Source organism: Diuraphis noxia, unplaced genomic scaffold, assembly GCF_037042655.1.
Source record: "Diuraphis noxia isolate RWA-SAM2 unplaced genomic scaffold, SU_Dnox_SAM2 contig0005, whole genome shotgun sequence".
NCBI classification, from domain to species: Eukaryota; Metazoa; Arthropoda; class Insecta; order Hemiptera; family Aphididae; genus Diuraphis; species Diuraphis noxia.
In genome coordinates, this window is record NW_028301715.1 from 6,798,918 (window position 1) to 6,908,381 (window position 109,464).

The following is a 109,464-nucleotide window of genomic DNA, read 5'->3' on the forward strand; positions in this document are numbered from 1 at the left end:
CATTGACATTTGCAATCGTATTTTTGAGATTTTTAAGTTTCAGTAAGAATATATTTTATGTGAATCCTTTTATTAATTTTTTAATACTTGGCTATTAGAATTGAACATTTTATTAATTTTTAACTACAAAATAATTTGCAAAATTTCGGGATGAAATGCATTAAAATTTGAACTTAAAATATGTATAAAAAAATTGTGACTACCTACACATTTAGTTTCAATAATTTTTAATCGAGGTAAATAAAATCGAAAATTTCAAAATCTATGAATGACACGAAAGATTCAATTTATTTTGTTATTTCTTATAAATTAAAACATGGATATTTGATGAACATTTTAAGTTCACAGTTATTAATTTTGTAATTAAAACAAAAACAATTTTGTCGAAAATAGGGTGTCTAAATAAGTGTCAGGGACCAACTCGTTATTAAAAACTTTTGTTTTTTTTTTTCGTATAGCGCTATTGTTCGGGAGTAGGCACGAAGGCCTAGTTCGAATGCCATTTGGCAGAATTTCTAGTGGACACTTGTAGGTTTTTGCCATGCCTGGGTGGGGGGTGTTGGCCTCTCTTTCCAAACAGCGTGAACTGCCCGGAAAGCGATGCCGCAACCGAAGCCTTAATCCGCCCGATCACTGCACTTAAAAACATTTAATACATATATAATTCTTGGATTGCGATTTAAATTAACTAATATTTAAAAAATGATGAAATTAATTACTAAGTGGTGGTAAAACTTACTTTATTGACTATTCATTTAATCTTGAATTGCTTCTATTATATTGTTAATCATATTTTTATGAATTAATAGGTAATATTGATATTTTTGGTTCATTTGAATCCTAAATGCCTATATACTATATAGTATAGCTGCTGTTAGCAATTTATCATTTTTTTCATTTATCGTTGTTTTCAACTTAAATTAATGTAAAAACTATTTATTTATTTCAATTTTAATGTTACGAAGTTAAATTTAATTAGGAAATATATTATTCATAATTGGTTGTGTAGTCATATAACTTTGATTGACACATTCAATACAATACATGTACCTTTGAAAAAATACATAATTACAACTTATGGTATTACAAGAAAAACAGATTCATTTAATATTTCAGAACAATAATTTTTTTCGGAAAATTAAAAACAATAGCATGATATTATAAATTCTAAATAATATAAAATAGGATAATTAATCAACTTAGTCTACATCATAGGGAAGTTATAACACTTGCAAACAGCAAAGTTACTATTAGAGCTATATTCTTAATTTTAAACCTATTCAATAAAATAAAATATATAATACAGTTTCAAATAAAAATACAACTATTTGTAAATATATATAATATTATTATGTAAGCAATGACTAATTTTTAAATAATACGTAAGCCGATTCAAATATTGTATATTACCTATAATATATGCCTAATACGTAATATATAGGTAATACAAATATTTACGTAAAATAGTATTTGTCGCTATCGAAACGAGAGCATATAATTACAAAATATATAGTATCAACTTAAAAGCGATTTGTAAAAAACAGAGTAAAAAAGGAAAAATTATCAAGTATAGAAATATTATTAAAGTGAACAATACGTAATTACACATAATACTTTTTATACCATTATATATTTATATAATGTAAAATTTTAAAATGTGTAGGTAATAATTGTAAATAATTGTAAAAGTCCTCTTTTACGAATTCGGTCCGCAACATGCATGAATTAACTCCTATATTCGGTTAAATATTTATATTTTATGCAAATAATGTAATTTTTATTTTATATACAATTTTAATTACGCTTCGAACAATGTTTATTTTAATTCTTGTTTAAAAAAGCTGTTTTAAGACGGAAGTTTGAAGAAAAATTATTTTTTATGAACCACAATATGTTTAATACGATTTTGTTTAGAAATGCCAATCCTGGATTTCTATATTAGGTACTATTTAAAATATCAATTATTATACCCACATAAAAAATATTATAAATATCTACGTCTCATAATAATATCATATTATAATAATTATATTATACCTGTTCGTATAGTATTATTATACATGTCTATGCGGTTTATAACTCGAAGCCTTAACATAATATAATATTGTAATATTTGAGCTTCTGCGCGAGGTGTGGCGATCGCAGGGATGGGTCGGTGGGTATTCGCGAGTGATGTGTGCGATTGATGTCGGCGACAACGTGAGCACGACACCGCCGATGATGTGGGTGGACGGTCAGTGCACTCCCGGTGCGGTGTAGTTATTGGCGGCGGCGGCGGCGGTCGTATTGGTGATGGCATCGATGACCGCCACCTTCTGGAACGCGCCGAATATCTCGTAGACGCTCGCGTACGTTCCAGTGACGAATCCCAGCGCGCCCAACATCAGCGTGGCGCAGTTCATCACCATACGCCAGTTGAACAAGCCGTAACCGTTACCACCGTCGTCGGCACTGGTGACGGCCATGTGGCACAGCGGCGGGAATATCAGCGCCAGGAACGTGCTGGCCACGGCGCCCATCATCGATATGAACAAACTCAGGTGTGGTATTACATCAGCAGCGATGACTGAAACACGCAAACGTGTCATTCAAACAATATACATAGCAATGTATAGGTACCTCATACAGGCGTTCGCACGCCGCACGGGTGTTGCAGGGTATGCCATGACAACACCCGCGGGCTGCAAACACTCGCCTACCTCGAATATATATTAAAATTGGATAGAATGGTTACTAAAGTTAGATGGACTAATTAATATATTTACTTGTTTTTTTGTTGATATTTTTAGTTATTCCAGTCACTAGATGTTCTAGTGAGAGATCATTCTCAAAACTTTTGTTAGTGAATTCAAAGTTACGGAATACAATAAAACAGGATAGACTTGATTCTTTACTGTTATTATTTATAGACCAAGAACTACTGACTCAAATTGACTACAATGATGTCATCGGTGTCGGCCTGGCCAAGGCCGAACGTATCCCCGTCCGTATTTGTGTCGAGGGGCCCCGATATCACTAAATACGTAAAAATATACTACTTATCCTACACTACTTATATAAGCATTTTTTTTTTTATCATTTTATGAAATAATATTTTTGGTGGCCCTTCTGAAGAAATGCATCCGGGGTGCTTTAAGTACCAGGCCGACACTGGATGTCGTTGAAGAATTTAAAATATTAGTTCCCGGGGAAAGACGTCTAGCATTGTGATAATAGTATGTATTGACGACGTACTGTATAAAATAAATGACATTTTTGTATTAATCAAATAAATAATATGTGTTGACTTATTAAATATAATTTTCAGCAACACCTACCACTAAGTTCTGCGCACACCTATGAAGTACCTATACCTATACACGTTATTATTGCAGCGGTTCCCAAACTTTTTACCCTTTTTTGAACCAAATACAGCCACGGTGTCATCGGCGCAACTAGATATTTGAACAAGAGGGTGCTAAGCTCCAGGTTTTTTGTGAATTAATAGGTCCTAACTTTTTAAACAGTTTCTTAGGGCGCTTATTTTGACTTAAGGGGTGCTAAAGACCCAAAGCACCCCCCTACTGACTGCGTCAGCCGTCAATGCAAGGTGCCCTGCTGAATACCAAGAAATACAGGACAAAAAAATACTCATTAATGAGAAATGTTTGAGACAAAATTCTATACGTTTTAAATTATCATTTATTATGAGGTATAGACTGCCACCGCATTAAAAATTTAAAAAGTGTTCGCGGTGCTCCGTTTAGGAACCACTGCGTTGTTAGTCAGTTCGGGTCTTAGAATACGAGTGCTCCTAATAACTAATCATTAGTCGCACTGCCATAATCATCTCTACTCATTCAAAATTATATTTCTATGTATATTCAACTTCAGAATTTTTTTTTTTTTAACTTTTATTTTTTAAAACATACAATCTATAAATAAATTTTACAATAAGCATGTATGATGATTTATATAACATATTGGCATGGTTGACATGATTAAGCAATCACCCAGCGGTAACACTTACTGGCTAGAATTATAGTTATTTAAGGTCACGGTTCCAATTATGCTTTAACCTTTTTGGTGGGTTTTCGGGAATGAATTCAAAATTTAGAGCAATGATTAGAGGATTAGAGTGGTTTCTAAGACGGGCACGGAACTTTGGAATTTTAAACAAAAAATATATGCTGCCATAATCAAAAAAGTAAAACATTTTTTTCCATTTTCTCATACCACCTCATTACGCGACCGGAATAATGGAAATAAATATTTGTCATCTTACACCAACAATTTATTGTTTAAGGGTTAACGCACTTAAAATATCAAGTGATACTTTTTTTTCCTCTAAGAATGCAAGAGGTACCGCCAGCAAAAACTACAATTTATCCTACACACTTCATGTATTATCAATGTGCATAACGTATTAGTAATCCGGTATTACTGAATAATATGATCATTATTATGATTTTATAGAAAGAATTAAAATTCAATAAGTCACCATCTACACGTGCTCTGTCAAGCACTCACTTACAATCCACAAGTAGTTGCCTATGTATTAGGCAATATATTGCAATATTCGACAAGAAATAATGATGTGTTGACATAAAATCCGAATAAATTCACGACGTGATAATTGACATCATAAACGAGTTGGAGCATGCGAACTATAAACATTTTCGTTTGCAATATAACACGTAAGTTACGAATGATTTTCATTCACATTAATGGCAATGTCAAGACGTCATGAGTATCGCGGATGATTTTAAATTAATAAGAAAAACTACAAGCCTCGTTTGAAAACGTAAATAAATAATAATCATTAATATTTAGATACTAACATGTAATGAGCACCAGTATTACACGTAATCCCGTATCCCATAGTAAAGGTGATCTGAAGGGTCCGAATTTTTGTTCGACTTTTGGCCACAAGATTTCCACTGGTACATAGAACTGCAATGTGTATGTGCATATGATACCGAACATCATACTCGAAATGACAACTTTAGATAACCTATTAAATATGAAATTTAATTTTAAATACAATGTGTTGAGCTTATACCATATATATTATATAATTACAAAAATTCTTCTGGCAAGTTTAAAGTAAGGCTGCCTCGCACTGTGTCTCCAAATCTTAAATACCCCATAAAACCAGTAAGAACTATAAGATTCGTAACGATAACCATGCCCACGTTTAGTACTCCAAACGCAGAAGAAAATTGTTTTGGATTTTTCATTTCTTGTTCTAAAGGTAAGACCTGAAGTATAAACGTCAAATATAGATAAAATAATAAAAATAATACATATATTATGGTTAACTATCAGACTTTATTCGGACAAAATTTACCAAACTAATTCCTTCGAATGAAAAAATACTGGTGCCGAAATATAGAGGTATTGTTGTCCAATGAGCAACAGCGGCTCTTGATGACAATGGAGGTAAATCAATACTACAATAGTACAGAATAACAACCAGACCCACAAGCATACACATATTTGCTATTGCAGACAACCGGGCGATGAATTTTAAGCTTCTGATGAGCGATGAAATCATTACAGGCACCATCGTTATTAATATACTTACGTGCACGTCTAATTGTATGTTATACCAGCTCAACACCTAAAAACAAATTTAAAGTAACATATTAAGTAAATAACGTTTATTTTTTTATCTGCCGTCGGTGTATTAATAATTCAAACTCAAAGTGCCTTCACTATAGCGATAATAAATTAAATAAGCAATGAAAAAAAAATTGAACAATCATTGTAAATAAATACATTTTTAAAAAAGAACAAAACAAAAAAGTAAAATCGTTATTCTTTAAAATATGATTTTTTTTTTAAACTGTGTTTGTATATTTTAAATAGGTTTGGTTACAGAAAAAACTACTTATTTGCAAAATTTCATTTTTGTAAATTTACAATGATAAGCAATAAAAGTTTAACATTTTATACATTTTTAACTACAAAATAATTAATACATTTTGAATTTAATAAATGTTGTCAAATTTAGAACTTTATTTCTAACATTGTTTAACACTTTTTTTTGCTCATCTTTAACTGTAAAAGTGCCTTCACTGGAAGGTATCTTTAATCCGTCCTTCACGCCATAGTTATCTATTTCATCAATTTCACTTATTGTTCAACATTTATGTAACAGATTGTGGAAATATAAATAAAGTAATAAAAAAAAAAATTTAGAACTTTAAATGCTTACAAAAAAAAATTGTGCCTATGTAATTTTAATATTTTTCAACTAATATCCTAACAATTTATAAGGTGCCTTGTATTAATTTTTAAAGTTTTTTAACCCAATCAACAACATTTTATTTAAATTTCTAGAAAAAAATTTTGAAAATATCACATCAAAACAAGACGAAATATTTTGAAAATGTTATCAAGTATAAAAACTTATAAGACGGACATTTTGTGTAATTTTTTTAAAATTTAAATTTGAATGAATTTAACTCATCAATATTTCAAAATTACTGGTTATAAAGTATACCTATTATACAAATTAATACATTTTATATGAGATTATTCAATTTATTTTAAAATTTTAGTTTTAAATATTGTATATACCTTTAGTGTTACTTAAACAATTAAAATTAATTAATAACATTAAACAAATTATAGAAATAAATTATTTATATTTTTAAAAAACAAAATCAACTTAATACAATATAATAATTTAATCTAACCCTGGTTTGTGGATAACATAAATTCACATAAAATATGTATTTTTTTTTATAAAATTTAAATTGCAACTAATTTTCTTAAAAATATAATGATTTAGTGCCCAGTAACACAAAAAGGGTGATATACTTGTTGCAATTATTTTTAGTTTGAACTTTTTAAGGCATTTTGTACAGTTCATAGTTATAACACTTATAACTTATAAATTATAGGTAATATAAAATAATGAAGCTCACGTTTAACATACGATTATATTGTTCAATTTTGTTTTATTGTTGAAAACAAACCGTAAAAAAATGTTGATATCCAATTACTTGTTAGTTGTAAGTTATACTACAACATAAATTATCGCACATTTGCGATGTTTATTTTAATCATTTTTTTCAAGAATAAAACGATATCCTGTTGTGGGCAACGAAATCCTAAAAGATAATATACTACTAGTACTACGCTATAAATAATGTTGTATTATTTTAAATATATATATACTGTAAATATGAAATTAACTATAAAGCTGTATAGATACGAGTAGATAGAATCTCTGACCTTACACAATGTATAAAATGTATTTCCATATTATAATATAAACAAAGCTATAAAACATTATATCGTGCAGCCCGCGGTGTACGTGTTAGAACTCCTAAACCAGCAGTCCTTCTAAATTCAGCGAATACGATTTTTAACGAAAACGACAACTTTTCATTGCAAACACGCAAGCCGCCAGATCAAAGGAGCCGACATCATAATATTTAAGGAAGCCTGGATTACAGCATAATCAGGACGTGCTGAGCACCTTCAAGACACTCAGCCTCACGAACACACACACACACTATTGTGAACTATTATAATTTTTGCTCATTAATTCATAAAATAATGAACCATAATTTATTCATATTTGGGAATTGTCTAAAAACTACAAACAATCATTAAAAATCGTCGTCGTCATATTGATCGATGGAAGGCAGCATGCAATAATCTTTATATTTTAATATAAAATATAAATATTGTACAATAAAAACATATTTTAGACATAATAATTGACCTTACCTGCTGAAAGGATTTTGATACGAAAAGAATGTAAACACAACAAAATCCCAACTGCGTGATCACTATAAAACTATTCACACTATTCCTAAACAAAAAAAAAATTGATAATAATATTTTAGCAATTATTAAATGCTATTTCAATTTTATGTCGAAAGGAATTTTTTAATATGTGAACTATTGAGGTATATCAATTTTTATAATCATAATATCAAATTACAATAGTTTTTATCAATATTTTGATTTTTATATAATTTAAATTAAACTATAATTAGTGAATTAAATTAGTTAAAAATAATTGCTACTTACCGAAAAAAAACTGAGTAACTTTGAAATCTCTGAGGCCCACTTTGAAAAGATAATTCTACTGTCTCAGCAAATTGTGGATTATGTTGTAATTTAAGTTTGTGTTTAACACTTTTTGAACACTGCACCTAAGAATAAAAATATCATAATGTTTATGTAATATTTTAATATAGGTTGTCCCGTATGTTAATTTCCACTTTTTATTTTATTCATACATCTTTTCACATTTCGATTTTTTGGAATTTTAAAATATTGAATATATTAAAAGAACCTTGGTTTTATTTAAAATAATTTTTTTTTTGGGTTAATTTGATATTATCGGTTGTTTTCTAATTTAATAGGTATACATTTTGGCACAACATTTGCATCCTCAAAAACCGTTTTTTCTATGCGTGGAAAATGTTTCGTTCACATACCTATATGACTTATTAATTATTATCATCATTATTATAGGTATTAATATTAATAGGAGTGGATTTTAATAGATACTAATTACTTGTAAACTAAAAATTACAAATATTGCATTAGGAGCTTATTGTACAAAGCTAATACAATATTATATTTAAAGATAATTAAAAAAATATATTTTTCAATATTCATTGATTCTTTGAATTTTAAAAAAAGACCAGGAAGTTTTAAGATTTCTAATAAACAAGGAGTGTATTATTTTATCAAACCGATAACCCATTAACTTTGACATTACGAGTGGTATTATTTATAATAAACTGAATTCATATTAATAATTTGACACGAATTAAGTTAAAATGGAAAATTTGAAGACATTATTAATTTTATCGAATTAGATTTTAAATAATAAATTATTCTATTTATTTATATGCAATACTATTCTTATAAAATAGTTCATTACAACGATTGCTTACTAAAACGTGTTGATTGTAAACACAAATAATTCCAATGATAAATGTTAAAATTGGCGACAAAAATAATCCTCCATTTTTAAACGCGTCTCCCATAGCTAAAATTCCACATCCAACATTTCCTTTCAACATGTTTATCAGTGTGTCTAAATAACTAAAAAAAATTTCCAATTTTTTATCGAAATTATCATATGATTTCACGGAGAAACGTATTATGTATATTGCAGTTTATAAAACTTACGAAGTCGGATGAGCGGTTGGATTATAGACTATAGACAATATACTAAGTCTGTGTTCGGCATTTTGTCTTTTTATATGTTCGGATTTGCCATTTGACCGAACGTTCACGCAATCCGACATCCATTTCTCTTTGGCCATATTACTGCTCTCAATCATTAAAAGCGACGATGTCTCGTCGTTTATGGATTTAGGTGATATCGATTTTCCGGGTTTGTCGATGTTGTCACTTGCTGTTTCAGGGAGTTCAGCCTGTAAAAGTAAACGAATAAGCAGATAATTAATTTAAACTCTATACATCTGATTATTAATCCAAACTTGCACTGTATGAAATATTAAATTTTTTATCCATTTTCGCTTTTAAATAAGATTAAAATTATTGTTATAAAATTGCACTTAAGGCTTAAGAATAAACGCTTGTTTAAGAATCTTGACTACAAAATGATAATCAAATATAATTATCTCAGTTATATTATACACCGCCACCACATAATTTTCATACAATATCGTATGATATTTATGAATATTAATTGATCCAAATTAAAAATGTACTATCGAACATCGAGCAACGGTAATAATTATGTAATATAGCTATTAATCAACATCGCAATTTTACCGATGGATCGTGGATGCTCTTAATTCTTAAACATAGGTTTTATTTTTAGTGTTTAAAACTATACTATAAAAAAATCAAAAACAATAATGAGCAACAACTTTTAGGATGCATTTTAGGGGGTATAGGAGATGATTACCGATTATAGTAGACCAAGATCCAAAAAATAACGTTGGTAAATACCTATTTATGGTTGATTTTTAGTTATAAATCAAAATAATTCGTCTATGGTAAAGTATTCCAAAAATATTTACCATGGTACCTATTACAACCAATCTATACGAGAAGATACCTATGTAATATTAAATTCATGTAGTCAAATAGAAAACTTCATTCAAGTAGGTACTTGGGTGATCTAACTGGTATACCACAAAAATATCTAGTGATTTAATACACGTTTCAAATTTAACTAAATTTTATTAGGAAAAATTCAATTTTGTTCAAAGTACCTAATCGATTTTTAAATACAATATTTAGTAAAATTTCGATGCTAAAAACGTTTATCTAAAACAAGTAGTTATTTTTTACAATTCTTTAAAATATCAATATTTTTTAATTGAAAACGTAATACTATTGATTTTTTCAAAATATTATTTTCGAAAATCAGACATAAGTAAATCTTCAGTTATTTATTATTCATTTATTTTCAAAAATGTTTTCATACGTCTAAGTTTTATGATTTTACATTTTTTATTTGACGGGTCTCTCCATTAAACCTTCTATATGCAATTTATATAAAGTGTATCGATATCGATGGAAATACACACTATAATGAAACACATGCATTCTGCAGTGTGCATACAAATATGTTACTTTTGCATAATATTTTTATATAACTTAAACCAATATTGTATCTTTTAACTTCCAACCTAATACAATTTTATCTAAATTTGTATAACACTTGTTATTTATTCTTACAATGGAAATTAAGCCACTAAATCAAGTAGCTAAATACTATTGTTTAATATATAATATCTAAACTTAATATATACATCTACATAAGTGGATTACACAGATAATATAGACGAAAGTCTTATGTATATAATATATACAGTATGTACAGTGTATTGTAAAACCTACCAGTAAGTATATTAAATAATAAGTCATATTGTTTTATCTAAGTGCTAGATAATATGCAAGACGTAAACACCTATAAGTATGAATTATAAAGCCCAAAATACACTTTTATATCCGACGTACATCAATTAGAAAAAAGGTAGTTAAATAATATGTTCGTTAGAGTTAGTGTTAGTATTAGTGTCACGTTAGTGTTATATAACATTTGTGTTTCGACTTGCAATAATTATAACTTCTGACTTCTAAGACCATAATATGTATATAAGCATTCAATTCGACTAACTATATACATATTTAGAAGTTACAGTACTATTCAATTTTGTTATCAAATATTATAATTATTTATAATTAATATAAATTGGCCATTGATAATAGATAGATTTTTGTATAATATTATGTGATGAATGTCTATTATTTTAATTGCAAATTAAATATAATAAAAAATTTAAACAACATCTCGTAGTCATGATCTATTTAATACGGTTAAAAAAATTTTAATCCTTATGTAAAGAACTGAAACATTCTAAAACTTTTTAGTTTAAATATATAGGTATTCATTTAAAGTTATTTTATCTATATTGTTAAAAATGTAAATTCGTGATGGGCGTAAAATATGTTAGTTAGTAATAATTAATACCTAAATTGTATGTATGTACATGTAACGCATCTATAATGTTCATCGTTGCATTCAAATATTAAAATAAACTTCGAACGGGAAAATACTAAAATTATTTATGAACGATACATAACACTCAATATAAGCTAAAAATATTGTATTTCCTTAGTAAATGACGGTGAATATCAGTATAAACCTAATTTCATTACATTATTCAGATATTCAACAGTTTTTAATTTGTTTATAATAATACAATATTATAATTCTTTGAAACGTATAACTTTTAAACAAAATGCGTCGGAAAAATGTGAGTAAAAATACAATCATTAACCAAATTAAACTTTGATTTTTTTTAAATAATATTTTTTTAAAAATTTAAATTAAAATCCTTACTGCTTTTAGATCGGTAGAAGTCATTAATCTTAAATTTTCATTCCCGTTTATTGATGAAGTAATCTCTTCTGTGGGCAACATGATTATTTCAAGAAAACTATCCCACGGTGAAAAAAATTTTTTTAAACCTTCCTGGAAAACCAAACTTCACCGAACTACCGAATCAAATAGCGTCTAGTTATGAACTAACGTGACCCTCTATTTAGATTTAAAGCAAACAATCGACTATACAGAAATAGTAAAATTAATGTTAATGAACAATATCGTTTCTTGTATCACCTTGATAAGACCTACCTCTTTATTTTTTTGTACAATCTAATTGAAAAATCAATTATTTTTATAAGAGCTACTTGAAAATGCACAAAGTTTATAGATAACTCACAAGTTTAACAAATACCAATTTGTTTTACTAAAATTTAGCTGTATAAATTAGTGTTTTAATTATAATAAATTATATTATAAGCAGTAAAGGCTCTAAGATATTTAATATAATTTCTTGAAAAATAATTTTTTTTATTTTACTTTTAGAGATATTAGGTATAAACATAAAATAGTATTGCAGGTACGATTACAATAAATGTAATATCAATGAGTTACTTTAAAAAAAAAATCAAATTATGAGATTATAGGATTATATAGTGTCGGCCGAATGATTTTTATTGTATTAAAATCGGATTTTATTTACAAACAGTATTGTGCGATCCCCAATTATAGGCAACAGTAGTTTATTGGGATTTATTTGTTTTACTTTTTTGCTACAGTTCTATTGAAAATAGAAAAAAATACATATGTTTGTTTTGTCAATTTAAAAATGTAATAACAATTCTATCAGATACATCTGGGCAGTAAAGATAATACGTTGATCCAGTTATTTATTGTAACTTGTAGATCGTAATAGTCCAGACTCCAGAAGTCCAATATATAGTCATAGATATTACATATATTACTTAAATAACTATAGTCTATATTAAACAGTTAATATCTTGCTTTAATACTGAGTTTCAAAATTAAAAGAACAAAAATTATTATTAATTTTCTCTCATATACCAATATTTTATTTTTAATTAATTCAAAGTTAATTACATTTAATTAATGAATACTAACAGAGAAAAATGTCAGTATAAAATATTAAAAAGATCATTTATTTCCATATCAATGTTCAAAGTATTATAACTGAATACGACTATATATTTGCATAAAAACATTAGAAATACTGTAGATTTTCTAATATGCAGGATCAATTAGATATTAACTCCCACTACGACCCACGTATAATATATAAAGATATATAGAGATGAATAAAATTTGTGAAGAATCAATTATATTTTAAAAACTTGTTATTAATTTTTACTACATATTTCAGTCTTTTAGACTTGTACCGGCTGTACCCGCGAACAAATCATATTTTCGGTTTCTGTTATGAATGGAAATATTTATCGCACAAATAATCTAAATTCTAAGCTTAGATTACATCTTATCTCGAGTGAACAAAGTTCATAGTATAATTTTTTACAACTATCGATAATTACTAATTAACTCTAGTTGTATGGATATTTAATCCAGATAATTATCAAGTTTTATTGAATTGTCCGAAATGGTCAAATAAGTAATACTGTCGCATAATATTATAATAATACCATTTTTGATTCTAAGCGGAGCATTAGTAAGATGAATAAAGGTATTGGGGTTTTACAAAAGTATTAGATGGGTGCTTTTTTTCTTTGATTTTCAACATTGAGAGTAGTTTTAGATACCAAATTGGATCAATTTCTCTGAAGTGTCAAAAGTATGTAATTCGCAACACTTTTTCAAAATAAAACATTAAAGAAAACACAATGGATGTTTGTTTATCTATTTTGTTTTTTTTTGTTTTTTGTCGTAATTTCAAAATAAATAATGGTAGCTACTGGAAATGTTCATATTAATTTTCAAATAATTTGACTAGAAGATTGACAAAATCACAAATAATTTTTAAATTAATTTATGATTAAACATATAATATACCTAGGTAGGTACAGTTTTATATTTTAATATCTATATGGCTAGAAAATTTAATGCAAAATTTTTTATAAGTGTTCATTTGGAAATTACAAAAAAAAAAAATAGCATAAAGCGATATTTTATGACCGGTTAAAAATGTTAACGACATTATAGGGTATATATTTAAATGTATACCTACGTAGATACTATAACAATGTTTATTATTTTGGTACTAATCAAAAAATGTTAATCATATAAACTTGAAACATTACACTATTAGGTAGATAGGTACTTAAATTATGTTTATCTTTATACTTATACAGTTGCATTTCAAATTATTAAGACTGATTGTAAGCTATTATTATAATAATTTATATATGGTATAAATCTATATGGACATTATTGAACCTTGTGCAGTATAGATTTAAAAATGATATAAGACATATTAATTACAATTATAATATGACATATCTAATACTTAACAACCTATAAGTAATAGGTAATACAATAATTAATAGTACAATATAATATTAAGCTATGTTTTTCGAGAAAATAAGTGTTAAAAAAATGTTAAATAAATGTTTATAAATTTAAGTGTTGTTTATATCACGTGTTACTAATAGAACAATAATTTACTTTTATATAACTAAATTAAATTATAGGTAGAGTTATAACGATTTATTTCACATACCCTTCGACCATATCTTATATAAAAAAAACAAGTGTATCCGAATTGTGTGTAAGAAAATCATAATATCGTCGAATATGATCGAATTTCGTGCAATTTTTTTTTCTCGACAGAGCTAATTAGCATGAAATATGAACAACGTATTATTATTTAATGTTCAATAAAAATTATAACATTAAAAATATATTGTATAATGTAGCAAACATTTTCAAAAATACAAGTAAATATATAAATTATGGATATTATAAGTAAATTATAATAAATTTGATAAAAATTCAGTTCAATTGTCATCAAAATAACAAAATAAAATTATAATTAAATAATTGGAATAATGTGTTAAAATAAATACCATTATATTCCATAAATTAATTTCATTTTTTTTTAACCAAGAACATACATTATTCAGAGAGATTCAATAAGCATGATCATTGATTGATCACTTTTTCTTTTTCAATAATAGGTACATTTATTTAAGATTTGATTTTTGGAATTTAAACAACTTCAAATAGAAAAATGAGGATGGCCATGGTTGGTAAATAAATCTGTATAGTATATATTTATATAAAATATGTTAGCATCAAATGCTATGTAAATCATGTACCTACCTAATATGTTTGTTTTTATGTAATTAGGTTGATAATAATTATTGTAAGCAAGATTTCATACTGAAATACGTAACTTCTACTTCTCCCTACAATTGAGAAGTATCATAGCATAACAAATTTTTGATTATTGCTACTTATTACTTATTAGTATCTATTGATTTTAATTTAGATCTGGGGTCAGCATCCCGCGGTCCACGGGCCACATGTGGCCCTCATTGTATAATTACTCATTTAATGTGGCCCAAAAATAAATTAATATATATATATATATATAATAGGCATAGGTATTGTAATTAAATAAAATCTTAAATTACGAAAAGTTATAATTATTTTATTTACACTTGTATATTTTTTCGATAATTATAATACATAATATAAGTATGTATTCAAATCGTAAATATTTATTATATTCTAATAAAATGTCTAATCGATTATTAAACATATACTAAAGAACCAAAGTGTAAAATGATGTATGAATTAGGTGATACTGTCAACTTCCTAAATCCCAACAAATTATAGCTAAATCAGTTGAAATTACCATATAATAGTATTTTTTTTTTAAATAAATGAAGTAAATATTTCTGCAATACAAAAAATTAATACTATATTTATCACAATACAATTACAATGTATCAACACAATATACATTATTAATTATTATTACGGACAATACAACACCAATTAAATATCTGAACAAAATGTTTGGCAACATAATAGTATACGTTTATAGGGAACTGAAATTGAATAACAAAACATTGATGAAACCGACGATACATTACTCAAAGTTCCACGAAAAGATACACGTGTTTTTAATAACTGACACACACGAGAGAGTAACCACTGCTCTAAAAATCCAGACGATTTTATTTTTTATTATTATTGCGAAGGATAAATTTTACTTACTCAATCAAATGGGTACACATTTTTTTTTATTGGCGAATAATAGAATCAGTTAAATAATTATTATTGGCTCATCCTGTTTAATTTATTTTTTATAAGTATAATAAGTTTATCTCGACATAGTTGATTTAAAATTTAACGTTAAATTTAGTGTTTTTAATAATGCCTAATTTAAATATGTTCGATATTTTTAATTATTTAAAATCGGTATGCTTTCCTAGATAGTTATTCGTTATTACACGTCATAATTGTAAGCAACTTTACATGGAATCAAATTTGGTTTAGTGAAGTAAGTAGGTCAAGCTATCAAATTTAAAAAATAAAATATTGGGATTCGCATGCAAATCATACTTTCTTATGCGTTCGTAACCCATAAATATTAAATTGTAATAACTAATGATCTGGTGTTTTTAATACTATTGGATCATACAAGATACAACTAAAGATTTTTATCTAATGTTCACGTATTTTTTGAATTAATTACATATTAAGTAATACAAATAATATATTGCTATTAGCTTATTTTACATCTATTTATCAAAATAAATTTTAATATTTAACCATAACATAATTTTAAAAACTATTTGATTCGATCAAAAAATAATATAGGTATAATATAGTTTTTTTTTTCTTTTAACCATAATTATAATCGTTCAAAACACTTTCTTTTACTTCGAGCTATAATATTTTTTACAGTGATTGGCCATTGACAATTTAACTATAATATCTGTGTAAAAAGGGAGCCAGTCTGTGAAAAATAAAATAAGTCTACTTTGAAGTAGGTAATAAAAAATAATCAGAGCTCAAATTGTGAAGTAATAACATAGGTTTATATAATCTAGAGTCAATAAAGATAAACAAATGTTTTGGAATAATCAATTCAAAACATGATATTTATAAATCTATAACAATAAAATATAATCTCTATATGACATTGATTCCAAATACATATTATTATTTGTCATAGGTACGTCACATATTATATTATCTACTGCTATTAGTATTAACTATTAAGCAAAAAATAAATTCAGCATTTCCACAAGATTTTTGATGAAAAAACAATCAAATTTCAAAAAAATTTTAAATAATTAAAACTACTTTTTAATTTATTATCATTTATTACAAACTATAATATTATGAATATTAATTAATTTTAATTTCCGTGAATCACACACAAGCACCTATATAACTGGCACCGGGACATCAGGTCTCCTGGTAACAAAATAATATATATCTATGTTTCAATTAGTTAAACCACTGAATACTAATCTTTAATAAAAAATTGTATTTTTACATAAAAATTAGTTTGTTCTTAATTCAAAGGGAACAATACCAAGCACATAATATCGTAGAAGAAAAAGTACCTATACATATAACATTTCCATAAAACACACACACATGTACCTATACCTTTTAAATTACTCAACAATAAACATCCGCGTGGCAACCTTTATTAATTTTGAACTTTATTATATGATATAACTTTGTTTTAATTTAATAATCCATTCCATGATTCAGTGTGAAATTAGATAAACTTGATTTCTTTTATTTATTTATATTATTCGGATTGTTCAGAATATCCCATATACTATGAAACAAGGAAGGCTTATAATGCTTTTTGTTAGGTAGTGTCTGTCAACACGTATTACAGAATAAACTACTTCAATCATGGTTTATGGTAAAAAAAATTACTATAATAGATGATTTTTAAGTAGGTAGATACTTTGTGTGGAAAATCCTCTATGCTTTTTCTAACGATTGGGAAAAACAACAAAGAAATGGGAATATGGAAATGCAACACCAGTTTTTGAAAAAATTGTTAAAGGTTTTTTTTTGAAATTCAGAAAAAATAACCGTAAAGACTTGAAATGTTCACTAAATTTTTTTTAATTAAGTATTTTCTAGGTATTATAAATCGTCAAAATAGTTTGAAATGTTCAATTTATATGTTGATAAAGATTTTATTTCTCGACTCCCTAATAAAAATTTGAAAATTTAATACCAAGTTCTTCATAAATTATTTTCTCACACCAATTTAAAAAATTCAAAAATACATAATATGCATACATTATTTTTTTAAGTGTTGAGAAATTTAATTTTTTAGGTACTAGACATAAACAAAAAATACAATTTTAGTTTAAGTTTAAATTTGTAAAATATTAATCATGGCAACTGTACATTAGAAACTTAAAAATTTCCAAAATTACGTGCATTATCATTTTCTGAATGAAATGTTTAAGATTTTAGAATAATCTTAAGCTATTATTAAACCATACCACGAACATACCATTCTACGGTACGTTAGTTTTGAATTATAACTTATATTATGTTATAAATATACCTGTGGTTATGACTCATCTCCTTCGCATTTGAATCATTATAAGTATAAAAGTATAAAACTAGGTAATGAAATCATTGGAATAAAAAATTAAAACAACAGTAGACTATTTCGAGTCACTACAATATGTTTACATTAGAAGTGAGTTTCGGGCTTTTTTTAAATTAAAGTATTTACAAAAAAATAACAAATAAACGTGGAAATTATGATAAGAACGCTGTGATTTTCGACTGTGTTTATGGACAACATGTTAATTATAATCATAATATTCCTTTGATATAGGTAAGTACGATAAATATAGCAAAATGTTGTGTTAATATTATTTTTTTTAATATGTAAGATCCCTTTCATATATTATTATACTTAGCCACGGTATAAATGTGCAATATACACTTGCTAATCAAATATTTTATACTAAAACACTTTGATATAAAAATATTCTGGATACTTACCTACGCATCTAACTATTGTAAAGTTGATTTCCCGTGGTACTGTATATAATTTGAATACAATAAATAATTATCTGTAATTTGCTTCCAAATAAACTAAATATTCCTATTCCGAATTCTACATGTGTGACCTTGAAAATATTAAATAGTTTACTGTGTTATTGTGTATTATAATATAATAATAGGAAGCCGTAATAACACTAATAACTATTATCCGTTTTAAGTAAAACTTTCATAATGACAAATTAAAATTCATGATAGGTATTATATCTATACCTCCACCTACCGTTAATTTTATTTTAAAAAGATCGGTTATAATATTTTTAATTTGTTATACTTGAATAACAAATTATTCAACTTTTAACTATTTTAACTATTCTGAAAAATTGATTTATTTACAAAAATACCTAATGTTTTCATTTCAATTACAATAAAGGTAGATACATTATTTTATCTGTTACAATATTATACATTCAATAATATCAATCATTAATTTTAATCAGTAACGATTCCTAAAAAAATATCACCAAACACGTGTGCAATGTATACCTATAAAACATTAATTTATTTAGTGGTTACCTATTGATAATATTGTCAATAATCATTGTATACAAAAAAATCGTGTACACGCCAATACGTATAATATGCGTTAAAACAATACAGTTATTTTAAATAACTACTTATTGTATATTTAATGAACAATGAGTTTTGTAAAAAATGTTTTAAATAAAAATAAATAAATAATTATACTGACTTACACAAAATGTCGATTCAGTAGCTATACTGCAGTTTAACAAGGTATACTTAAACTTGGTTTACAATTTTACTGTTGCTTTTGTCACTGGTACTATAATAATTATTACTGATGTTACCATCCTTTAATTTTGTCAAGCAATATTCACATTGGAGCGTGCACACAGAATAAATATTACACTACACACAGTTATATTATAACATAGGTACACGCTGTCATGAAAAATCGGTCAGTGCGCAGTCCGACGTCCGTTCAACAATGATAACAACAATGTGGGTTTAACAATTTTTATATTTGCCTAATAACTGATATTTTATATTTATCAGTAATATTAGATGTTATCTTGACACTTGTATGTGCATTACCAACTTTTATTGCATTAAGAGTCATTCAGTCAGCCGTTCGGATTAAGGTAATCACAGGCTGTATAATATGACTAAATTAGTATAATCGTTTAAACATGTTTGTATAAACACAAATAATGATTTATTAGCTACTTATAGCTAAAACAACTAAATTCATGGGCTGTCCTAGGAGAAGTATGATGGGGTGAGGTGACTTTTCATATTATTATATGGCCTCCATTCCGGCATAACAAGTAAAACTTTATTTGAACAAATATTATGTAGATACAATAATAATCATTTTAAAATATTGTACGCAAAAACATCTCCAAAACCTTTATGGGTGATATCTTAATACAATAGTTAATAATACCTATTATATGCTATGTAGTGTAAGTGTATTGTTTCTTGTATGAAAGATATAGATAATTATATGAATTAGAAAACGAACACTATTACCAGCATTTATGCATTTTGATTATTTTTAGTACCTACTTTAGAGAATGATTTTAACTAGGTATTAAGGATATTACATTTTTAATTGATGCCTATATAAGTACTGACATTTTTTTTTGAATAGCTGCATTAATAGCCCTTACTAATGTGGAGATTTTTTTTTAATAGATAATTTTATAAATAAATATAGAAATATTTCTTAATTTTGTGTGTGTGTCTGTAAACAAGATATTAAGATTAGTTATCGGAATAATACTATAATTTTCATAATCACGATTTTTGACTATAAGCATTTTTTTTTTTTTTAACTAGAAAATTGTACAATCTGTAAAGTGATGATTACAATGAGAAAAAGTGATTTAAAAGTTTTAGAAAAATAGGTAATATAAAGCATTTAAATTTCGAATTCATGAAAATCATTTGGAAATTATTTTAAAGTTAAATATTTATTAAATGTTCAATTGTTATACCTAATAATTTAAAATTTAAAAAGAGATTTCTAAAAAAAGTAGTTGATACTATGTTTGTATGGATATTTTAAGATCAAATTTGAATGAAATTAGAAATTTAAAGGAAAAATAATGATTTCAGTTACCCCTTTTTGTTGCAATTTAAAAAAATATATCATGTAAGATGACAGACTAGCTTCGCTCAGAATCGTTTTTCGAGTGCAATGATCGTAGATCATTGAATTCAAATTTAACACATTCATAACAGTGACTGACATGACAACTAATTTACATACAACAAAACGGTATATCTCCTTGTCCGCTTTTTTTATTTTTTACTTTATATATAAAAATATTTTTATTTTATACTTCATTCTTTTAAAATCAATTTTTAAAGTGACAAAAATATAAAGCGTAAAGTTAATCAAATTTTACTTATTTATTTTTGCATCAGATTTGAAATTAAAACCACGTACTTTCTATGTAGTGTTTAATAAAACAGAGAATAAAAGCAAAACAAACATATAAATACAAAACAAAAATATTCATTTTTCCTTATGATAATAATATAATCTAGTAGCATTTATCAATTATTTTACTACATCTGAACAGTAAGATTGTTTAAACAGTATGTATTATCCGTTATCCGTCAATTGACTTACAATTTACAAATTATAAAATGCAAATAATATTAATATCAATTGTTTTTGTGTACTTACCAAGTTCGCAAAATTGCCTTTTATTTTGTATGTAAATTAGTTGTATTGATATTAAAATATGATGAAGTACTTAAATCTCGAGAGCTCGCAGTTTGGGAGGTAGGCAGGTTGTAGGTTGACACTGTTGAATTAATCACAAATGTTTCAACCGTACATGATAAAACAAATTATACGAGATGGTAACTAGTAGGACCACTAGGATGAAATGGTGGAGGCAATGTAAAGGTAACCATTATAGCTTGTAGTGTTACTTAATGTTTTTTCACTGTAGGTACCTATATATAAACTGTAAATGATTGCAATGGTATATAATAAAGCACCGTTCAATTAAAAATTTATAAATATTTATCGATAAATAAGTTGTATAAGTTCAAGGCTACTTGTATTATGAACATTTTAAGTTAACATTGCAGCGTAATTTGCAGGCTTTTAGTTGTAATCTCAAAAGCGAACTAAATGCAATTGATAGAGCAGATCATAGGAAGAACCAGGGGGTGTGCAGGGTATGCGAAGGCACCCCCTAAACGCACAGACAATTTAGTGTGGAGTTCAAACGTCGTATGATATTGTGATTTATCAATGTATATAATTATTATTGTGATGTAATATTATGGATATAATAAAATATAGAATTAATTTTTTTTTTTTTAGGAGGAGAAGGACAAAAATATTCGCACCCTCTGAACGTGAAGGCTGGCTCCGCTTATGGAGCAGATATATGTATAAGCACAACATAATATTATGGCTATATAGTTATTTTCAAGTGTCAGTTTTTAGAAAAATCAATTGTTCTATTTATATATCAATACAATTTATAATTATGCAATGAATTAAATAATATTATAATAGTACAGTGGGTATAGTGTAAAAATGCATTATAAATAGCTACAATGTTGATATTGTTTTAAGGAAAAAGAAAATGTTTTTTTCTAATCATAGTTAAACAATTTATATTTACATATTACTATAATAATAAATTATAGTTTATTAATCTACAGAGATTCTGAAACTGTAGGTCGATATTATATGTTTGATGGCTCACCAAAGTTTTGAAAATATATATTTATTTTTATAACATAAATTATCTTGTATTAGAATAATTAGATAAATATAAAATTAAATATATTTAAATATATTGTAATCGATGAGGTATATTTATAAATAAAAGTTAATAAAAGAAATATAAATACATATATATAATGTATTAATATGAATATATTATGACACAGTATTTTTCAAAATAAAGTATTTATTTGGATACTTAATATATAAATGAAGTTTAATTTCTATATATAGGCGCAAATAGCATTTTATATTTGAGGGGAGGCTGAAACACTTTTGTAGTATCATATAATAATATTGAATAAGCTTTAAAAAAAAATTACTAAATGTTTGGGAGGGCTATTAATATTTTTGGGTGGTCTAGTCCCTAAAGCCCCCGAGTTTTACACCTATGCATGTGGTTATTGAATCGTTTTATCATAATCAGCTACGATTACAATATAATTGTACCTGCAGTGAAAAATCGCAACAACGCTAACGTATTAAAAGTTATCGTATTAGTACTTAACCTATAATTTAACGACTAACGAGTATACAACTATAAACAGTCATAAAAATGTAGTAATACAATTTTCTGAAGTTAAAATAGAAAATGGACCAATAATTGTATGCCACATCGAGGGCCATAAAATCCTTAATCCAGGTATGCCTATTTTATAATTAGTTACACCATTAACGCATAGGTGAATATTGAGTTATAAATTTAGTCGGATAGCACATTATTTAAAGCAAATTTTTGTTTTTGACAAAAATAATCTATAAAATATTTTATTATTATATATTCTATATTAAACACACCGACAGGGCCATAGCTACGGGGAGGGTTTAGGGGGTTCAACCGAAAGGAGGGGGGCCTTTAACAAAGTAGAAAATGTATATTCTAGTATATTCTAAAGTTTAAAATGTTTATTTTTTAAATGATTTTTTTTTTAAACTGAATATAATATTATAGTAAATTTATAGTATAGTGTCCAAAAAGTATTGATAGCTATATAGTGCATTGTGATAATTGAAGAGTTTACATAATAAAACAAAATAGAGACAAATTAATTCCGATCATTGAATGCATTTTACTATGTGGTTACCACGAAATTCTTGAGGCAGTATGAAAGAGATATGGACCCTCCACATAGAAAATTCCTAGTTACGGCCCTACCTATGTACTGCAATAACAGTCCTTTTCTTATGAAAATATGCTCGTAGCGTGGATTAATTTTATATAATGTAGAATGTAGATAAACATAATAATACCCACTGGGGGGAGACACGATGACGAGACGATTTGAATGTAACTACTCCGGTTTGGCCATATTCCAATATAATGATCACAAATATAAATGGACGGTGCCCGTGAATTGTAAATACACTCGTTCACAGCCTATATAATTCGTCAAATTGTAATAGTTCGAGAATTTTTGAAACGATCGTAAATTCAGCTTTGTGGTGACGGTACACGTTAGGTAACCCGTTGAAATTGCGCCAGCGCTATAGAAATACCATTAGCTATGTGAATATGTCATATGCCATTTACCTATATATTCAATATTTATTTTTTACTATTTGAATCAGGATTTAAATGTTGTCGCCACGCCATTTATCGTGATTCGTGGTGACCGCCGCAAGCTTTGGTGTAGAGCAGAGGTTCCCAAACTTTTTACAGTATGACCCATTTTGGATAAAATTTTAATTTTGAGCCCACAACATAACTTATGATTGCGGTTATTTGTGGTTTCACCAATTGCTACTCGGGTACTCAAAGCCACCGCCTTATTTTATGGCAGCACCGACCCTAAATATGGTTTTGTCAGTCATATATATATATACTCAGATTACGTGTCATATGTTTGCAATAGCCGTATGGGTACTGGGTAGGTCACAGGTATCTACGCAATTATAATTTATATATTATTAAATCGGACTTGCAACGCACATCTCGTGAGACTATATATAAACGCTCTTATTAATTTTCATTGTTGATGAGTGATGACAAAACTACAATATTATAACTTTCTTACCTTCAGTATTGTAAATTGAAAGTCCACCAACCACCACTATATTGAATAATGAAATTCGAGTAGTTATTGTAAACAGTATATTTATTAATTATTATACGACCCGTAAAAAAAAATTAATACGATTTAGCGGACACGATGCTGACTCGCTGAATAAATCCAAAACGATCACCATAGGTACATTTTTTCCGTTGACAGTTTTGAAACTCTATTGAATCGCTATTTGTTTTAATTCTTTTTTCACGCCGATCATGCGCTACCGTCGGGTGTTCTTAAATTAATCCGATGGCCAATCGAACCGTCGAAATTGTCTATCAGTCGTCACACCACGACTAACCGCGTAACAAAAGCTTAATATATTATTTAGATGACGTTCATTGTCATACACTTGTGACAGCATGTGTAGGTAAGCTGTCTCCGTCTTATAAACGCATATAATACGGGAAACGCTAAGAACGATCCAATTCGAGTTTAAAGCGGATGATAAAAAGTTGTACACACAGTTTGCCAATGTTCAACAAAAAGCCGTTCAAAGATATTTTGGGGATCGGGCATAATCATGCAAGAGGCACCTTTTGCATGTATTTATGTTTTAATCTAGTTACAACAATGTGCCGAAACGCTGAAAGCTCTAATAGTCTAATGTACTGTAGTTTTTGAAGGTGACAAAGGCGGTTAATGAGTGCGTTTCAACTAATTTAGTGTAAAAATACTTACAATTTTAGATCAGAGAATTTCCAGTACCTAGGTGTACTCGGTAGACAGCAATCGACTCCGACAACCATCTTGCACGATACGCACTGTAATTAAATAATTATCATGTATCAATAAAGAATACTAATGAATATTGAATATAAAATATGGAATTTACAATATAAATTATATCCATAAAAGAAAAATTATCCACAGCATAAGTATTAGCATAACGCACTGCAAGTATTTATAATCAACGGTAATAAGTATTAGTGGCAGATTTAAGCGGGGAGTAATGCCTATATATAGCTTCCTCATCGGCCTAATAGTATAATAAATAAAAAAATACACATTTAAAATTATTGTCTATTTGTATATTTTAATTATTACTGCGAACAAATTTAAGATCTGAATTTTGGGTCAGCCCCCCCCCAAAAAAAAAAAAAAAATATAAATAAATCCTGGATCCACCACTGTAGAAACCTACCACAAATAAATAACAATAGACATTTTCACATTTAAATTATATCTTTGTAGTTCATGATGTTCAGTTCATTAAATATTATTACAGTAAGTTGTTATTTCTATCTGGTGCAGACGTGCAATCATTAATGCAGATACCTATAAAATCGTCGTAACAATAATTTAAATTTGTATTTTTCGATTAAATTGAATTGGATACACTGAGCTACTAACTCTGAACGAGCTTGATGTCAGCATAATATGTAATCGAGTTTCAATTTTTAACTCGATCTAATTGTTTTTTTTGTTTACAAGAAATAAATTATTTATTTTATCCATTTTTATGCAAAACGCCCCCACGTTGGTGGATTAGCTGTTATATATATATGTATACATAATAGTACTATTTATAATCAATGGTACTAAACTTAGATAGACATACGTAACATCCATAGATGTAAGCTGGTATTCTACCTAAAAGTCCGGTAAAAAAAGACCCTCGAAAAAAAGTCCGATGTAATAAAAGTCCGGTTAATTTATTATCGGTTTAGTTTATCGTTTGTTGGCGACTTTATTAAATTGGGTCACCTAATAGGTACTATTATCCTTCAGTAGGTATTATCCATTATAAGCGATAAGAATATATTGGAAGTAGCTTCACACACTTGGTAGGTCATAGTCATTCAACAATATGGGTGCTAAATGCTAATTAAAAAAATCAAGTTAGAGATTGGAGCCGATAGGGCAAAAATAACATTAAGCAGTAGATACAGGACAAACCATGAAAAAATCAAAAATTAATCAAAAAAACATCAGGCTTGAAACATTATGCAAACGAATTCATAACTCCGAGCTAAGTGTTGAAGAGTTTTTAACTCAAATGGGACATAATATTAGGACACGGCTAAGGTGATAGGTTAAGGATATAGATTTGTCATTCTGAACTCAAATGTAATAATTGTATTATAAATTATTGCTATTATTTTTAATAATATCAATGTTTTCTTGTACGACATGAAATTTTTATTTTGTATATATTATTTTTATTTAAAGTCACAATCAATCTGTCCAAAAAATTATAATGTCATATTTTATGCAATATTTTAATTTTTATTGTACCTACCTATCATATTGATTGTAATAATTGTATTATAAATTATTGTTATTATTTTTAATAACATTAGTGTTTTCTTGTACGACATATGTATAATAAATAAACCGGACTTTTGTTCGTAGATTCATGTAAGCTGGGAACGTCTTAAATAGTTTCAAAAAAAAAAAATGTTGACATAAATTTATGCCATAACATGGACGGCAGCCATTTTAATAATAACGACGGGAAATGACAAGTGTAATATCTACTACTACCCCGAAAGTCCGCGGAAAACCCTTCTTCAATAGATTGAATAAATAGTTCGCCGTTCGCGAGTTGTATTTGAGATTTCAGTCGAAGCAATCAAATTATGTTCTTTTTATTCGACAAATCAATATAATTTTATAATAATTACCTTATTGAAAACATTTCACGGGTCGGCAATTCCGGTCGGTTTTACAGTCATTTTTAGAGTGCTCTCAATAATATTCTACAGGACTCCCATTCGTAGGATCCATCCGTGATCGGCACAATTAAAATACAATAATAAAATATAACGAAACCGATCATCGTGAACTTAAAGGAGGCCGCGAAAAAAAATTAATCAAATTCGGATTAACTGTTGGCAACCACCGCACACTACTACCGTTGCTTTTCGTCAGTCCTCAGTTCGAGTTGGTGACTGGTGCGCGACCTGAGACAGAAATAAAATGCCTTTTCATACAATTATTTCAGACCTCGACCAGTGAAGACGGTAATATTTACCAGTTACCATCACAGATGATTACCACCCACTTGTCTATGTGGCAACGGACATGCTACAACTCCACAGTCCATTACCTAATCAGAATTCAGATTATCATATTAATATGATGTCATTGATGTGCAACTTACTGAATTAAAATATTAAATGTGAGAACCGCGAAAAAAAAACGAACTATTACCTAGGTCCAATCAATCCTTATACCTAGGTAAGTAAATAAAAATACCAACACAATAAGTAGGTATAATAATATTATTCCTGTACTCAGTAAGTTGTAAACGCTGAGCAATTTTATGATGTGCCCATGGTACGACCTCTAGATTAAATTACAGAATTCAAAATTTAAAAAAAAAAGATTTGTAAAATGTATATAGACATTACACATAGGTACAATGGTGCAAAACAAGTGCTCATAGGCCACAGTCAATAATTCAAAAGTGATGCACACTATTATAAGAGGACAGAATCGATATAATATGTAGGTACAATTAATGTTATGCCACAACAAACATGAAATTTATGTGTATCTAAGGCGATAAATTTGTTGCTTGATGCTAAAGTCTCTGGGAGAAAAAGATAAGCAAACATTTTAAGTTAAGATTACCCAATATACCATTTAATCTATTGCTTGACATTGGCCTTAGCCAATAAGTGCCTACACACAATAATAGGTGGTTTAATTAGCTGATTAACAGTAGGACCACCTAGATTAGCACAAAGTTACAGATTGTACTAATTAAAACACTGTTATTTATCATGTTATGAATAGAGTTAGTCACTAAACAGATAATGAAATAACTATTAAGTGCTTATATTATCATAAAAAAAAAAAAAAAAAAAATGTTAAATGTAGATCAATCATCAAAATATAGGAAAGTAATTTGTGTTGATTTTTTATACCTACTTTAGGTTTAGTAATAATTAGCATAATCAATCATAGGTTTTAACTATTATCATTTTTCTTTCATCAACCAAGAATTCTTAATAAAATCACAATATTACATTAAATTCAATATTTTAAACATTAGTATTTACTATTTAGTATTTATTAGTATTATAATAGTCCACAATATAGTTTATGTTTTAAGTGCCATTAAAAATTCTTATATTAACTCTAACTTATAAGTTATTAATCTAAAAAAAAAAACACATATATAAACCAGTATAACCGAGTTCTTTTCTTTTTTTAAATATATAATATGACACATAAAAATCACTTTTTACAATTTTCCATATTGTACTTATCAGGGGCGGATTGGCAAATTTTTTCGGCCCGGGAAATAAGAATCAAACCAGCCCATTCATCGAAAATGTAACTCTCCCCCCCCCCTCTCTTTCCCTAACCAAAAAAACACATGGTATTACTTAAATTTCAAAATGAATTTAGTTTCACCCTTAAATCAATAAAATATATAATACTTATATTTAAGCTACCTATACCAGTAGTGCGTTAGTCAGATAAGTTTAACCTGTTCTAACTTGATCTTAAAGTTTGATCTTACTACACTTTTAAATATTTTTTTTTGATTTATTTAAAATTACAATGTGTCAACATATTACAGGTTATTACAAGGTATTATTTTTAAATATTTATAGAAAATATCCTATTTTGTAACAATAGACTTTCAATTTAAACTTTCATTTAATGTTCTATCTTTTTATATAAATATTAAATACATTTTATTATTTTTCCAACTGTCCATAACATATTGCCTTGTCTTTACTTAATAATAACAATTGACAGTTTTCTCCACAATCATTAATTTTCATTTTTTTTATTGGATAATAATAATTACATTTTTAATACATAAATATAATATTATGAATGAAATTTTATAGTTAAGTAAATGTACCTAAGTGGCTTAATTTGATAACTGAGTTCTCTAAGAAGCAATTTACTCTTGTTTTTTAACTGTTCAATTACTTGGTCCGAATCTACATTACTCAAAATATCTTTGTTTGAAGCCATTAGCATAAAAGCTTCTAATTTATCTTCATTCATAGTATTTCTCAAGCGAGTTTTAATTACTTTTAAAATTGAAAAAGATTGTTCGCAAGCCACCTAGTTTAAAGCAAATAAAGTATAAATAAATAACATTTAAGCTAAAATAATAAAAATATTTAAGGCATTACCAGAGTTGAAGGAAGCGTGAGTAGATATTTATAAGCTAGTGTTAGTTGTTGATATGCATAAACCAAGTCTTGAAAACATAGCTAAAAACTGAGAAAACTATTCTATAAATAAGGAATTTGTTGTTTATCGTACACTCTTTCGGCCACTAATCGTACGAATGTACTAATAAAGTAATAAGTACCAAAATAAAATAATACTTTCATATTTAATTTTTCTTATTATATAAAAATATAATTTATTTTTGTAATTATATAGTAAATAAAATGGCCCTTATAAGAACCGGTCCATCGGGAAAATTCCCGATTTGCCCATCCGCCCCTGGTACTTATATCTCTTAACAAGATAACAATATTACATGAATGTAAAAATTGCGTAAATTGTTTTGAAAACCAAGTGAGGAAAAAAACTATTTTTCATCAATAATTCTAAAAATAATGCATATAATACTAAGTTTCAAAAATAAAACAAAATATTATGCAATAAGAAAAACACCAGATTAAATTTCAGTACAAAATAATATATTTTTTTAAATAGAAAAAAAGTGAGAACATTAAACACAATTCAATTTTTTAGAAGAATTTTGGTATACATTAACTATGTTAATGCTAAATTGTGTATAAAATATATAACTAATTATTTATATTGTTACAAGTACATAATATACTGATTTACTTAATGAATTATTACAATTTACTATGTTGAATTATTTACATTGGTTTGGTTAAATACTCAATAATAATGTAAATCATTATATTTTATAATTTATAAATAATAATCAATAATATAGCAATAATAAAGTTTTGTTAAATAGAACATTGAACATTTCTTAGTTTTACAATAATAATAATGAATAGATTAATAATAATCATTAAATTATTAGTATTTTATTGAAAAATATATAATAATTTAAAATAAAATACATTTAAGATTAAAAACATAATGTCATAACTATAATAAAAACAAAATATATAATAACGAATATACACGCTACTCTAAAGTATCCAATTACTTGGAATGTCAAATTTATTGAAAAAAAAAAATATATATATATATTTTAATTACTACTCTCTAAATCTAAATATATAATTATATATTTTGGTTTTTAAAGAGTAAATTAAATTAAATAATACTTGTTAATTTTTTTTTTTTTGCCAATCAAGATAAAATTTTTAATTATAAAAATATTATGGCATGTCATTCTTTGTTAGAACATACCTACATGAGGCTGATAATTAATAACTGATAGCAGATTATAATGTATAACTTAATTGTCAGTATCAAGATATTAGGCATAGGCCATTTTATTTATTAAATAATTGGGAAAAAAATTAACTGAAAAATACAATACAGTATATTAGTATAATAACATTAGGAACGTTGTTGATATCGTTGGATGGTTTGTTTTCCCCACCAAGCTTCTAGGTCAAAAGGTTTAAATCCTGAAATAAATAAAACATAAACATATACTTAGTATACAAAATATTTTAATAATTATCTTAAATTATTGTCATTAATTAATTAATATGTATTGAGCATAGTACTAATAATATAAACATTAAATTTATATTTTAACACATAAACCAAAAAATTAAATCATTACAGTTTACTACTATTAGATGTACATAAAACTAGCTCTAAAAATGTATATTATGCAATTTTCATTTTCAAAAATTAGTAATTTATGAAAATATTATTACCTATTCATATTTAATACTAAAATTGCATTTTTTAATGATTATCTCTTATATTTGAATTATTAATAAACATGTGTTGAAAGTGTGTAACTTAACTATGGTCATGTATATGAACATATGAGATAGATATTGAGAATGAATTAGAAAAATTTGATAAATAGTACCGTGTAAAAATTCATAAAATAATGCTTTAGTTTGTATTACATCAAATAAAATCAATATATTTCATAAAAATTTTATAAATTATTATCATAAGCATGCCATTAATTTGTTTAACACTTATAAGTCAGAGACATGCGGATAATAATGTCCTCTTAATAATTTCAATAGAACCATTATGAATTAATATAGAAATCAAAAAGACCTCAGTTTGTAAAAACGTAAATACAAATTCAACTATTGCAATTATTATAGATATGCACTACTTTTATTTATACTATAAGCAACAACAATAAAAAAATGCTTTTGTTATTTTAGGAATTATGCCAATTTTATTTAAGAAAGGCTGTTATAAAATTTATAAATTTAAATTTGAAAGTGTCGCTGTGCCAATACCAGAGCAGGCATTATTTCTCTGGCACATGTATGCTACTAAAAGAGGTTAACAAATTATTAAAAATTTTGCCATACCACAATTTTTATTTATCATTTGAATGATTCAAATATCTTTCCAATCTAAATTAGATGTAGGCAGTTGTTACTAAATAATAACATAAATAATAATAATAATAATAATAATAATACCTAAATAATAACATAAAACCTAACATGTATATTTCACTATTCTTATCAGTTAAATTTTTATTCATGAGCTAAAAAGTTCACTGTACTAATACACACTTACGAATATTTTACATTCCAATATTTCTTTCCTGTCTTGCATTCATACAATATAGAAAATTCAAAAAAAATCTATATAATGATATTCTCTTTATTTAATGGAAAGAATATTATACGGGGTATATAAAAATTCTGTTTTTATAGGCTACTTAAGGTGTGTCCTGTAGTAATACAAACAATTGTTTTAAAGTGATAACCCCTCATTATTACTTTGAATTATATAGTGAATATATGTATATATATTTTTAATTTATTGTTTAATATTAAGGATGGGTTTACAATAATATAAAATATATGTGATATCATATCATTTTTATTAATTAAAAATATTAATAGATTAATATAAATTACTAAAAATTGTAATTACCATACCAACTATACCAACTATACCATCTAAATCCATCACATTATAAACTTATAATACTCCTTAGAATACAAAGTTAAATAACTCGACAATTACTTGATCAAATTTTAATTTTTATACGTAAGAAAAATTATCAGCTAAATAATTTACTGTATAAAATAAGGACTGTCATTTGAAAAATAGATATTTAAATCTTCCTCAATAGTACAAAAAAATTCAAGTATTTGAAAAGGTCTAAAAATTTTCAGTTTTGAGTGCTTTTTAATTTTTAGTTTGTAGTTTTTTTCTTTTCAACACGTCATACTAAAATAGCCATTAGATACTAAAAAAAAAATTGTATATCATAATGAATTGTAATATCTTGAAATCAACTTCTTAATCAATTAACATTAGAGGTGAAATGACAAAATGTCTCATTGTAATACTGTAGTATAGTTGTGTAAGTGGAAGCCAGAAAGGTAGCCTACTTAAGTATTGGACTTACTACTAGGAGTATAAATATTATATAAAGCCTGATTGGGATTAATTAATACATAGGGTAATCAAATTTTTTAGTCACAAAAATTAAACAAATTCTACTGCCATATAACAAATATGTCAATATAAAAACTTCGATTTAATAAGTTATAAAAACAATAATTCTAAAAAATATCCATTATGTTATCAATAACTATAAACTTAATTTTATAAACAATATAAAAAAAACCAAATATAATTTAATAAAATTAAAGCATAATACCTTTTAATGTATCACTATTTCCTTCTTCATAGAACTGTATATGAAAACGACCTAAAATAATAAATTAAAATAAATGGCATATTTATTAATATAAATTGTCATTAACTAATAGTAAATAAAATAAATAAATGAAAATTTAATATAGAAGAAAATTAATATATACAGGGTGATTCTTTTATCAAACAATACTCATTATTTCAAAAACTATTGAATTTTTTCAAATTTTTTTTTTTTAAATTTTGGAACCATCTTGTTCTAGAACTATATATTTTTTAAATATTTTCACCCTTATATTTATCAGGTTAACCATTATCAACTTTTGATTTTCAAATGACAACCTATAATTAAAATTTGATAAACTAAAGAGGCTATTTTTTCAATGAATTTTCACGTTTAAAATTTCATTTTTCGTCAATTCGTTTACAAGATATAGTCTCCTAAAGTTGGGTGGTGTTTGTGTGTTATAGGTGTATGTTAGGTGGTATTTACACACAAACACCATATAAGTGTTGTTTGATAAAAGAATCACCCTGTATATATACACAGTAATCCTCTGATTATCCGAATGCCAATCATCCGGATGTCCAATTAACCAGACGAGAAAAAAAACGGCACATGCCATTATTCATACACGTGAAAATGTGTACAGAATTGCACTTTGGAAAGGTAGGTTATGGAATAAGTTACTGAAGAAAGTTGAAGATACCCAAAATGTGGAATTAAATGTTGAAATAACTGAAATACAAGAGTGTATAAGACAAGTTCACATATTTGGGGATTGTGATGAAGACAATATAAATGAGAGATTGCTTATAGATACAAATAATCCTAGAAATCAGATACTTTCAGACGATGAAATTGTTCATAACATATTTGAAGATGATACTGAAGAAGAGGAAAATGAAACTGACGATTTTATTGAAGGTGAAAATGGGAAATCTCATTCTGAAGCTTTTGATGCATTGGATTTGGTGTTTAAATGGTTTGAGAGGCAAGAAAAATCAAACACCGCTCAATTGTTGTATTTAAGAAGATTGAGAAAATGGAGGGGAATGAAAGAAATTGTTACATGATAAGCCGTAAGGGTAACCAAAAATAGATAAAATATATATCACTAATATGTAAGAAAATAAAGAGCCTTGGGGGGGGGGGTCTATCCCCCATATCCCCCCCGCGAGAACGACCATGCACCCTTGGCATTAATTAGTCCGGATAATCAGTTCTATTTTATATACAGGGTGATTTTTTTATCATGAACCACTCATTATTTCAAAAAATATCAATGTTTTTGAAAATATTTTTTTACAAAGTTTCGTGTTGTTAAAAAAACAACATTTTTATTAAAAAATTATGTTTTTAAATATTTTTTATCCTTATAATTTTTTAAGTTTTTTACTTTTTTGAATGACAACCTAGAGTTTTAATTTCATATTCCAAAGCAGAATATTTTTCTAAGTATTTTGATACGTAAAAATCGAATTTTGGACGAGTAGTTTATGAGTTATAAGTATTTAAATTTTAGATTGGCGGAGTGAAGTGGTACGGGGTTAACCCGCAAAATGTTTGTCCACTACTCCGCTTGTCTAAACTTAAAATACTTATAACTCATAAACTACTCGTCCAAAATTCAATTTTTAAAATACTTAGAAAAATATTCTGCTTTGGAATATGAAATTAAAACTCTAAGTTATCATTCAAAAAAGTAAAAAAATTAAAAAAATATAAGGATAAAAAATATTAAAGACATAATTTTTTAATAAAAACGTTGTTTTTATAACAACATGAAACTTTGTAAAAAAATATTTTCAAAACCATTGATATTTTTGAAATAATGAGTGGTTCATGATAAAAAAAATCACCCTGTATATTAAAAAAATATTTAACTCTACCTTCAACACAAGCTATGCTTACGGAAGGTAGATAATTTTTATTCAATTTTATGTATTTTATTGTTATGCAAGTATTTTGAGAAAAAAAAATATTATTATTATTAAGAGTAAACAATTACTATAATTATTTATTTATCATTTTTGAGTATAAAATAATGTATAATTATAATTTATATCAAATTATAATGTATAAAAGAATTTCCATCTATTTAATGTATAATTGTACATAATATGTATTCATGATTTCATCAAATCTTTTACCAACAGGCAACAGAACATGAGAAAATATGTGTCCTACTCCTAGCTACACAGCAGTTGCTATTGAAGGTAAATACAGATTGAGCAGAGAACTTTTTTAGTAACAGCAGTAAATTGTAATAGGTTTTAAGGTGTAACTAATCACGTAGTACATTCTTACACGGTTGCACCAGCTGATGATATGTATTATTGTTCAACCATACTATGAGTGTATAACAATTTATAAATTAGCATAACCATGATTTGGAGAAAGCATTCCTTACTGGGCACTGGGTATTGTCTTATTATCTTAGTTATACAGTAAATTATATTTTATTAATTTTAAATAAATTAGTTGTGTTTGATTTATCATAGCATAAGCCATAAATGAAAAAATAAAAAATAAACTCATTACTAAGACACAATTTACTTGTTAATACAACTACAGTACAATTATACTTATCCTTAATAGGGATAAATAATGTATTAAATAACCTTATAATTAACTAATTCTTATCATTTATAAGAATAAGGAACTTACCATTAGGTCCTTGGCATCCATTTTGATATTCTTGAAAAATAACATTCCATGCTAAAACATTAGAAATAACAAATTATAAACTATCAAATTAGTAACTCTTCCTTGGCTTATTATAATATATAGCCATACAGAATTATTTTTATTTTTTTTTTTTTTTAGTTTAGAATTAATGTTTTGTATTTTTATGTTATACAATTTACATGAAATTATTAATTATAAAATATTTAGTGATTAAAATATAATTTAAAAGCTTGTAGGATTATTCTGTTTATGCTATATAAATTAAGCGTTTTAATAGGTAATTCTTAAAAATATATTTAAATAATATCTTAATTAACAAATTTACATTAATTTAAATATTATATTAAAAATGATTAGTATAAAAGATGATTTGGTTTTATTTTATATAGTATGTTATTGTATTTATCAAATGTTGCATCTTTAAGGACAAAAAAATCATATTTTACTAATACCTACATTTTTAAAAATCTACGCAACACCAAAAATTTAACATAGATGTTCTAGTAATATACAAGGGCGGACTGGATATTTTTAGCCGGGGTGCAAAATTAATTAAGGTCCCATACATTTTTTTCAAATCTACTAAGATTTATTATGAGTGATACATACAATGTTATATTATAAATATAATAATAACAGTATTGTCAATTTCTATTATAATTTATCTTTCTATTCTACATTACAATAAAAGTTAAATTAAAAAGGGCCTGACAGTGGTAATCGTGAGCCCGGATCATAAATAAGAATGGGTGCCCGGGGTGCTACTTAGTGTATAGCACCCTAGACCAGTCCGCCCCTGGTAATATAATATTTATTTGAAAATGAATAATACGACAGAAGGAATAATAGTATAACATAGATCAACGATAAAAAATATCAATAATTGTGTTGTTTAGTTGAGTAAATAGCCAATAAGTTATTACAAGTTTAATAGTAATAGCTTAAGAGGAATGGAAGCAATGATTTTCTGCCTTTGGCTAACACGCATATTAAAAATCTGTGGAAGCTGATCTCAATATTAGACTTAACAACAAATTCAAATATGTTTTTATAATTCTTATTATTTCATTAGATCAATTGGTAAAATGGAATACAGACATTTTTAAATTCCTATGGTGCATGTCTGACGTCTGTTAGGCAAAGAAAAAAATTATCAATTCTGATTGCCTTAATATAATATTCAAGGCTAGATGAAAAAAAAAAATTTTATCATAAAGAAGTTTCAATTACTGAAAGGTTAAGTAGATATTATTTCAAACAAAATATAATACTTACAACCACCAACAAAATGAATAAGTTCATCATGTTGTGATAAATTGTTTCGATCATTTGTCGCAGGTGAATTATGTTGTGTTGATATTGGTAGGGGTTGTGCATCTCGAGTTCTCGCAGACGGTCCAGTTAAACGACGCCCCATGATAGATGTATTATTTACACTGTAATGTATTGAATTTAATCAAATAAATAATGCTGTTTTATTCAAAAATAATAATAAATTACAAGCACGTAATTTAGGGATGGTCGGTGGAAGCGATCACCCCCACCCAACACCGTATTATAGTACCTAATAATTAATAAAAAAATAAAATTCTCAGTTGATGATATAATCAAATGCTTTGCTTCTATGAAAAAAGGAATACTAATATAATATTATAATTTTTACTGTGTAATAATACATTTAATATTAACTAATATGTTATTATTTTTTATAATTCTTATTCTTAGTAAGCAAGATAAATTGTATGAAATCATTGTATTTATACCTGAAACTTGTGAGTATCACAATAATATTATATACCTATATATATAATTATATATTTTGAAACTTTGTTTAACAATAAAAATAAACCACCAACATTATAATAAATGATTATAAAGTATACAACATTGCAAATTTTTTAAGCCTACAGCATTCTGAAAAAGGTTAATCCCCCCCCCCCAAAAAAAAATAAAAATAAGCAACTATTTACGTGCCTGAGAAATTATAAAGTAAACATTGACAATCCAAGAAAAAAAAAACAAGGGATCTTAGTTGAGCTTATTTATTATGTAGTTGTCTAAGAGAAAAATGCAGTGTAACTGTAGAGAGATGATGACCCCAGTGGGTGAGGAGCAAAGGAGACAACCAAATTGAGAAAAATAATAATCATTTTTAATAAGTGTTGGACTCAAATACGTCGTAGGTTCGTAAGTACGCCACGACCAACGAGAATTATATTTACTTAATGCCACGCGTACAGTTGACGAGTCTATGGAAGCCGAGTGGATTATTCACCTAAAAACGAAATTCGTCGTTTGGAACACGATCCATTCCAAGATGTTTCGTGTCGTATGCGACCGGTTACTTTCAGTCTATATAGTCAATGCAGTTGCATCGGTATTATTTATTACACCTTAATCGTCGTTAAACGATTAAAGGTAAATACCTTTTCCGGAAAGAAAACTTACCCAGTAATCTGTGTCATTGGCTTTTGAACGGCTTTTGTAAGTCTTGTGCGGGCTATATGAGAGTATGACTTACGATGATACAACAATGATAATATTATTAAGCGATGTAGTACAAAACAATATATAATATTATTGTGAAATAAATTTAACGAAAAACAAAAGAAAAGTTTACAAAACTGCAGTTTGCGAGAAAGACGCACTACGATAATGGTTGGGCACTATCACCGAGACACCGACCAAGGAATAATAATAAATAATAATTGGGAAACAAATGAAACAATGCAACTTACGCAGTCACGCCGTAGTACACTAGACATTAATTTAGTTGTTGTAAGTGAGTTGTGTCTAGTACTCTAGTACGCTAGTGCTAGTACCACGGAATGACGGAATAGCTGATTGCTAAACGCATTGTGATTTGTGGCGACACGGACAAAGTGATAATGAATTGTTGTTAAAATAACACCACTAGACCGCGGTATATAAGAGCGTTGTGGACCGCAACCTAACCGTTTTATTTATTTTTGAGATATCATGGAACAGAAATAAAATATATTAACGAGTATTTTAATAATTTATTATTGCTCGTAACGGTCGGCGGTCGTACCCACACGACGTGTACCCACGATTTAAGAATTAAGATATATTATCTTAAATTGTGCTCGTACCATAGATATTAAAAAATATGGATAGGCCCGGCATCATGGCTAATTAATAAACAGGGCGCGTGTTCTGCTGAATATTCTAGAATCACTATCTATGGGGCGATTGTAAACTCCACCGATTTACAGGTAGTCGATTTTAGGGTTGGATTTATAGCATGTAAATTCCACCGATGTCCGATACGTATTTTTGACCTGAAAGCGCGTAAATTCCATACATCAACTTTTCATGTTTCAAATTTTTTTGCAATAGAATTAATGTCTGTAAAGCCCGAAAACTCAAAATTAACACAATTCACAGATTATATTTTAGACACCCCCATTACAGAAGAAGCAATTTCCACCAAATATTTGGGCTCAATGTAGCGCTGAATTGAATTTAACTCCAACACACAACCAAATATACATCACTTTACAAAAGCTCTATTAGATATTCAATCATTCACTTACATTAAATTAAACAGTATTAAGAGGACGTTACACCCGCGTGTGCTGTTTCCGTCTTACAAGTGCGTAACATTGCGAAAAATTGTTTCGCGCGGGAAAGAACCGAGAAAACTACAGTCACAACTAATAAACGAAATTTTCACCACATAAAAAGGAGAATTCAGTCTGTGCAATATCGTTATTATTTTTTCGATATCACTTCTTATACAAAAAAAAATTCTTATTGTTTCATTATACATTAATTTTGTGTTTTTTAATCATGAATAATTTTGTTTGTAGTTCTGATATCGAAAAAATAAAAACGTTATTGCACAGACGAAATTCTCCTTTTTATGTGGTGAAAATTTCGTTTCTTAGTTGTAACTGTAGCTTTCTCGGTTCTTTCGTATTGCGAATTTGCGTGCGTGTTTGGGTAAGGATGTTCCTTAGCCACCGCTGTGTAAAAATGGATTTGCCTAATAAATAACCCCGGAAAAAATATCCCCGGAAAAAATAACCCCGAAAAAAAAAACCCCGAAAAAATAACCACGCGAAAAAATAACCACGGAAAAAATAAACCTATAATAAAAATGATTTGTAAGTAATAAAGTATAAATTTGTAAAACAATGTCAATAATATATAAATAAAAAATTCTCATTATAAACGTGGAATACAATACAATTTGTCAATTTGTCAATTTATATAATATAATAATTTGGTTGTAAAGTATAAATTTGTAAAATAATGTCAATAATATATAAATAAAAAATTCTCATTATAAACGTGGAATACAATACAATTTGTCAATTTATATAATATAATAATTTGGTTTTAAATTACCGAATTATCACATTACATTAAATTTAAGATAAAGTTAGTACTGTTAGTAGTACCTTCCTTATCCGTTATAATATGTCACTGTACCTAGCTATTGTAGGTATATCTGATCGATATGACAGACAGACCGTGCTTTTAATCGTTTTTATCGTAGGTATACAATAATTTTTCATTAAATCCAAAATTAATATTATTTGTGGGAACATAACAATTGTACGTAGGTAATAGGTATGTTATACATTTAGATTTGAGATTAATTTGAAAACTTATATTAACTTATATTATGGGGTTATTTTTTCCGTGGTTATTTTTTCGCGTGGTTATTTTTTCGGGGGTTTTTTTTTCGGGGTCTAAATTTCCGGGGTTATTTTTTCCGTGGTTATTTTTTCGCGGTACCGTAAAAATGTATTAGCCTCTCCAAAAACAAAATCTTGGCCACGCCACTGAGCTCAATGGTAATTAGTCTAGGACTAAATAGGAATAATGCTCAAAAAATGTTATTATCAAAATTTTTTAATTTTTTTTTATGCTGGAAATTTATGTCTCGCTTTTAAAAAAATACCCTCAAATACGTACCTGATTCGCTTTCCGTGTAGCGTCCTTTCAGAGACATAATATATTATAAATATTTAATCGTGCATTCGTAGAAGGAAACTCTCTGGTAGTCTGGTTCAAAACTGTCGAACAATTTCTCATCAAAATGTCATAACAATATTATTATTTCCACCCGACTACCCGATATTGATACAATAGTTGCCTATTCTACTCCTTAAGATCAACATGAATCGTTATACTAATAAACTGTCATGTATATTATCTTATAGATCATAAAAATATTATGCAGTGTATGATCTAGGACATAACCTATCATGGACCTTTTAACTATTACAGTACAGAGGTTCTCAAAGTGTGGGGCGAACTCTTTATGAGTAGGAAGTAGGACTGAAAAAAATATTTGTGCAATTCGCATAATAATAATCACTAGGGCAGAGGACTTGTATCATGTAGCATTTGCATATTTTTTATTGGACAGTCACAAAAATAGCAGAGTGCGAAACAAATACGTTTCATGCTTCCACTAAGCTAGTTTTGAAATTTTAATGTGCATATAAATGCATATTTTAGGTTTTTTTGGTTTGTAGTAGGGCATATTTTACACTTTTATACGCTATTTTATATTTTTTGAGACATATTCTACTTGAATCGATTTTTTCCACAGTGACATTTTGATTTCAAACAATACAGTCAAAATGTTTGGATGAAAATGTATTTATTTTTAAATTTTATCGTTTAATAGGTATGGTTTTGGACTGTGCTCGGGCACACATTTTTTGTAGAAGCGATAACGATTTTAAATTTTTAACGTACAGTATACCTGCTACGACATCACCACCGTCCACCACAGATGCGTGTGTACACCATGTGGGCTTTTATTCGATTAGGATAGAAAAAAAAAAATGATAGGTTAGTGCATATTTTAATTGCATATTATGGGGTTTTATTAGTGCATAAGTGCTTGCATCTAATAGAGCTTTTTTTAGAGCTACAAGTCCTCTGCCCTAATAATCACCATTAAAGTCTTTGTTACGAGGGGGTTCACAAAACTTGGGGGGGGGGGGGCTGCTGGCCTGAAAAGTTTGAGAACCTCTGCTATACCTATAGTAAGTAGTGCGGTAGTAGTATAATTTATTTATACATATTTTTATTCGTTTAAAATTGCATTGGTTATATGTACATTTTTAAAAAACAATTAACGTGATAATATATTATTGATAACAATAATAACATTAACTATTGCATGAAACTTATTAGTAGGTAGGTACTTCGTTGATGGTCGGGTCTAAACAAAATTCTCTGAAAGTGTTTCCCATATAATTTTTTGTCAAATATTTTAACATGGTATTAATTATAATCTGTTAATAAAGACTTTTTTTTATCTTTAATACTTAAAAAAAAACTACAGATTATTCTGTATGCATTGTGCAGCAGTGCTGTTCTTGGGAATTACGTAATCATACCCGTACTGACGAAAAATAAATAAATAGGTACTCGTAAAATACCGCGAACAGCTCTAAAATGTGAAAATAAAAATTCAGGTTAATGCGGTCTCATAAAAAAAATAATAGTTTTGTATTAACTAAATAATTTAATAATAATCTCTGAAATCCCTCATAATAAAACATGTTTATAGAAAAAACTTATGATTTAACCTATTAACTATGGTAATAATATCTACAGATGTCTGTAAATTACTGTAACCCAAAAATAGTTAATATATTTTGTGCCTAAACATTATCGCGTAAACTTAAATAAAATATTAAAATACACTTTTACAAGAAGGTACTAGGTATCTTAGTATCTACGCATATTTGTTTTTGAATTACAACAAAATAAGATAATGTTTTCAGTGTTTTCACAAGAAATCGTTGCGAATGAATATCCAATGCTTTTTTTTTAATTTTATGATATAGACAGAGATTGTATTTCATGTTCCACAATTATTCGTTCCAATAAACATTTGTCCCAAAAACTTTAGTCATATAAACATGTTTATATCTTTGACTTTAATTCACATCAATTGCAATACACATTTTCAAATTAGAATAAATTCTAATAGTTCTATTTGGTTTTAGTCGTTTTATACAACTAGACCAGACTTATTGTAATGTTACCCTTCATAGCTGTACGTTCTATAAAATTGTTCACCTGAATAATAAATTGGCCTATGATCTTGCTACACAAACGACAAATCTATTTACATAACAACTCTGACAAATTATGTAGATAAAATGTAGATAAAAACAACATAATAACTACTCATTTTTATTTCTAAACAATGTGGACAAATTAAAATAGTACATCGATCCATCAATTTGAAAACAGTGTTGTTCAGTGTAGTATTTCATGAACACACGATTCAAAAATTAAAGTTATATAGAATTGAACATTCAGCTGGGTTCAAAATTTAAGATTAATCTGATTATGAATCAATACTCATCAATCAATACACTTATGACTAATGAGTAATTTGTTCTGAATTTTTATGTTTATATTTGTATTTAATTTTTTAACTGCCATAAAATTAATTTATTAGAATATTAATTTACATGTGAGATAAAATTTCATTTATAACCTAAATTAGGTATGGATCCATAATTGTGAAATTTATAAAAAGTTTACACAGGTATGTGTTAAACATTGTACCTACAATGCAGTGTAATTTCTACTTTTTAGAAATACTATAAAAAAATTTAATTTTTACTGCAGAAAAAAAAACAGTAAAAAACATCTAATTGTATAATTATTACAATTTAATGGTAAATACTAAATAGGTTCATAACTTTAGGCAAATTAGGATAGAGACTTTCAGGTGGTATTTACAAAAAATAGGAAATGATATTTTGGATAAAAAAAAAAATATTAAAACACATAATTGTACAGTTATCATATAATTGTTATACATATCTATGATAAAATACAATAAAACAAGGTTTGCTATTTGTTTTTTTATATATATATTATAATGTATGTATTTATAAGATTAATAATCAAATATCACAAAAATTCCAAATCAAACAAGACTCCATGAACATTAAACACATAAATTTGTACGTCATCCATTAGAATGAACTGCATGCCATTTAAAGAGGAGAAAACACAACTAAATAAATAAAGCTTCAATTATTAGTATATATATTTTTTTACATTTTTTTTTTTTCTTACTAGTTGGTCATGAAATCCAGTTTGAAAGAACATATTATTATTTACACCTTAACAATTACATAACCACTTTTATTCTTTTTTAAATATTCAAATTATTATAATTATCAGTATAATAATAGTTTTTACGAATTTTTAAAAAATATAAATATAAATAAGTTAAAATAGTTTTCGATTAAAACAGAAATAAATGGATCAGTCAACTGGTTTCAAACGTTAATGCGATTTGAAATTATAATTATTATAATAAATGTGTATCATCGTGTTACCGTTTGAATTCACATGTAACAATTTATTAATAATATATATAATATGATCAATAAACACTCAGTTTTTATAAGATAATTATTATTATATAATATTGTAACAAAAACAGTGGAATTAGGCACAACAGTACAGGTTGATGGAAATCTGGCAGAAGGGGAGTTAGTTATAATAACATTATGAGTAATATATACCTAACAATATGGAATACTAGGGGTTGGCTGTTAACTCTATATAATATTAAAACCTGAAGACCTACATAAATACTAAATAGGTAATGTCAATTATAATGATAATATAGTATGCTAAAACAAAAATGATATTCAATTAGAAAACAATTTTATGAAAGATACTAGGTTTATGATGTAGTATGCACCATAGGCTTAAATATTATTAATGAAGTAGTCTACCTTGGGAATTAATATTTTTGATTACCATAATATAATGATAACAAGAGTATACTTTTAAAAATATTTTATATTTATAAATAAATTGAATATATATTAGTAAATTTCACTTAAATTACAAAACAAAACATTTACAACAAATAATGGAACTAAATAATTTCAAAACAAGTCATCAAGGCAAGTAAAAGAAATACTAATTTAATACTATTGAGCTTCGATATTCAATTATTTTTGCAAATTATTCAATGACTATAAAAGAATATACATTTGATACCTAAAGAAAATAAAAATTCAACAAAACAAAAAACTATGATTTCACCGATGTAAAGTTTCTATCAATTAAAATTAAAAAAAAATATTATAAAGAAATTAAATCATATTTTTTTTTTTTATTTTATTTAAGTTTCCTTTGACTAGGAAGGAATATACATTAATACATATTTTGATATACAAATTGTGTCAGGGTACGGTCAACAAACATGAAAGCCATTAAGTTATAAATAATTTCTAATTTTCCAATCAAGCAAAACCTTCTGCCATAAATTTCAAAGTTTTTGAAGTAATATTATTTAAATTATGTGCGCTTGTATTAACATTTATTATTATTATTATTAATGGTAATGATAAAATTTCAAATGAATCATTGCAGTCATATTATGACCAATAAAAAAAAATTACCAAGGCAGTTATTTATACTTAATAAATTAAGATATCATTTTTAAAAGGTATAATACAATTATAGTAATGCAATAATTTAAACAAAATATGATATAATATAATATTATACATTTTGTATAAATTATATGTTACTAGGTATAGGTTAATTATAGGTTTGCAACAATATTCAATAATATCTTACATAATTGTTTTATTTAAGTAAATAAAAATAAGATAGTTAATGATTGGAAAATCAGTTAATAAATTAAACCATAAGCTAACTCACATTGTACAAACATGTATGTATAAATATATATTTATCAATATTAGCCTTCCATGACTAGTACTAAGGGAAATTATTTCCTAATTCCACTTAAATATTTATATATGTTAATTATTTAGCTATTTAGGTATTTAAAAAAAAAAATAACAAATATATACATAATTAATAAAAAAATATACATTTTGTCAAATGAAAAAATGTCATCCCAGTATCCTTCCAACTAATTACATATTAAAATGTTCTTGAAATGTAAAATTTTAATAATATTCAATATCGAGACATTCAAAATGAAGATTAAAAATAACACAATATAACCCAAAATAATTAAACAACTAAAAACAAAAAAGATAAAACAAACAAACAATACTTAATGGGGCTTCCATTATGAGCTCTTTTTTCTTATTTTGTTATTTTATATAATTTATTTAAGCCATATACCTACTCTATTTTAAAAACAATTAACAACAAACATAACACATATATGGCCATTACAATACACTGGCGAAATGTATCAACCACTATGTAACAATAAACAAAATAATAATAATAATAAAATAATAATAATAATAATAATAATAATAATAATGATAAAATAAAATATGTTATAAAATTGTTGGTTTTAGTTTTTTTTATCGAACAATGAAATTGAATTAGAATCTCCAGTGGCAATTAATTTAGAACATATTACATATAATGTTTAAATGTTAGCAAATTTAAATGACATACATTATGGTAACTAAAAGGCAAATTATACAACACAGGTTTTTGATTTGAAGAGATTTTCAGACCAATATATAGTTTTGAAATTAGTTGAAAACAAACTCAATGAATATCCCAAAAATATATGAAATAAATAAAGTAGGTATGGGGTTTGTTTAACATTTAACTTCAAAACAGATACTGGAGACGGAAATTTATTTGAAATTCATTAAAGATAGATGTTAGATTTAACTTTTACGTTAAATTTTTGTATAAATTGAGCAAAACCAACCAAGTAAAAATTAATATTAAGCTAATTTTGAATTATTACACATTTAAACATTAAGATACATTTTTTTGAGGCTATTTAACTCTGGATTAATTTTTAAACCTTTTGTTTTTAAGTAAGCAAAATATTGTGATAAGTTAAAATGATTTAAGTATAGTATAGAATAATAAGACAGAAAAACCCAAACAAATGACTCTCATCAAATAATTTACATTTAACTACATCATATTATATAAGTTAACTATATGCTATACATTTGAATTCAATTTATTAAATTGTATTGTTGGCCATTTGCTATCATGGCCTCAGTAAAAATTAAAAAAAAAATCTAGTCTACTAACTATAACTTAGTTTTTAATATTATTTTTTTTTCCATTTTAATTTGAAAACATTTTCAGAAGACATTTAAGCGTTATAAAATTATAAATTAAATTTTTCTTCCAAAAAAACTTGATATCTTCTTATTTATCATAAATATTGTAACATTGTTCTACTAGATTATATAACTAGACCTCTTTCATTTCTATTTCATATTTTTTTATATATCAATAAAAATAAAACTAAAAAACAAAAAGTTAAATAAGAATATAAAAAAAAAACAAAAAAATTTTTAAAAAAATTGGTCGATTAACGGATGCGGGTGACAAATGTATCGTATTGTTTCATGGGATAATTTAACACTTTTTCATCTAAAATAATTCAATCAATAAAAATTAATAAAATTTGGTATGAAATACAAATAATATTGCATACATTAAAATGTTTATAAAATTACTTGCATCGTAATGTAAAAATAAAAGACAAAACAAAACAACATTGCTTATAAATATAAATAATATAAATATACATGTTTATAAGCATTCTGTAATTTAAAGTCATCTGATCTAAACAATAAATGAAGTATATAACAACACTGTGATAAGCAAATATAAAGAAAAATCAAATCTCTTTGTAATAACATCAAGCTTTTAAATTTTGTTCAAATCCAATCAGTCAATACTCACAACATTTTCTATTATACATATAAAAAAATGTATAAGTACTTATAATAACATTTATTTAACAATGTCAAAAAATAAATATCAATGCAACTGAAAACTTGAGGTTAAGAATATTACAAGCTTACTAAAATGTAATAACATAATTGGAAATTATTGATAAATTAAGTTGAAACATAATAGTTACTTGTTAATATTCAAAGTAATTCATAATTATACTATGTCAATGCAAATTATGATTATAAATAATTCAAATTGATATTTATATATATATATATATATATATATATATATATATATATATATAAATACTTATATAAATATATGACATACAAATATAAACTAATGCTTGTTAATGTATAATTTTTATCACAGTTATGTTATTTAAATCTTTTAATATATACATAAACATAAGTATATATATAAATATAATATATCTATATAGGAGTTTAGTTTCAAAGTTGTTTTGTTTTATGCATTTTTTTCATAAAAGGAAACAATCATAAGATATTGAACTTATGTAAAAAAAAACTAACAATAAACATAATAATTTGGACAAATTGATTAGAATATAATGACAGTAGGACGGGGATATATTTATGTATCACTGTTGTTTTAAGCCTATCAATTCAGCATAAAACAATGTTACAATTTTTGTATCGATACTGTCCGGATCCTTCCACTTATCTGCCATACTTGAAGTGAATTGTTTTTATACTGAAAAATTTTTTTTTTTATTCTTTATTATTATATAAACAATCTGTACCTCATGGGTACAATAAGAGTATTAGCTGAGATAATAATATAATACATGAAAAGGCTTGATAAAAGCAGCCACCCAGTGATGACAATTAAATATTGAGATTATACATTAATTTATATAATATGTATTTGAATTTATTTATTTGTTTTTTTTTTATATATATAAAATATTAAGTTAACATATCTCTACACCAGTTGCGTTTTAAATGCCTTGGAGAATTTCCCGGAATAGTATTTGCTGATAGAGCTTTAATCAAAGGATTGGGATGAGATGCAAGCCGATTATGGAATCTTTTATACTAAGTGACTGCTTCTTCTTTTACAGATTTGATTTTCAGGTCCGCGTGAAGGGTATGATTAGAAACATAAGTGGGGGAGTTTGTTAATTTTCTTAGTGCAATATTTTGAAAAGCCTGAATACGATTTGTATTTGATTTTTTTGCATTTCCCCAGAGTTGGAGACCATAGTCTAAATGGGTTTGATGAGGGATTTATACATTAGAAGTTTTATATTAAGGTTGGTGTTTTGTTATTGACTAGTAAAGATTTAAGCATACGAAGTCAGAGGTTTAGTTGAAGTCTTTGTTGAAATTTTAACCGTGTATGCTGGGCCCATACTGAAAAATGAACCATAAATGACCTCATGATTTTAAGCTAAATTTATTTTAATAAATTTACATACTATATAAAATTGGGTGTTTCAAAAATATAAAATAAAAATGTATTTAATTGAAATTGGAATAAACATATTTACATAACAATAAATTGATTTTATTTATGAATGTTTATCCTACATAATTTTTACAAAAGATGCAAGTGCTAAGAATTTGCCAATGTTTTGGATGATTGATTTAAAAAAAGAAACCTTCAACTGATAGAACAAAAGACTTTAATGTTAAAATGATGAAAAAATAATTTTCTTTAAGCTTAATTGAGATGGTAAAAATTATTTTAATACTTACAGAACGTTATTCATAAGTTGAGTCACAACTGATACTTAGGCCTTATCTAAATTTTTACTTAGGAGACTTAGTACGATTGAACTTTGATGATCCTTTCCTGGGTATTGTTCCTCGTTCACTATTAGATGTTTTGTGTCCTTTTCCAGACCGATTTGTTAGAAGACCCTCTGAAATGAGCACAATAAAATAACAATTACCTAATAAGACACACGTTGATTAATTATTACAGGAATTATAATGATTTAAATTTAAATATTAATTACTTATTAGTTAGGTTACAACTTAACTGTCTTGAAAACAGTTTCAAAAAGACCTTAGTAAATTGATGAATTCAATATGATAGATATTAAGCATTAAAAGAATAATTAGGATTAGTATACACATGATAGATGATTATAAATATAATAAGATTATATCACATTAGATTCAAATAACTTTATTTGAATAAAAATTATATTAAAAATGAGGTAACTATACCTGCTGTAAGGTTTGATTGTTTAGATTGGGGTATCATAGTAGATATAGTTTCATCTTTTTTTTCTTCTTCTACAATAGGAGTTTGCCCAAATGTGATAATTGTGGAAATGTGGCTCTCATTCCTTTCTTTGTGATGCTGTGCTACTTGTGCATAACTTAGTTTATGACCAATATTTGGAGAACCATTCCCATTAAGAACAGGATTATTGTTAGCCATATCTGCCGAAAATGTAGCAGGTGGTTGTGGTATGACACAAGCGCACTGTGATGGCAAAGGAGCCTTATGATTTGGTACAGTTGGCTTAATATTAAGAGATGTACCATTTGCTTTAGGCGTAGTAGGTGGCATGTCAGATTTTGCTGGCATTACAGTCTTATCTGTAGGATTTATTATAGAATTCGAAGTCGTAACAATATCCTGAACCTTACAACAAAACAATATAAAATCAATAATTTTAGTATATTTTAAAAACATTAATGCAGGATATGGATTAATAAATACCTTTGAGTGCAAATTAACAGAGCTCAAAGACATATTTGATACGTCATCAACAATTGCAGTCACAGGTACAGGCCCAACAGGAGGCACTGTTTGTAAACTATTTGGTAGGCTCTCTGAATTCACAGTTAGGTCCATATCATCATCAGTCTTAGATACAGAGGGTTCAGACAGAACTGTTGAAATACTCGAAGTTGAAATTACAGTAATCCTATGAATTAAAATAAGTCAATATATAAGTTAATGTAAAACCATAGGTATATATTATAAAAAAACATAAAAATCAAAATTCCACATAACAAAAAAAAATTGATTTAATAACCTAATGTGAGATCATATATAGTTTCCCTTAAACCTTAATAATATATTTGATTATTTTTGAAAATTGTCGCGTGTTGTAAATGGAAAACTATTGATATAAATTATTAATAAAGTTACTTAACTTTAAAAGGTTTCAAATCCTTAATACAACATAAAATAACATAAATTAATATTTGAAATGGTTCAGAAACAAAATTATGTTTTATCCTCGATTAAGTTTTGTTTAAATCAACTTAAAGTTTTTAGAGCTTTTAAAACAAAATAGTTATTTATTTTGAAAAAAATATACTAAAATAAATTAATTATAATACTTTGGTAACAATCTTTATATCTCTAACAATAATTTCTAATACTTACCTAGGATCAATGTTAACACGAGGTGACAACTGGTCATGGGGCAATGAAGTTGGCGACTGGTGTGATATAGATACAACTTGAGGTGGTAACGGAGGGAACGCATCAGCAGCCAAATCAAAACTTCCAGTTGGTGGCTGAGGTATAGTACCTGTGGTTACTACTTCTGGTCCTACTTCATCATCTTTCTTCCTTCGCCTATATCTATATAAAATAAAAAAATGAAGTAACTATTTAATATCAATTGATAAATATAACTCAAAATATTAGAATTTTCTATTTTTATGAATAAAATATCAATGTTAAAAATATAAATTACCTTGGTGGCAATGATGTAGGATCTTTAGGGATGTTGATTGTACCATTAGACTGTCTATCAATTACAGCTGAATCTTGATTGTCAACATAGTTTCTGGTTGCATTGGAAATATGCAAAGATCCACTACTACTAGATGACTTAGTCAGACTTCCATTTGATGTGTAACTACCAGGACGAGATGGTAAACCACTATCCGAAGCTGAACTTCGGTAATATTCACTACCACCAACAGAATTATGACGCATTTTTCCATTGGATCGACCACTATTTGAAATATGTTTGAATTTATATAAAAACATAATAATTTTATTGTTATTGTAGTAGAATAACTATGATACTACTTACGGTGCACGCGAAACATTATATCTTGAATTTTGAGGTTTAGTAAAAGCTCCTTGGGGTGCCAAGCCATTCACAGAAAATATGCCACTAAGATCAGTTGTGTAATAGGCCCCTGTTGCAGGATGAGCCCAATGTTGAATCATATTTGTAGGATAATATGGAGACTGTTGCTGCTGCTGTAACTTATTAAAACCATAAAACATAATTATTATTCAAACTAAATAACTAATCAAAAACATCCGTTTTTCAAGAATAATAATTTGATACACTTACATATACTTGCAGATTGGCAGCAGCATAATTGACTGGAGCATATTGAGCTGGTCCTCCATTTGTATAAAACAACCTGGCAGCTTGAGGATGCTGTGGGGGTGGTGCAGGAGGTCCAGATTGTGTGACACCTGGACCTTGATCTATATATGGATTGATAGGTTGAGCTTGCATTGGCGGAGTTCTAAAACCATTTACTGTTTTGATACCTGGAATTCCAGCAACAGCACCCGGTGATATTGGTGCAGCCATGCGATTCATTGGCTTTGCTTTAATACGAGCCATTATAGGTCGACCCTAAAGTAATTAAATTTAGAAATGAATCATTTATATTCAAAAACATAATTAAATTAAATATATTGACAGTTAATATAAACATACAGTTTATAAATACAGCTTAAATCTAGTTATCAAAAATTTTTAAATAAAAATTTCTGGTAGAAGTCATCATTAAATATCAAAACTTTATAAAGAATAAAATACTAAAATCATATACTACAATTCTATCCTGACAGTTTGAAATAAAATAAAAATGAAAATAACTACAAAATAATACTTCAGTTGGTAGTGCATGTAATAAATAATCACTAAAATTCATAATGTGTGAAAAATTATCATCATAAGCAATTTTTTTTTTCATTTTCAGAATATCAAAACCATCCTCACAATTTATTAGAACATATTTAATACTTCAGTTGGTAGTGCATGTAATAAACAATCACTGAACTTCATAATGTGTGAAAAATTATCATCATAAGCATTAAATTATTGTTCTCAAATAGAATCAATCTCAAAACTATCTTAACAATTCGCACGGATACGAAAAAAAATTCACAATAATACTTCAATTGGTAGTGCATGTAATAAATAATCACTAAAATTCATAATGTGTGAACTATTATCATCATTAGCAATTTTTTTTTTCATTTTCAAAACATCAAGACCATCCTCACAATTTATTAGAACATATTTAATACTTCAGTTGGTAGTGCATGTAATAAACAATCACTGAACTTCATAATGTGTGAAAAATTATCATCATAAGCATTAAATTATTGTTCTCAAATAGAATCAATCTCAAAACTATCTTAACAATTCGCACGGATACGAAAAAAAATTCACAATAATACTTCAATTGGTAGTGCATGTAATAAATAATCACTAAAATTCATAATGTGTGAACTATTATCATCATAAGCAATTTTTTTTTTCATTTTCAAAACATCAAGACCATCCTCACAATTTATTAGAACATATTTAATACTTCAGTTGGTAGTGCATGTAATAAACAATCACTGAACTTCATAATGTGTGAAAAATTATCATCATAAGCATTAAATTATTGTTCTCAAATAGAATCAATCTCAAAACTATCTTAACAATTTGCACGGATACAAAAAAAATTCACAATAATACTTCAGTTGGTAATGCAAGTAATAAATAATCACTAAAATTCATAATGTGTGAAATATTATCATCATATGCAATTTTTTTTTTCATTTTCAGAACATCAAAACCATCCTCACAATTTATTTGAACATATTTAATACTTCAGTTGGTAGTGCATGTAATAAACAATCACTGAACTTCATAATGTGTGAAAAATTATCATCATAAGCATTAAATAATTGTTTTCAAATAGAATCAATCTCAAAACTATCTTAACAAATCGCACGGATACAAAAAAAAATTCACAATAATACTTCAGTTGGTAGTGCATGTAATAAACAATCACTGAACTTCATAATGAATGAAAAATTATCATCATAAGCATTAAATAATTGTTCTCAAATAGAATCAATCTCAAAACTATCTTAACAATTCGCACGGATAAAAAAAAAAAAATTCACAATAATACTTCAGTTGGTAGTGCATGTAATAAATAATCACTAAAATTCATAAAGTGTGAAAAATTATCATCATAAGCATTAAATAATTGTTCTCAAATAGAATCAATCTCAAAACTATCTTAACAGATCTCACGGATACAAAAAAAATTCACAATAATACTTCAGTTGGTAATGCATGTAATAAATAATCACTAAAATTCATAATGTGTGAAATATTGTCATCATAAGCAATTTTTTTTTTCATTTTCAGAGCATCAAAACCATCCTCACAATTTATTTAAACATATTTAATACTTCAGTTGGTAGTGCATGTAATAAACAATCACTGAACTTCATAATGAGTGAAAAATTATCATCATAAGCATTAAATAATTGTTCTCAAATAGAATCAATCTCAAAACTATCTTAACAATTCGCACGGATACAAAAAAAAAATTCACAATAATACTTCAGTTGGTAATGCATGTAATAAATAATCACTAAAATTCATAATGTGTGAAATATTATCATCATAAGCAATTTTTTTTTTCATTTTCAGAACATCAAAACCATCCTCACAATTTATTTGAACATATTTAATACTTCAGTTGGTAGTGCATGTAATAAACAATCACTGAACTTCATAATGTGTGAAAAATTATCATCATAAGCATTAAATAATTGTTCTCAAATAGAATCAATCTCAAAACTATCTTAACAATTCGAACGGATACAAAAAAAAATTCACAATAATACTTCAGTTGGTAGTGCATGTAATAAACAATCACTGAACTTCATAATGAATGAAAAATTATCATCATAAGCATTAAATAATTGTTCTCAAATAGAATCAATCTCAAAACTATCTTAACAATTCGCACGGATACAAAAAAAAAATTCACGATAATACTTCAGTTGGTAGTGCATGTAATAAATAATCACTAAAATTCATAAAGTGTGAAAAATTATCATCATAAGCATTAAATAATTGTTCTCAAATAGAATCAATCTCAAAACTATCTTAACAATTCGCACGGATACAAAAAAAAAATTCACAATAATACTTCAGTTGGTAATGCATGTAATAAATAATCACTAAAATTCATAATGTGTGAAATATTGTCATCATAAGCAATTTTTTTTTTCATTTTCAGAGCATCAAAACCATCCTCACAATTTATTTGAACATATTTAATACTTCAGTTGGTAGTGCATGTAATAAACAATCACTGAACTTCATAATGTGTGAAAAATTATCATCATAAGCATTAAATAATTGTTCTCAAATAGAATCAATCTCAAAACTATCTTAACAATTCGAACGGATACAAAAAAAAATTCACAATAATACTTCAGTTGGTAGTGCATGTAAGAAACAATCACTAAAATGCATAATGTGTGAAATATTATTATCATAAGCAATACATTTTTTTTCCTAACAAGATATTTTTAAAAACAAAAAATTGAAATATAACTTTAAACAAAAATGGTGATACGTGTCATGTAAGATCAGATAATTGATTAATTTATTTTTTTCTTAAGCCAATTATAATCCCTCCATTTATGTAGAGTATAAAATGAAAACGGTATGTTTTAAAAATTCTATTTAATTAGTTTTAACTTATTTACATTTGTAAGGATAATGCTTCAGTTGGTAGTGCATGTAATAAGCAATCACTTAAATTCATGTAAGTGTGATAAATCATCATCATAAGCAATAATTGAATATATATATATATTGTACACTTCTCAACATTTTGATCATTTACAAAAACGCAAATAGTAAATAATTAAATAACACGTAATAATTAATATTTTAGATGATGCGCATCTATTGAATAAAATGTAACTTTTACAGAATGTTCATTTTATGTAAAATATTAACTGGTTTAGAAAATGTATCAGAAATACAATTGTATTGATTATAATTATTACTATTTAAGTATAATGCTTCAGTTGGTAGTGCATGTAATAAACAATCACTTAAATTCATAAAATAGTGAACAATTATCATCATAAGCATCAAATTATTTTTTTGAAAAAATTCAGTCCAAATATATAATTTTTGAAAATATTTTCGATTGCAATTTTTTCTAAAATAGAATCAATATCAAAATACAAGAATTAAAAAATACAAAATTGTTTTGCTACAATAAAAATTCAAAATTTTATAATACATTTTATTCAATATAAACAACAGTAATGTATATAATCATTTATGAATATAAAAATAAATGTCATAAATTACTATCATGAGTAATCAAATTATGAATCATTTATATTGATGTTGAATGTTAAAATAGCATTGAAAACATATGAGAATATTTTTTTTGTTGGTTATAATACAATGCATACAATAATTTTCAATAATTTACATACTATAATTCATTGGTTATTTTATTATTAAATAATTCGATAAAAAATATTCTTATTAACATAATATTTTGAAAGAATCTTCAATGCATGTAATGTATTATATCAATGGCAATAGCAAATATTAACATACTAAAAATAATAAAATAATCCTTATTTTTACATATTATTATTTACGAACCTGAAATTCTTTAACCTCTTCACGAAGATACAAAAATGCTCTTTGTGCATCTTCATCATTTTCAAAAGTAATGTACCATGAATTATTATGAGCAAACTCACATGATATCATTTTAGGACATGATTCTCCAGCAAATAATCCCTGTGATCAAAAATAATTAATATAAGATTGAGAAAAATAACAGATAAACATTCTAACTACAAACCTTAATGTCTTCAATTGGAGTAGTTTGAGGAATTTCTCGCAAGATAACAATACAACGTTTGTGATTTGGGCGGACTTTTAAACCTTCATCATCAACTTGCACATTTGGTGACTCTAATTGAGCATTAATATAAATTATTAATATAAAATTAAAAATACCTACTAAAAACAAAATTTACCTCTCAATACTTCAGTGATCAATTTAATGTCTTTAGTCAATTTTTTTACTTGATTAAAATTGGCAACAGTCCATATTGGAACATATTGGTCATTGTCCATTTGTGACAATAAGTATGCATCATTTGCCAAATTCTCTCTATTTAATACATTTTAAGTGATATTGATAATCTTAATTGTTTTAAAAAGTAAAAATAATAATATGGATTAACAAAAATTGTAGATTATAATTTTACCTTGAAAAATAATATTCTAACTGGTTTGATAAAAGTTGTTTGAGTTGTTCTACTGACTGCGATGGCATATTTTCAGTAGAAGTCTCAGCGTTCACCATTGTGCTATTTTTTCCAGTTAAAATTACTGTACCACTTCTACTATCCGATGCCGACACTTCATAACTTCCATTTATGGAACTAAAATTTAAAACAAATAATTTTATGTGTTATCAATATTATAATAATTCTCACATTATACTAATAATGCTACCAATACAAGTTACAACCAATCAGAATGTAAGAATGGCATCTTATATCAGTTAGTATATCAATTACAACTACCACTCTTATGTGGAATTACGTGGATATGCAATACACATAATTTATTGTGTAATTTTAATAATTTTTGATGATGACATCTTTATAAATTTCACAAATTATTAGTTTATTATTTTTTTATTAAGTTAAATAAGTAGAGGTTGGTATCCAAATCAATTATTTGAGTTTTGGGCATCCAGCATAAACACAATGGAATACAAATTTCAAACAATACAAACATTTATATTTTTACAACTATTATTATTCAGGTTAATATTGGGTTTATATATTTGTCAACTGGTCTATGTAAAATTTAAGCAGAGGACCATATATCTATTTAATTCATAAGATTTGTATTATTATTACTATTCAACTATGTGACAAAACTATGATAATAAAATAATTATGTCTTTTTAGATTGTTACTTATACCTAGTTGAATAATCCAAATATAATTTATTCTACTTAAAAATCAATACATGTTGAATGCCAGTCAACAATTATTATTAAATTAACAACAAAATTAAATAAGCCACAGAAAACAAACACATAGCCACATAGGTATAAAAAGAAACCATTTTTAAGTAAAAAACTATGAGGGTTTTAAGTGTGCTAGAATCTTATAGAGTTTTAAAATTAGCTCATTTTTCTCCCATGGAATAAAAACATATAATGCTTTAATATATAGGAATTAGAAGTTGTGGTTGTGAATGGGTATTAGAATGCACAAGTACATGAGTAAAATATTTATTAAAGTCCATGTATTTAATACCTGTGCAAGTTTGTCTATTTATCATTACTCGTGTATATTGTATTTTAATTCAGAATTCACATATACATTTAACATAAATATTTTTAATAATATAATGTCATGTATATTCTATTTTTTATTTATAAATAATTATTAATTGGTTATTATTTTATTTATGAATAATACAAATTGTATAGCTATTAATTATCTAACTATCTTTTATTATTTAAGCATTTAGAGATACTATTCACATACATAAAAATACATAACAAAAATTACATGCACACATTTATTTACTTATTATAATTTACTAATATTATTAAAAAATGTGATCATAACATAAACTAGGAAGTAGTGAACACAATAAATGTATTTTGCCATGTTGAGTTCAAAAAGTGGAGCTATCGTAAGACACAATTATGAAGTAGTGAAATACGAGTATTATATTATATTATATTATATATGAGTATTCAAGCTTATGGATATTTATATACACAGGTGTCCATGGTGTTCATAACACTGTGTAATCATAAATACTGATAAGATTTTCTAAATTATACAAAATAAATATTGAATTCTAAATAAGACTTTAAAATTTGAAATTCATAAATTGGGAAATAACTAAAATCATAGTTTGATAATGAATTATAAATAGAAAAAAATATTTAGTAACAATAATTAATAAAAATAATTTGTCACTTACACAAAGTATAAATAAATGTAATACAGATATTAATATAAATATTTTGTATAAGATTATCTAATACTTAAGCAACATTTCGACACCATAATGAAAAATTGTGATAAATCATTAGGTTCTAATAATGTACATTTAATTTATTAACAATGTCTATCCATATGAATATTTTTAAAAATGAACCAAAAATAAAGAATTAACAAAATAAATTCACACAAAAAATAAAAATTATAAAGATTTTTGATCTGTTACTTTCAAGTTAACCAGAATAGAGTAATATTGGATAAATTTAATAATTTTAAAGTATAACAAAAAATTATTGTGCATGAATAGAATGTTTGACCAGCATGTGTTGTCTCCATCTTACCACAGACACAACATATTATGTGGTTAAAATATCCTTTTAATATGCAGGAATGTTTAACATACAAAATAAATATTCAATTCAGAATAAGACTTTATACTTTGAGATTCATAATTCCTAACTATTATAATTTGCAGTTTTGATAGTAAATTATTAATACCAAAAATATCTATAACTAGTATTTAATAAAAGCAATGTCACTTACATAAGGTATAAACTTAAAAAAATATATTTATATAAGCACTTTGTACTTTGTAAGTATTTAATACTTTAGCAACACTTCGACACCATAATGAAAAATTATTATAAATCATTAGGTTCTAATAATGTGCATTTAATTCAAAATTAATTCTATCAATAGAAATATTTTTAGAAATTAACAACACAAATAAGCAGATAAAATAATTTTAACCCTATACAGGGTTTTTAGTAGAGCTGGGCCAATAACTTTCCAATATCCGATATAATAAGTATGAAACTTTGAAATATAAACCGATATACCATATTTCGGTAAAGATAATTAATACATTTTTATGATGATTAATATTCTACTTTAAAAAAATAAACAATGAAATTTCTTCTAAAGAATTAATAATAATAATAATATAATATAAATGTATTTATAATAACAAAAAAGTCAAAAAAAAATCTCCATTTAACTTGGGTAAGTATACTTCTGTTTTACCAGATATCATTTTTTGTCTTTTAACATTTTATGTAGTTAAGCAAACCGAAAATTATGGTGAAATCAAAAATAAACAGTCTGACTTAGTTTTAAAGTTAGAGGTATTTGAAGTCTGAGACCCACCCAAGGAGGTTAGGTACATAAGAAGTTGAGGGATACTTTTAATTTTAATTGTCTGAACGAGTGAGTGACCACACCAGGCACCTATGAAAATACTATGAATTGCAAACAGCTAAAACTTTATAACAAGTTTGATGCTAAATTCTAACTTATCTAATGTTTTTAGCATACTTGACTACATATAATTAAACAAAAAAATTACCAAAAAATAGTGTCCACTAAAAAGAATTGTCATTTGGCTCTTTAATTTTTTAAGCTTAAAACTAAAAAATAATATTTAAAAAATGTATAGTAAAATTTATGATTTTATATTTATCTTATAATTAATCACAATTGATAATATTATTAATTAATGTTTATAACTTTATAACTATTGATACTATAATAATGAATAATTGTTGGGTTATTATCATTAAATAATACAATTATAACTATGATAAAATAAAACATAATTGTTTTACAAACACACAATTGTGGATACAACATAAAGCTGAACTTAAAAAAAGCGGGTAAGTCGTGGATGTCGCTCTGCTGTACTGTAGGTTACTGTAATGGATGGGATTAAATTTGAATGCAATGGTATCATTGTATACGAAAAACGATTCTGAATGGAGATGATTTGTCAGTCTAGGATATATTATATTTAAATATTGTCACATATTCTATTTTGAAACAAATATTTTATTTTTCAATTAAGACGCATTTTGCATATGGCATGGTTAATGAATTAGTGTAGTTATCATAATTCATAAAACCTTATATTATCATAGATATACGAATACCTAGTTTGAGGATAAATCGTTATCATTACGCGATTTCATAAAAATTTAAAACTCAAACGCTCAAAACATTTTTCCTATAATGACGCTTCAAATTTTCTCTATAGCTATTTGAAGCAAAACTTATGGAAAACTTGGTGTTAAATTTTATAACCTTAGATATAAATACAAACAATATTATGAATTTTGAACTACAAAATAATTTGCAAATATTCAAGGTTTTGACGAATTTTTGTCAATATTTGAAATTCAAATGGTAATAAAAATTTAATTTGAATTTCTGGTGGCCATTTTTTTTGTGATAAAGATTGATAAATTTGTAAGGAATCTTGTATTAAATTTTCAAAGCTTAGATTTAAAAAGAAAATTTTTTATGAATTTCTAGCTTATAATAATTTGCGAATTTTCGTAATTTTTATGTATTTAGTCAAAATTTGAACTGTAAATGCTTATAAAAAAATTTGTGACTATATATTTCTTTTATTTTTCAAATGCTATTGTAAAAATATTTTAGGAGCCTTGTATAAAATTTTCAAATCTTAGGTCTAAAAGGAAAAGTTTTTATAAATTTCTAGGATAAAATTATTTACGGAATTTTTGCGATTTTTACGTATGTTGTCAAAATTAAAATTTGAATACATGTAAAAAAAAAATTGTGGCTATACATTTATTTTATTTTTCAATTTCTATTGTAAAAATATATTATGAGCCTTGTATTAAATTCTCAAATCTTAGAATTAAAAAGAAAAACTTTTATGAATTTCGATCTAAGATAATTAAAAAATTGCCGTAATTTTTACGTATTAAGTCAATATTTGAACTTCAAATACTAATAAAAAAAAATTGTGCCTATGTATTCTTATAATTTTTTAATCTCTATAAGAATAACTTATGACGAACTTTGTATTAAATTTTCAAGTATTTTGATAGGGCCAAAAAAATTTTATCGACACTTCAAAAAAAAAATTTCAGAAAAATTGAAAACTTCAGTTGTGTATAAATACCTCAAAAAAGTCAAAATATTTTGAAACGCAACATTTTTTATGATTTTTCAACTTCAAAATTACTTGCAAATGTTCGCGTTTTCGACAGATTTCGTAAAATTTTGAACTGTAAACGCTTATTAAAAAAAATTGTGACTCACGATTTTTAATTTTTTTTAGCTACAATAAGAACAACTCATAAGGAACCTTGTATTAAATTTTCAAGTTTTTTTGGTCGTCCAACATTTTTTTACCGACGCTTCAAAAAAAAATTCTCAAAAAAATCGAAAATTTCAGTGGTCTATAAATAACTCAAAAAAAGTCGAAATTTTTTGAAAATTAAACTGTATATAGATATCACTAACATTAACATTTGGTGAAAATTTCAAGTATTTACAGTGATTAGTTTTTGAATTACAACCATATAAAAATATTGATTTGGTCGAAAACTGGTTTTGCGTAAAAATTCCCATTTTTCTGTCATTTTTTTTTTGTTTTTCTCGATTTTTTTGAAAACTGTTGGAAAATGTTTACTTTTGATCTCTATAATGCACCAAGGATCTTCACTTTTACATCAGAAACCACCCCCAAAGTTTGAAATCGAAGCATTATTTCGACTAGTTATGCTGTACACAGACACAAAAACAAAAAAAACAAAAAAAAACACACATCATTGTAAAATCAATACATTCATCACTTTGTTCAGAATCTAAAATGTGATTGCGTTGTAGTGTTAACCAAATGATTTTAATAAATATTTAAAAGGAGCATCATCTTAACATATAAATTAAATCAATATATAACTTGCATTGTATCGGTTTGAAAATAAAATGTTGGTACCAATGTCTAATATCAGTTATCTGTAACGACACTAGTCCAAGTTTATACTGGTATTTCAGATAATTCAAATATAAAGCCTTAAAATTAAGTGAAATATTTTGTTCAATATTGAAAAATAAACCCTAATTTTGATCTAAAAAATAAATTCTTAAATAAATTGCTGTTTTTGTTTTGGAAATATTGTTATATACCAAACTCTATAAATAATTAAGAATTACAATTATAGGTGCTACAGCATCAATCTTATACCTTTATGAAAATTAGTTGATATCCTCAATTTACTTACCTATGAGTAGGTATTGTAACAAAATTCATTCAATGTTGATAATAGGGCAGTGAATTTAAAGAGCTAATAAAACATGAAATATGTAATTACTTTTGTAAAAAAAATACCAAAATATGGGAAACTAAGCAAAATTTCAAAAAATAGGAAACTTGATAAAATATGTGTCTCGGAAAATTATGCTTAAAGGTTACCTAATAAATAGAATGTGTAAAATCTTAAAATGTAATATAAACAAAGGTAAGCTATGATAAAAATATATAAATTAATAAATATACATAAGTTTTATGTACAAAAACCAATAGTTTTTCAGAAGAATTTTAATCCAAATACAATTTATTGAAATTGGTGTATCTGAGGGTATCAATGTTAGGCTGTCATTTCCCAAAAATATGCTATACAAATAAAAACAAATTCAGAATTTGGAATGGTTATATCAGTGATAATGTGTTGAATAAAATGTATATTATTCTCATTATTTATTCAAAATGAAATGCATTGATATACAAAATTTTTAAAACTATAGCTTAACAAGCTTAAGCTGATATAAAAAAAACTGTCACTTACACAATGTATAAATTTAAAATAAATATATTTACACAAGTATTTGTACAAGATTATTAAATACTTTAGCAACATTTCGACACCACAACGAATTAATAAATCATTAGGTTCTAATAATGTGCATTTCAATTATTACTTATATTATAAGCTGAAATATTTTATATTTACCTGTAAGAAGTGTTTGTGGCAGTAGAAACAGTCAGTGGTTCGGAGGGACTATAATGTGTCCCAATTGAAATTTTTCCTACGTCCCCATTCATGTACATATATCCTGAAAAAATGGTTTATTAACTAAATATCAAAATGTATAACATATAAAACAAATAAAAGTATATTTTTTACTTAAATTAAAATTTATTGATGTAAATAATAGTCCAATGGCCTATGTCATCGAGGGTTAGTTTTTGTTAAAAGAAAAAAAATTTAAATTAAGTAGTTCCGTGTAAAATTAAAAACAAAATTAATAAGCCAATACTTAAATTTCATACTTTGGCCACATAAAAAGCTAATTGAATACATCAACAAAATTAATATTTACAATAAATTTTATAATTATATTATTAATTTATGTACTTTTAACTCTAAAAATACCTAAATGATTTGAAACCAAAACTATTCTATTGAATTCTTCAATATCAAAATCACAAAAATACTTGTGCATCTATTCTAAAAAATAGTCATTGCTACCTACATCTAAGTTTGAACCTTAAATTAAGAAACAGAATTGTATTTCAAATTGTGGTATCATTAAAATTATATTTAGACTACACAGGAATATCCGAGGGAATATCAGATCATAAAAAAGCATCCTACAATGTCTGAGCTCTGGTTATCAACTAATAACGAAATAGGTATAATACTATATTTGGTATGTATCTTAATTTTGAATCATGTAAGTAATCCCTTGTTAGGTATTTATAACCGAATTTAAAAATCATATTGTTGCATAAAAGGGTACACAAAGGTAACATTAAATAGGTTTATTATATCAGAGGAGTTTGTGTATGTGAGGAAAATATGTTTGATGAATATACGTTTTTTCTAAATTAAACTTTTTACTTAAACACTTTATAGAAATAAAAAAAGTTTAAGAGGATGACACACCCACGTGTGTTGTCTCTGTCTTATACATGTACGATATACCAATTTTCTGTTCGTTAATTTCAATAAATTGCTGTTAGTATTTAATATTGGAGTGAATTGACCTATTATGAAATTTATAGGTAGTAACATTATCAATTCTATGTTCTCTCAATCTGTTTTTTACGATATTTTAATTATTAATTAACTTATGAGTAGATAAAGTATTACAGAAATTTGATATGTCGTACTTGTGTAAGACGGAGAAAAGGGTGCGACGTCCTCTTAATGATTCATGAAGGTGTAAATTTAATAAAAGTTAACAATAGTATTCTAATATTACTACAAATTATGTCATAAACTTTCAATTTAGTTGTAAATAATGCATTCTACCAATATATTTATAAACTGCAATCAAGTACTGATGTTAGAGCGATGATTACACCATTTTAAATTTTAATAATTAATAATAGATTTTCAAGTATACCTATATTTAAGTTAAAATTATAGGGTAAAATGTGCAACATCAGCATTTTCAAATAAGGCCATTTGGAACCGTGTTTAAAATATAATATTTTGATAAGTTGTCTTACAGTATAACTATTGGTGTTACGCATATTTTTATAACAGATTGGAGCCTTTTTATCACAACTCATTTACAATAGATTGTACAAATGTATACTAAAATTAATTTAATTTTATATATTTAAATAATCGATTACCTACTTAATATAGTATTGTCACAGTCGAGACATCTGATATAACAAGGAATAAAATTTAAATCCTTCCCCCCCCCCAAAAAAAAAAATTAACAACTATAGTTACCAGACAGTTTCAGGCACAATATCAATATCTCAAATAACCCATTACTTCAGGAGTTTCACAACTTCTTGTCTAAACAAATTGTAAGACAAGAAACTTTTAAAAGTCAGTCATTGAAAAGTGTAACGAAACAAAAATACCCAAGACTTTGTAGGGCGTGGGCCAAGTGAAAAACAAAATAATTTGAATGATAACTAGGACAGTCAGAGATTTCATGAGGATAACTATAGTTGGTTTGTTGGTCGAACACCAAGAGAAAGAGAACAATTTACCAACTGATCTTGAAAATATAATCTTTTAGCAGACACAGAACAGACGAACTTACAAGAAATTAAAATAATAATTACTTAATAACATCAGATTGTCTACAATATATAAAAACGTCAGCAGTATGCAAGTATGGTGACAACAACAATAATAATAATTATGGTACTTCTACTACTACTAATAATAATAATAGTATGTACAATCTACCTACATGAAAATGGTAGACTACTTACACGATATTACACACTATTTAGTATGGAGGTAGCACAGTAAAGTTGTATAATTATATCATAATGATATTTATAAGCAAAGGTTTGTAATAATATTTGAGTGTAAAATACAGAAACCCGTGTGGTGTAAAGGGCGACCGACTGGAACCGACGGACGAGAGCAAAAATCGCAATCGAAAAAAAAAAACCTTCGGTGTGGTGCACACACACATATATATTTGTAGGTTATCACAGCCAGCCGAGTACGACTTCTCGACGGGTTAACCTATACACACGCCAGCAGTTACGCAGAGTACGCCTATCACACCGAACCTATCGAATGCCAATGGCGACCGATTTGATTATAAATACACATTACACACACTCACACTCATGACGATGGTGATATCGTACCGCGATTGTTGAGAAATTTAGAAAAATTACCGTTTGGACTCCCGTACGACGGTTCTCCCTTCTCCACCCCCCCCCCCCCCAACGACGAGAAGTGTCGCGCCACGAGAACGTACCTAAGCGCGCGCGACCGGGCACGACGCACGAGACGGACACGACCCCGAGAATACGATATTTAACCCCTTGAGGGGCTATGGTATTATTGTTGTTATTATTTTTACGGGTGCCATTACGACTACGGTATAGGACACTGCGGTCGCGGTCACCGGGCGCTTACCTGCTGTTTCGGCCGCTTCCTTGCGCAGGAACATTTAGAGCAGCAGAAGAAGAAAATAACAAACCGAAACTGTCGACGGACAGATGTTGACGAGACGATCGACAGAAACTCCCGAACACGAGAATTTTAACGCGAGATCGGCGCGCGCGTAGCGTTTGCGTGTCGGCCACGACAGCGAGGTGTATTATTTCTCAGCTGCGGATCGCGGTGCACACCATGTCTTTCAACCTTAGAGTGCAACTTTACTGCTGTGCGGTTCGGCGAAAATTTTGATTTTCAACTTGTCTTCCACACCGCCGTAGAAGCTTTACCATGTGCACGCACGCCAAATTCCACCGAGTAGCCTTATATGACTAGACAGTAGACGACGGCGGCGGTGGCACGAACGTACGTACACACACACACGCACACGCACTCACTTACGCGCGCGCGCTCACTCTCACACACGCACACGACCACTATCACGGGAGTCCAAACGTCCAAAAGTAGCTTTATATAATATATGTGTGTGTCGCTTGTTAAACCGCGCCGGACGGGAGGCGGATTCGATCGGTTCTCTCTCTCCGCCGTTTGCAAGTCGGCGATCCGAAAGACCGCTCGTGATGGGTACTAGTACTTACAGATCACCGTACGCCCGTGAAATGTGTGGCGTCCGTCGTCGTGGTCCGGTTAGATGTCCCGTTCACGACTCAGCTGCCGCCGGGAGTTGACGGTCGAAAATTCGCGTGCGGGGGGGAAAACGGGCGAACGAAGGACGCACACCGCCGCCGAACGGTGAAAAACCAGGACGGGACCGCGACGAGTTAAACAACAACAACAACAATCGGACGGCGAGTGTGGCAACGCAACGTATTTTAGTGGGATATCATTCGTGCGCGTTTGCGATAGAAAATTTATAGCCTTGCAAAATGGACGACAACACGAACACATGCCACAGAGTTCACGGCAGCCATGGAAGACAAAAATTGCGACGGTGGCGACATCTGTACGTCGCCCGTACTGTTCGGCGACGAGCCGTACGAGTAGACAAGTTGTGTAGTAGTAGTAGTAGTTGTATACGCGGCGGTGGCTGCTATCACCTATCGGCTATCACGACTCGGTATCAGACAATAATGATAGTATCCCTAAAGAAAAAAAAAATTATCACCATCCACTCTAGTACTCTACCGCAGTACCGCCGGAACGCAGTCGCAGCGAACGACGGAATGACGGAGCCGGAAGTGTCGGCATTGGAATGCAATATTTCACTGCAACTACAGTCAAGTCTGTAGCTAGGCCACGAGCAAGTCATGCGTTTTCTGAGGGCATAGGGCGGCATACAATTTTAAAGAAATCAAAGATGGAAAAACTAAAAAAATATCGGTGATAGAGAGTAGCATCAAAATGTTTGCTATTGGGCGAAAAACATCAAACGACGAGCCTGACTGCAGTAGATTACAGCAGTAGTCAATGGCATATTGGCATGAGAAAAAACATCACGGTGCGATAGCAAAGGTCCAGATTTAGTGGATTCTGCGCACACTGCACACATAATTTTCTTACCGGTATAATGTATTATCATACCGTCGCTTCTACATTATTATGTTAGATACGCTACGTCACGTGCCTACCCGAAATATCTGACCGTCAATAATTCCCGATCAGACCTTGGTGTGTCTGTATGATGCCATAGTGCAGAAGATGTGTGTGTGCCGCACGCGGAAAGGCGTTATTACTAGGGCTGAGGACTTGACACTTGTAGCTCTATAAAAACTCTAAATATACAAGCACTTATGTGTTATGTGCACTTTTATACGACGTTAGATCGTTATCGCTTCTACGAAAAATGTGTGGCCGTGGACAATCAAAAACCATATTATACGACAAAAATTAAAAATAAATACATTTTTATCCAAACATTTTGACTGTATTGTTTGAAATGAAAATGTTACAGTGGAAAAATCGATCTAAATTAAATATGTCCAAGACCGTCATTATGGGGGGGCGACCCCCCCCCCACTCACGAAATATTTCAAATTGGAAAAATGTTCGCATTGAGTAATTTTTATTACTCTATGCATTTTAGCAGCGAATATAATTAATTAACTATAAATTGCATTAAAGAATAATTATATATTTTCGATAAAGCAGTAATTTAAAATAAGAATTTATCATTTCATTTTATTTCAACGTCGTAATAAAGATAAGGTTAGCCGGTTAGGTACTAGATACAATAGAAAGTGATTGTCATAGATAATATTAACTTATATATGAAAGTCGGTCGCAGAAAACCCAAATTATTTAAGATTAAGAAATAAAAATTTAACAATATTGTGTATATTGTAGAACATTCATTTTACTGTTGTAGTGCTGTTCGTGCCCACGTAAACTTAATAAAATAAGTAAAAGAAGCCAAATTCAAAATTATTTTACAAAGCGTCAAAAGGTATGTTAAAAATTTACTATTTTGTTTGATTATTGTTATATAAAATGGTTATAATAGTATAATACAAATATATTATGTTTATTATGTGTATTAATAATTATTAATTACCATACTATAGACCAATTAAAAAGTACTACTTTATTTATTTTAGACTGATGATGTCCCCTCTGTCTAAACACAAGAAGATATTAAAAATAGAAATAACGTTAGTGTTAACTCTCCAGAAGAATATTTCCGTATAGCTATTGCTATTCCTTTTTATTCAACAACTAAAAGATAGATTTTCAAAACACAAAACAGTTTTGTCTTCTTTATATTTATTAATACCGAAAATGTGTCATAAAGCTGCATTATCAACTACAGATTTTAATTTATATTCTGACTATATAAATATTGATTTATTACCCACATAAATTCAACTATGGAATTGGAAATGAATCTCATATTCTCAAAACGATCGTCCTAGTACAGCCATTGAAACATTATACAATTGTAATTCTGATTTATTTCCGTGTACCCATATACTTTTTATTAAAAGTTTTAGCTACATTACCAGTTTCAACTGCAACACCCGAGAGAACGTTCTCAACGCTGAAACGGATGAAAATATTTTTGCGAAACGCTATTGGATAAAACCGTTTGAATGGCCTAGCATTATTAAGTGTTCATAAAAACATTAAAGTGGATTCCGAAGGCGTCCTAAAAAATTTGCAATTCAAAAAGATATAGAGCTGTTTTACTGATATAAAATAGTCAACATATTGCATGCTTATAGACTATAAATTAATCATTATTATATATATTTAATATTGAAAAAAATATCTTATGTTTTATATTTTTTTATTTGTACTTTTAAATAATGTAAATAATTCTATATGTATATAAATAATTAACTACATTATGTAAATTGAATATTATAATGACGACTTATGTTTTTAATAATGATAATAATCTTCTTTTTAATATTTTTAACGTAAAAATTAAGTGTTTAGTATCTACAATCTACATATTTAAAAAAAAATTGGATCCCCCTGGAATTTTTTTCCAGTTACGGCCTTGAATATATCGCAAAAGTATAAAAGTGTGAAACATGCCTTAAAAACCAAAAACACGCAAAATATGCATTTATATGCATAATAACATTTCAAAACTAGCTTTGTGAAAGTATGAAATGTATTTGTATCGTACTCTGCTATTTTTGTGAATGTAAAACAAATATGCAAATGTTTAAAGTCCTCTGCCATAGTTATTACTTATAATAAATTAGACACAGTGGTCACCGTATTGATTTCATATTTTCGTTTCGATCTATATCACGACCCAAAAGCAAACACCCGCGTAACGCGTAGTAGGACATGGTCGTCGATTCAAAAGTCCGGATTTGTGTGTAAAAGAATTAGATTTAAAGTACATTTTCATTTATGCGTCGAATAAACATATACCTACCTTGGATGATATAGGTATGCTTTTACGTTTTGTAAGAATTTATGTTCAAATATAATATGTCCCTATCCAAAATACAATGTTTTTTTGACAAACTTTAGATAAATTGAACGAAGATTTTTTTTTAATTTGCTTTTTATTAAAAAAATATAGCAAATACGAAGATTTAAAGAGATGAATATAATAAAAAAATACATTTATGTTCGTTTAGGCGCTCTTTTTTTATTCAAAACATTATTCAGTTAAAGTGTTGAATATTGATATTTTTCTATTCTAAATATACATGTAAAAAATCATAGGTGTGCACTTTGCACAGACTTATCGTTGGAAGGGTGTGCAAAATACAAAAATATTAGGGCCTTCCCTCAATAAAAAAAAGAAAGTAGTTAATACTACTGTAATATTTATATTACCTACCATTCAAATTTAAAATTTATTACCTACGTATAGTAACGTTTTATAAAAATATTTATTTAACAATCTCCTTTTCAATAGGACAAAGGTTGAGAGGTTGTGACTTGTCGATAGTATTACTTCTATAATTTCTACTATTTTTTTGAAAATAAAAATAAATATTTAATTGTACTGAGTTCTGAAAAAGCCCCTTCAAGGTCTCAAAGGGATATAACAAAAATGGGCTCATTCTCGAAGTAGCAGAGTATGCAAATGTATACCGAATGCTCTTGCTCATAAATCATGATTTACAATTTATTGTAAACCCCGTTTTGTTTAAAAAGGAGACGGGTTAGGTTGGTTAGATATATAAATCCTAGGGAGATAATATTATTATTACTAATGCTTTCTGCAAGTCTTTACTCCCTCTAATCTCTGTGATCGAGTTTTGGGTCCTCCTTTGCGCTCTGACGAAATATAAATTACGATAATAATGTTAGGTATTACTTTGGTTAATACTAAAATACATATAGTACCTATACACAGATATATATATAGTTTATGAAACGAGTAATATTATGTCATCGAATTTTTCTTCGATCGATATCGCTGTCAAGTCACCACTCACTACCTAATTTTCACTAACGTATGTGTACATTACTTGTTTTTTCAACATTAATAAAAGTATCTCATGAACTTGGTAACTTTGAACTTAGCCCTATATTCCTACCTATATAAAAATATAATAATATATTATGATCCTTTAGTTCTAATGTACACCTTATGTTGTATTGTTATTTGTTATGCACCCGAATAAAAAACAACCAATTGTAACCAATTTCCATATTATAATGTGTGTAAATGAGTTCACTTTATTAACATTTAGCCAGCGTTACTTTTTATAAGATTTCTTTATAGTATAAAACAATTAAACTGCTGTAATATTACTCGAATAACCATTTAGGTTCGTAATCGTGTACTAACCAATTACTATTTTTTTTTATATATCAAAAAACACTGCAGTTATAGTCACTGCTTATCGTATCATAGTTTTTGTTTCCTACCAGAACGTGGCGTCGCAATACATAGTCTCCCACGCATACGTAATTTGCTATATCACATATTTTAGGGTGAAAGTTTTCATCGAGATTATTTTTTCTAAAACATTGTGTTTGACCGGAATTTTTTGAATCAAATAATTTACGCGTTCGATAATGTCGATACTATTTTTCAGCTCGATATTACGTTCACTTCGAAAGTATATTATAGCGGCGGTGTGCAGCAATGAATCATTGTCAAACTTTTACATTTTCACAAACCACAAATGAAATATTTAAAATGTTAAATGCCACAAGAATCAAATATATTTTTATTTTTTTATACGGTTAGGTTAAATAATATAATTAATTATTATTCCCAAACAAAAGTACAATATTCAATATTATTATATTAACATAATACACATATAATATAGGTACATATTATAATTATAACACATAAATCCGGGAACAATACAGGATACGTGTAAGGATAAAATAATTATCGTTGTTTTTTAAAAGTTATATTTACCTTTATTCTTATTTCCGTTTTCCACATTTTTTTTATTTGGTTCGTCATCAGACTTTGATAGGTTTGCAGTCAATGACTTATACTTGAATTCGTGTGCTTCAGGATTTAATGTTCCGCTAGAATTACTAGGAGTAGATAACACCTAAAATAGTAACATTTTATTTTATTGAATTCTGTATTCTATATTTTAATATTATGTATTCAAGAGTTTAATTACTAATTAGTAATAACAGTGTAATATGTATTAGAATTTAGAAGTTTTTCGTAATTACTATATATACGAATGCAGAGTGTGTATACCTCTAATCTCGAGCATATTCATATACATCGAATATATATAATAATATATATTAGTATATTACACATTTATATTTCATACAGTTGATGATGAATACTAATCAATAATCATGTAAGCAAATATCAATATTCAATGGTTAGACATTATATAACATATATATTATAATTATTTAATTTGAATACGTAGCTATAATATGAATGTATAATAATATACCTACTATCCCTAGGTTAAAGCCTGTGTAAGTATATCGTGTATTCGTATTAAAAATAAAAATAACAAAAAGCTGGTAAGTCGTGGATGTCGCTCTGCTGTACAGTAGGTTACAAAAGTGGGTTACTGTAGTAATGGATGGAATTAAATTTGAATCCAATGATATTATATCATTGTATTATACAAAAAACGATTCTCAGCGCAGACTGTTCATATTTCTAGGATATATTAAAGATTATTAAAAATTTTCAAATCTTAGATTTAAAAATAAAATTTTTTATGAATTTTTGTCTAAGATAATTTGAACATTGCTGTAGTTTTTGCGTATTTAGTCAACATTTGAACTTTGAATGCTTATAAAAAAAAATCGTGCCTATGCGTTTTTATATTTTTCAACTCCTATTGTAACAATATGTTAGGTGTCTTCATAAATAAATTTTCAAGCTTTTCTACCCAACAAATACATTTTTATCGATATTTATAGAAAAAATAACTAAAAAAGTTGAAAAATTAAAATGTTAGTAAACAGCTCAAAACAAATCAAAATATTTTGAAAATTTTATCAAAATATAGAAAATGCCTATATAAACATTCAGCGAAAATTTCAAGTATTTGTGGTCATTTTTTTCAGAGCACACTAAAATAAGAAAATCGCTAAATGAGAAAACTAGTGAAAATCCAATGTTGTAAAAATTTTAATTTCAAAGGCTCATCAAAATTTAATTTAAATTTCTGATGGACATTTTTTTTGTGACATAGATTGATAATATTATAAGGAGTCTCGTGTTCCATTTTCATATCTTAGATTTAAAAAGAAAATTTTTTTTGAAATTCTAGCTCAAAATAATTTGCGAATTTTTGTGATTTTTACGTATTTTGTCAAAATTCAAACTTTGAATGCTTGTAAAAAAAAATTGTGACTACCTATATGTATTTCTAAAAATTCCCGTTTTTTCCTTAATTTTTAGTTTGTTTATCCTAATTATTAAGAATAATATTGGGAATGTTTTACTTTCGATCCACAAAGTACCAACTAGATTCACTTTCTGATCGAACGAGGTACTGAAGTCGAAAATCGAAGCACTTTTACTGTCCCAAAACATGATGACAGACACACAAAAAAAATACACATCATTGTAAAATCGGGTATAAGATTAATTATAACTTATAAATACCTACCAAAGTACAACAATAATAAATTAATCATTTACTTTAAGATATAATATATATATCTTTTAAGAGTATCTGTTTTATTATTATATATTTTATCAGAATTTCCAAAAATGATAATTACAATTTTCATAACCATATTATGTTACGTATTTTGATAAATCTATTAATAAATTGCATATATAATAATATAATTTAGAGGCGTTTGCCGTTAATAATTAATAATTATTGGTTTCGTGAAATTGTTAATGGCTATTGACAGACGATAGTCATGGTCTCATGGACTATTTATCTATATGACAAAAAACTAAAATATAAATGCATTAATATATTGATAAGTATACAATGTATGGCTGTATGCTTATATTATAATTTTACCACAAAGGAGGGTCAATTCCCTTAAATAACTTTAGGGAACTATACAGACCATCTGCAAATGCGCAATTCAACCAGTATATTATAATAAAAGTTATAACGTTACTATAACGAGTAATTATTTAGATTATTAATCAATTTCATTTAACTACAATTACTCGACGTACTATTAATTATTACAGTCATAAGTCATAACACTCATAACCTACTTTAGACAATAAACCACTCTAAGAATAAACTTACTATTTGTGTAAGTATATTATATTATATTAATGATTTTGGACAGAAAATGTTTGTAAGTTAATAATTATTAAAAAAACAACTGAACTAACATGACGTATATTATAATGATATGATATTTTAGAATCTAGCGTGACAGCAGAGGCTAAAACATCGGTGCATAATATACCTACCGCATGAAATAAGTTACGATAATTTGACATGATGATATTCCGTTGTTTTGAAATGTTTCAAAACCACCATGTATATTATCAAGGAGTTTATTCAAAATTAAAAGTTTCAATAGCACATGTTCGACATTAGATAAATAAAATCAAACGTATGCTATTTTAATAAATAAATAATTATTTGCTATGATTGATACAATATACCTACATGACAAACGTACTCACAACCCATCGATTATAAAAGTTGCGCACTACAAACTTTAGTGAAACTGCAGCGCAATGTAATGACGTAAAGTGCAAATACTATGATGTGGTTAAATGGAAAATATCATTATTTTTCAATTTTATTAATCCAAAAAAAAAATTCGAGTCTAGACTCGACTATTTAATAGTAGACTATTTAATAGTATGAAAGTACAAAATTTTATTCAGTATCATAATAATATCGTATAACATATGACGTGCATTGTACATATTTTGTACAATATTGTCCAACTGCTCCATGTTGGCACAATTCAACAATTATGAGCGAAACAAACCAGTTTTCTGGGCATATATGTTGTATTGAATAATGACGGATTTCCTCAATAGTCTTTTGTATATTGTGTACAAAAGTATGTCGGTTTAGATTTTTATTTCAGTGCGTACCAGCTATCATTTGATTTGTATAGTAATATACACATATACCTACCTAAAGTTCGTGAATCGGAATAGCTTATAATGATGAAATGAAAAATACTCATCATAATTCATATTATTTATTGTTAAATTATCTCAAGGTTTTATACGTATGACGCTATGCCGCTATGGTATTCCACGCATATTCATATTATTGTATTTTTATTTTTACTATACGCTTTCGTGTATCATAATAATACAGTGTCATATGTTTACATAATAAACATGTGTTTAATGTATTTTTTTATGTATTATATTTATGTATACTCACAAGTCACAGCTCCGATCACTACTGAAGTTTGCTGAATTTTGATATTATAATAGACCGTAATATGTTTAATTACCCGCTTGGAATATTCCGTTTATTTCTACACGACTATAAACAACAAATGCAAATTTACTATAGTACGTACTACGTATCTATCATGGCAACTGTTGCATGTATAGGTACATGTTAATATTCGTCCGACTAGGTTTAGTGTGTCGCCAAGAGCATATTACGGTTAAACCAACAAATAGAGAGAAAAACCTGTTTGAACAGTTGTTAAAATACCTTGAAATCATTTGAACAATAGACTTTTGAATTTTTGACACAAACATGTTCATTTTTACATTTACTTAATTGCACACTAAATCAAGATTTTATTTAGAAATCAATTTCAGATAAATGACTTCAGGAATTATCATCCCCTAGCATATATTTTGTCAATACGTTTAGTATGACTGTTAAAAATTGACAGAGTTTAACTATAGTGCCATCTATAATAATTGAGAATATTTTATTTCATTGACTCGGTATAACACAATATGTAAACATGAGTGAACTAAAAAAGCAAATAATCTTTGACAAATTTAATCGAAATTGAAAATATTTTCAGTAAATATTAGTGAATTGTTATGATAAATTATCAGAAGTAAATTTTTTTACATAGAATCGTAGAATACCTACCAAAGAAGTCTGCTGTATAGTAAGTTTGACTTTAGAGTGTACCACATTACCTCGTAATTTATTGTGTAAGTCGCTGTAATGGATGTGTTGAATATTAATTCAATGATAAATCATAAGCATGACTTCAAAAAACGACTTAACGGAGATCTATTTTCGCCTATACATATAACTATTAATTAAAGATATTTTAGTAAATAGTACACGTCATATATTCTTATAGCTTTAAGTAATTTATTTTTCTATTATCTATAGTAATACGGTAAAATTCAACTGTATATAGTGTATACAATTTAACCTTTAGGAACGATTTAAATATTAATTGAGCAGAGCAGCCGTCTATATTTATATATATATATTATACAAAATATATAAGTTGTCTTTGTTAAATTGAGAATCTATCAAGATGTGACTTTATGCATCAAAATATTAAATTATAATTTTATGAAGCAGACAGCTTTATATTATAAAACATATTATATTAAATACCCATCTATTAAATAATAATTACATTCCTATTTCCTATATATCATATTATTATGTTTGTGACGACTAACGATAAACTTTTTATGTTATATAAATATTACCTATATTATTTACTCTTGACTACAAAAGGTGGCAAAACTTCATAATATTATAACTATTTTTATAGAAAATACATTTTCGACATGTATATATTATAGTATATGTTATATAATAATTATATACACATAGAAAACATCTACCAAATTAAAAACATTTAAAACTATTGACAGCTGCTCTAACTTCTATAAGGTCCAATATACAGCTGATAATACAAAACTACAACTTCTAATTTCTGTTATGTTATATTTATATATAACACATTTAAATACCAATATATTCACGAGTGTTCTATATAGTATAATATTATACAAATACATATTATATAAGTACCTAGTGTCGGTGTGAATGTGTGATATTAATATTGGGGCTGAACAAAAATAAATTTGAATAAAAACACCACATACCTATACAGTTCAGCGTAGAATATTAAAATAGCTAGGTCATTATCATACCTATAATACCGATTGAATCGTTGTACAAATCAGTACATATTACTTAATTATAATAATTGTTTATTAACGCAATAACGTCGTACACACAAAGAGGTGTATCTATTATATGGTTCAAATTTTTCCACGGTCTTTAAAAAAAAAGTCATTTTATGAGATGTTTATTTATAAAAAGTAAAAAAAAATATGATTTTGTAGTTCTATTCACACAAAATGTTATTATTTCATAATAATTTTTAATATGCAAATTAACAATATACGAATCTATTTTAGTATTATATAGGCCCTACGAGTTTCCACTTAGTGAGGCTCAATAATAATCATTCTGATATCAAACAAATAAATAATATATCACATAATAATATAATTTATAAACAGAAACACTAGATCAGGAACAATATAATATAGATCTAAACGCAATGATCTCGACATCGCTGGTTAATCGGTGGATCTATACACTCTGATCGTGAACGCAATATTCATATTACTGCTGAAGTGCTGAATAATTAATGTAACAGACAAATTCACGAGTTGGCAAAAATAAAATAAAAATTCGTTTTATTCATAATTATTTAGGCATAACATTTTGAAATATACACGGTTATAGGATACAAAGGTTTTATATTATTATCTATCATAGGTAATTTAGGTAAACATAATTATAACGTCGAATTTTTTCAGGGTATAATATTTTCTAGTTATATTATATTATTATTATTATTATTTATTTGTTAAAATTCAATAAAAAAAAAACTTCATAACTCAGGAGAGGCATAGCTTATGCTTATACTGCTTATAGCCTTTTGGCATTGAATTAGGTAAGCTTGAATTTCACCTATATTATGTCATATAAAAATATATATATATATCTATAATATATATATAATATACTGAATATAGTTATGACAATTTGTTTTCTCTAGGAAATAATAATTTGTTTTCTCTAGGAAATAATAAATATCTAATAAAACTCCGGTTATTTTTACATAAGTTTGGGTCTGTTTAACTGACTCCATCTTGAATTGAATATATAATTTAAAAAGGTCGTAAAGTGCTATAAAACAATCACAATACGTCAATATGTTTATCATGCGTCCGAGTATAGTAGTATAATACGTATTCGAACAAATTATTGTGACGTATACAAAAAATGAATAGTAAAAAAGAGCTATAACATATTATATATAATAATATAATATACATACGCGAGCGATGAAGTCGATGCACTTTCACTAAAATGGAGTGTCATCAGAGGCTTATACAATTATAACTGCTTTGGAGAAATACAGTGATAAACATAAAGTAAGTCATATTATACTCACACGACACACATACAAAAATATGTCGTGCACTATATTGTCGGTTTGTTCACATCTCTTGCACTATTACTCCCCCCTGGAAAAATTATACGAACTTGTAATTTAATAAATATTAGCATGATGTTGACATCATAAAATAAAAAGTTTGAGAATTTTGTTGGTTTACGTTTTACCCGCTCCCGAAAAGTTACCAATGGGCGCCCATCATGGGTACTATATATTTACTATTGAATAGGTAGCGATATTACAGGTATTCTAATCGTTACCACAACTACACTCGGCTACTGGGGAGATCATACATTATATATATATATATATATATATTAGGTAACCCCCCTCCCCCCGTTCCCCTTTGATCTATTAGAAATATATCCCGAGGCACCTGTTGATATTTTTCTGACTGATTTACACCGCGTGTGTGCACCATATATATGTATATATTGTTGTGTACGTTCTTTTTGACGACGGACGATGTTTTCACGAACTCAAAGTTTATTACATTTTACTCGTTTAAAACGATTTCGAAGGTCAAGGACCGCCACGGCGGACATCCTCTTCACTCCCTCTTTTGTCCATAAAATAAGTGCGCTTTTACGCTTTTACGCTATATACACATTATTACTTTTCCCCCTTCGAATTAATTATTGTTGTTAAACTTATCGTCAGACCGCGCCACTGTCTAAAGTCCGTTTTTACAATCACACACATATACATCTCAGAAATATATTTAATTAGGTATTCATGTTTTTAATTTTCAAGTAATTTATTAGTTGCATGTGATGCGACTCAGTCGATAGTCTCCTCGACGACTGCACGGAAAAAACCGACAAATTTTGCGCATCATCGCAATCCATATAATATATTGTGTATATATATACAGAGCGCACAAATAAATGTTTTATTTTTTTTGTACAAGCAGTGTTAGTAGTTTATTTTAAACATTTTTAGTCGCCTAACGATCGAACATGCTTATCTCCTATATTTGACAAAATAGGTTAGAAAAAAACTTACGATTTTCCCGAACGTTACTTAAACTATATGATTTATCATCGTCGGTATCGCGCGTATCATGACGTATATATAGGGATCATCGCTAAACAGTGTAACTACCTACAATAATATTATATTGAATTATTGCAGAACTGTATTGTCTGTATTGCATATAAAGCCTGGTTCACGCTGTACATTGTGTCGTGTAAAATAATTTTCTCCGATTTGTTGAATTATTTTGGTGGTTCCACTAAGCTGCATCACACCATACCATTATGGTATATCGACATTTTATCACACGATATTACCACAGCAACAAAACGATACCACACAGTTGAGTACGTCCATAACCTTTGACCGTGCGGTTAAATTTATGTCATGATTTAAGTTTATTTATAATAAATTAATAGATTAATATTATATCATCTTATAGCAGTGGCGTATCCATGGGGGGTAATATTATGATATATTATGATATATGTTATATTTTTACAATAAAATAAATATCCGATACCACGAAGTAAAGTGTGGTAAGTTTAAATTTGCTGAACCCCCCCCCCCCCCATAAAAAGTTCCTGGCTACGCCACTGTCTTATAGATTACCACGATGAATTATATGCGGAAAAGTGACAACTATAAACAAAATGATAAAATGTTATCATCAGGTACAAAATATTCATAATATCGGTATTGCGTTTTGGTAATTTGGTATAAACATTTTAAAATAAGACACGGCACGAAAGTCCATATCGTCTCCATGACCATAAAAACGCACAACCGCTATATTATGCAGTGTGAACTCTACTTAGAGAATGTCAACGCACCGTTTGTGTGTGTCTCTCTTCGACCAATGCGCATTATATTATGATGGAAACACAATCGGTCAACCTTTAATCACAGACTATTAAAATAGATTAATCCGTTCTTTTGAAGAATTATGAATCTATTATCGAGCTTAAAATTAAGAACAATATCTGTGTTGATTTTTTTTTCCGTTATTTTAAATTTCCTATCAAATTTATGAACGTTTATAAATGGCAATTTATTGTTATGTAATCATCGAAACTTCGTATAAAATTCATTTCGCTATAATATAATCACAATATAGTTACATAGATAATGTTCTTAACTTAAAAACGTATAACAGGTCAATTTAAAGCTACAATACAAGGTTGGTTGTGTTGTAGGTATGAAAAATTATTATGTTGCATTTCCTAAACCTATTTAAAGCTCATTCAATATTATTATAACAAGTTCTTTATTCATATGAATCTTTTTTTTTTCCGTTATGAATCACCACATCGGAGCCGTACTGTTTTCACATTGCTTAGCCCCGATTTTCACATTGCTTAGCTCATTTTCACATTGCTTAGCCCCTTTTCACATTGCTTAATAGCCCCTATATTCATATGCATCTAGGTAATAATGATATACCATCATAAAACAAATTTCTGTTATTAGTTACCATTTATTTAATTAAAACTTTCATTAATGATGATCATAATTGTAAAGTATTTTAAAATTGTATATATATTGTTATACCGTATACTTCATGTTGTTTTTTAATTATCTCATAGGTAGATAAAGTTAATTGTGGTTGTGTTGATGGATATTTAACTGTTATCATAATGGTTATAATATTAATTATTGGATATTATAGTGTTGTATGACTGTTGTTGTTGTATAATGTATATAGTAATGACTCAAGTTACAATTATTTTTCTGAGATAAAATGAAATGAAAACATCTTTTTTAAGAATATGAAAGGTAAATTTTCCAAAAGTTGTTAATTTACCGGTAATAGTCAGATATCCACGGCGTTTCTCATGTTTTATAACACTACTAATATAAGTGTGATAATTCGCAATTTTTCTCGAAACTAAAAAAAAATTAACGAAAATAAAATTAAATAAAATTAAATATATTTTTTAAATTGTGTACCAACACATTAAAATAAATCAAAATTCAAAATATGAAATAATTTTAGTTCTTATCCTTGTGAGTCTTATTATAAAACCAGAATTTTGATATCTCCATTATTTCGGTAGACATCGCAATGGGTAAATACTTGCGTGATACCTACCTTTTATATAAATACCAAATTACTAAAATATATGATAACTTATGTGTAATTCATCATTACACCAAAGTCCAATAATAAGTTTAAGTTTTAACCGTCATTAATCCAAATATATTCAATAAATTGCTAAATTTGTTACTTTCCAATATTATAACTATAAATAATTTAAGAAATTATATATTTACCTAAAATCTGCATAAATTATGTACAATGTTCACATATATATTTTTACTATAGTATGATTTATTATTGTTTACAACATTTCTAGAAAATTACAGATAAATTCTCAAAAATAGCTCTGCTTGACTACTGACATTATAAAAAGTAAAATATAAACAAATATTACTGTTATCTATACAATCATGAAAATTGAATAGCAAAGTTTATCATGTCTCATCGCCCTTACAAAAAAAAAAAAAAAAACACTTATCAACTCAAATATGTGTACATCTAGTATCGATGCCATATAATTATCATAAATTTAATAATAATACATCTGCAATACTGCGATACATGGGCATCTAATAATATTTATGCGACAATAACTATACACTTAGTAAATTGACATCATCTTATTGTTTTTAAGTTATTGAACCAAAGTCTAAAACGATAAACCGATAACGATTAGGCCGTTTAGGGACGTTAATCTATGTGTGTCAAAAGCAGCATACTCTGCAATAAAATAGTCAATAAGGCATATAATATATAAATAATAATAAGAAACATAATAAATCGAACTTTGTTTATTGGTTCATAATAAAAGCAAATAGTGCATTGAAACGAAGACGTAAAATTTTTTAACAATTAAATTTTCAAATCTGTTGCATAAATGAATAATAATCTAAATTATTTAAGTCTGAGTTATTTATAGGTTCACAGAACACACATATTACATACCTAGCTGCTACATTATTTATACATGGGTATAATATAATATAGGTACCAAGTGTGTGTATATACTATATATATGTGTAATAATATTTATGTTAAGACAATTTAAACGTGTAGGTATTTGCTATAAACATTTATATTTCATTATTCAATTATACTTATTACAAAAAGCAAAAAACCAGTTTTATATCAGGGGTAGAGTATAATACTTTTTACGTTCTACTGAACCAGACTCATTGGACCGACCCATAAAATCATGTCTTAACACTCCGCTGCCAACATTAGATACCATATTTTATTTATTTATAATTTATAATTATATTGTATTAATCATTGATTATTTCGATTAAAAAAAATTGTTTTATTATTCTTTTTATCGTCAATATATTGGCTATTATACTAAGACATATCACATGTTATAGTATATTATATACATAATTTATGCGGATCGTACATGAGGTATATAAAATAACAAGTAATAAAAAACAGCTATTTCAATGGCGTGCCGACGCAACGTTTAATTCATATACCTTTGTTCTATTATAGGACATGGGTATTATATTTAGTAGTTATAAAATGTATATTCGAATTCGAATATTTCTATTGTAAATTATTCGAATATTAGTATTCGATGCTACAATACCTAATTTTTTTTATCCGTTTTTCCATGGCAAGCTTTTTATACTATTTATTATCAATAACTAATTCATATCTACACAACTAAAGATAATTTATGTCAATGATTAATCGACCTAAATAGGCTAAATACGAAAATAGTTTTTATCTTGCAGGTACATGATCGTATAGTTGCCATTTATTTATTTATTATTTTTTTGTTGTAACTTATACATTATTATTAATAATTTAATTATGATATTCAAGTATTTTGCACAATTTTTATTTTTGTATTTTAATATATTGCTCCATCAAATAGTAAATATCGCTGATGTCTTCGAATCCACTTCTCGCAGGCCTTTATGCGTCATATAATATTATTAACGTTTTGTGTTGCGCGAAAAGTTAAACAAATAATTTTCGTTACGTATTGTATTGTAGCATCGAATACTGATATTCGAATTATTTACGATAGACCTATTCGAATTCGAATATTTGAATAATTCCCATCACTAATATTTAAAGTTAACTTACCAAACATTATTATTGGAATGATATATACGTATCACACAATCTATTGAACGCAAAAATGCACAAAAAATGTAGGTATATGATGAGAGCTATTATGTTGACTTTAATAGTTATATATTATAGAGAAAAAAGTTACATATAATAGCTACACTTTCCAGGAATGCATAATAAATTTACAAGTAAAATTTTGAAAACTAAATTAATAATATGATAAATTTTTCGCCAAATAAATTTGCAACAGTGTTATCTGTTATTAATATAAATGTATCATATTTATAGCTAGGTATATGTAATATGTAGTTATAAAAATATGCAAACAATAATGAAAGCGTTTCCAAGTTTTTTGAACATCTTGTATAATGCATATATTCGTTTCCATCAAATTAAATGGTTTGATTGCAATAGTTGATCCAACAGTGATTCAAGAGGAAGGGATGAACAATTTTTTTTAAATATTGAAGCTACAAATATATAAAGTACAATGATGGACTGCCCACCATCAAAAAATAAAAGGTTAAATACTCAATAATGCGATATCTTATAATATTTTATTTATTGCTAATATTACCTAATACAAAAATATTAACACAATACTAATACAAATAAACCAGGAATAAACCAGTCTTATAGATATATGCTAATTGTGCATTTGTAATTTGTATAGGTACTGACGTACCCATCAATTGATATTAGGATCAAAATTTCTGAAAACATACTTGAATTTGCAACAAGCTTATTATTTTGAAAACTACTTTTCTCATTAACTATTAATTTTAAGTCTCAAATTTCAACATTTTACTATTATACGATTTTGTTCATTAAAAATTATAAAATACTGTATAATATGTAATATATTATCACTTACCTACTACATTCACACGATACACATCGATTACTTAGAAAATTACTTGTATTTAAATCCTTAAAAATAGTTCCAACTCCTAAAAATTTAATATTATACATACGTAGTATAGCGCCTATTAGATTTAAAAAATATGTTGTCTAAAATTACAAAAAACCGTTTATTTTTCTTCTAAACTCGGCCCCAGGGGAGCGGGGTGAATGGATGACTGTCTCTTCTCATCATCCCACTTTGTATTCGCCACCAGCTTGATTATACACAAATGAATAATTATAAAAATGATATAGGTAGGTACCTACCAAACAACAAATAATTACAACACTAATGGCCAATAGACACTCTAAATATATTTTAAAATGTTTTATATAGACTGCAGTTTAGTAATATTATATCGATCTCTAAAACGCGGTCGGAAGCATGCAATGATTGATATAATATTGTATTATGAATACGCAATTTGGTAAATCGCGGTCAATTTCGTTGCTTTTCATCCGCGACTACCATTATTTATAAGTGATTAATTTTACTTTTCTTTGTGCGCGCGACAAACATGAACATAAAATCTCAAGACCCTACTGCGCATTCTAAGGCGTAGCCGCGCACGTAAACATAATATGTTTACTTCGCATTTGTACGTTTTACTTGTACAAATTAATATGTTTAAGTGTATCGATGTCATCTCTGTACAGTTACAGAAATATGATTTGCAGCTACAATAGTATGTACACGTCGCAAGTATAACGAATGAATATATAATTATATTATATTATTATACGATGACATGACTGAAAGGTTATATATGACGGGATTATGACTGCAGTGTAATATGTATAAAGTGCAGGTAGTACATAATAAAAGACTCGTATCAACGAGAAAAAGCAAAAATTTACAACCGTCAGTAATATTTTTTTTTAAACTAGTTATATTATTAATGACGAATTTAATAGTGTATGTCAGCTGCTGTATAATATATTACTTATTATATACATTTCGTTCGGTGCAACAATAACGTCACAACGCCTATAATATGAATCAGTCCGAGACGTGTAACCGTAGATAGGTGGGTAACATCCGTGTGGAAATGCAATTTTTCGCGACAAACTATATTATAAAATATTATATGAGGTTAATGACTAATGAGTGGCGTTTATCATAAACATTATGTATAGATACGACGGACTAAGCGGTGCATTGACTATATAATGTTTGAATATATACATACACATTTTATATATAGGTAAAACGAACCGTGACAATGCGGGTACATGTATATGTACCGAGAACTATATATAAAGAAAGAAGCTATGTGTTATATAGCGTGATCATACTCGTTCGCGCATAGTACACAATTTTTTACCTGGAAACTGACAACTCGTTGGCGTATACTTAGGAAAACGTGAAAACCCAGCTGATAGAAATTTTGACCCGAAAAATGACGTTTTGTTTGTGTACAACTATTAAATTAGACTTGATTGTAACTTGCAGTGCAAATTTCGAAAAGATACACGTGATCTCAGAAGTTTTTGGTCACAAACGTTTCATTTATGCAACAAATTAAATTAAATTAACAAAAAAATAAAAATATTAATCACGCCTGTAACGTATAAAGTGAGAAATACAATCTTAAACATTGTTTTTGTTAGTTCTATTGGGTTTTAGTATAGACTTTTGCTATAGTTTATGGGCTATAACACGATTCCGCAAATTTAATATATATATATGATTCCGCATAATTTTAAATGCAACGTTGCCATGCAAATGTTTGATCGCTATATAGGTTTGTGGTTATAAAGATTCATTAAATAAAAATAAAAATATTAGGTAATAATTAATTGTACAAAATAGTATATAGGTACCATATAGGAAAAAATTTAATTTATAAAAAATAACAAGAGAAAACAATTATATGGCAATGTTGCGTTTGAAATTATGCGGAATCGTTTATATCTCGTATATATATGTGAAATTTGCGGAATTGTGTATGTATATCAACGACTATTAAAATCTACACGATTCCGCAAGTTCTCCACCGAGTTTATGTATACGAAAACGAGAGTCTAACGTTTTGGGTCATTTATGACAGGTATTAAAAATTCGTGTGCACAATTGAGTCGTACATTTGTACGCAAGCGAGTCGCAAAAAATGTTAAATGTACGCAAACGGGTATCGCCCCTATGTAATAATATGATAAAATTTATGGACGCACAGACAACTCGCAATTTAACCTATTCTGTGATTTAACTGCACGTCTGCACTCCTATCTCAGACTTGTTGAACGATTCCGAAAAAAGTTTCGGGTTTCCACAGAAAAATGAAAATATTATTATACCGATAGTGATTGTGCAGTAGGTATTATGAAATTTTCTGATAAAATATCATGTTTTTTTACATATTCTCGAACCGCTAAAAATTGTTTACTGCTGTAGATACACGCATCGGTGTGTCTGTATATTATACGACCAATAATTTCCTATCTACCTATAAAACGTATATTATACTATTAAATATTTTATTTTCATTTCAAAAAATTTCAAAACTTAAAAAAACTTATTACCATGAACTAATATATTATTACATCATTAATATCACAAATTTAAATGATGTAAAGATTAAATTATAATCGTAAATATATTTGTAATAGCACCTGGTGTGCTGAAACATTTTTAAAGAATAGATAAAAAAAAAAAATGTATTTTCACACTTTACGGTTTACATCGCCAATAAATATAATATACACACACACACACAAACATATTATATCTATAGGTAAAACATAATAATATAGATAGGTACATAATATAATAATATGTATAATATAGGTATGTATGTTATAGAAATACAGTCAAACATCGAGAAAATTGATTTTCCGCGAGAGTTGCCGAGAGCAACGGCCACTATGTATATATATATAAGATACGTAAAAGCGGGGTGGGAATTGTTGGCGAGTGGTTGTGTGTGGCGGCGGTTCCTTCCGATCTGGGTGCGTCCGTTCTCATCCCGGCGAGACCTAGTCGGCGCGGCTATATATTACCTACCATATGTTAGCGACGAATACGCCAAATAATTACGACGACGACGTTGATTTACCGTCAACGCGGTATAATGTATACCGTTTACCAGTTTACAGTGTCTGATTAGCATAACAAAAATAGCAAATACATAATTATTATCATTTCAATTAGACATAATATTATTATTATTTTGAACGCACACGTCGCCGGTTCAGGTGCGCTGCAGCGATCGATGACGATCTATGTATAACATTTTGCACGTGCGCGTCTGACGATCGCCGAGAGCCGTTTGAAACGTTTGAATGCGATCTCCACGCGATGATCGAATTCGGGGGGGGGGGAGAGGAGAACGTATCTACCTCTTCTTTCATGCGTTTAAAAATATTTCATCGTTCCCCTCCCGCATAGGCCATATAATTATTATTGTATTATATTTGTATACCTATTTTCCCTATAATCGATAACACGCATAAAATAATATGTCATTTAAATCTTCGCGTACGCCCATTATTTTTTCATGCGTATTTTTGCTGCATTCCATTTTCAAATTTTATAAATTTTTATTTCCCTGCAATACAATAATAAGCGCGTGCGAATATTCCATCGCGCGATAATACAACACACTGCGCTATATTATAATACTTATCGCATAAATATTGTTATTGGTTTATATGTCGCAAACTATACATATAGGATCCTATTGGACGGTGGCGTTTATTATTATCCACCGTCATCATCATCATTATCATAATATGTCTCCTCGAACCCGCAGCTCTCTCGATGACCGTTTGCGCGCGCGCTCGGAGAAAGGCGCGCGCCATATACAATACAGGTTCCTGTTTCCGCGAACACGCGCGCGGCGTGTACACGTGAGCGGCGGAGTTTCCTCTCACTTTACAGTATACTTGGCCCGCTCGCTCGCTCGCTCTCTCTCTCTTTCTCTGTCTCTCACTCTGATGCAGTCACTCTCGCTATAAATTCGCGTTCCGGGTTCACTGTGCGCGGAGTTCCGATGTCGTTGGCGGCACGCACGCGACATCACTGGGTATATACGCGTACACGTCGTAGATAATGATAATAATAATGATATTATATAACACGATTATAATATATATGGGTACTATTATTATAGGTATAGGTAGTGGGTATAATATATGTGATAACAATATAAAACGTAGGTTTAGATCTATACATCTTATACGCGTGCCGTACGCTTACCTTGTGTTGTACGGCAAATCGCTGCGGATGACCGTAAGCTGCAGTACCGCCGCCACCGAACGCCACGGGCGGCGGTGGCTGGCGACGGTCGGACGGCGCGCCGGTCTTGTCATCGCCGCTGCCGTCCTCTTCGTCGTAACGATTCCGGTGCTGTCGGTGATTGTTGTTGGGATAGTGCGAGTCCTGTTGTCCCCGCTGTAGCTGTTGCTGCTGCTTGCTGAGGCCTTTGGTCCGGAACGTCATGGCCACCGGCACAGTGCGATCCGCTGAACCGTCCGCGGTCGAGTACCGCGGCACCCGTCGCTCAACCGCGGGCCGGGAATCCGACGAGCGAGCCGTTTTTTGACGGGGCGCGCGATGCAGACGCGCACGCACCCACGCACGCGCGCCGAGCCGCTCTCTCGCTACTAGACGACTATTATATATAATATTATTATGTACGTGTATTATGTATGTGTGTACCGTGTGGGTGTGCGGGTGAGTGTGTCCGGATGTGCGGGTGTGCGGATGTTCACGGAGCGCACGACGAGACACGCGCACTGCGCGGATTAGTTCCCGGGGAACGGAAGTGCGAAAAACAAAATTATATAGGTACGGATACGCGGCAATGGATAAACTACGATATTATATTGTGTCGGGCCGTTATACACGATATGACGCTGAATGTTTACGGCCGGGCGCCTTGATGACGGTTTGTCCGTCACGATGTGGCAAACCACTATAAATCTGCTGCGAGGCACACGGCGCACGGAGATATTATAACGCCGGACCTGTTGAGTGTGAGAACGGTACAGCTTTGACTCGCCGCCACCGCCGCCGCCGCCGCCGCCGTCAACCGACACGCTCCCCGTGACCGATCCCTTCCACGTCCGTCGCTGCACGCCGCCGCCGCCGCCACCGCCGCCCGCTATCGCCTTTGCCTTTGCCTTTGCCTATGTCGTGCTAAACGATTGTGAAGATTGCGTCGCCGTCGCATAAACTGACCGACATAACACATCACCAAAAACCATAATAACACTAGCAACAACAGTATCAGAACCGGCAAAAATGACGACGCCGTTGTCGACGACCACGAATACATAACGCGGCGTCGCCGATCCGTCAATGGATATCAAACATGCGCCTGCGGAGTCGGACCGTCTGTTTGCACAGCCGTATGGATTTTACGATATAGTGCAGTGCTTTGGGGACGTCTGCCAACCCCATCTCGTGACTACGGTCTGCCCCGCCGACCTCGCCGTATACAGTGTACGTAATATATTGTAAATTGAGGTTGGAGGTAGAAAACGATCGGTCCAGATTTACTGCATAAAATCCCACAGGCAGCCGCTGCAGTGTTGCTTTCGGTTCGATGAAAACCGTGCAGCTCTTCGCAGTGTGTATTATATAGTTATATATGGCAGTTTTTATATTGTATATACGATATATTAATCATTTATAATATGATACTATGATTTATATTATTTGATTTTTTTTGGTTTTTTTGTTTTTGGTACGTCGTATTATATATAGGTATAATATTAACGAATTTATTTTATACTTTAGATATAATGGCGTTTTTTCACAACTCAGATTTAATCGCCCTTTTTTTTCAAGTCCATTGATTTCATCCCTGCACACCGGGTGGGACAGTCACCGCAGTCACGCTACACCTCACTAAAAAAAATATAGACGGGTGGTCACGACAAAATGATTTGTATATCAAATTAAAGTGCCGTTTGGTGAGTAGGTATTGGGTATATATAGATGTATAGGCGTAATTTCGCTAAAATTCAAGGGTGCAAAACTAATCAGGAAAGTTACAAACTTTCTACAAAATGTCAAAATCCCTCGTTTCACTTGCAAATTTATTTACAACTTATTACTCAATTTCAATTCCTCGATCAAAATTGTACGCACAATTTAATATTATCATTAATATGAAGCAAGTAAATTGTATTATACAAATTAAAATAATTGGTCAATACTGTAATTTATTACATTGATATAATAAATATTAATACATATTAATTAACAAAATTAAATTAAACTTAAGCGTCTACCATGTATACAATTTGCTGCTGCGTCGAACACGTCGATTACAATTTCGGAATCTATAACTCGATTCTTTTCAATTTGTAATATAGCTAAATCAGACAGTCTTTCTTGTTTCTTGTTCCATAGTTGATCTGAGGTAAGTTTTAAGCCTTCTTAAGCAGGAAAAACTTCGTTCACATGACGCAGTATTTGTAGGTATTGTCATAAATAGTTTTAAAATTTCAGATAATAAAGGAAACCCATCTTTAATTTCACCTTGTTTCATATAATCTAATTTGTTTTGAAATAAACTATTATTTGAGTTGATTTGTTTAGATTTGAACATTCTATTAAAGATTTTTAGTTCTATACTTGAAGTTCATGATTATCACACTTATAGGTCTTACAAACAATGTCCAATAACTTTTCAACCTAACATTATAAATAAAGAAAATTTAGGAGGTGCAAAACTATCATTTTGCACCCCCTCAAAAATTCCCGGGGATGCAAGTGCACCCCTTTGCACCCCCGGGATTACGCCTATGTATAGATGGTTGATTTTACCCTACCTGTTGTTTTCGAAATATTCAATATAGCCAATTTGTAAATTTGATTTTCAGAAATATTGATATGGTAAAAACACTTAAGTCAAAAGGCTTTTTACAATTTTTTTAAATATCAATATTTTTGTTAAGTAAATTACGATCTTGTTTATGTTAGAAACCTTGTAATTTCAAATAATATTAAAGTTTTTTAAAAATATTGTATAAGAACATTTTTAAATAAGTGCATGTTAAAATCTAATTATTTTTTTTTTATTGCATTTATTTTAATAATATGTGGATGTATAAACTATAAATTACTATAATTTTATTTACCTAACGAAAATATTGATATTTAAAAAATTTTTAAAAAATCAGCCATTTTACTTAAATAAGTGTGTTTACCATATACATTTTTCTAAAAATTAGATTTACAAATTGGTTATATTGAATATTTCGAAAAAAAATTTTATCAATTTTAAGTTTTTATCTTCAGTATTAAAAAATGAAAAATAAAAAATGTATTCTAAAACTGTATCGCAAGTGTCTATGAATTATATTTAAAAGAAATTTTTTAAAAATATTGATTGGAACAAAAGTTATTTCATTTGTCAGAATGTCAGATCTCTGTGGGACACCCTGTATTGTCGGCATTAAACGTTTTCTTATATCAGTTATAACCCTTCTATAAGTGCCTACACAGTTCACATATTATTATACTTTATTAGGTACTTCTCTTGTAAATGTAATAGTATGTAATTAGCGCGAGGGTGTCAGTTTTTTTTGTTTCATACTCACTACAAGTCTACAAAAGTACAAACTATACGTATGTTTTATAAAAGAACATAAGACCACAAGTAGATTAATTAATGTACAAATACGAATTCTGCACACTGTTAACTATCAAAAAAAAAATATATATATATGATATAATGTGATCAAACAAAATATGCTGCTGCCGGATTAGTTTACAAATCTACTTTAACCCCCTCCCCCCCTCAAAAAAAAAAAAGAAAAAGAAAAGAAAAAAACTGTGATAATAATGGTACTTTTGTATTCAGTACCTACTTGATTAATGAAAAATATGTTTAGAAAAGTCAAAATGTATCAATGTTATTGCCTATATTATGCTTTTTGGTAATTACTGCTAATAAATTGTTATGTATGTGGTATAGTTTTGTTAATTTATGTTACTGTTGACAAGCCACATGTTATGATGTGGGTCGTTATGTTGAATAAAATGTAATATATTTAAACATCTAGGAGAAAAAATGAATCAATAATTTTCGAATAATAATAAACTAATATGTGATGAAATATGAGTATTTATAGGCTGTATGAAATTTTTAATTTCATAACCATAAAAGAACACCTATTGAAATAAAACGGTTTAATATTATTTTATTAAGGGTTAAATAATTATGAATTATATGATAAACTGGAGAGTCGCTCTGCTATATGACTATAGGTGATGCCGAGTAAGTATGATTAATATAATTTACATAGATATAGTATAATACGTAATTTTTAAGTAAATTACTGTATTGACTATTGGAGATATTTTAAATTTGAATTCAATGGTACGAAAAAAAAATTCTGAGTGACCTTGTCTGTCAGCTTATAATTTGTGTATTAAGTTTATTATTAACATTATGTGTAGATCTATATTCAAAACCAATTTCACTATTATTAGAATACCTAACAATAATAATAACTATACAATAAATAATAATACAGTATGCCAGTATAGATTAAATTAATTGTTTATAACTACAAATTGTATACATTGTATATACTATATCTCTATATCTATAAAATATAAATACATATCATATTATTTCCTATAAAACATTAGATACCAGTTGCGAATAAACGGGCTACGGGGTGGGGAGGTAGACATAATGATATATGTAAACATTGTAAACCTACATTTAAAAAAAATTAAATCAAAACTTACTTTTCATATAACATTAAAAATGAATGTAATCAAATATATATATACTTAACCCATTAACATCTCATCAAAAAAGAACCAGCACCCATATGTGATACTTGCAACGTAACTCTATCAATTGAACATATCGTAATCACTTGCTCCAAATACACTGAAGCACGCAAGATACTCCAAAATCCTGCATCATTCTATCAAGCCTTCAAAGATGAAAACACAGCTGCAATCAGTACATTTTTCCATAATATAAACACTAAATACCCATTGTAAATAATAACTATAATAATGTAGTTAAATGTGTTCCAACATTTAATGTACAATATAATATATTTTCCTTTCTTTTTCTTGTATAAATTTTGATTAATGTAGGCTAAAAACCTGTGTTGTTAAAGCCTTAATAAACTCAACAAATATATATATATATAAACCTTTTTGTTATTATTTTTTATATTATTAGAGAATATTAGAGCGCGAGAATATTATGGTTATGGATAATTTTAAATTGTTCTAATTAGGTACCTATTTAAAAGTTAAAAGTCTGTGTTTTAAAATAAAACACCACTTAATTGTTGAGGTACTATATTATAGGTATTACTAATTACTATATACAAATATACAATGCAAGTAATATGGACATTATAATCTATATTTCATTATTTAAATAATTTACATTCTGTTCCTAAGTGAACAAGTTAATTATTCGTTCTAGTCAGTATTTCTCTATATGCGTCATAAAATACTTTCAACATATATGTATATAATTATATATTTTATTAAACTATCCTAATTACTAATTTAATGTTTAAATTACACCTTTTTTTTACTTATCTAGAGTTAACTATTTTAATATTTGAAATATTATATTTCTAATTATTAACAATAAATAGGTTAGGTTCCATCGTTGTAAGGGTATGCTAAGTTTTTTTGAAAACAAAAATGACAAATTTAAAAAAAATTAACTATAAGTTTTTAAATTCAAAGATATCATTTTTGCAGCCAATATTTATAAATAAAAAAAACTAGACATCTAAGCTATCGTAGTCAACATTTTTTATTTTCTTGCCTAATTTGTATCATCGTTGATTATAATATTATATCGTTGAAATACTGCATTGTAGCATACAAATAATTGATTTTTAACCTAATAAGTAGAGCGAGGATTTGTATGCATTTGCATATTTATTCTGGTTGATCGCATAATATGCTAAGTAAGCACAAAATTTGTTCCATGACATAACGATTTAAAAAATGAAACTTTGTTAGTGCATATTTTTGCAATATTTCGTCATTTTTCTATTTTAAGGGCTTATTTTACAATTTTAATTGCATATTTCATCTTTTCGTGCATATTTCGATGTTTTTTTTGTTTTTTTTGGAAATTTTCTAAATTTATACTATTTTCAATTATACTCGTAATATAAGAAAAAAAAATTATATTTTTATAGTTTCGATTGTTTCGATTAATATCAAAATATAGGTAAATATCTACATTTATTTTAGGAGACATTTTTGATATAAATTGATTCTTAATAAAATAGTGAAAGTGGAAAAAATAAAGAAAAATGTTTTTAGTATTGCTCCATAATTTTTTTTTATAATATATTGTATTAATTAAATGTTCCAAAAATGAATTTTTTTATGCATATTTTTCATTTTCCATGGATATTTTAACATTTTAATGCATATAAATTCGCTCTCTACTAATAAGTTATATATGACAGTGCCACAGTGGTAAAGAATTTTGCAGTACAATAGATACTAACTATATATATATTTTATAGCAAGGATTGGTCATTGGTTGGAGAGTCATATCCATCACTTTTTTGTAATGTAAAATACATAATTTATTATCTATATCTAAATATAACGTGGTCTGAGAATAGTCAAAAATTTTATATACCCTATCCCAGTGGCGTAGGTACTCAAGATTTTTCAATAATATTTTATGGTTATTAAACAATGGTAATGGTAAATCAAAATTTTATATCCATTAAGTATATAAATTTGAACAAAAAAAATATCAAATCATTAACATTGTACGATTAACCAAACGAAATATACCATTTTGAATATAAATTTATTATAAATACTAAAATAATACCATTTGCAGTAATTTAAACTTGTAACAGTTAAACAGATTAAGAAACTTTTTAATAAACAAATATTCAACGACCACATTAATTATTTATTTTATAAAGTTTATTCATTTTTTAAGTATACCCTTATTAGTCTATTATCATTATTCATCATTATTATTATTTTAAGTTTTTTTTTTTTGTTCGATTAAAAATTGTAAACGAAAAGGTCCATTTTATAAATCAATAAATCAAAGCTTTATTATTTTTGACCTACATGACTCCTAATCAAGGTGATCGCGACCCCCAGGTTGAGAACGTTCTGCTATAGCTATATAATTTATAAAACGTGATAATAACCTGTACAAATACATTTTGATAATGCGCAAGTTATTTTTTTAAAACCACTCAAAAATATCATGGTTTGTACATTACTTTTTTTATACAGAATATATATTTTATACCGTAACACGACTAATGGGGGACTGGAGTCCGCTTAGCCATCCCCTCCCTCCTCCGGAGTACACCACTGACCTCACCATCCATTTAAAGGCGCGACTGTTATGTTCTAAATGAGCTAAATTGAACATTAGACGTATATAAAACGGTTTCGTTGTCGCGTGTGAAACGACTTTGCTCTTATTATTTAATAATTATATTATTAGATTTTTAGATGTGCACCTAATATTGTGAAGCGAATAAAAATAATTGCATAATAATATTTAGCCGCATGATGAATAGCCTACGAGTGTTCAAAATGTAAAACGTGAACGGGCATAATACGCCCCTAATATATTATATTTTATCTGTCGTTTAGTTTTAAAAAAAACGACACATATAGCATGTCATTATAATATAATATGTAATAATAAAAACAAAAAAAAAATTACGCGAGCGGTGCGCGTCCCGTATATACGACACGATGACGACAGATGATAACGCCATGGCGGACGGCGGAACGATGATATTATTAGCGAAACATAAAATGTTAAAAATTATAAGCTATTTGTTTATTTATATTTAAACACAAACACATAATTATAATACCATAATATTATATATTATATAAATCATAAAAATATGTAAGAAACTATATTATAATATAATATGTAATTTAAAAATAATTATAACGTTTTTTCGATAATTTTACTGTCGTAATATTTCGTAATATTCGTAATTATTAAATGTACGTATTTTAATAAAACATCTTGTGTTACCGACTATGCATAAATCATAAAAATTTAAATTTTTGCGCCCAACGGATAGGCCAATACGACGTGACGGTTGTGTTGTTTATTAATTTTTTTGTAGGTACCTATCGTGCTGGACGGTAATAATTATTATGTTTTGCTACCCGGCGAGCGATGTCAATGCATGACGGCACGGCAGAGGCCATGGGTGGGATGAGGATGACGAATGGAGCGAGTGCACGAAAATATAATATACTGAAACGAGTTGAGCGAGTCGTCCACGATCGTCCGCGTGTAATTCAATACGGACTGTCGGTAAGTGTCGACGGACGTTGGGAAAATGGGAACGCTGGGACGCACTATGACGTAATGATTACCGAATGTATAACAATAATAATAATAATAATAATAGTGATAATATGGATGTGTATTTAAGTCACAGCTGCAGGCAGCAGGTACACATAATAGTAATAATAATATATTGCCGTCACAGTGGATGTTTGCGTTTGTATAGGTTTTTTTTTTCTATCGCAGACTTGTACACTGTAGTATACGCATGATGATTGGTCTGTAAGACAAACATGTCCATCCAGTTTTTTAATGATAAAGCTGCAGTTGTTCAGTCTTTATTTTCGGAAATATTTAGATTGTTTTTGTCCCGTTGAAATATTCAAACAGGAATGTGGCGCGTGTCGTAGACTCGAACAAGCGGCACACACTTCTGTTAACCCCGTGTTTTACTTGAAATTATTCGGCGTATATATATTTTTTTTTTTGAGAATTTTTGAGAAATCGAATTCGAAATTCAAACCAGTAAGTTAGTTTCTGAATCCCAATGCTGCATACATTATGTACTTATAGGATGGTAGGTTTGGAAAATATGTGGGTCATGATGATCTGAAAATTATAACTGCATTAATACATCAACATTTTATAATTTTTAAAAATCATTCAAGTAGGTATAATAAATAGGTACCTACTATGCCATACTATATGTCTAGATACAATACAATATTATAGTTATATATGTATTGATGAATGATATTCGTGTAAGTTCATTATTATTATGGTCTACCCAGTGGCGCCCAGACAGATTAGCAAGGAATGCAACTGTATGTGTTCTCGTGGGGGGGGGGGGGGTGTGCTATTGCAAGTTTCACAGGGAAATTAAAAAATGTATTACCTAAACTATAGTCTATACTAATTGATTTCTTTGAATTACAGTAAATATAATAAGTGAAAATATTTGTTATAAATAAAAAATTGGGTGGATGGGTGGCTAATTCTTTTTAACTGCATGTGCTCTTAAAATACCTCTGTGCGCCACTGGGTCTACCTATGGAATATTATCCGTGTGGTAGGTAAGTACCTACCTAATATGTGCATTAAAATTATCATTCTACGAATTTTGATTTAGATTTACATCCACATTTTCAAAAAAATATGTACAGAATAGTTTTAAGTAAAAAGGGGATTCTCGAAGCAATAGATACTTTCAGTGACGTATATGGGCTGCAACCCCTCCCGAAATTACAGTCTTAACTGTTAACTATATTGTTAGTCTCTATAGGTGCTATAGATAATTATTCTTAGTCGTTATATTATATTAGGTTATATAGCCCACCCCAAAAATTATTTCTATATACGCTACTGGATACTTTATACTAATATAATGGATATACCTATTTTATTATCGATTTTCAGCTTACTATAAATAGGCACCAAATTATATATAATATCTACCCTACCACCTGAACCACCCAACTATATTTATCGAGTCACACAAATCAAAAAATCTCTGCCTTGGTTGTACAGTTGTACATACTATACAGCACATGTCCACCCGTTTAACTATATATCATTAATAATTATTCATTGATATACCTATGCACATATTGAATGTATATATGTATGCATGTACGTGACACGCGCGTTACTCTTTTTACCTACCTTCGGGATGTCCAACGGCGCCCGCAGGGAGGGACCAAAGGTGTCATTGTCCCTGCTGGAAATTTTTAATACTATAATTAATTTAATGCCACGCATATTAATTACGACACAATTCTATTCAGATCCATTTATGAAGTTCTATGCAGGTAATACTATCTTAGAATGAAGACACTAAAAATATATTAAAATTTAAAATAACCTTTTTGATTTTACTTCTGATCTTGTGCTGGGTGGAATTTTATCCTACGGAGGTGCTTGAGGATGTCCAGAAAAGGTTATCGCTAATACTTATGATACTTCCTTAAGGCTCGCCGGAAGGCTAACTGTTGCTGGTCGATATTAGATGAAAATTATCGAACAATCGAACTTCTAAAACAAGTACTATTACTACTATTGCATTAAAGTAAATCAATAACTCGGCTAGCTAGTAGACCACTACAAATTTTAACACTATTAGAACACTAAAACCATACTTAACGTTTATACATTTTTCCCTAGTTGCGACTTGCGAGTAATAAACTCCATACAAAAACACATCGAAATATTAAGTTCAGACTATGTATATAGGATTTTAGTTTGAAAGTTGAAGGTGTGCTTGTAAGTTGTATTTGATTGATTTTAACTATAAGAAACTTAAATATCTGAAGAACGGTTTGAATAATAGGGTTTGTGGTGTAAATAGGTAACCATCCATATTTTATTTGAGTAACAAAAATTCAAAATAACAAAGAATTTCACTTTTTGTTTAAATTTCTAGTTTTGTCAAAATTTTGTTGAAATTCAAATATCGATATAACAAATTATTGGGCATATGTGCTTATGATATTTTTATTTTTATCTTGCTATTTCGAAATATTGGATGATTCGTTCATTTGGAATAACCCCGTGTAACAATATACTTTCGAATACTGTCATAATTTAAGTTTTTGATTAGGAGATAGGAAGTTTAGACAACCTACATTATTATTACTGAAAAAAAAAACACTCAATAATTATAGTAAATACCTACTATTAGATAGCTATTTTGAATACATTTATGCTTAGTAGTATACTTTCAGTTTCAAAATTATTGTATGATTATTGATTAATAGGCAGTGCAGCTTCAGGGCAAATTAAAATATGCCACTCTTCAGAAAATTATAATTATATATTTTTTATTCTGTTGATCCTCAACAATTTGCCACCACCCACCTTAAACGCGGCTCTGTTAATAGGAATAAATGAACAATTAAGATAGTTATTTTATGTGTTATCTATTAATGAACAATATCAAATATGAACTAAAATAAATTGTTACCATAATAATATGTTACTATGGTGTAGATATAGTATATTATTCAATCGCATTCATCATAGTACATCGTTCATAGAATTTTATGTCATCATGTGAATTATTTCTATTTGTTCATTGTTGATTAAAGAACAAAATTATTATTAATTAATCATTAAACAAGACCAGGTTAAATTTTGCTATCTTGGCCACAACTAGATATTCTGATAGATAGAAAAATATAACTAAGTATATCCAATTCAGTGATCATTATAAAAATTATAGAAATTTACCTCAACCATTCACTTTTTAGATAAGTTTTCATATTTTTCTATAATTAGTTTATGAACCTATTTATAATAAAATATAATAATAATTTTAAATATATTCAAGCTTAAATGATGTGGGAATAAGTATAATTATGGACTTAATGGTATTATAATGTAGATTTTATAGTTTATTAATTTTGTTATAAGGTATTTTGACTATTTTCTGACATTAAAAACTTTGTTGAAATAGTAAATCAATATAAAATGGTAATCACATGTTTTTACATTTAAGCATTGAGATAATTAAGAATTAAATATGTCAAGGAATGTTATGTTTAGCAAATAATGATTTAAATGTAAATGTATTAGAAAAAGTTGTTATAGATTTTTTTTGCCTTATTGGCAGTGCTTAGTTAGAGGGGGGGAAAGGAGACAAGGAGTGCCTTTTCTTTTTTTTTTTGAATGTAGTACAGAGATCGCAATATTTACTAATAGTAATGCATTGTTAGTTTTTCTGATGCAAAATATAATTGTCACATTTTTACTTTGTACAAAAAAAAAAAAAAAAAAATGATGCTTAAGATATCTTATCTCTACAAAATCTTGTAATAATATATTGTAACATTATTAATATTTATGGATCTTATTTATTAAGTATTGATCAATTTTATGTTTTTAAAAATAATTGATGAATAAGTGTTATTTATTTTCTTTATATCCGTATCTATATCATTTATATTTGTTTCACAAATGTAATGTTTTGATGTGAATTCTAATGAGGTGGGGGGTGAAGTCCTTATGGTAATGTTAAGGTTAATTTTGTGTGAAATTATCTGTCATCCAAATCAAGCACTGCTTGTAGGGAAATAATCATGTTAATAACAAATGTAGTTTTGTCCAAGTCTTTCAAGATCATAAGATATCTGGATATATAACACATTTACATTTTTTTGTATTTTTAACAAGTATTAGATAATATAAATTACTGCACACATGAAATAATTAAGGAAAAATTCAAAACTATATTTAAAAATGTATTCTTTCATTTTGATATAAATTCATTACTTTAATAATTTAAGTGAGCAACATTTTCTACAATTCAGTTTTTTTTTAAATGTATATCATTAAATTTATGTATAAATGGAGGTATAATTAGATTTCACATATGTTATGTTTCATACAAATATATATATAGGACAATTTTAGTGAATAATATTCAGTTAATCCTTATTTGATAAAAAGTTGTTTCTGGGAAAAAATGAGGACTAAAATATTAAGTAATGAAAGCAAAACTGATGAAAGTTCAACTTAACAGTGTTATATTTATTTATGATTAAGGCTCAGAAGTTAATGCATATTGCATTTTTTTTTGGAACTTTTTAGACAATGCTCTTCTGGCCACAAATCTATTTCATTAGCATGTGAATCTGAACAACTAATTTTTATTTAACGTTTTATGGTGTTTATTTTTAAGTAATTTTTCTACATTTTAATTCATTTCTATTGATTTCACACTAGTTCAGCGCTTATTGTTTCTTGTCTTCCATTATGCCGATAACTTAAAACTTGGATAGTAAAATAGAGTAAAATATTAAAAAAAATAATATTTTTATTAATTTAAAACTAATATTTGTAATTTTTAAGGACATTTTTCTATGTTTTTAAGGTCATCAACTTCCTAGTCCTATTAATGATTGTTAAACTAGGACTTACTGCATTTGTTTGCAATGAGTACATATATCATTATATTTTTAATAAATTTTATTTAAGATGTGTTAAACAATCACAGTTTATAAATGCAAGAAAATATGTATACATTTATAAAAGAATTAATATTTTAAATTACCATTGGTATATATAATGATGTTTATATCACCCGCATTACATTAAATATGTGAAATTCAAGTATAATACAGAATTAATATTTATCATTTAACTATGGATATAATAAAAAAATTGTTCTCTAAATATGTCAGTAGCATTGATATACATAACACTAATGCTAATTCAAATCTGCATAGTTGAAAATTAAAAGATTTGAAAAATCACTAGGATTTAATATTACATTTATTAAAACATGTTATGAAATTGAGAATTATGAATTTTGAATTAATTAATATTTGTTTGACTGAGATGTTCCTGCATTAACAATTCAAAGTATTTTGTAGCATGTTTAAATTGTTTTAGAAACCATGGACTTTGAGTTGATCAGACTTGGCAAGACCACATTTAGTTAACCATTGGCAAATGTTTTCTCGTTGGTCCCCTTGTAATTGTAGCACCTCGCCGTACTCGGGATGTTCAACTACTGTACCGTTACAAGCAAACTCCTGAAATATTAGAATTATTTCATAATTTAAATTATATTTATATTTTTTTATTTTACATAAGCAATATATACAAATAAGCACAATAAGTTTATATAAGATTAATGTGTAACATTAAAATTATGATTAGAGTAGCCATCCATAAGTGATTTTTAGCTAGTGACTAAACTAATATATTAATAGGAAAATAACTACAATACATAAGTTTATATAATATGAACAATTTGTAAAATTACTTTGATTTTAAAGTTATTTTTTGTAGCATTGTGCATTAAACAATGTTTGGTAAAAATGTTGATTAAACGTAATAAAAATTATTTTATTTTTAAGGTTAGTTAAAATTATTTTTAGAAGAACAAACTTTTTTAAACTGTACTGATGGTTTAACATCAAGTTAAAAAACAGAAATAATCAATAGAATATTATATTTAGGTATCTATAAAAATAGTACCTATGTCTGTATTTCTTAACTTTTAGAAGTGTTACAGAAAACAAATTATGTTTAGAACAATGAAATAAATGCTAAGATTGGATAAAAAATATTTGATATGACTTATTAGTTATTACCTTTTTGCAGGCACGTACAATCTTCTTTAAGTCATATTCCGACGACAGACCTTGAACCGTTGTTAATGTTTTACGACCATTACGCTGTTGAATTCTTATGTGAACAAGCCCGTCTTGAACGTCATCGTCTGCACCCTTGATTGCATCAGCAAACGGGTCTAAAATATCAAATATCTTCAATAAGCTATTTAAACATTCAATAGTCAACTATCAACAAACCAATACAAAAAAAATCAAAATGAGATAATTTAATATTTTATTTTCATATTAAGATGAAATTACGAAAGTATAAACTAATACACACAGTAGTTATCTTAAGTTAAAATTTATCATTTAAAAAAATATAAATGATAATTATATTAATTTTTGGTACCTACTTAAATTTATAAAAAACAATAGACAATGAAGCTTAAAGCTTATATTAAATATTTGTAAATAAGAAACCATGGTTTTACATTTTCAAGTTTTTTTTTTTTTTGGTGAAAAATATTATGACTTGACTTACTATGTTACTAGCCTTAGCATGTTTTAAATTTCATCATATGTTGTAACCTAACCTAATATTGCATGTATAATAATTATAGTTTATAATGGTAGTTATAATACCTAATATTATAAACAGATAGATTATGTAGTTTAAAAAAGTATTTAAATTATGAGTATCATATTAAGATGTACCTATGGTTAAACTAAATATAACGTTTTATGCATGTAATTGCAATCTACTATTGCATGAATACTAATTTTGATTTATGTACCTTAGGTATACAGATTTAATTGGGCTTAATTAATTTAAAACATGTATTTTTTTTTAAGTAATAAAATATATTAAAAAGGAAGTGTTTGTATTTTTTAAATAGTCGGTTAGTGTTTAGTGTTAAATTAAAAATTATATAATATGGTCTATAACTTTTAAAATAAAATAAAATTTTTTTATTTTTCAATTTGAAATACACAATCTGTACAACATACCACAATAAGTATATATGATATTAACGCTGTCTAGAGTCTAGAACTTGGTTGTTTTATTTATTTTTTATTTAAATGAAGTATAAAAAAAAGTTTCATCAGAATGTAATTTTGATAGCTGTACTTGTATGTACATCAAAGTTTTCTTAGTCGTATTGCCAAAAAAATTAATGACGTCAACTGACACCCATAACGAGGATGCAACTGAACTTAATTCATTTATTCTTTTCGAAGGCCATGTAAGTCGTAAGATACTACCGGCCTTCACATACAGTGACGAGTGTCACCAAGAAACTGAAACGACGCCCGTGGCCCGTTTGTGTTTAACGGAAGATTGAAATTTGGAATATTTCGGAAAAAAAACTGAATTTCTGCATCGGAATCGAATGACTTGGTCTATTGTGGCACCACTTAAAAGATTTCGAGACACGATAGCGAGGTCACAATATTCTATTTTTTTTCGGTACTTACCGAATACGTTGAGATTCTGGATTGACATGCGTATGTTCGTATCTCCTGTGTTAACGACTGGTCTCTTAGAATTCCACTCAACTACACGACGAGATGTCCGCTTGCGATCTTGTGACGGATGCGGGTTTAAAGGCGAAAATCGGCAAACAAGGTAGGATTCGGAAATGGTATGCAGTTGAACAAAAGCGTTCAGACGACAAGGTCCGACGATATTGCGACGTCAACAAAAGAGAGCAGAGACTGGCGATTGGGCGAACTCGCGAACTTGAATAGTAAAAAACTGAAACAACGAACGCGGAATTAATAATAATTATAGCACAAGGACGTCACGACTCACAAGAATAAGATGATTGTGAATTACGGTGAAATTCCGCGGAGTTGGGGATACGGTATTTATCGTTGGTAGTACAGTGTGTACAAGAAGTGTACAAAAAAAATGACAAATAACAATAGTGGCGATCGACGATAGAAATAATTATTGGAAGGGTAAAAACGTCGTGGCCCGTGGGCTATTGCCTATTATAGACTATAGAGTCTATTATAGACAGTCAGTGATGATCGGTCGCGAAGTCGTTTTTTCACGTTTTCTTACCCCTGAACAGGCTTACCACTACGCCGCCGGCTCATCGAGAAGTCCAAGGACGTTGCAAAGACGATATCGGTATGGCGCGGCGACATGACAACGTCGCAATCGCCAACTATGACGAACGCGCGCTCTCAGCATTTGTTTAAATCATATGTTATTTTTAAAATACGGATTATATAGTATTAGTATTTAAAGTCTTGGTTTGAACATTAAATCGTATTAAAAATGCTCGTTGTTAAGTTATTGTCCGGCAATAATATTATAATATTCGATGATCGATATTTCAGTTGTTTCCGAACAGTGTAATCAAATATTGAAATATATCATTATTACGTTGACGATGAAGGACAACAGTTTCGTTTCCTTTAACAGTTTGACGATAAAAGAAATTAAATTTACAATAATATATTAATCAGATGAAGCTCTTTTAACGGGTTTTTTAAATCTCAACAACTGTTTTTACAATTAATATTTTATACAACCGTGTACGGTGTACCACAATAATCCTTATCGGTACGACGTTACGAGTTTACGACGTCACTAGATGGCGAACCGTGTATCCTTGTTCAAACGTATTTGGTGTAAAAATAACAAGTCTAAATAAAGCACCGGTGATCATGGTAAATCGCGGGTTTTGAAAAGTGAAGAACTGAAGACTAAAGCTGAAAGGTAGGTTTGTTCATGAGATTAATAAATAATAACTAATACCACAATACAAAATAGTTATTAAAATTTATAATATCAAAAAGTCATTATGATCAGACTGGCAAATCTGATGACAGCGAAATTACTAATTACGAGTGATAAATTGTAAAAAAATTTTAAAACATACTATTTTTAGAAAATTGTTACACCTATCTAAGGGTGGTCCTAACATATCAATTTAGGTCATACCCATGACAAATAATCTTATTTGTCATGGTCATACCTATATTTTAGTCAGCGGCGTAGCCAGGATTTTTTTCGGGGGGGGGGGGGCTGATCAATTTTTTACACAGTGGTGCATATATATACGGCCGAAGCTATAGAAAACTAACAAAATAAAGATGACAATTTAAAAATTAGTAAAATACAATTTAAGACTTTTTGAGTGAATATTGTAGACCATTGAAATAATTTTTAAATTTTATTAACATTTCGGGGGGGGGGGGGAGCTGAAGCCCCCTCAGCCCTCCCCCAGGCTACGCCACTGATTTTAGTTTAAATGAAAAATCATTTATACATTTTATGCATTGTAACAATACAATCTAGCTAGGTACTGTTAATAATATAGTATTACAGACACCACTATCAAGAAAAAAGTTAATAGGTACATTTCAATTAATTTTCAATAAAACTCGAAAGTTTACAAAATTAGTTTAATTCATGTTTCAAAAATAGTTTTGAAACTATTTGCTGTGTAGGTATTTGAAATTAATTATGGTTCGTAGTTAATTATGTCTTTTTCAAAACATTGCCCATTACCCCGTTAGTGTAAATTTTAACCTGCAAGAACTTTAAAATTGATATTTGATGTGTTATTATGTTACAAAAATATAGTTATTAACTATTTTTACTTAATATAATTCTAAAAAAAGGTTAAATTAGACATCGTCTAAATTTGAACCTCAAATGTCAATAAAAAATATTGTTTATATATTTCTTTTTTTTTAGAATTTTTGGTATTAATATGAACTACCTATCTTTTCACATAACTTAATTTCCAATGAAATTAATTTTAAAATTGATGAATAAACTTTCATTATTTTACACCCCTAAATAGGTGTACCTATTAAATGGCATTATTTAATTTTGGAAAATGTCAATATTTGCTGTTCAATCAAATTATAAAAGTTTAAATGATACAATGTTATAAAATTAACAGTCTATAATTTTAAAAAGTATTAGATGTTTAGTATTTATTAATTAAATCTATACCTTAAAACATTATTGGAGTCTTTGTGATTAGTATCAATTTTTATAATATTTTATCAAATAGTTTATATAGGTACCTACCAAATGTTATTTTGAAACTTAATTTTATAGTTATTTATTGTTAAACATACATATATTGTACTAGCAATTATTATTTTTATCAAAGTATTGTAGTATTTAGTTACCTATATACAACTACAACTACGGCATGAAATAAATAAATAAATTAAACATTTAACAATTTAAGGTCTCTCTAATTGATTATTTTAGTTTTTAAAAAAATATAACAAATTAGATATTAAAATTTTTCTTACATAATTCTATATAATATTTAAGTATCTATACAAATTACATAATGTAGGTAATTAATTTTGACCAATGCAAATCACTCTATAATAAGAATGTACAATGATAAAATAAATTAGAGAAAACGGGAATTTTTACGACATTTCATTCCATTCTATTTACTATAATATTATTTAAATAATAAATAATAATAATAACGTAATAATTCGGAGAGTCCACTCGTATCGCTGTGTTGACGGGGAAAGTAGTAGGTACCACTTGACACAATATATCTATGGACGAGGAAATCCGATGCCGGCAAGTAGCCGTCTCCGGCATCTACCACAAACGGCGGTGCCGGTGCTCGTTATATTAAGCATAATCGATACCTACGCAGTTATTTCACGGTGTGTTGTGCGTGTGGGTGGTGATGCGACGTGGGTGGATTAGTAGGCCGGTGAGTATAAATTCAGGAGTAAGAGAGAGCGCAACGGTCGGACTGCCGCCAACGGGAGGGAGGATATAGAAAAAGCTTGCAGACGGCGGCGGGGTAGTGATGCTTTTGGCACGGGTAGGTGTGGTCCCACCGTTGTCTCCATCTTGTGCCAGGAAAGTTCCGGAAACGTCGGTTGGTTGCGCAGGTGGTCGATACCAACTTCCGGTTGGCCCTACCACCATTTCCATAACAAAAGCTTCCCGCTCCACCTCTTCCCAACCGCACACAACACACGTGCATTGCTACCGTCTTCTTACTCTACTACTGCACGTTCTATTACTTCTCTCTCTCCCCCCTCGTATATATATAATATATACATCTATATAGAATTTATACACACGCGATGGATATAACAGTATAGCTGTTAATCTTACACTCGTGAATTTTACGCCGAATCCCGCCTCACCTGGGACAACAAAGAGGGACAACCGTTGTATTCTTATAATTCTTCAGTAGGTTCTTCAAAAACGCTTTAACGAAACTATATAATATAAGTTTTGTCAAACATAAATCGCAAGTGGTAAAATATATACCAAAACATTGAACAAAATTATAAAAATCAATCCATACGAACTTTTTTTATTGAGTTTTTAATAAATATTTTTGATTTCTATAAATAATATTATAACTTGTTTTTTAAGTTTAAAATTGAAAATATAGAATCACTTAATACGTATATATTTTGTATGTACTTATATAGAATTTAGGTTTATAAAATATATTCTTTTAGTTTATAGTTTACAATAAATTTCAATTAATTAAAAATAATTAACAATTTTTATCAAATTTGACGTGTTATTGTTAGGGGGCCCACATCATCCCTCCTCCTATTTATTTTTTATGAATCAGCAATCAGATACAAATAAGTAATGTAACGTTTAATCGTATATTTTTAAGTTTAAACGTATATTCTGAATGAAGTACACGGCAGTACCTAACTTATGGTGGACCCCCAATCCCCATAAAAAAATCTTATAATATGTATAATATGTATAATATGTATAACATATGTCATACATAAATTGGGTGCGATCGGCGCTACTGGTGGGAAAAAGAATCTAGTAAATGAGTTCGAAGGGCCGCATTCAAAGTTCTCAGTAGTTTTCAAAAGCGCCGAGAAAAAGAACCGACATATTTACGTAAGATCCGTGGTAAAATCGGTTTTTGATTAAATCGATATTGATTTTAGGCGTGACTCTAAAAAAACGTATGTACGTGAAATTTTCACTGAATTTTTATACTAGCATTTTTTATACACTATAAATTTTCAAAATATTTTGTCTCATGTTGAGGTATTTATAGGTATATGCAACTTTTGATTTTTATTAGCTTATTTTTAAATTCATAACGATAACATTTTTTCTTTGCTCTTTCAAAATACATGAAATGTAATACAAATTTCTTCACAAGTTGTAGGTGGAAATTAAAAAAATTTGAAATTTAACCTACGATAATTGATTGGCGTATAATATAACAAGACCTAAAAACCCTTGGAGTTAAGATTGGAGAGAAACAGCTCAAGATAGAGATAGGTGGCGAAGGGTAGTATAATAGTGGCAAAAACTCTTAGTGAGTAGAAATTTCATAGGAAGAAGAAGAAGAATTTTTTATGGGCGTAGTAAAATACATA

At 27.9% G+C, this 109,464-nt stretch overlaps 4 protein-coding genes, 1 long non-coding RNA gene, 7 other non-coding genes and 1 pseudogene across 26 annotated transcripts; 2 read left to right on the plus strand and 11 right to left on the minus strand.

Moving 5' to 3' along the window:
- Positions 1-1,075: 1,075 nt before the first annotated feature.
- LOC149054821 (proton-coupled amino acid transporter-like protein acs) lies at positions 1,076-25,398 on the minus strand. 7 transcript variants are annotated; one of them, XM_089228711.1, is made up of 10 exons: positions 19,561-19,836; positions 18,806-18,933; positions 9,148-9,395; positions 8,910-9,060; positions 8,032-8,156; positions 7,726-7,810; positions 5,330-5,602; positions 5,062-5,240; positions 4,821-4,993; positions 1,076-2,566 (listed from the first exon to the last, which is right to left on the minus strand). In XM_089228711.1, the coding sequence occupies exons 3-10, from the start codon at positions 9,300-9,302 to the stop codon at positions 2,235-2,237; spliced, it is 1,473 nt and encodes a 490-aa protein (XP_089084837.1). In that variant the 5' UTR covers positions 9,303-9,395; positions 18,806-18,933; positions 19,561-19,836; the 3' UTR covers positions 1,076-2,234. The 7 variants fall into 7 exon arrangements, with proteins under 7 accessions (XP_089084837.1, XP_089084840.1, XP_089084841.1 ...); XM_089228714.1 differs by lacking the exons at positions 18,806-18,933; positions 19,561-19,836 and adding an exon at positions 25,316-25,398; XM_089228715.1 differs by lacking the exons at positions 18,806-18,933; positions 19,561-19,836 and adding an exon at positions 24,602-24,747.
- Positions 11,620-22,727, plus strand: LOC149054822 (uncharacterized). 2 transcript variants are annotated; one of them, XR_016191942.1, is made up of 3 exons: positions 11,620-11,756; positions 21,950-22,105; positions 22,176-22,727. It is a non-coding gene; the product is annotated as an uncharacterized LOC149054822 (long non-coding RNA). The 2 variants fall into 2 exon arrangements; XR_016191941.1 differs by lacking the exon at positions 11,620-11,756 and adding an exon at positions 18,429-18,635 and having other exon boundaries at positions 22,176-22,697.
- Positions 25,399-30,239: 4,841 nt separating the features above from the next.
- On the minus strand, positions 30,240-38,956 carry LOC107171864 (MAPK regulated corepressor interacting protein 2-like). 2 transcript variants are annotated; one of them, XM_089229189.1, is made up of 5 exons: positions 38,807-38,956; positions 37,344-37,504; positions 36,048-36,098; positions 33,381-33,431; positions 30,240-31,182 (listed from the first exon to the last, which is right to left on the minus strand). In XM_089229189.1, the coding sequence occupies exons 2-5, from the start codon at positions 37,483-37,485 to the stop codon at positions 31,112-31,114; spliced, it is 315 nt and encodes a 104-aa protein (XP_089085315.1). In that variant the 5' UTR covers positions 37,486-37,504; positions 38,807-38,956; the 3' UTR covers positions 30,240-31,111. The 2 variants fall into 2 exon arrangements, with proteins under 2 accessions (XP_089085315.1, XP_089085314.1); XM_089229188.1 differs by having other exon boundaries at positions 38,517-38,892.
- Positions 38,957-43,869: 4,913 nt separating this feature from the next.
- Positions 43,870-89,770, minus strand: LOC107162625 (La-related protein 4B). 6 transcript variants are annotated; one of them, XM_015509608.2, is made up of 15 exons: positions 88,957-89,770; positions 72,321-72,462; positions 63,593-63,695; positions 57,063-57,239; positions 56,829-56,965; positions 56,651-56,763; positions 56,446-56,586; positions 52,066-52,359; positions 51,796-51,968; positions 51,451-51,714; positions 51,135-51,335; positions 50,460-50,667; positions 49,958-50,381; positions 49,481-49,647; positions 43,870-48,473 (listed from the first exon to the last, which is right to left on the minus strand). In XM_015509608.2, the coding sequence occupies exons 1-14, from the start codon at positions 89,197-89,199 to the stop codon at positions 49,535-49,537; spliced, it is 2,733 nt and encodes a 910-aa protein (XP_015365094.1). In that variant the 5' UTR covers positions 89,200-89,770; the 3' UTR covers positions 43,870-48,473; positions 49,481-49,534. The 6 variants fall into 6 exon arrangements, with proteins under 6 accessions (XP_015365094.1, XP_089085393.1, XP_015365093.1 ...); XM_089229267.1 differs by having other exon boundaries at positions 43,870-47,447; positions 51,796-51,974; XM_015509607.2 differs by having other exon boundaries at positions 51,796-51,974; positions 88,957-89,768.
- LOC149054823 (small nucleolar RNA Z195/SNORD33/SNORD32 family) lies at positions 53,761-53,837 on the minus strand. The gene has a single exon (XR_016192241.1). It is a non-coding gene; the product is annotated as a small nucleolar RNA Z195/SNORD33/SNORD32 family (small nucleolar RNA).
- On the minus strand, positions 53,916-53,992 carry LOC149054824 (small nucleolar RNA Z195/SNORD33/SNORD32 family). Its single transcript, XR_016192236.1, has one exon. It is a non-coding gene; the product is annotated as a small nucleolar RNA Z195/SNORD33/SNORD32 family (small nucleolar RNA).
- Positions 54,202-54,278, minus strand: LOC149054825 (small nucleolar RNA Z195/SNORD33/SNORD32 family). Its single transcript, XR_016192243.1, has one exon. It is a non-coding gene; the product is annotated as a small nucleolar RNA Z195/SNORD33/SNORD32 family (small nucleolar RNA).
- Positions 54,643-54,719, minus strand: LOC149054826 (small nucleolar RNA Z195/SNORD33/SNORD32 family). The gene has a single exon (XR_016192242.1). It is a non-coding gene; the product is annotated as a small nucleolar RNA Z195/SNORD33/SNORD32 family (small nucleolar RNA).
- Positions 54,797-54,873, minus strand: LOC149054827 (small nucleolar RNA Z195/SNORD33/SNORD32 family). Its single transcript, XR_016192238.1, has one exon. It is a non-coding gene; the product is annotated as a small nucleolar RNA Z195/SNORD33/SNORD32 family (small nucleolar RNA).
- Positions 55,533-55,610, minus strand: LOC149054828 (small nucleolar RNA Z195/SNORD33/SNORD32 family). The gene has a single exon (XR_016192239.1). It is a non-coding gene; the product is annotated as a small nucleolar RNA Z195/SNORD33/SNORD32 family (small nucleolar RNA).
- On the minus strand, positions 55,838-55,915 carry LOC149054829 (small nucleolar RNA Z195/SNORD33/SNORD32 family). Its single transcript, XR_016192240.1, has one exon. It is a non-coding gene; the product is annotated as a small nucleolar RNA Z195/SNORD33/SNORD32 family (small nucleolar RNA).
- Positions 67,399-70,303, plus strand: LOC149054830 (52 kDa repressor of the inhibitor of the protein kinase-like; annotated as a pseudogene).
- A 12,498-nt stretch (positions 89,771-102,268) lies between the features above and the next one.
- Positions 102,269-105,072, minus strand: LOC107162614 (eukaryotic translation initiation factor eIF1). Of its 2 annotated transcripts, XM_015509590.2 has the most exons (4): positions 104,891-105,072; positions 104,554-104,833; positions 103,114-103,271; positions 102,269-102,549 (listed from the first exon to the last, which is right to left on the minus strand). In XM_015509590.2, the coding sequence occupies exons 2-4, from the start codon at positions 104,579-104,581 to the stop codon at positions 102,403-102,405; spliced, it is 333 nt and encodes a 110-aa protein (XP_015365076.1). In that variant the 5' UTR covers positions 104,582-104,833; positions 104,891-105,072; the 3' UTR covers positions 102,269-102,402. The 2 variants fall into 2 exon arrangements, with proteins under 2 accessions (XP_015365076.1, XP_089085395.1); XM_089229269.1 differs by lacking the exons at positions 104,554-104,833; positions 104,891-105,072 and adding an exon at positions 103,619-103,653 and having other exon boundaries at positions 103,114-103,297.
- Positions 105,073-109,464: the final 4,392 nt, after the last annotated feature.

Coding starts and splice junctions, on each gene's coding strand:
- LOC149054821 (XM_089228709.1), bottom strand. CDS start 11,923: ATGTTGCCCACAGAAGAGATTACTTCATCAATAAACGGGAATGAAAAT. Junction 9,396..11,842: donor CTTCTACCGATCTAAAAGCA/GTAAGGATTTTA, acceptor TTACTTTTACAG/GCTGAACTCCCTGAAACAGC. Junction 4,994..5,061: donor AACTTGCCAGAAGAATTTTT/GTAATTATATAA, acceptor CATATTTAATAG/GTTATCTAAAGTTGTCATTT.
- LOC107171864 (XM_089229188.1), bottom strand. Junction 36,099..37,343: donor TATTCATTTTGTTGGTGGTT/GTAAGTATTATA, acceptor CTAATGTTTTAG/CATGGAATGTTATTTTTCAA. Junction 33,432..36,047: donor TGGATGCCAAGGACCTAATG/GTAAGTTCCTTA, acceptor TTATTATTTTAG/GTCGTTTTCATATACAGTTC.
- LOC107162625 (XM_089229267.1), bottom strand. CDS start 89,199: ATGACGTTCCGGACCAAAGGCCTCAGCAAGCAGCAGCAACAGCTACAG. Junction 56,764..56,828: donor GATCACTGAAGTATTGAGAG/GTAAATTTTGTT, acceptor ATGCTCAATTAG/AGTCACCAAATGTGCAAGTT. Junction 50,668..51,134: donor CGTGTTAACATTGATCCTAG/GTAAGTATTAGA, acceptor TTTAATTCATAG/GATTACTGTAATTTCAACTT.
- LOC107162614 (XM_089229269.1), bottom strand. CDS start 103,638: ATGCTAAGGCTAGTAACATA. Junction 103,298..103,618: donor ATGCTAAGGCTAGTAACATA/GTAAGTCAAGTC, acceptor ATGTTTAAATAG/CTTATTGAAGATATTTGATA. Junction 102,550..103,113: donor TTGTACGTGCCTGCAAAAAG/GTAATAACTAAT, acceptor CTAATATTTCAG/GAGTTTGCTTGTAACGGTAC.